Source organism: Mesoplodon densirostris, chromosome 4, assembly GCF_025265405.1.
Source record: "Mesoplodon densirostris isolate mMesDen1 chromosome 4, mMesDen1 primary haplotype, whole genome shotgun sequence".
NCBI classification, from domain to species: domain Eukaryota; kingdom Metazoa; phylum Chordata; class Mammalia; order Artiodactyla; family Ziphiidae; genus Mesoplodon; species Mesoplodon densirostris.
In genome coordinates, this window is record NC_082664.1 from 62,136,569 (window position 1) to 62,280,747 (window position 144,179).

The following is a 144,179-nucleotide window of genomic DNA, read 5'->3' on the forward strand; positions in this document are numbered from 1 at the left end:
TTTCTTAAATTCCATATATATGTGTCAGCATACAGTATTTGTCTTTCTCTTTCTGACTTACTTCACTCTGTATGACAGACTCTAGGTCCATCCACCTCATTACAAATAGCTCAATTTCATTTCTTTTTATGGCTGAGTAAAATTCCATTGTATATATGTGCCACATCTTCTTTATCCATTCATCCGATGATGGACACTTAGGTTGTTTCCATCTCCGGGCTATTGTAAATAGGGCTGCTATGAACATTTTGGTACATGCCTCTTTTTGAATTATGGTTTTCTCAGGGTATATGCCCAGTAGTGGGATTGCTGGGTCATATGGTAGTTCTATTTGTAGTTTTTTAAGGAACCTCCATACCGTTCTCCATAGTGGCTGTACCAATTCACATTCCCACCAGCAGTGCAAGAGTGTTCCCTTTTTTCCACACCCTCTCCAGCATTTATTGTTTCTAGATTTCTTGATGATGGCCATTCTGACTGGTGTGAGATGATATCTCATTGTAGTTTTGATTTGCATTTCTCTAATGATTAATGATGTTGAGCATTCTTTCATGTGTTTGTTGGCAGTCTGTATATTTTCTTTGGAGAAATGCCTATTTAAGTCTTCTGCCCATTTTTGGATTGGGTTGTTTGTTTTTTTGCTATTGAGCTGCATGAGCTGCTTATAAATTTTGGAGATTAATCCTTTGTCAGTTGCTTCATTTGCAAATATTTTCTCCCATTGTGAGGGTTGTCTTTTGGTCTTGTTTATGGTTTCCTTTGCTGTGCAAAAGCTTTGAAGTTTCATTAGGTCCCATTTGTTTATCTTTGTTTTTATTTCCATTTCTCTAGGAGGTGGGTCCAAAAGGATCTTGCTGTGATTTATGTCATAGAGTGTTCTGCCTATGTTTTCCTCTAAGAGTTTGATAGTTTCTGGCCTTACATTTAGGTCTTTAATCCATTTTGAGCTTATTTTTGTGTATGGTGTTAGGGAATGATCTAATCTCATACTTTTACATGTCCCTGTCCAGTTTTCCCAGGACCACTTATTGAAGAGGCTGTCCTTTCTCCACTGTACATTTCTGCCTCCTTTATCAAAGATAAGTTGACCATATGTGCGTGGGTTTATTTCTGGTCTTTCTATCCTGTTCCATTGATCTATCTTTCTGTTTTTGTGCCAGTACCATACTGTCTTGATTACTCTAGCTTTGTAGTATAGTCTGAAGTCAGGGAGCCTGATCCCTCCAGCTCCGTTTTTCTTTCTCAAGATTGCTTTGGCTATTCGGGGTCTTTTGTGTTTCCAAACAAATTTTGAAATTTTTTGTTCTAGTTCTGTGAAAAATGCCAGTGGTAGTTTGATAGGGATTGCATTGAATCTGTAGATTGCTTTGGGTAGTAGAGTCATTTTCACAATATTGATTCTTCCAATCCAGGAGCATGGTATATCTCTCCATCTATTTGTATCATCTTTAATTTCTTTCATCAGTGTCTTATAATTTTCTGCATACAGGTCTTTTGTCTCCTTAGGGAGGTTTATTCCTAGATATTTTATTCTTTTTGTTGCAGTGGTAAATGGGAGTGTTTTCTTGATTTCACTTTCAGATTTTTCATCATTAGTGTACAGGAATGCCAGAGATATCTGTGCATTAATTTTGTATACTGCTACTTTACCAAATTCATTAATTAGCTCTAGTAGTTTTCTGGTAGCATCTTTAGGATTCTCTATGTAGAGTATCATGTCATCTGCAAACAGTGACAGCTTTACTTCTTCTTTTCCAATTTGGATTCCTTTTATTTCCTTTTCTTCTCTGATTGCTGTGGCTAAAACTTCCAAAACTAAGTTGAATAAGAGTGGTGAGAGTGGGCAGCCTTGTCTTGTTGCTGATCTTAGTGGAAATGGTTTCAGTTTTTCACCATTGAGGATGATGTTGGTCGTGGGTTTGTCATATATGGCCTTTATTATGTTGAGGAAAGTTCCCTCTATGCCTACTTTCTGCAGGGTTTTTATCATAAATGGGTGTTGAATTTTGTCGAAAGCTTTCTCTGCATCTATTGAGATGATCATATGGTTTTTCTCCTTCAATTTGTTAATATGGTGTATCATGTTGATTGATTTACATATATTGAAGAATCCTTGCATTCCTGGAATAAACCCCACTTGATCATGGTGTATGATCCTTTTAATGTGCTGTTGGATTCTGTTTGCTAGTATTTTGTTGAGGATTTTTGCATCTATGTTCATCAGTGATATTGGCCTGTAGTTTTCTTTCTTTGTGACATCCTTGCCTGGTTTTGGTATCAAGGTGATGGTGGCCTCGTAGAATGAGTTTGGGAGTGTTCCTCCCTGTGCTATATTTTGGAAGAGTTTGAGAAGGATAGGTGTTAGCTCTTCTCTAAATGCTTGATAGAATTCGCCTGTGAAGCCATCTGGTCCTGGGCTTTTGTTTGTTGGAAGATTTTTAATCACAGTTTCAATTTCAGTGCTTGTGATTGGTCTGTTCATATTTTCTATTTCTTCCTGATTCAGTCTTGGCAGGTTGTGCATTTCTAAGAATTTGTCCATTTCTTCCAGGTTGTCCATTTTATTGGCATAGAGTTGCTTATAGTAATCTCTCATGATCTTTTGTATTTCTGCAGTGTCAGTTGTTACTTCTCCTTTTTCATATCTAATTCTATTGATTTGAGTCTTCTCCCTTCTTTTCTTGATGAGTCTGGCTAATGGTTTGTCAATTTTGTTTATCTTCTCAAAGAACCAGCTTTTACTTTTATTGATCTTTGCTATCGTTTCCTTCATTTCTTTTTCATTTATTTCTGATCTGATCTTTATGATTTCTTTCCTTCTGCTAACTTTGGGGGTTTTTTGTTCTTCTTTCTCTAATTGCTTTAGGTGCAGAGTCAGGTTGTTTACTCAAGATGTTTCCTGTTTCTTAAGGTGGGATTGTATTGCTATAAACTTCCCCCTTAGAACTGCTTTTGCTGCGTCCCATAGGTTTTGGGTCATCGTGTCTCCATTGTCATTTGTTTCTAGGTATTTTTTAATTTCCTCTTTGATTTCTTCTGTGATCACTTCGTTATTGAGTAGTGTATTGTTTAGCCTCCATGTGTTTGTATTTTTTACAGATCTTTTCCTGTAATTGATATCTAGTCTCATAGCATTGTGGTCGGAAAAGATACTTGATACAATTTCAATTTTCTTAAATTTACCAAGGCTTGATTTGTGACCCAAGATATGATCTATCCTGGAGAATGTTCCATGAGCACTTGAGAAAAATGTGTATTCTGTTGTTTTTGGATGGAATGTCCTATAAATATCAACTAAGTCCATCTTGTTTAATGTATCATTTAAAGCTTGTGTTTCCTTCTTTATTTTCATTTTGGATGATCTGTCCATTGGTGAAAGTGGGGTGTTAATGTCCCCTACTATGAGTGTGTTACTGTCGATTTCCCCTTTTATGGCTGTTAGTATTTGCCTTATGTATTAAGGTGCTCCTATGTTGGGTGCATAAATATTTACAATTGTTATATCTTCTTCTTGGATCGATCCCTTTATCATTATGTAGTGTCCTTCTTTGTCTCTTCTAATAGTCTTTATTTTAAAGTCTATTTTGTCTGATATAAGAATTGCTACTCCAGCTTTCTTTTGATTTCCATTTGCATGGAATATCTTTTTCCATCCCCTTACTTTCAATCTGTATGTGTCTCTAGGTCTGAAGTGGGTCTCTTGTAGACAGCATATATATGGGTCTTGTTTTTGTATCCATTCAGCCAATCTGTGTCTTTTGGTGGGAGCATTTAGTCCATTTACATTTAAGGTAATTATTGATATGTATGTTCCTATTCCCATTTTCTTAATTGTTTTGGGTTCGTTATTGTAGGTCTTTTCCTTCTGTTGTGTTTCTTGCCTAGAGAAGTTCCTTTAGCATTTGTTGTAAAGCTGGTTTGGTGGTGCTGAACTCTCTCAGATTTTGCTTGTCTGTAAATGTTTTAATTTCTCCATCAAATCTGAATGAGATCCTTGCTGGGTAGAGTAATCTTGGTTGCAGGTTTTTCTCCTTCATCACTTTAATTATGTCCTGCCTCTCCCTTCTGGCTTGTAGAGTTTCTGCTGAGAGATCAGGTCTTAACCTTATGGGGATTCCCTTGTGTGTTATTTGTTTTTTTTCCCTTGCTGCTTTTAATATGATTTCTTTGTGTTTAATTTTTGACAGTTTGATTAATATGTGTCTTGGCGTATTTCTCCTTGGATTTTTTCTGTATGGGACTGTCTGTGCCTCCTGGACTTGATTAACTATTTCCTTTCCCATATTAGGGAAGTTTTCAACTATAATCTTTTCAAACATTTTCTCAGTCCCTTTCTTTTTCTCTTCTTCTTCTGGAACCCCTATAATTCGAATGTTGGTGCATTTAATGTTGTCCCAGAGGTCTCTGAGACTGTCCTCTGTTCTTTTCATTCTTTTTTCTTTAGTTTGCTCTGCATCAGTTATTTCCACTATTTTATCTTCCACCTCACTTATCCGTTCTTCTGCCTCAGTTATTCTATTGATCCCATCTAGAGTATTTTTCATTTCATTTATTGTGTTTTTAATCGATGCTTGATTCATCTTTAGTTCTCTAGGTCCTTGTTAACTGTTTCTAGCATTTTGTCTATTCTATTTCCAAGATTTTGGATCTTGGAAATAGAATCTCGGATCACCTCTACTATCATTATTCTGAATTCTTTTTCAGGTAGACTGCCTATTACGTCTTCATTTGTTAGGTCTGGTAGGTTTTTATCTTGCTCCTTCACCTGCTGTGTGTTTTTCTGTCTTCTCATTTTGCTTATGTTACTGTGTTTGGGGTCTCCTTTTTGCAGGCTGCAGATTCGTAGTTCCCGTTGTTTTTGGTGTCTGTCCCCCGTGGCTAAGGTTGTTTCAGTAGGTTGTGTAGTCTTCCTGGTGGGGGGGACTAGTGCCTGTGTTCTGGTGGTTGAGGCTCGATCTTGTCTTTCTGGTGGACAGGTCCACGTCAGGTGGTGTGTTTTGGGGTGCCTGTGGCCTTATTATGTTTTTAGGTAGCCTCTCTGCTAATGGGTGGGGTTGTGTTCCTGTCTTGCTAGTTGCTTGGCATAGAGTGACCAGCACTGTAGCTTGCTGGTCGTTGACTGAAGCTGGGTGCTGGTGTTGAGATGGAGATCTCTGGGAGATTTTCGCTGCTTGATATTATGTGGAGCTGGGAGGTCTCTTGTGGACCCGTGTCCTGAAGTTGGCTCTCCCACTTCAGAGGCACAGCACTGACTCCTGGCTGCAGCACCAAGAGCCTTTCATCTACCCGGCTCAGAATTAAAGGGAGAAAAAGTAGAAAGAAAGAATTAGTAGAAGAAAGAAAGAGAGAGAGAAAGAAAGGAAGAAGGAAAGAAAGGAAGGAAGGAAGAAAGAGAATGAAAGAAAGGAGGGAGGGAGGGAGGAAGGATGGAAAGAAAGAAAGGAAGGAAGGAGGGAGGGAGGAAGGAAAGAAAAAGAAAGTGAAAGGAAGAAGGGAGGGAGGGAGGAAAGAAAGAAAGAAAGGAGGGAGGGAGGGAGGAAGGAAAGAAAAAGAAAGTGAAAGGAAGAAGCGAGGGAGGGAGGAAAGAAAGAAAGGAAGAAAGAAAAAAAGAAGGAAAGAAAGAAGGAAAGAAAGACAGGAGGGAGGGAGGAAGGAGAGAAAGAGAGAAAGAGAGAAAGGAGGGGCGGAGGGAGGGAGGGAGGAAGGGAAGGTAGAAAAAAAGAAAGAGAGAAGATAAAGTAAAATAGAATAAAGTATAAAATATAGTAGCATTATTAAAATAAAAAAGTAATTATTGAAAAAAAACCGGACAGATAGAACCCTGGGACATATGGTGGAAGCAATGCTATACAGAGAAAATCTCACACAGAAGCATACACATACACATTCACAAAAAGAGAACAGGGGGAAAAAATTGAAAATCTGGCTCTCAAAGTCCCCCTCCTCAATTTGGGATAATTCGTTGTAAAAAGAGGAAAAGGGGAAAAAGTCTGAAATCTTGTCCTCAAAGTCCACCTCCTCAATTTGGGATGATTCCCTGTCCATTCATGCACTCCACAGACGCAGGGCACATCAAGCGGACTGTGGAGCTCTAATCCTCTGCCTCCGAGGCTGCACAGAGAGATTTCCCTGTCTCTTCTCTGCTCTCACAGCTCCCGGGTCTCAGCCTTGGACCTGGCCCTGCCTCTGCGCATAGGCCGCCGGAGGGCGTCCATTCTTCGCTCAGACAGGACGGGTTTAAAGGAGCCGCTGATTGGGGGCTCTGGCTCACTCAGGCTGAGGGGAGGGAGGGGCACGCAGTGCGGGGCGGGCCTGAGGCGGCAGAGGCCGGCGTGACGTTGCAGCAGCCCGAGGCGCTCCGTGAGCTTTCCCGGGGAAGCCGTCCCTGGGTCCCGGGATCCCGGCAGTGGCGGGGTGCACAGGCCCCCCGGAAAGCGGGGCGGACAGTGACCAGCGCTCGCACACAGGCCCCGCGGCGGCGGCGGCGGCAGCAGGAGCCCCAGCGTCCCACGCCCGTCTCCGGGGTCCGCGCCTTTAGCCGCGGCTCGTGCCTGTCTCCGGCGCTTCCCCAAACAGCCCTCTTAATGCTCTCTCCTCGCGCACCAGGAAACAAAAGGGAAGAAAAAGTCTCTTGCCTCTTCGGCAGCTCCAGACTCTTTCCCCGGACTCCCTCCGGGCTAGCCGTGGTGCACTAACCCCTTCAGGCTCTCTTCTTGCCGCCAGCCCCCCACTCCTGAGTTCTTTACATGCTGGGATACACAGCCTGCACTGGTGAGAATTAAAAGTTTCCTATCTGGATTAGTGTGTTAAGAATAAGCATTTGCCTTGATGTCTAGTGTTCATACATCAAAGATTTGGTGAAAACTAGATAAATTTAGTTGTGAAAGAATGTTCTTTTAGAGTAAAAAAGATGTGGATTGTAATCTTGATTCTGTTGCTTCCTAGGCAAGTTTCTTCACCTCTCCAAGTCTTAGTTTTCTTATCAATCAATTGAGGATAATAATACCAGAGAATGGTTGTGAGACTCACATGAGATAATGTCTGCAGAGTGTTTCACACAGTGCCTTATATGGAGTAAATGTTCAGAAGTGATAGCAACTATTATAACTATATAACACATTTGTGGAAGAGGAAGAATTTCAACTTTATTATCTACTCATACCCTATTCTCTGAATGAGACTGTAAAATTTGAAGTCAAACGATAATACAAATTATTACAGGGGAAATAAACTCATAGACAAAAATATGGGAAGTTAGTGGTTATTAAGTAACCATCTTGAAAGAGGACCAGAAGAGGAGAGGAATGCAGGCAAATGATGAGGTGGGTTTAGGATATTCACTGCTTTCCTTTTCCCCTCATTCTAGATGCCAGTAGAGCTCTTCCCTTTCAGTTTTGAGTATCACCTCTTCTGGATCTCCCTTGAATCTTTCATGGGGGATTCTTTAGGACTATAACTTTAAGGCTTAATCAACCCCCATTACCAAAAAACAAAATACAACAAAACAACCCTAAACAGAAGCCTTCAGTGTGCTATGCAGAGGGTCATATTTTCATAACCAGCTCACTCATTTAATTTAAAGTCCTTCTGAGTTTGAGTTCTGGGATATCTGTCTATTGGGGTAAAGCAAAACAAAACTGATGTTTTCAACAAGCTTCTTATTGCTTTAAAAAAGAGGCTTCCTGGATTACTTGAATATCTAAATAAAGGTATTTAACTTTTCAGGTCATTTATGATTGTGATAATATTAAGAATACACTTGTTTAGACTATGCAGTTTGGTTAAACTGTTGCTTGATAATTTTAAAAACCATCAGCATTTCCTTATGGCATCATAGTTTAAGACAAAAAATAAACAGCCTGTTGAGCATAAATTTTAGATGCAATAGATAAGAACGTTAAAAGTAAATAATTTAAGTTATTGAAAGGAGTTATGAATCAATGTAGACTCTCCAAGGCCGTACTTGTTAGTAGGTCTGCTAAGGGCTCAGGAGGGATGTAGGATGTACCCATAAGGTCTCAGAAGGCCAGACGTCTCTTATGTGCTCCACATCTCCATGTTTCCATTCAGACCACACATCCAGCCACTCAGAAGGCATAGTGCCTCATAGAGATCATGCAAAGAAAGACGTAATTGGCCAAAAGGTTTATTGTTGCCCCTCTCTGTGGGTATCTCATAGCTCTTGTGATATTTCATTTCTTTTTATAAAGAAAAAAATATTTCACCATGGTCAATACTAGTGTATTTATTCATGTAATAGAAATAGATAATATTCAGCTATATGTGCCCCTGGAATTACAAAGGGAGGAGGAAAATCAGAGAAATGCGGAGACTTGGCCTCCAAGAGGAGAAAGTACAGTCATCTCTTGGTATCTGCAAGGGATTGGTTCCTGGATCCCTCCCACTCTGTAGATGCTCAAGTCCCTTGTATAAAATGGCGTAGTACTGTTGGCCCTCTGTATCCATGGGTTCTGCACCCATGGCTACTGAAGGCCGACTGTATTCTGAGAAGGAGATGGTAGTTACCAATGCCAAATGGAGCAGACAGGCCTGGAAAGTAAGGGTTAAGAAAATGGTACTCGATTTAGTGAGGTCTTTTGGTGATCCTTGAAAGATTTCATAAGAAAAGTGGTTTGGGAAGCCTGAATTTTTGTTTCAAGTGGATGTGGGGTGGTTATGATGGGAATTTTAAGGTGTGTGAGTGAGAACAGGTGCACTGTATGAATATCCTTTAAAGAACTTTGTGAGAGGAAGGCTGCGTTGAGGCTGGTAGCTGGAAAGATCAGTAGAAGCATGAAAGAAACAGCCTTTAAGACAGTAACACATGAATATCTTTGGAGATTCAGACCTGTGGAAGAAGAGGTTGCAGATTCTGCTAAGAGAATGGATAGATGTAAGAACTAGATCCTCTAGGAGTAAGGAATGAATCTTATTTTATACTTTTACTTCCTAAACATTGAAAATAGTAGCATTTACCAGAATGGTGACGTAGGCTTTGTAAAGTGATACCAGGTGTGCAGAGCACTCTTGTCCACAACTTATGACTAGAAATCAATGCTGACAGTCCTGAGTATAATCTATCTGACAGAGCTTTCTGGCCAGAAACCCTTTTTTTTTTTTTTTTTTTTTTTTTTTTTTTTGCAGTATGCGGGCCTCTCACTGCTGTGGTCTCTCCCGTTGCGGAGCACAGGCTCCGGACGCGCAGCCCCAGCGGCCATGGCCCACGGGCCCAGCCGCTCTGCGGCATGTGGGATCTCCCCAGACCGGGGCACGAACCCGTGTCCCCTGCATCGGCAGGCAGACTCCCAACCACTGCGCCACCAGGGAAGCCCTTTTTTTTTTTTTTTTTTTTTTCAGAAACCCTTTTTAAGCAGAATCTAAGCTAATAGGAAAAACTTGTCATAGTCCTAGGTTAGATTAGTTCTCGGCTGGTTATGTATGGATAGTCTTCATCAGCTTGTCACATTCTGCTGCCCAACTATAGTAAACACGCCCATTGGAAAGCATAACTTAAAAATGGTGCCATAAATGACAGTTTCAGGCTGTCAGTGTGGAGTGATCACTGCTCCCACCATCCTGGTTCTACTCTTTCATTCTAAAGGACAAATGACTTCGGAGAGTATTTATGTTCTATTCAGATTAACTAATTGAGATTTTGGTCTTTTTCTCTAGTTGCTTGTTCCTTTACTTAAAATTAATTTGTTACAAGGCACAGTGAGTTAATCAGTATGATTAGCTCCCTCATCTCCATGCTTGCATTTTTAAGAACCTTAAAGTCAAGGTACTGCTTACACAGATGATTATTTGCAGACATTTGATTCTTGAGTTATTGTCTTGGGATGGCCATTATCATATCATTAGCATGTCTTTTATATTTCTTGATTCATTAGGAAGAAGCATCTTACTTTTACATCCGATTTTAGAACTTCCATTGTCAGTAAATATTAGCAATAAGCTTATGTCTGTCAACAATATTTTTGTGTTATATACTTCAAAAATATGAAATTTAAAATTCCAAAAGAATTGATTTCCTATACATAGGTTTAGGAAGGTGATGGTAGTCAGCTTTTACATTCATTAATCATAATGAATAATCGGTGAGTTTTCAACTTGCACCTATTTAAAATTTGAAGCTGAGGGGAAAAGTGCACCACTAGGGGCCACTCTGATCTTAAAGCCTGATGATCAGACTAATCTGATCGACCTAGCACTTTTGGCGGAAGAGCTTTGAGGGGGTTCTTTTTACCTAGAAGACTTTGCTGGGAGAAGTCTATGAAATCCTTGATGTTAATTGTCAGCAAAGCCTAAACATATATATGCAGGTTAAGCAAATATACGTATTTGGAAGTCCATACCTTTCGTAAGAATCTCAAAGAAACCCATGATCCAAATAAAGGTTATTCTCGCTGTTACAGGGTTTTTTTTTTTTTTCTTTTTCTTTTTGCGGTATGCGGGCCTCTCACTGTTGTGGCCTCCCCCGTTGCGGAGCACAGGCTCCGGATGCGCAGGCCCAGCGGCCATGGCTCACGGGCCCAGCCGCTCCGCGGCATATGGGATCCTCCCAGACCGGGGCACGAACCCGTATCCCCTGCATCGGCAGGCGGACTCTCAACCACTGCGCCACCAGGGAGGCCCTGTTACAGGGTTTTTGATGGTGGCAATAGCTAGTATCATATCAAAGGGCTTGGATGAAGGCAGAATCAAAGGAAAATGACCATCAAAAGCACTTAAAAAAAAAAAGCACTTTAAGTTGGGGGGAAAAGTGATGAAAGGTTCACTGTGGTCTGAATAGGAACTTTGGTCATTGTATGCATTGCAGCATATGTGGCTTTACATGTATAAGAGGACCAAGAATTTTTTAAAGCTGTTTTAGACTCAGATCTTCTTTCAACTGCTGCTTTTATGTTTCTGCCCTTTCACTCTCAGAATTATGCTCCATTATTTTCTAGATTTCTGGAAAGCAAGGGCCTGGGTGTGACCTTTGAACCAAATCACTCTACCTATTAAAGTCATAATGTATTGTTCTATGATGGATGGGCTAGTGGGTGGGCAATAGTTATAGAATAATTTTTCTTGGACTGGGAAGGTTTCCAGGGAGAATGAAGAGGGAAGATATGAATATTGAGGAATAGGCAGAAATTGTGGATTCACTAAAATAAAGAGATATTTCCTTCTGGAAGCCCATGTTGGGATGTCCAGAGTGCAGTGTGGGTAAATGAATTGGCTACAGTCCCAGCCTAGAGGGAATCAGAACTTTTCTTCAGTCATGGCTGGGATTGTGTCTGCAGACACATGTAAGAGAAAATTCATGTTTTCTGATTGGCTGACATTGAAAAATGAATGCTTTCACACAATAGTAACAAAGGAATTTTGGGCAATCATCTCTATCTACATTTGAGTAAAATACTGATTCATGACTGGCTTCAGGTTGTTCAGCCAATCAGTTTCAGGGCCCAAACTGCTGCTTCTGACTCTCTGCCCACTCAGGTGGGGCAGCTTCTTTTTGGTTGTTTTTATTAGGTGATTCAGCATTGCCTTTTCTGTGCTTTTCTTCTGTTATGAGCTCCAACACAGAACAGAGTTATTGAGTCTGTGTGTTCCTTGGCATCTAATTGTTTTCCTGTCTCACATGCTGCATTGATAAATCCAGGTTTCCTAACATGTTTAATCATAGTTCACTCTGAATTTAATTTACTTAAATCTTATTTTTTGATCAAAGATTTAAAACTTTAATAACAACAGCATGTGAATATTGTACTAAAGATTATAATTAAGAGAGTATATCTATGTAGACTATTAAATAATTATTAATACTAAAGAAAAGAAAATAACAGAAACACATACTAAAATTGAATTAACTACATGCCAGACACTGTTCTAAGCACTTTACATTTACTGATTTAATCACCACAACAAACATATGAAGACGATACTGTGGAAAGATAGAATTTAGATATAATAGAGTCTTATTATACTAGAGTCTTACTTTAAAAAAGAGAAGCAAATGCCTAAATATATTTGGGAATAGCACCTTTAGTTAGGGCTGTTGTATGTCCTTATTTAGAGTCTCGACTTAAGTTCCCCTGGGTTTGCAGCTGTCAGTTTACAGCTGACAACTGTCTCACGTAGTCTGTCAGATCCAGAAAATAACAAATTTTTCAAACAGTTCATTAAAAAATCAGGCTTTAGGAAGCAAACTTCCACACCTGAAATGACATTTGTCTATTGAGTAAGCAGAAGAGGACTTGAGAGGCTTGATGAGGAAAAAAATGAGTTAAGTGCAAAAGTACACACAATTAGCTCTGAAATAGGAAGAATTCACTTTGTGGTAAGTAACCTTGGAAATTTCTAGTGAGGATCAAAGGTTGCCCCTTAATGAGGGCAACTTGTTTTAAAAAAGTGACATATTCTGTGGCTCCCTGAAAGGTTTGTATGCATATGTAGAAAGAGAATGGACACATAGAATGAAGAGGGAAAGGATGCAAGTAGACTAAAGGTCAGTTATTTGGCTACCAGAATGTCAGAAAACTATGAGCGTAGCACTTGTCCCTAATGTAGGCTAATTGTGGGGTGGCAGAGGCAGGGAACAAACCACCACATTTGAATATAGTAACAGTTCCTGGACATTCAAGAGCTACAGTAGTGTTCAAGAGGCATAATATTCAATTAATCAGATTCTTTTTTTTTTTTGAGAGGGGTACTCACTTTATTTTACCACTTTTAAAAGATATAAAGAAATCAGAGAGTGAGTTGAGACAAAAGCACAAGATTTTTTTTTTTTTTTTTTTGCTGTATGCGGGCCTCTCACTGTTGTAGAGCACAGGCTCCGGACGCGCAGGCTCAGCGGCCATGGCTCACAGGCCCAGCCGCTCCGCCACATGTGGGATCTTCCCGGACTGGGGCACGAACCCGTGTCCCCTGCATCGGCAGGCAGACTCTCAACCACTGCGCCACCAGGGAAGCCCAAAAGCACAAGATTTATTCATTAATTCGTTTGTTCAACTTACTTTTTGTCACACATTTTTTTGGGCTGATTGGGAATTAGTAATAAACCCCTATTGAGCTTATAAATGGAGTTCATGGAGTTTCCATAAGCCAGATGGAAAAACTGTGCGAAGAGAAGTTTTGGTTTGGAGTGGGGAGAAGATTAGGAGCTCAGTTTAAAGATGCTTAGTTTGACGTTTCAATTAGATATTTGTGTTGAGCAGAGGATTGGATATATGAATTTAGAGTTTAGAGGGAAGCCTAGGCAGAAGATAAAAACTTGGGAGTTTTGGTAATCATTAGTGCTATTTACCACAAATTTCCATTTTCCCTTCTAATATGGTTTCATCTTAATAATAGTACTTCTCTGCTTATGGTGGTCATATTACTTGCTCTAGTTAGAATGGAAGTGATATGTGTTACTCCTGGTTGGAAGCTCTAGCAATCAATGCACAATTTGCCATGGCAACTGGCAATGTTCCAAATGGTAGCTGCTCTGTCAACTCGTGTCCCAGAGAGGGGAAAATGTGGGGTAGAGCCCTTAGGCGACCTACAGTTGACAGGTAACATGAATGAGAACCTTCTATTAAGCTACTGAGATTTGGGGGTGTTTGGTTGCCATGGCATGACTTGACTATCTATCATGATAACTAGATAGATAGGTAGATGTAGGTAGATATACATATAGACAAATTTAGAAAAGAGAAGTTCCAGAGCTAGAAAGCCTGAAAGTATTCCAACACTAAAAGGTTGGGCAAGTAGGAGGAAGCAGGCAAAAGACTGAGAAGAAGCTTTTGGGAAGATGTGGTGTCCTGGAAGTCAAGTGAAGAAAATGTTTCAAGGAGGAAATAATGTTCAACCATGTCAAAGGTTGTTAAGTCAGGTAAGAAGAGGAACATGGATTTACATTGTGGATATCATTGGAGAGCTTGGCAAGAGCACTTTGGCAGGAGCATAACCTGGAGTGAGTTTAAGTGAGAACAGGAAGAGAGAAATTGGATAGAGCAAGTATATTCATCTGTTTCAAGGTGCTGAAATGGGGCCATAGCAGGAGAGGGAAGTGGAATCATGAGTGCTTTTTTTAAAAAAAGATGATAGAAATACTGCATGACAAGTACAGATGGGCAAATTAATGATGTGGGAGGGAGGAGGGATTGTGAGAGTGCTCTTCTTGAGCAGGAGAGATGGAATTAGATCTAGTGCTCAAATGGAGGGGTCCGCCTTGTTTAGGAAAGTGGTGGTCATGAATTTAAAGTGAGATAAGTCAGCATAGTTGTATGTTTTTCTCCAGACACATTCAGCTGTGTGTAGGTGTGGAGCAGATGAAGAGTTGGATTCAATTAGACTTGGAAGTGATGACTTGATTACCATTTAAAAGTGTATTCGTTATTCTCAGTGTGGGAAATCAGAGGAGTGGGTTTTAATGAAAGCTAACAAACCAACGCTGCGCTCCACCTAGATACTTGAAAGAAGACATTCCTGACCATTTAGGACCAAAAGAAACAGTAACAACAAGAACAATAGCCATGAAATTTTATTCCTCAAGAAGGTTGGGTGGTTTCTCTTCCTGCTGATCTTCAATAAAAGAATAGATTCTCTCTGGTCAGAAAGGGTTATAGACCCTTAAGTAAAGAAAAATAAGTAATCCAAATATCTGATGATTCTGATTGCGTTAAAAGTAACTAATAGCTTTTTGTGTCTTAGTTACTCTTTTATTCCTGCCCCTCCCAGCATACTTAATCGCTTTTTGTTAGTGGCCTTTTACTGTGTCACGCAGTAATATAAGCATGGGGTATTTGAGCCCAGCTCCAGCTAGTTACTAGCACAAGTTTTATATGGCATCTGTATGGGAAATCCATAGTGAGCGAGATTAAGGCAGTAAAGTGAGAAAATGAAAAAAATCATCCAGGAAGTGAGTGTCCATGGCCAAAATTACCAATTCTTATGTATATATATAAAACAATTGAGCATCAATGAGTTTGTTGCAGTAGTTATAACAGGTCTTGGCAAGGAGTTTTAGGTTAGAAGAGGATTTCCATTTATTATAAATCAGAGTGTTATGATGTGTTGTTCAATTTGTTGGAGTTTCATCTGGAACACTGAGTCAGCCCTACTGATGAGGGGAAGAGACATGACTAAAATGAGCAAATCTGGGTCTAGTTGGCTGTGTGAGAGCAGAGTCAGCTGCGCCACACCTGTTTGGAGTGGTGGGCTATTTAGATGAGATAATATTAGGCAGAGAATGCCGGGAGAACGTTGTTGAAACCATGCAAAGCCAAGTGTTTCAAATGTATCTTTGCAATTGGCTAGTTTTATAATGACAAAAACATGCTTATGATAGCATGTTAAGTGAAGTAACCCAGTTAACAATTTTATGTATAGTATGCTCTCAACTTTTTTTTTTTTTAAGGTATAGGAAAAAAAGCTAGAAGGAACTGTATGTTTACAGTGTTTGTCTTTGTGTGTGTGTGGTCAGGCCACTCAAGATGACTGTTCTCTTGCTCTCTGTACATCCCCTGCTCAACCAGTCTCTGCTTCACCTACACCCTACTCACATGACTTTCCAGTCCTCTTAATTACAGGGCTTACTCAGTAACTGGCTATGTGCTTGCCCCCTGCCCCAGCTTCTGGTTTCCCTGGTAACTGATGAGCCAACCTGACATCAATTCCCCAATTCACCCTATAACTGGTAACCTCCTCCCTTTTCCCCCTCCCCTTAGTGAAGACTGCTGCTGTCTGCTCTCCACAGTGGGGTGTTGCTCCAAGACTTTGCTTAGGACTTGTAAGATTTCCTATCCGATAAATCGTGGATGTTTCAGTTGCTGTCTCCAAGCACTTTCTTTGGTCTTGTGGCTGGGCAGTTACAAGGCTTGCAGGTATGAGGAATGCAGCCCAACAGTGTGATTGGACCTTGGAGCATTAAATCTCAAAGACAAAAAAAAATATTGGGGAAAATATTTGTCAGACACTTTTATTGAGAGTAAAAATTATTTCTAGATTTATTTTTGATTGCATATTGTTTGCATTATAATTAGTACACATATAGCCTGATAATAGAGTTTTAATGTATGGTTATTGCCTCCAGTACTGTACTAATGATGACAGGACATACTTTTAGATATAAATACTGTAAATTCTGTTTCAGGAAACCCAAAGATATATGTTTATACATCTAACATATTTATTGAACAAATGTTATGTGTCACATACTCTTATTAGGCATTGAATATATCAGACACAGTCCCTAACCTCGTGGAGCTTGCAATCTAATGGAGGGTGTACAGGCAGACCTTGAAGATATTGTGAGCTAGGTTTCAGACCATTTCAATAAATGAATATTTCAATAAAGCAAGTCACACAAATTTTTTTGGTTTCCCAGTGCATAACAAAGTTACCTTTACACTACACTGTGGCTATATATGTATACATACATAATACAGCTAAAAAATGCTAACCATCACCTGACAATGCAGGGTTGCCATAAACCTTGCTGTAAAAACTGCAATATCTGTGGAGGACAATAAAGCAAAATGCAATAAATGGGGTATGCCTGCATTAGTCTTCTGTGGCTGTGTAAGGAATTATAGTACACTTATAGGCATAAAACAGCACATATTTATTATCTCAGTTTCTGTGGTTAGGATGGTGGGTCCTCTGCTCAGGGTCTCACGTGGCTGCAATCAAGGTGAAGGTTTGGCTGCATTCTCATCTAGAGGCTCAACTGGGCTAGAATTTGCTTTCAAGCTCACTTGGTTGTTGATAGAATTTATTTCCTTGCACTGTATTATAGAGAACTCTGTCTTCTTGCTGGCTGTTGGATGTGAGACCATACTCAATACTTAGAGGCTACCCTCAGCTCCTTGCCATGTGGGCCTCCCAACAAGGCTACTTACTTCTCCAGAGCTAGCTAAGGAGGGAGAATCCCTAGAGTGAGTCTGTTAGCAAGATGGAGTTGCATATGATGTAATGCAATCACAGGAATGATATCCCATCCCCTTTGTATAGTCTATTGGTTAGAAGAAAGCCACAGCTCCTATAAGCAGCTAGTCATTATTGTTGACTTCTGGGGCTGTTTCACTGGGAACACTCTGAGGGGCCTTGTAGAATTCACCTCAGAATTGATTGCAGCTGTCTTTTAGGGTTGGCCAGGGGTTGCCCTATGCAGGGAGAATTCTCACTTCAAGGGGTATAGATGTTTCAGAATGACTGACTAGGTTCTCAAAGGCATCTCTCTTGGGGGTAGCCGAGAAGCCCAGCATGAAAAGTAACAGCTACCTGGAGCAGCTGAGGTGAGGTGTTGTCAGGTATGTGCAATGCTGCTTACTACAGCAATGACTGGAGTTAAAGGGGGTCCAGAGGATGTGAGTTGGGGAGAAGTGTTGATGGGTACAACAGTGAGTGGCAGAGCTGAAAGTTTTCTTTCTGACTCCACTGTCCCCAGCTTCTGGATCACCATCTCTTGAACTTTAACAACTAACATTTTTTGGTAACTATTTTATTTCTTCTTTGCACTGAAGTTCTCTATTTAATTCTCATTTGCTTTTAGTAAAAATACTTGCTTACTTTAGTAAAAATACTTTGCTTTTAGTAAAAATACTTACAGCAGTGCTTCTCAAAATCTAATGTGCATACAGATCACCTGGGGATCTTGTTAAAATACAGATTTTGATTCATTACATCAGGTGTGGTCTTCTAGTCTGCATTTCTAACAAGTTCCCAGGTGATGCCGATGCTGCTGGTCTGCAGACCACACTTCAAGTAGCTTGGTCCTAAGGTAAGAATCGAAATGAAAAGGAATAACTAGGTTGTATGTTTGAATGAATTGAATAAAATACAGGTGTGGTGATGCACCTTGAAGTTGCTAACTCACAGAGCCTTTGTCAAACTTGCTTGCTTTCTTTGTGTCCTGAAAGTTTATAAAACTTTTTGAGTGTATTTCGAATGATGATTTGAATAATACTGTTGTATAAAACCTTCTCCCAGAGATGTTCAAAGTGCTTTTTATGATCTTGACCATCTGGTCATTGCCTTCTGGGGGCACTTGTTTCCTTACAGGAAAATAGTAATAATATACTTGTAATGTGAAAAATCTAATACTCCCCACATAACATCATTTTCTTGCTCTGCAAGTACATCCTCATTACAAACTGCATTTCCTAAGCTGAAATAACAGTATCATTAGTGTACATTGAGCCTATTACAGTTTTGTCTCTATTTCCTAAAGGGACAAACATTGAATTACAAAGTCCTGCATCATCTGTTAAGAAGTTTCATTCTGGGAACATTGTATTTACTACTGACTGATTCAATTTGATTAGATTTTCTTTCATAGTATTTACAACTCCAAAGAAGAAATAAATGAAGTAATCTCAGAGATCCTATCAGACATTTATGTAGTTCTCTAAAAGGTGTGATTCACTTCTGCAATATGGTTTCTGAAGACGCACTTTGGAAGGAAATATGTAAAGCATATTTCCTTTACCTCTAAGGTTTAGCTAAATTGAGATTTAATGTTGTAATGTGATATAGCAGATAAGAATGGACTTGAACCATGGAGACTTAAACCCAGGTTCCTATGAAGGTTTAAAATTTTTTTTAGATACCTTTTATTCTCTTGGGTTTATTATTTATTCACTCAGTGTTCAACACACATCTGTTGAGCATCCACTGTCAGCACTGACATGGACTCCAGGTATGCAGTGAGGGACAAAACAGAGTTCCTGACATCATGGAAGTTACCCCTGGGTGAAGGCGGACGTATAAAGCAAATAGCCACACAAATCCATGTATGATTGCTCACTATGGTTAAGTGCTAAGTAGAGTCTCTGTGTAGAGTCCTAGGGGCAAGAGGGTGCTCGTCACACTTGAGGAATTAAAGAAGCCATATGCCCCAGGGGTGTGGAACCAATGAGGATGACATCTTAAATGCTTATATAATGCTCTCAACATACTAGACCCAGTGCCAAGAGTTTTACTGACCTTAATTAAGTCTTCACTACCACCGTGTGAGATCAGTACCATTACTGTCTTCATTTCATAGATCAGGGCACAGAGAGGGTAAGCAAATTGCCCAGTGTTTTCACGGGTAGAGGGTTTGAACACAGAAGGTCTTCATCACTGCCCTGCATTGCCCTCCTACAGGGGGCAGAGGGCAGGGCCCAGACAGGTCACACAGGTTGGCAGCTTGATCTTCCCTTCTCTCTTTATAATAACATGCGGCTTCAAAGTTTTAATCACTATGTGAAAGAACAGGAGGTTAACTGAATTAGACAGAAATAATGGTGAAATAAAATAATACTGTATCATAAGACAATGTGTAGTCCTGTAAGTAAACTTTCAAAATGCCTAGCCATATGGCCATTTGCAAAGATTTCTCCATGAGGGGTTACACCGTGGAAGAAAATAACCATAAACTATTTTCACATTGCAGTGTGGAAGATTCAGGTCTTTATTTTCTGACCATGATATTAATATGCCCTTTCTATAATTCATGAGGGATGTGTAACTGGTACAACCCAATGAGGAGACCTAGCTCCTTAGTATTTTCTAAGGCAGGAAAACTGTGCAGCAAGAGTTTAGATATCATGGCAGGTTGCGAAGAAATGGAATTTTGTATGATTTTTTTTGGTCATTCAGAGTAGATTAGTTTTGCTGTGAATTTATTTTAAGCTTTAAATAATGAATGACTATAAACAAATATATTAAAAATTTTTGATTTAATTACCTACTTATGCCACATACATTTCCCAATATAGAAACCAAGCCTTTGGATATGTTATTACTGTCATAATTCTGCAAGTGACAATGCTGTGGAAGAGAGCACAGCAGGCACAGGGCTGCTTCATATCACACTGAGCAATCCAGAAGTCTCCAAGCAGTGAGAGTGTCTGATGAGAAACTCAGAAAGGAATAGATAAGGAGGTCTTAAATTTCACGGTCTGTGCTTTTCAGGGCATTGTCTTTTGTGACTGGGTTTTAACAAATGTCATGGTTCATAGTAGGCAGAAAAAGAAGGAAAAACATGAGTAAACCACAAGCTGGGTAATACGTCTTCAAGAAGCTTTAAGTTGCCCATTTGGAGATTTGATTATCATAGACTCACTTGAACTTTCCCCTTTAAGGATGAAAAACAAAGCTGACACATCAAGTGAATTTCCCAAGGTCATATATCAAGGTGGTAGCAGCAGAGAAAGACCTGGTGCCTAGCTCTCCTGACTCTCAGGTGGTGCTGTCTGCATTTGGGGTCAGGCATGTGTGTGAGACAGAGTGCATGAAATCAGAAATACAATATCCAATGTTTAAGGAAAACACATATCCAGAGAACACAGAAAATCCAAAACTTATGGTATATATATGTGGTTTATGAAGCAAAGATAGTTGATAGAAATATGATGTTGGAATAATATATGAACAATATCCTACTATTGTTAAAAATAATAAAACATCTTGATAAGGTGATACTTATAGTCCTTCTTTTTGATGTAACCAATCTTTTCAAAGACTAAAACACTTTATGAATAGATTTTTTGTTTGAAAAATATTAGGGTCAGTTCATGAATTCATTATGCCCTTATCCATTCTCAACCATGAAGATCTCCCCTCTTTTCTATGAGAACCCAGGATGATCTACAGGTGTGCTGCTCTGTGAAGCCCACTCAGGCCCCACTAGAGCTGTGGTGTACCATGGGGATGTGCAGGGTGCAGGGAATAAGTGTATCTGCCTTTTATTGTTGCTGTGAGCCTGCAGTCATAAGCAATGTCAGTAATAAAATACTTCTCCCTGCTGGAGCTGACTGCACCATCCCCTTCCACCTTGTTATACCACTGCTCTAGGGAACTGTGAACAAACCAAATCCAAAGGCAGGGAAGAGGGAGAGAGGAGTAAGAATTTTCACCTAGATACTAACGTTTGCTTCTCTACTGGTCTTCAGACTGGGATCTAGAACATCCAAGAAAATCAATTGAAAGTGAATGGTACTGATATAAGAAGTGAGATTTTTTTGTTACAAGTAAATGTTAATAAAAAGAATAAAATCATAACTAAAAGGCTTTCCTTTATACAGTAGAAAATCAGGTATAAAATATAGCAAAAACCCATCACTTTCATAGTAACAACAAAAACTTTAAAACATCTAGAAATAAATTTTACCTCAAATGCATAAGATCTATATGAAGGAAAACTATAAAACTTTACTGAACTTCAAAAGAAGACTTGAGTAAGTGGTGGGGCATACCATATTCTTGGTGGAAAAGGTATTTCTTTTCTCTGAGTCTATCAATATAATGCAATTCCAATAAAAATCCAATAGAATTTAAAATATTTCTTTTTAATTTGACTTCGGACATGATAATAGCCTCTGTCATTTAGTTCAAGAATAAAGTGATCAATCTTGAAGACATTTTGGAAATATGAATACTGGCCTTAAAATGCTCCTATATCTTAACTCAGTAATTTCACTACTAAGATTTTACTAGATAAGTAATTGGAGATGATCATTAAACTCCATGTGTGAGATGATTTGTTAATGTTTTATTTAAAAAATTGACAAAAACAACAGGGTAATTAGCTTAAGTACATTTTTGTATAAACATGAGGTGAAGCATATAGCTATTAAAACTTATATTTTGAATACTAATTAATGACATGGAAAATTAAATAAATGTACAATTACATAAAGTACTCCATTAAAACACACACACACACAAACATGCAAAGAACATCTGCAGTTGAAGAAAATATATGGAAATATATCTAGTAGTTATGTCAGGTTGGTGAAGTTGTAAATCAGATGTGGGTTTAAATTGCACTTTCCAGCTGTGAGGTCCTGGGTTAAATGGCATTGTTACTTCAGGGCTTAATTTCCTCATGTGTGAAATGAAGTAAATGGCAATAAGGTTTTTGTGAAGGTTAAATTAGCTAATATATGCTTTGCATATAACAAGTATATAACAAGTGCTCAATAAATGGTATTTATCATCAATAATTAATATTATAGATTTTTATATTTTTAAAATTCATTTTGTTATTTTTTCCAGTTTTATTGAGAGATAATTGACATACATCACTGTATAAGTTTAAGACATAGAGCATGATGATTTGATTTACATATATTGTGAAATGATAACCATAATACATTTACCTAACATTCATATTCTTGTATAGATACAATAAAAAGAAAAGAAGAAAAGAATAAAGGAAAAAAATTTTCCTTGTCATGAGAACTCTTAGGATTTACTGTTTTAACAGCTTTCCTATGTATGATATCATACAGCACTGTTAGCTATAGTCATCATATTGTACATTATATCCCTAGTACTTATTTATCTAAATTTATCTTATAACTGGAAACTTGTACCTTTTGACAACCTTCCTTCACTTCCCCCTCACCCCAGCCCTCACCTTTGGTAAGCACAAGTCTGACCTCTTTTTCTATGACTTTCTTTTTGTTTTATTATATTCCACATATAAGTGAGATCATACTGTATTTGTCTTTCTCTGTCTGACTTATTTCACTTAGGATAATGCCTTCAAAGTCCACCCATGTTGTTGCAAATGAGAGAATTTCTTTGACTTTTATGGCTGAATAATATTTCATTTTATATGTATAACACAACTTCTTTATCCATTCATTTACTGATGGACACTTAGGTTATTTCCACATCTTGGCTATTGTAAATAGTGCTGTTATGAACATGGGAGTGCAGGGTTTTTTTTTTTTCTTTTTTAACATCTTTATTGGAGTATAATTGCTTTACAATGGTGTGTTAGTTTCTGCTGTATAACAAAGTGAATCAGCAATACATACACATATACACCCATATCCCCTCCCTCTTGTGTCTCCCTCCCACCCTCTCTATCCCACCCCTCTAGGTGGTCACAAAGCACCGAGCTGATCTCCCTGTGCTATGCGGCTGCTTCCCAGTAACTATCTGTTTTACATTTGGTAGTGTATATATGTCCATGCCACTCTCTCACTTCGTCCCAGCTTACCCTTCCCCCACCCCGTGTCCTCAAGTCCATTCTCTATGTCTGTGTCTTTATTCCTGTCCTGCCCCTAGGTTCTTAAGAACCATTTAAAAAAATTTTTTTTAGGTTCCATATATATGTATTAGCATTTGGTGTTTGTTTTTCTCTTTCTGACTTACTTCACTCTGTATGACAGACTCTGGGTCCATCCACCTCACTACAAATAACTCAGTTTCGTTTCTGTTTATGGCTGAGTAATATTCCATTGTATATATGTGCCACATCTTCTTTATCCATTCATCTGTCGATGGACACTTAGGTTCCTTCCATGTCCGGGCTATTTCATTTCCTTTCGATATATTTCCCAGAAGTAGAATTGCTGGATCATATAGTAGTCTTATTTTTAATTTTTTGAAGATCCTTCATACTGTTTTTCATAGTGGCTGTACCAGTTTACAGTCCCACCAACAGTGTACAAAGGTTCCCTTTTCTCCACATCCATGCCAGTATTTATCTCTTATCTTTTTGATAATGACCATTGTAAAGGTGTGAGGTGGTAACTCATTGTGGTTTTAATTTGCATTTCTCTAATAACTAGTGATGTTGAGCATGTTTTCATGTTCCTGTTGACCTTTTATATATCTTCTCTAGAAAAATGTCTATTCAGGTCCTTTGCCCATTTTTTAATTGGGTTATTATTATTTTGCCATCAACTTGTATGAGTTCTTTATATGTTTTGGATATTAACCCCTTATCAGACATATGGTTTGAAAATATTTTTTCCCATTCTGTAGGTTGTCTTTTCACTTTGCTGATGATTTCTTTTGCTGTGCAGAAGCTTTTTAGTTTGATGTAGTCCACTTATTTATTTTTATTTTCTTGCTTGTGCTTTAGGTGTCATATCCAAAAAATATGACCCATGTCAAGGAGCTATATTCCTATGTTTTATTCCAAGAGTGTCACAGTTTCAGATCTTACATTTAAGTATTTAATCCATTTTGAGTTAATTTTTGTGAGTGGTATAAGATATGGGTCCAGCTTCATTCTTTTTCATGTTAATATCTAATTCTCCCCATTTCTTGAAGAGACTGTGTTTTCTGCATTAAGTATTCCTGCCTCCCTTGTCAAATATTAGTTGACTGTATATGCTTGGTTTTTTCTGGGCTCCTGATTCTGTTCCATTGGTCTATTTGTCTGTTTTTATGCCAGTACCATACTGTTTTGATGACAATAGCTTTATAGTATAGTTTGAAATCAGGAAGTGTGATAACTCCTGCTTTTGTTCTTTCGCAGGTTTTCTGTGGCTATTTAATGTCTTTTGTGATTCCATATAAATTTTAGAAGTGTTTTTTTCTACTTCTGTCAAAAATGCCATTAAAATCTTGATGGGATTACATTGAATCTATAGATGGCTTTCAGTAGTATTGACATTTTAACAATACTGTACTATTTTTTTCAATAAGATGGCTTTTGGGAATACTGACATATTAACAATATTAATTTTTCAATCCATGAACATGGGATACCTTTCTGTTTATCTGTGTCTTTGATTTCTTTCATCAATGTTTTGTAATTATCAGTGTAGAGATCTTTAACCTCCTAAATTATATTTATTCCTAGGTATTTTATTGTTTTTGGTGCTATTGCAAATGAGATAAATTTTCTTTGTTTTTCAGGAATTTTGTTGTTAGTACATAGAAATGCTACTGATTTCTGTACATTAATTTTGTATTTTGCAACCTTACTGAATTTATTGATTAACTCTAACAGTTTTTTAACATCTTTATTGAAGTATAATTGCTTTACAATGTTGTGTTAATTTCTGCTGTATAACAAAGTGAATCAGCTATATGCATACATATACCCCCATATCCCCTCCCTCTTGTGTCTCCCTCCCACCCTCCTTATCCCACCCCTCTAGGTGGTTGCAAAGCACCAAGCTGATCTCCCTGTGCTATGCAGCTTCTTTCCACTAGCTATCTGTTTTACATTTGGTAGTGTATATATGTCAGTGTTACTCTCTCACTTCATCCCAGCTTACCCTCCCCACTCCTTGTGTCCTCAAGTCCATTCTCTACGTTTGCTTCTTTATTCCTGTCCTTCCCCTAGGTTCATCAGAACCACTTTGTTTTTTTTAGATTCCATATATATGTGTTAGCATTTGGCATTTGTTTTTCTCTTTCTGACTTACTTCACTCTGTATGACAGACTCTAGGTCCATCCAACTCACTACAAATAACTCAGTTTCGTTTCTTTTTATGGCTGAGTAATATTCCATTGTATATATGTGCCACATCTTCTTTATCCATTCACCTGTTCATGGACACTTAGGTTGCTTCCATGTCCTGGCTATTGTAAATAGTGCTGCAATGAACATTGTACAATGGAGAAAAGACAGCCTCTTCAGTAAGTGGTGCTGGGAAAACTGGACAGCTACATGTAAAAGAATGAAATTAGAACACTTCCTAACACCATACACAAAAATAAACTCAAAATGGATTAAAGACCTAAATGTAAGGCCAGACACTATAAAACTCTTAGAGGAAAACATAGGCAGAACACTCTATGACATAAATCACAGCAAGATCCTTTTTGATCCACCTCCTAGAGAAATGGAAATAAAAGAAAAATAAACAAATGGGACCTAATGAAACTTAAAATCTTTTACACAGTAAAGGAAACCATAAAAAAGATGAAAAGACAGTCCTCAGAATGGTAGAAAATATTTTCAAACGAATCAATTGACAAAGGATTAATGTCCAAAATATATAAGCAGCTTATGCAGCTCAATATCAAAAAAACAAACAACCCAATCCAAAAATGGGCAGAAGCTCTAACAGTTTTTTGGTAGAGTTGTTATATTTTCTATATATAAAATCATGTTGTCTGCAAATATAAACAATTTAATTTTTCTTTTCCAATTCTGATATATTTTTTTCTTGCCTGATTGCTCTAGCTAGGACTTCCAGTGGTATGTTGAATAAGAATGGTGGGAGTGGGCACCCTTGGCTTTTTTTTGTGTATGACATTATATGTATTTTGTTTGTTAATTGAAAAATAGAAAGGTTAAATTGATACATGGCTCTTTCAAAATTATCAAAATGGCTATGTAATACTGGCATGTAGCCATGCTTTTCTTCTTATTCCTTGAGTGAGTTGATGTTGCAGAGACTGATTTTTCAAGTCTATCCTTTAAAAATTAGGTACTGGCAACTTTTCAGAAGTGACTGAAGAGGCATTACTGCAAGACAGTGGTTGGCATACTAATGACTTAGAGAGACTTGAAAATGCAAAAATAAGAGACTTTAATTCCGGAACATGTTAAAATACCACCTCTTCCAAAGATGCCTCCAAGCATCAGAAACTCATTAAGGTTTCAAGTTTTGTTTAGTTTTGTTTGTATGTATCTTTTGAATAAATAATAACAGGCTATTATAAAAGTTTACAAAGCAAATTGATGGAGGATTAAGTCTTAAGATAAATTAACAACTAAAATAATTTTCACCAGCTGAATTCCCCAGAATACCTCCTCTCCTACTTTAAGGCCTGTGGGGGCACCCTTGTCTTGTTCCTGCTCTTATAAAAAGAGATTTCACCCTTTCACCACTGATTATGTTAGCTGTAGTCTTGTCATATATGGCCTTTGTTATGTTGAGATATGTTCCTTCTCTGCCTAATTTGTTAATAGTTTTTATCATGAATGAATGTTGAATTTTGTCACATGCTTTATCTGCATCTATTGAGATGATCATATAATTCTTTTCTTTTATACTTCTAATGTGATGTATCACGTTGCTTTATTTTTATATGTTGAACTATCTTTACTTCCCAGGGATAAATCCCACTTGATCATGTGAATGATCCTTTTAATAGGCTGTTGAATTTGGTTTGCTAGTATTTTATTGAGAATTTTTGCATCTATATTCATCAGGGATATTGGCCTGTAGTTTTCTTTTTTAGTATTATCCTTTTCTGGTTTTGGTATCTTGATAATACTAGCCTCGTAAAATGATTTTGGGAGTGCACAGCCACCCCCCCAAAAAAAGAAGCCCACTTCATTTTGAGAAGGATTGCTGTTAAAATTTTATTTAAATGTTCTGTAAAAATTACCAGTGATTGCATCTGGTCCTGGGATTTTCTTCGGGAGATTTTTGATTACTGGTTCAGTCTCCTTACTAGTAATTGGTTTATTCAAATATTCTAATTCTTCTTGCTTCAATCGTGGTAAGAAGAAAGAATGTTTCTAAGAAATTTTTCCATTTCTTCTAGATTGTCTAGTTTGTTGGCATATACTTGTTCATAGTAGCCTCTTATGATCCTTTGAATTTCTGTGGTATCAATTGTAATGTCTCCTTTTTCATTTATAATTGTATTCATTTAGGTCCTTTCTCTTTTCGCCTTGGTTTGTCTAGTTAAGGGTTTATCAATTTTGTTTATCTTTTAAAAAACCAACTCTTAGTTTGGTTAATCTTTTCTATTGTTTTCCTGTTCTCAATATCATTTTTTTCTGTTCTTATCTTTATTATTTCCTTTCTTCTGCTATCTTTGGCCTCAGTTTATTTTTCTTTTTCTAATTCCTTAAAGCATAGAGTTAGATTGCTTATTTGGTATCTTTCTTGCTTGTTAATGTAGGTGTTTATTGCTACGAACTTCCCTCTTACAACCACCTTTGCTGTATCCCATCCATTTTTGTTTGACTCAAGAGACTTTTTTATATCCCCTTTAATTTCTTCTTTGATCCATTAGTTGTTCAGGAGAGTGTTGTTTAATTTCCATGTGCTTGTGAATTTTCCAGTTTTCCTCTTGTTTGTGATCACTAGTTTCATGCCATTGTGGTCACAGAAGATACTTGGTATGATTTCAGTCTTCTTGATTTGCTAACACTTGTTTTGTGGCCTAACATGCCGTCTATCCTAGAAAATGTTCCATGTGCACTTTAGAAGAATATGTATTCTGCTGTTGTTGGATAGAATATTTTGGATATGTCTGTTAGGTTCATTTGGTCTATTGTGGTGTTCAAATCCACTGTTTCCTTATTGATTCTCTGTCTAGATGATCTATCCTTTGTTGAGAGTGGGGTATTAAAGTCTCCAACTATTATTGTATTGTTTATTTTTCCTTTTTAGTTCTATTGGTTTTATTTCTCCTTTTAGTTCTATTGGTTTTTGCTTTATATATTTAGGTGCTCCAATGTTGGGTGTGTAAATGTTTACAATGTTATAGCTTCTTGATGTATTGACCCTTTTATATAATATATAGTATAATATGACCTTCTTTGTTTCTTTTTACTATTTTTGTTTAAAGTCTACTTTGTCTGATATAAGTATGCCTGTCCTTGTTTTTTCTGGTTACTAGTTGCTTGAAATGTCTTTTTCCATCCTTTCACTCTTGGTCTGTGTATCTTTAAGACTATAGTGAGTTAGACAGCATATTGTTGAATCTTATTTATTTTTATCCATCCAGCCATTCTATGTCTTTTGATTAGAGAATTTAATCTATTTACATTTAAAGCAATTATTGATATTTATTTTATTTTATTATTATTTTTTAATTAATTTATTTTTTGGCTGTGTTGGGTCTTCATTTCTGTGCGAGGGCTTTCTCCACTTGTGGCGAGTGGGGCCCACTCTTCATCGTGCTGCGCGGGCCTCTCACTGTCGTGGCCTCTCCTGTTGCGGAGCATAGGCTCCAGATGCGCAGGCTCAGTAGTTGTGGCTCATGGGCTTAGTTGCTCCGCGGCATGTGGGATCTTCTCAGACCAGGGCTCGAACCCGTGTCCCCTGCATTGGCAGGCAGATTCTTAACCACTGTGCCACCAGGGAAGCCCAATGATTGATATTTAAATTACTATTGCAGTTTTGTTAATTGTTTTCCTGTTGTTTTGTACATTCATATTGTTCTTTCTTATTCTGTTGTCTTTTGTGGTATTTTGATGTCATTTGGTATCAGTACACTTCAATTTCTTTATCACATTTTTTTTATGTATTACTACAAGAGTTTCCTTTGTGGTTACCGTGAGGCTTATATAAAATATCTTAATCTTCTAATACCCTATTTTTTTTTTTTTTGTGGTATGCGGGCCTCTCCCATTGTGGAGCACAGGCTCCAGACTCACAGGCTCAGCGGCCATGGCTCACGGGCCCAGCCGCTCCACGGCACGTGGGATCTTCCCGGACCGGGGCACGAACCCGTGTCCCCTGCATCGGCAGGCAGACTCTCAACCACTGCACCACCAGGGAAGCCCTAATGCCCTATTTTAAACTAATAACAATTGAATTTCAATATAACTTGTGGACTTCTTTTCTTCCTCCTAATTTTAGGTTATTGTTGTTACAATGTACATATTTTTAATATTGTGGCTAATGAATTATTGTAGTTATGGCATTTTTACTACATTCATTTTTTAAACTTTTAAAGTAGAGTTGTGAGTTATGAACCACTATTACCGTATTGCAGAATCTAATTATGACTATATATTTACCATTACCAGTGAGGTGTTTTTATGACGTTAATTAGTGTCCTTTTACTTTGGCTCATAGAGCTCCCTTTAGTGTTTCTTATAAAGGACATCTAGTGGTAATGAACTGCCTCAGCTTTTGTTTGTTCAGGATTGTCTTTAGCCCTTCTTCATTTCTGAAGGACAGTTTCAATGGACATAGAATTCTTGGTTGACAGTTATTTTCTTTTAATATTTTGAATATGTCACCCCATTCTCTCCTGGCCCGAATAGTTTCTGTTAAGAAATCTGCCAGTTATCTTATGGGAGTTCCCTTGTATGTAACTTCTCTTTTTTCTCTTGCTGTTCTTAAAATTCTTTCTTTGACTTTAGACAATTTAATCATAATATGTCTTGGTGTAGCCCTCCTTGTTCAGTTTCACTGTTTTTCATTCTGTTCTCAATTTTTCATTTTTTTTCTATTTCCTCCTCTGACTGGCTAATTTCCAGTGTCCTATCGTCCAGGTTGCTGATTCTTTCTTTTGCATGATCAGGTCTGCTTTTGAAACTCTATTGAATTATTCAATTCAGTTATTATATTTTTCAACCCTCGACTTTCTGATTTTTTTTTTGATGGTTGCTCTTTTCTTGTCACATTTCTCATTTGTTCGTGCATTGTTTTTCTAATTTTGTTTAGTTTTCTGTCTGTATTGTCTTGTAATTCACTAAACTCCCTTAATAGAATTATTTCTGAATTCTTTGTTTGACAGTTTATAGATCTCCATTTCTTTAGGGTCAGTTATTGGGGCTTTATTAGTTTTCTTTGGTGGTGTCATATTTACCTAATTTTTGGATCTTTGATTCTTTTATTGGTATCTGTACTTTTGAGCAATGGGACTCCTCTTCCAGACTGTATAAGTTTGCTTTGGGAGATACAGTTCTTTACCAGTCAGTTCATTTTGGGTTTCTGGGTGTGTCTGCTGGTAATGTCTTTGGGCTGATGGGGTCTGCTATTATGGTCTGTTTTGGGGAGGTATGTGTCACTTGCTGTGAACAGTTGGATAGGACTGCTGGCTTGGTTTCCTACCCAAATGAGGCTGTAGAATGGGTTCCACGGTTCCCTAAATTCTCTGGTCCGACTTACTAGGTGGTCAGGACTGGATACTATATTCAGTAGTATATGGGGTTATGAATTAATATCTCTGCACTGGCAGGGCAGCAGGCCAAGCCTATGGCCTCTACAGCTCACTGTTTGGGGGACCAAATCAGGCCTGAGTGTGCACTGAATTCCCTGATCAGGTAAGTTTTGCTCTGCAGATGAGGGAAGCCATGGGCTGAGTTCTCTGTTCAGGTGCCACTGTAAGCAGGGTTATTGGATGGGCTACACAATTTCCTGTGTGCTCTGGTTAGGTTCGCTGCTTGGGCAGGCTGAAGGCTGTATTTAGCAATGAGCAGGACTACAAATTAGATTCTCTCCCTGGAATAGTAGGAGAAGGAGCTCTAACACTGGTAAAACTTTTGTTTGTTGTCTTAAGTCAAGCTGACATGCACCCCAAGTCTTCTGGCTGAATAGGGCCACTGGTTTTGCTCTGCAGACTGTTGGCTCTACATGCACCCCAAGTCTTCTGGCTGAATAGGGCCACTGGTTTTGCTCTGCAGACTGTTGGCTCTGTCTGTAATTCTCTTGGCCTGACTGCCACTGGCCCACACAGCTTCCAGGAGTTGTTGCCAGTCCTTTTGGTCACATGGGGCCTGAAGACACTCTCCACAGCAGATGAGGCTTTGTCTCAGCCTCCTTGCCTGGATCAGAGGCAGGGGAGAGGGGCCACTCCAGGCGATTCTCAATTTCCCAAACAGTCTCTCTGGTTAGGAAGGGCCAGGAGCTACCCTCAGCTTGGCTATGAATTAATCCCCCTGCTTGTGTGTAGTGCAGGAAACCTCTGTACCTGGTACTGGCTTTGCTCTGGGGGGAGTCAGGTCTGTCTGCCTGCCTCTTGGCTTGAGTCCTGCTGGACCACACAGCTCCCAGGAGTTGTCACCAGTCCTCTGGTCAGATGGGGCTGGAAGGCACTGTCATAGTGGATAGGACTGTGACTCAGTGCTTTGCTTCGATGTGGGCAAACCAGGCTCTAGGGTCAACAAAACTCATTTGAGGATCTGAATCAGGCAGATCTGCACCCCACTGAGTTTCCTGGTCAGACTGCACCCCCAACTTGGTTCTGCAGATGAGCAAAGCCACTGGTTGGGATTAGTACTTGGGCACTGCAGGTGTGAACTCGATCTGCCAAGTTCTGTGTGTTGGTTGTTGTAAGCCCCTCTTCCCTTTTCTGTCACAGTCAGACTCACAGTGTCTGAGCCCTGCAGATTCCCCTGAAACCCCCATGGGGTGAGACCAGAGTAGGGGCTTCCAAAAAGTGATCCACAATGCTAGGGGAAGGTTATTGTTCCCCTTGGGTTCTGTTTGTCTACTGGAAGAACCAGAGGCTCAGTTGGTCCTGTGCAGTCCTGGGGGAGGAGTAACAGTGCAGCCAACATGTAGCCAATTCTCTTACTCTTCTAGTGCAATCTGTTCTCGTCTATGAAGTGCAGGGAGTGCTTCAGCTTAACCCCCGTGTTTGAAGGTTATCTCAGTAGTGTCTTGTTCTTGAATAGATGTTAGTTCTTTTTGTGAAGGGGAGTGAAGTCAGGAACAACTCATGTTGCAGTCTTGGTGATGTCACATCCTATGTTATTATTTTTTAAATTGAGATATAATTGACATTAACATTGTGTAAGCTTAACATGTTGTACAATGTATTGATTTGGTACATTTATATATTGCAATATGATTACCACTGTAGCATTAGCTAACACCTCCATCACGTCACCTAATTATCATTTCATTTTGTGGTGAGAACATTTAAGATATAGTTTCCTAGCAACTTTGAAGTATATAATATAGTATTGTTGACTATAATCACAATGCTGTGCATTAAATATCAGAACTTACTCATTTTCTAACTGCAAGTTTGTACCCTTTGACCACCCCTATCTCCTAGCCCCTGGTAACCACTATCCTACTCTGTTTCTATGTGTTTGGCTTTTTCCACACATAAGTGAGATCATACAGTATTTGTCTTTTTCTGTCTGACATCTCACTAAGCATAATGCTCTCAAAACCCATCCATGTTGTCACATTTAGACATTGCAGATTTATTAATTTCATAAGCAGGAACAGATGATGACTATTATATATATTTAAAAAGTGGAAGTTCAGAAAGTTGAGGCAAAGTAAAAATCAAGTACAAGAAGCATTGGGAAATGAGCAGAGTACACAGAATACATCCCATGAAGTAGTAGCTTTAACTAGTCCAATTAAAAGAATACCATAATATAACATTCATTGAGTTCTTTCTCCATGCTAGGACTGCTTTAAGTACTATGTAGGTGGAATTCATTTAGTTCTTGATATCACCCATGACGAAGGTACTATTCTTTTTTTTTTTGGAAGGTATTATTCTTATCATACAGAAAGTTTAAGTTATGCATTCAAGGTTATAGAGTTAGTAAGCATTAGAGCTGGGCTATGAAGCAGTCTAGATCAGTCTAACCATTGTACTAGACTACATTCTTACAGGATGAGCTCTACATGAGTAATGTAAGGTAAAAGCAAATGAATTTCTTAGGATAGGTACAACAATTCTTTTTTTTTTTTTTTTTTTTTTGCTGTACGCGGGCCTCTCACTGCTGTGGCCTCTCCCGTTGCGGAGCACAGGCTCTGGACACACAGGCTCCGCGGCCATGGCTCGTGGGCCCAGCCGCTCCGCGGCATGTGGGATCTTCCGGGATCGGGGCACGAACCCGTGTCCCCTGCATCGGCAGGCGGACTCTCAACCACTGCGCCACCAGGGAAGCCCAGTACAACAATTCTTGATGCTAAGACAAGAAATACATTCCTCCTGAATGGCCTCATGAAAGTGACACTGCTCAATTTAATGAACATCCTCAACAATATCCTTACAGCAGACACACTGAAGTTTCATAGAACTGTTTATTATAGTGCTCTCTCAATGTGAGTCTATGGCCTTGCATTACAGCACAATTTGTTAAAAGCCTTTATGTCCTAAAAGAGCCTATAAGTGGAGAGTGAACTGAATTGATTAATGGAAGAACACTGACACAATGAAAAATCTTTAAAATAATTCACTTTTTTACTGAAACATCTTTAAAATAATTTAGAGGAATCAAAGAATGATTGGGGGCTTTGCCACAAACTTGAAACTCAAATAGGACTTCTGAAGGAGTAAGAAATCTCAAACACAAGAATAAGATCACAATTAGTAGGAAGGACTGTTTGTGTTGGGACAGAATGGCCTGATAGTTATGCATATGCCTTGCTCTGCTGGATACAAACTGCCCTGGGAAGGTTGTGGTCTGGGGAGAAGCAACTCTCTCCAGCTGAGGCCTATCCTGAAGGAGCTGACACCTGGAGGCTGTCTGCTGACTGTGTTTCCCGCAACTGGGCATAAAGTCTTTCCTTAAAAGGGGATGTGGCACATATATACAATGGAATATTACTCAGCCATAAAAAGAAATGAAATTGAGTTATTTGTAGTGAGGTGGATGGACCTAGAGTCTGTCATACAGAATGAAGTAAGTCAGAAGGAGAAAAACAAATACTGTATGCTAACACATACATATATATGGAATCTAAGGAAAAAAAAAAGTTCATGAAGAACCTAGGGGTAAGACAGGAATACAGACCTACTAGAGCATGGACTTGAGGATATGGGGAGGGGGAAGGGTAAGCTGTGACAAAGTGAGAGAGTGACATGGACATATATACACTACCAAACGTAAAATAGATAGCTAGTGGGAAGCAGCCGCATAGCACAGGGAGATCAGCTTGGTGGTTTGTGACCACCTAGAGGGGTGGGATAGGGAGGGAGGGAGGGAGATGCAAGAGGGAAGAGATATGGGAACATATGTATATGTATAACTGATTCACTTTGTTATAAAGCAGAAACTAACACACCATTGTAAAGCAATTATACTCCAATAAAGATGTTAAAAAAAAGATTTGGGTAATACATCTCTGTCCCTATAAAAATATGGTAAAGAATTCTCTAGACTGTTTATAAGAGATAGTAGAACATTAGATTTTTGTGTAAGTTTCAAATCTGAGGTAGGAAGTAACCTTGAGAAATTTGGGCCTTACTATGCCTGTTGTATAACTGTAGCCAATAATAACCTATTACTTTAATCTCTTGACACATATGTTGGGAGTGGGTGGCTGTTCATACTGAATGAAGAATCCTGATTGTTGTGGGTACGTAACAGCATGTGGTCAGTCTAGTGGGATTAGTGGCTGTTTTAGTCTGCTCGGCTTCCGTAACAAAATACCATAGATTGAGGGCCTTAAACAATAGAAACTTATTTCTTAGAATTCTAGAGGTTGAGAAGGCCAAGAACAAGATGCTGGAGAGATAGTTTTCATTCTGAGGCTTCTTCTGTTGGCTTATATGTAGCTGTGTTATCTTGCTGTGTGCTGAAGTTGTCTTTCCTCAAAACATGTGCATGGTGCATGGAGGAGGTGGGGGAGAGAGAGAGAGAGGGAAGGGAAGGGAAGGGGAAAGAGAGAGAGAGAAAGAAAGAATATGAATGAGAATGAGGGATCCCTCCCTTCCTCTTCTTTTAAGGCCACCAGGCCTATTGAATTAGAGCCCCACCCTTATGATATCATTTAACCTTAATTATCTCCTAAATACAGTCCTATCTCCAAATACAGTCACACTGGAGGTTAGGGCTTTGACATATGAATGTTGGAGAGATACAATTCAATCCATAACAGTTGGTAAGCAGTTGGGCGACAATGCTTAGAACAGAGGTAAGCAAACTGTAACCCCTGAGCCAAATCCAGCCAGTGGCCCATTTTTGTATGGCCCATGAGCAAAGAATGTTTTCTTATATTCCTAAATAATTATAAACAAACAAAAACTCAAAGAATATGTGACACACTATATGTGGCCCACAAAGCCTAAAATATTTGCTCTCTGACCCTTTACAGAAAAAGTTTGCCAATACCTGGCTTAGAATCAGGATCAGACTTAGTTTCAGATAAATATTCTGAACCCAGTTTCTGTAGCTCAAAAAATGAGGATTAGAAATTATGTTTATTACACTCCTTAGGAGGAAGGGATTAGTCTGCTCATCAGTTGGGGCAGGAGATATTTCTTGAATGGACAATCAGAGTGAGAGGACGAACCCAGATGAGGCCTCTTGAGTTGGATTCCTAGTCACTTTGGGCTTTTTGTTCTCTCTGTTCTGGAGAATGATGGCACATGCACCCGGTCAACAATGGGTGAGCAACATGCAGCCTATTGTGAGTAGTGATGGAGATGCCCTGGAAGGGCTGGTTAGGGAGAGCACCTAAACCAAGTTAGGTGCCCAGGATATTGGTAATATGAGTGACAGGGATATCAAGGAATGATGGAAGTATAGATGATACTAGAGTAGATGGTCTAGGTGGTGGTCTAGTTGGGTGACCACAATGAAAGAAGGAGGCCGTGTGATGAGAAACTTGATTGTGTTGTGGCTGATAAATTTAGAAACCCAAATATATCTGAGTGCTTTGGGATGGTCTATTTTGGTGAAATTTTACTTCGTTCCTTTGAGGCAGTCAGAAGTTACTGGAAAATTACAGGCCATTCACATTCAAAGGGCTTTACTCTGTTGGCCTCAAATAGTCAGTGCTACCACCAGGTAGGATGTGTCTGGTCTCTAACATCTTGCTATCCTAGAATCAATAAGTAAATACTTAAAGGCTAATTGGGAGTCTCTAATGAAGAAAAAGAATAACAATCCAAATGATGGGATAAGATAATCTCTGACTTATTGTACAGTTGTAGGCTGTGAAATCAAGGATAAATTCCTCTGTAAATTCCAGGCGCACTCAACAGGGTTTAAGAAAGATATAATTTCAGATCTAGTATGTTTAAAATACATTCCTTTAAAAATTTCAATTACAGCCTTTATTTTTCTTTAGGTTATTTTATTAAGGCAACCAAGAATTTGAGACCATGACTACAGCTCAGCTGAACAAGAAATTCAGTCCTGTAAAATGTTATTTGCTTCATGGTAGAATGCTGCTGATACTGCTTTGAGTTTATATCAGCTTCACTGAACTTAACTTGTTTAAGCAGAAAGGATCCTGCTGAAATCCCTGTTGCTTGACAACCTCAAAAATGCATGCTGGGTGTTGACTGTTCCTTTAGAAAGAACTCCTTAGTTGATAATTTGGTTCAGCGACCTGTGTTATAATTTTTTTTCTCTCCCCATGCCTTATTACCCAGTTAAAATACTTTTATTAGAACAGAGAACTGGGTACATTTTGTTTTGGGCTTTTTACTCAGCAAGATTCACTGTTTCCTCTTAGAGGAGATTTCACATAAAGGAAAATGAAAATGAGTATGATGTTTTATTTTATTTAGTTCTTGGTTGATATTTTCTACCAACTGAGTTTCAAGGGCATTCACCCAAAACTTACGCATTTATACATTAGCTATGTGAAAGTGAAGGTGCCAGAAAAGAATCCAACATAAGCTTTCAAAATAGGGGAAAATTTACTGAATATTAAAGGTCATCTAGCTTCCTGAAGAGTTGTATAGAAAAGGTCAGCTCCTGTATGAAGCAGGGTGTAGAGGTGCATGAAGTTGTCCATGTTTCACCTTTAAATCCTCTACAAGGATGGCAGACAGTAAAAAAGATTAAGGCAAAAGACAAAATAATATTTGATGTCTTGAATGTTTTGCCAGAAGTGTAGCCTTCTCTCTGCTTGTTGAGGATAATAGGACTGGAAGGAAAGCTTCTGTTACTGGGCTATGGTCAACCATGGAGGGAGAGGATGATTCAGTGCTCACAACTGATGCTGTCATGCATCCGCTGTTGTTTTCTTAGAACTAAAAAAAAGAGAATGGCAAGTTATGAGTTCTCAAACAAACAAAATCACAGGAGATTAAAGATTTATCATTAGCAGAGATACTTGCCCAGGGATTAAAAAAAAATAAAGTATAATTTTAAAAGATTGTATCTTATGTTGGCTCAGATACATTTTTGGTTAATTTTCCTTTTTTATATAAGTAACTCTCAATTGTGTATGTTAATGGGGTCAGGGGAAACATGGGAAACAAATCCAAAGACAGGAAATTCTCAGTTCTTCATGGAGCCCATAATCCTGTATCCTCCAGCATAAACCTGTGACTCTGAGCTGCTGATAGCTGTGTCTCACTTCTTTTTTACTTCTTTGTTCATTCCCTGTTAGAGATAGTGGTGGATAATAAAATAGCCAGGAGAATAGGGACAGAGGGCTAGATAATTAATCAATTAACTGGGTAACCATTCCTTAAAACTTGATGATTCATTCTGCAGTGAAATACTGCATTTTAAATACTGACTATTCATTTTATAAATTATAAAGTAGTTTTAGAACCTAACCCAGTCTTTATTTTCTAGAGCAACTCTGTACTTGGACAATACAAACTCTTAGTTTTACCCAAGGAGAGGCTATTGTCTCAAATCATATAATACATTTCATAAAAGTAGCGGTTAATTTTAGATTACTAAAGGAAAAAATCTAGTGCCATTTTCCCTGTCCATCGGTGCAAAACAATATTTATTGAGGCATTTTCTATGTACTAATGCATTACAGAAGAGTTAATGAATTTGAGTGTCTACCATGATGGACCTGCAGAAGAGAACCTGCCAGACCCTGTGTGGGTTTTGCATTTAACAATAAAAAAGGAAGGAGTGATTATTATGTCTAAATCTTTGTGGAATTTAAATAATAAGGATTATTATCAATTACTAGTATTACTTCAAAGTTGGTTCTAGACTCTTCATCATGACCTTTAAGGTCCTTCAATGTCTCATCCTTATTTTCCAGATCATGAGAACATGTCTGCTACCACCTTCATTTGAGTTTTGTCAATTTTAGTTGAGATTCTGATGGAAGGAAGTGACTTCTGGGGTTCCTGGTACTCAGAATATAGAATAGGGCACCAACTTAATGATTGTGTGTTCTTGACATAGGGGATTTGAAACTCCATGTTGGATGAAAAGAACTGCACTGAATGAACTTTGTTAGTAGCTGGTCCTACCCATTTTGGTAGGATTACAATTATGGGTTCTGGGTCCTTCTGAGCTAGTGTCTCCAGGATTTGAATCTTAAATATACTAAACTGGATTTCTGCTCTCTGATGAAATAGTTAATACAAACTAGAGTCAATTTACATGAGACTGGGCTTCCCTGGTGGCGCAGTGGTTGAGAGCCTGCCTGCCGACGCAGGGGAAACGGGTTCGTTCCCCGATCTGGGAAGATCCCACATGCCGCGGAGCGGCTGGGCCCGTGAGCCATGGCCGCTGGGCCTGTGCGTCCGGAGCCTGTGCTCCGCAACGGGAGAGGCCACAACAGTGAGAGGCCCACACACCGCAAAAAAAAAAAAAAAAAAAAAAAATTTACATGAGACTGTCCACAGAGAATGGGTTGTTATTCTGTAAAAGAATCATACCTGCCTTAACATCAAAAGTATTTTCTCCACTAAATGTGGCTGTCATGATTTTGGAGTAAAGATTAAAAAATGGAAGTTAAATGGATATAATTTCTCAAATCTTTAAGCCTCAGCTACCTCTACTGAGCCTACACTCCCATTTCAAGATATTGAGGCAGGGAATTCAGCTGCCACAAACTCATAGTAATACTCCTTCAACATTTATAGTCCTTGGCCCTTACTCCAAGTGCCAGTTAGAACATCTTAATTGGCATTATTTTGGTTTCCAGATTAAAGAGGAGGTAATTAGGAAATTTCCCACAGACTCTTAATTTTTCTATCAGAAAACACATACAAAAGTGGAAAGAATAGTATAATGAACCCCCATGTACATCTTACCCAGTTAAAACAATATTAAACCCATGGGTGATTTTGTCTCATCAAGTCCCCATCTTGAGTTATTTTGAAGAAAATCTCAGACATAAATTAATTTCATTTTAAAGCAATTCAGTATGTATATCTGAAGACCCCTTTCTCTTTTATATTAAAAGAAAGTGACAGGTTATAAGTTTTTAAATACAACCCAAGAAAATGTGTACTGTTAACATATATTTTAACTTTTATTGTATAAATACACATTAGTGGGATTGCTGAGTTTTATAGTTAGTGTATATGTAACTTTATAAGAAACTGACAGACTCTTTCAAGTGGATGTACCATTTTGTATTCCCACCAGCAAAGTTGAAGAGTTCCATTTTCTCCATATCTAGTTCAACACTTGGTGTGATCAGTCTTTTTAATTTTAGTCATTCTAGTGAGTATGTAGTTTACATCTCATTGTAGATATAATTTGTCTTTGTCTAATGAATAATCATGTTGGATGTCTTATATTCCACTTATATATCTACTTGGTAAAGTGTCTGCTAAAATCTTTTGCTAATTTTTATCAGAGTGTTTGATTCTTGTTGTTGAATTGGAATACTTAAAAAAAACAACATATTCTGGATACAGGCCCTTTATCAGAGGTAAGTTTTTTCCTTTTACTTAATTTATGTTTAAATTGAGGTATAGTTGACATATAACATTATGTTAGTCTCAAGTGTACAACATAATGATTCAATATTTGTATATATTGCAAGATGGTCACAATAATTCTAGTTAATATCTGTCATCATACATAGTTATAAATATTTTTCTCATGATGAAAACTTTTAAGATATATTCTCTTAGCAACTTTCAGATATACAATACAGTATTATTAACTGTCGTCACCATGCTGTACATGACATCCTCATGACTTATTTTATAACTGGAAACTTGTACCTTTTGACCCCCTTCACCCATTTGCCCTCCCACCCCCACCTCTGTCAGCCACTGATTGGTTCTCTATGAGCCCAGCTCTTTTTTTTTTTTTTTTTTAAGGAAGATGTTGGGGGTAGGAGTTTATTAATTAATTAATTTATTTTTGCTGTGTTGGGTCTTCGTTTCTGTGCGAGGGCTTTCTCTAGTTGTGGCAAGCGGGGGCCACTCTTCATCGCGGTGTGCGGGCCTCTCACTATTACGGCCTCTCGTTGTGGAGCACAGGCTCTAGATGCGCAGGCTTAGTAGCTGTGGCTCACGGGCCTAGTTGCTCCACGGCATATGGGATCCTCCCAGACCAGGGCTCGAACCCGTGTCCCCTGCATTAGCAGGCAGATTCTCAACCACTGCGCCACCAGGGAAGTCCATAGCTTTTTTAAAAAAATTCCACATATAAGTGATATCATGCAGTATTTGTCTTTCTCTGTCTGTCTTATTGAACATAATACCACTAAGGTCCATCCATATTGTAATAAATTACAAGATTTCCTTCTTTTTTCATGGCTGAATAATATCCCATTGTTTGTATATACCACATTTTCTTTATCCATTTAACTGTCAGTGGACACTTAGGCTATTTCCATGTCTTGGCTATTGTAAATAATGCTGCAGTGAACATGGGATGCATTATCTGTTTGAATTAGTGTTTTCATTTTCTTTGGACAAATACCCAGAAGTGGAATTGCTGAGTCATAGAATGGTTCTATTTTTAGTTTTTTTGAGTAATCTTGATACTGTTTCCACAGTGGTTGCACCAATTTACATTCCCACTAAAAAAAAGATAGAAAAATAAGGGTTCCCTTTTCTCCACACCCTCACCAGCACTTGTTATTTCTTGTCTTTTTGATAATAGCCATTCTGACAGGTGTGAGGTGATATCTCATTGGGGTTTTGATTTGCACTTCCCTGATGACTAGTGATGTTGAACATCTTTTCTTGTAGCTGTTGGCCTTCTATCTGTCTTCTTTGGAAAAATGTCTGTTCAGATCCTCTGCCCATTTTTAAACCAAATTGTTTGTTTTGCTATTGAATTGTTGCATTCTTTTTTTTTTTATTAGCTTCTGCTTTATAACAAAGTGAATCAGTCATACATATACATCTGTTCCCACATCCCTTCCCTCTTGCATCTCCCTCCCTCCCACCATCCCTATCCCACCCCTCCAGGTGGTCACAAAGCACCCAGCTGATCTCCCTGTGCTATGCGGCTGCTTCCCACTAGCTATCTACCTTACGTTTGGTAGTGTATATATGTCCATGCCTCTCTTTCGCTTTGTCACAGCTTACCCTTCCCTCTCCCCATATCCTCAAGTCCATTCTCAAGTAGGTCTGTGTCCTTATTCCTGTTTTACCCCTAGGTTCTTCATGACTTTTTTTTTCTAAAATTCCATATATATGTGTTAGCATACGGTATTTGTCTTTCTCTTTCTGACTTACTTCACTCTGTATGACAGACTCTAGGTGTATCCACCTCATTACAAATAGCTCAGTTTCGTTTCTTTTTATGGCTGAGTAATATTCCATTGTATATATGTGCCACATCTTCTTTTTCCATTCATCCGATTATGGACACTTAGGTTGTTTCCATCTCTGGGCTATTGTGAATAGAGCTGCAATGAACATTTTGGTACATGTCTCTTTTTGAATTATGGTTTTCTCAGGGTATATGCCTAGTAGTGAGATTGCTGGGTCATATGGTAGTTCAATTTTTAGTTTTTTAAGGAACCTCCATACTGTTCTCCTGTACCAATTCACATTCCCACCAGCAGTGCAAGAGTGTTCCCTTTTCTCCACACCCTCTCCAGCATTTATTGTTTCTAGATTTCTTGATGATGGCCATTCTGACTGGTGTGAGATGATATCTCATTGTAGTTTTGATTTGCATTTCTCTAATGATTAATGATGTTGAGCATTCTTTCATGTGTTTGTTGGCAGTCTGTATATCTTCTTTGGAGAAATGCCTATTTAAGTCTTCTGCCCATTTTTGGATTGGGTTGTTTGTTTTTTTGCTATTGAGCTGCATGAGCTGCTTATAAATTTTGGAGATTAATCCTTTGTCAGTTGCTTCATTTGCAAATATTTTCTCCCATTCTGAGGGTTGTCTTTTGGTCTTGTTTATGGTTTCCTTTGCTGTGCAAAAGCTTTGAAGTTTCATTAGGTCCCATTTGTTTATCTTTGTTTTTATTTCCATTTCTCTAGGAGGTGGGTCCAAAAGGATCTTGCTGTGATTTATGTCATAGAGTGTTCTGCTTATGTTTTCCTCTAAGAGTTTGATAGTTTCTGGCCTTACATTTAGGTCTTTAATCCATTTTGAGCTTATTTTTGTGTATGGTGTTAAGGAATGATCTAATCTCATACTTTTACATGTCCCTGTCCAGTTTTCCCAGCACCACTTATTGAAGAGGCTGTCCTTTCTCCACTGTACATTCTTGCCTCCTTTATCAAAGATAAGTTGACCATATGTGTGTGGGTTTATCTCTGGGCTTTCTATCCTGTTCCATTGATCTATCTTTCTGTTTTTATGCCAGTACCACACTGTCTTGATTACTGTAGCTTTGTAGTATAGTCTGAAGTCAGGGAGCCTGATTCCTCCAGCTCCGTTTTTCTTTCTGAAGATTGCTTTGGCTATTCGGGGTCTTTTGTTTTTCCAAACAAATTTTGAAATTTTTTGTTCTAGTTCTGTGAAAATTGCCAGTGGTAGTTTGATAGGGATTGCATTGAATCTGTAGATTGCTTTGGGTAGTAGAGTCATTTTCACAATATTGATTCTTCCAATCCAGGAGCATGGTATATCTCTCCATCTATTTGTATCGTCTTTAATTTGTTGCGTTCTTTATGTATTTTGAATATTAGCCCCAATCAGATATATGATTTCCAAATATTTTCTCCCTTTCAGTAGGTTGCCTTTTTACTTGTTGGTGGTTTTCTTTGCTGTGCAAAAACTTTTTAGTTTTGTACAGTCCTGCTTGTTTATTCCTACTTTTGTTGCCTTTGCTTTTAGTGTCAAATCCAAAAAAATCATTGCCAAGACCTATGCCAAGGAGCTTATTGTCTGTGTTTTCTTCTAGAAATTTTATGATTTCATGTCTTATGTCCAAGTCTTTAATCCATTTTGAGTTAATATTTGTTTATGGTATAAGATACTGAACCAGTTTCATTCTTTTGTGTGTGGCTGTCCAGTTTTCCAAGCACCATTTATTGAAAAGACTGTCTTCTCTGATTGTATATCCTTGACTCCTTTGTCATAAATTTTGTGTGAGTTTATATGTGTGGGTTTATTTCTGGGCTGTCTATTCTATTCCATTGATCTGTGTGTCTGTCTTTATGCCACTATCATACTGTTTTATTTCTATAGCTTTGTAATATAGTTTGTAATCAAGGAGCATGGTGCTTCTAGCCTTGTTCTTTCTCAAGATTGCTTTGGCTCTTCAGGGTCTTCTGTGGTTCAACACAAATTTTAGGATTGTTGTTCTATTTCTGTGAAAAATACCATTGGTATTTTGATAGGGATTGGATTGCATCTGTGGATGGCTTTGTGTAGCATGGACATTTAAAAATATTATTTCTTTAATCCATGAGCATGGAATATTTTTCCATTTATTTGTGTCTTCTTCATTTTCTTTCATAATGTCTTATAGCTTTCAGTGTATAGGTCTTTCACCTCCTTGGTTAAATTTATTCCTAGGTATTTTATTTTTCTTGATGAAATTGTAAATGGGATTGTTTTCTTTCTTTTTTTTTTTTTTTGCGGTACGCGGGCCTCTCATTGTTGTGGCCTCTCCCGTTGCGGAGCACAGGCTCCGGACGCACAGGCTCAGCGGCCGTGGCTCACGGGCCCAGCCGCTCCACGGCATGTAGGATCTTCCCGGACCGGGGCACGAACCCATGTCCCCTGCATCGGCAGGCAGACTCTCAACCACTGCGCCACCAGGGAAGCCCTGGGATTGTTTTCTTCATTTCTCTTTCTGATAGTTTATTACTAAAAAAGTGCAACAGATTTTTGTATTTTGATTTCGTATTCTGCAACTTTAATGAATTTGTTTATTAGTTTTAATAGTTTTTTGGTGGTATCTTTAGGATTTTCTATATATATCACATCATCTGCAAACATTGACAGTTTTACTTCTTCCTTTCCATTTTGGATGCCTTTTATTTCTTTGTCTTGCATAATTGCTCTAGCTATGACATCGAATACTATGTTGAATAAAATTTGTGAGAGTGGACATCCTTGTCTTGTTTCTGATCTTAGAGGAAAAGCTTTCAGCTTTTCATCATTGAGTATAATGTGAACTACAAGCTTGTTTTATATAGCCTTTATTATGTTGTGATATGTTTCCACTATACTCACTTTGTTGAGAGTTCTTATCATAAATGGATGCTGGATTTTTTCACATGCTTTTTCTGGATCTATTGAGATGATCATATGATTTTTATTCTTCATATTTTTAAGTGGTGTGTCATGTTGATTGCTTTGCAGATATTGAACCATCCTTGCATCCCTGGAATAAATCCCAGTTGATCATGATGTACGATCCTTTTAACGTATTGTTGAATTTGGTTTGCTAATATTTTTTTGAGGATTTTTGCATCTTTGTTTATTGGGGATATTGGCCTGTACTTTTATTTTCTTATGGCATCCTTGTCTGGTTTTGGTATCAGGGTAATTCTGGCTTCATAGAATGTATTTGGAAGTGTTTCCTCCTCTTGTATTTTTTGGGAAAGTTTTGAGAAGGATTGATGTTAGTTTTTTTTAAATGTTTGGTAGACTTCTCCTGTGAAGCCATCTGGTTCTGGATTTTTGTTTCTTGGAAGGTTTTTGATTACTGATTCAGTCTCCTTACTAGTGTTGACCTGAACAAATAGATTACCAATTATTTCTCCAGAAAAGATTTTTTTTTAAGGATCAGTAAAGAATTGCAATTAGGTGTCTGCAACCACGGTGAGCCACACTGCAAGTCTCTACATGACAAGAGAAGGGGAGCACTTTTATAAGAGAGAAATGGAAGTTGGGAGAACTATAGAAAATGGAGTCCATGGCTTTTCATTGCCTGAGTCCTTGCCAGGAAAGAAGAAAAGTCTTTTGCCTTCCTGTAGGGCTCTGCTGTCATCACAGGGCACAAGTACTCTCCATTCAGGTCTCCCAACTCTACTTAATTGAGGTTTCTGTTAATTAATTTTTTACATTTTCCTCTCTTGATCAAGCTCTTCCTCTGAAAGCATTGCTGATCAAGAGTCAGGTCTTCTAGTTTTAGCAACTGTTCGTCCCTCAAAGTCAGGAGGACCTTTCTTGCGTGTAGGGTCTCATGTTGGAGGGAAAGTACACAGATTGGAAACCAATTAAAGCCACATTTAAGGAACAAGGAGGGTTAGGAGGGAGAACTCTCAGACACTTCTTATCTAAAGTCCTTGTGTTATCATTGACATTGGAAAGCATCTAAAGTGTTTTTCCATCATCAAAGATTTGGTGACAGACTTCCCACAGACATGATCTGGCTGTCTTGGGAAAGCTGTCTCATCAGATGTTGTCTGCTTCAATTCCAGGAAATCTTTACTTTCGGGTTACCAAAAGATATGCAGGTCCAGTCAGGGTTCAGTGCTTTCTCTAAGTATGTCACATTAATCCAGGAGTCTATTCCTTGGAATTTGATGGCATAAGGTTTGGTTAGCAGTACTTGATAGGATCCTTTCCAAAGAATTTGAAGAGAGTTCTTCTGGGGGTGTTCTTCCAATAGATGAATCTCTAGGTTGCAGGATGTGATGCTTAAGGTCTTTTTCTCCTGAGGGTGTACTGTCAAAATATGTTTATTTTTAGTAGAAGCAATTAGGCCTTTATAATACTGGAGTATTTCTCCTTTTATCAGCTGTGGGTCAAAAGAAGCAAGAGCCAAGTGCATTGGGCATCCTGTGACTGTCTGAAAGGGTGAGGGTTTATGAAATCCGAAGAGGTGGATCTGGGATTTAGAAGAACCGATGGCAATGCTTTTGGCCAAGGTATTGGGAGTGCATCTACAAATTTTGCCAGCTGAGTCTTAATGATGCTGTTAGTGTGTTCAATTAAACCAGAGGATTGGAGATGGTAAGCACAGTGAAAGTGTTGTAAAACCGGGAAAAAGCACAGGCTTTTGAAGCACTTGGCCAGTAAGATGGGTACCTAGATGACTATGAAGTTTGAGAGAAGTTCCCCAGGTAGGGGTAATCTTTTCCAAAAGGACTTCAGCCACTGAGGAGGCAGTAGCCTGTCTGCAAAGGAATACTTCAGTCCAGTGTGAAAACACACAGACCATGATAAAAACATATTTATATCCATTAGATGGAGAGAGTTGTATGAAATCCATTTTCCAGACCTTGAATTATCTATTAGGCAGTTTAAGATGTCTGTGAGCAGTAAGAACAGGCTTCCCTGGACAGGTGAGACAAGTGAGGTAGGCACTTTCTGTGGCCTTTTTAATGTTTCCTCACCAATATTGATTCATGAAGGCTATAATTCTGTCAGTAGATCAATGATTTAATGCATGTGTAGTGGTGAGGAGTGGGAGTTTAAGTCTCTTGTAGGACTGGGTTGTTGTTTAGTCCAAACCAGAGCTTTCCCTTTTTATCAAAAAAACAATTGTTGAATTGTTTTTCCTTTTGTTTTCCCATCTTGTTTTTCCTTTTCTGAGGCCAATTATTGGGCTAGTTTTTTTCTAAATTATCATTTTGGGAAATATTCCTTTGGACCACTACAGAAGTTTGGCTTCTGTTGGTTCCTTTAACGCCAGCATTTCTTACAGAAATGTCAGCAAGGTGATTTCCCTTAGCTTCCAGGGAGTCAAGTTTAGAATGCCCTGGAATCTTAATAATAGCTAAAGTGACAGGTAAAAGGATGCCATTCAATAATTTCTGAACAGAGGGACCATTTTTAATTGTGTTTCCCCTGGAAGTAAGGAAGCCACATTATTTCCACAGCATTTCAGAATCATGAGCAACTCCAAAAGCATATCTACTATCAGTATTAATATTGACAATTTTGTCCTTGGCCAAAGTACAAGCCTTTGTAAAGGTGTATAATTCAGCTTGTTGGGCCAAAGTAGCCATAGGTAAAGATGCTGACTTGACAACATCAAAAGGAGTTGCAATAGCATACCCAGCACAGTATTTGCCATTGTCATCTTTAAATAAGAACCATCAGTGAACAATGAGAAGTCAGTGTTACACAGTGGAATTTCCTGTAGATCATTATGAGGAGGTGGTCCATCAGCATTAAGCAGTCCTGAGGTATTTTGTTGGTGACAGAGGGGAGAAGGGTAGCCAGGTTAAGGTTATTACAACATAAATGAGTTATGTGAGGATCAGTTAACAAAGGGCGAGGCAGCTGACTGAGAAGTGTTGAGTGAGATGAGAACTCAGGAGGGCTTCCATTGCATGAGGTACAAAAATGGTTAAAGGGGATCCCACAATGATTTTCTTAGTCACCCTAACCAAAAGGGTAGTGGCTATAATGGCTCTAAGGAAAGGGGGTGTCCCTGTGCCACAGAACAGTTGCTGACTACAATACCCTATGGGTCGATGGTGATCCGCATGTTGGGGTGAGTACCCGAAGGACAGTTGTTTCCCTTTCATACACAAAAAGGAAAAAGGAAATCTGATAATTGGGATGCCCAAGGACAGGTGGGTTCATCAAACTCTACTTTAAGTCCTTGGAACCTTTCCTCCAGTTCTTCCCATAAAATTGGGTCAGGGTTGTTATTGTTGAGTAAAACTTATAGAGGTTTGGCCATAAGAGAGAAATTTGGAATCCAATTTTTGCAATAACCAGTTAGCTTGAGGAACCCTTGCAGTTGGTTCTTAGTTTTGGGTTTTAGGAAATGTAGGACACTAGGAAGTCTATCTGATCTAGGTGTGACCCTTGCTCTTATATCAGATGCCCTAAATATCAAACCTGGGTTTGGGCAAACTATAGTTTTTCTTTAGTGACCTTTTGTCCCATTAAGGCATAAATCAACTACAGTAAAGAATTTACTTTCACTGGGAATGGATGTTAATAATGTATGAGGGTTAGGAACAACAAGGCTTCAAAGGATAACAGTGTTGTTTATTGCTTGGAGGTCCTGGACAAACTGCCGCTCTTGCCTCTTAGGTTTTCTCACTGGTAAGATGAGAGTGTTACAGGGGTTAATACAAGGGATAATGAGGCCTTGAGTCTTATAATCTTCTATCATGGGCTTTAGGCCTTGAAGGGCTTCTTTACTTATAGGGCATTTATTAATTCATTGAAGAGGTTTTAAGGGGTCTGCTTGAATTTTGATGGGAGGTGTGCTGTGAATTTTGCCAGCATCAGTTGGAGATGTTGCCCATAAGGAAAGTGGTAGCTGATTCAATAGGGACAAATGATCAGTGTTTCCAGAATCTGCTCTAGTAGAGATTTATTTGTTCAGAGATGGAAAAAATAAAAGATGTCAAAGGGTCATTTAATTCACCTGGTGGAATACTTTGATGACTACTATAAATTTCTAGAATTATTTCCCTCTTTTGGGAGAAAAAAATTCTAGCATGATCCTTCTCTTTGAAGTCTTGGCCTAATAAATGGATAGGAGTGGATGGACTAAGGAGAAAAGAGTGTGTATCTCTCAAAGGGTCTAAACAAAAGGGAATAGGTTCAGAGACAGGGACTTCTTGAAGTTCATTAGACATTCCCGCTATTTGAACTGTTTTGGTACTCTGAGGCAGGGGCGTTTTATAGCAGTGGCTTTGAACACCGAGAGTGTGGCTCCCGTGTCAGTTAGGATGGGAAGAAGTTCACCCCCAATGTGGAGAAATCTTTCTGTGAGCCAGTCAAGGGAGAGGATTGGGAAGAGCCCCTGTAGTTCCTCAGAGTCACATCATTGAGAATTGGGAGAATGTTGGAGAGTCTGGTTAGAGGCTGAAGGCACCTAAAGTGCTTAAATTTGTAACAATCCATTTTCCAGTGCCCCAGCTTTTTAGAATAATAGAAAGGATGGTTTTGATTTCACTTAGGAGCCTTCATTTTCTGGAGTAGAAGACTTAGAAATTTGGCGGGCTTCCTTGGAGGTGACTTGTCTAGAGTATGAGATAGCTGGTTTGCCGGGTTGACTGGAGTGGACATAATTTCCCACCATGGTCCCTTTTATGAGAAGGGAAAGGTCCCAGTTCAGCACATTAATAAACACAGAGTTAAAAACTCCTCGGGTGGAGGTCTTCCCCAGTGGTACAGTGGTTAAGAATCCACCTGCCAATGCAGGGAACATAGGTTTGAGCCCTGGTCTGGGAAGATCCCACATGCTGTGGAGCAACTAAACCCATGCACCACAACTACTGATCCCACGTGCCACAACTACTGAAGCCCATGTGCCTAGAGCCTATGCTCTGCAACAAGAGAAGCCACCACAATGAGAAGCCCATGCACCGCAACAAAGAGTAGCCCCCACTTGCTCCAACTAGAGAAAGCCCGTGCACAGCAATGAAGACCCAATGCAGCCAAAAATAAATAAATAAAATTTAAAAATAAATAAATAAAAACTCGTTGGGTGGAATCATCATCTGAATTTTCATTAAAAAACATTCTGGGGCCTCCCTGGTGGCGCAGTGGTTGAGAGTCCGCCTGCCGATGCAGGGGATACGGGTTCGTGCCCCGGTCTGGGAGGATCCCATATGCCGCGGAGCGGCTGGGCCCGTGAGCCATGGCTGCTGGGCCTGCGCATCCGGAGCCTGTGCTCCGCAACGGGAGAGGCCACAACAGTGAGAGGCCCGCATACCGCAAAAAGGAAAAAAAAAAAAAAAAAAAAAAAAAACATTCTGAAGTCAGTTGTAATAATGATGAGAAGTTGATCATCAGGTTTTTGTGTACAAGCCTGAATTTTGTTCCAATTAACAGATTTTGGAGAAGCCCTAGGAATTGCTTGATGAAGTTGCCTAGCAATTGCCTGAGCCTGAATATATAATATGTTAGGGAGCTGGTCTCCCAGTTGTAATTCTAGAGATCTTTCTGGACTTTCCCAGTTACTGGTTTTCATATAATGCTGGGCCTGGCCTTCCCCAAGAAGCATATGAATTAGCTGATATAAGTCAGAGAAACCAGTCTGATAAGTTCGAATGACTATATTAAATTCCTCAGCAAATCTCTGAGGATCTTTGGTACTTTGGGAAAATTTTTGACTATGGCTTGCAGTTCAGCTTTAGTCCAGGGGGTAGAAAAATTAAAGGTTTAACCTCTGGATCCTTGGAAGGCTTAATTTTTAAAGCGACAGATTCTGATAGGTTCAGAGGAAAAGGGAGTGGGAAGAGTTTCAGAGAAAAGGGGAAGTTTGGTGAGAGAATTAGTATGAAAGATTTGAAGGTATAGTGGAGACACATGGTATAGGAGGGAAGGAGGAAGATGGCACCAAAAGTGGAGCTTGGCCACAAGGAGCCGAGCCAAGAGAGGGAAAGAAGATGGCACCACCACAGGGCCTGAGACAAAGAAGCCAAGGAAGAAGAGCCTGAGGTAGACATTTATCTTTCTTTAATCATTTGTTTGCCTCAGTTAATCTTAAATTCTTATTTTTCATAGAGGAATTTTATTTTATTTTCTTATTTGTTTCTGTTTTGATTTTTTAAAAACATCTTTATTAGAGTATAATTGCTTTACAGTGATCTGTTAGTTTCTGCTTTATAACAAAGTGAATCAGTTATACATATACATATGTCCCCATATCTCTTCCCTCTTGCATCTCCCTCCCTCCCACCCTCCCTATCCTACCCCTCTAGTTGGTCACAAAGCACCGAGCTGATCTCCCTGTGCTATGCGGCTCCTTCCCACTAGCTATCTATTTTACATTTGGTAGTGTATATATGTCCCTGCCACTCTCTCCCTTTGTCACAGCTTACGATTCCCCCTCCCCCGTATCCTCAAGTCCATTGTCTAGTAGGTCTGAGTCTTTATTCCCGTCTTGCCCCTGGGTTATTCATGACCCTTTTTTTTTTTTGATCCCATATATATGTGTTAGCATACGGTATTTGTTTTTCTCTTTCTGACTTACTTCACTCTATATGAAAGACTCTAGGTCGATTCACCTCACTACAAATAACTCAATTTTGTTTCTTTTTATGGCTGAGTAATATTCCATTGTATATAGGTGCTACATCTTCTTTATCCATTCATCTGTCGATGGACAACTTAGGTTTTGCTTCCATGTCCTGGCTATTGTAAACAGAAGTGCAGTGAACATTGTGGTACATGCCTCTTTTTGAATTATGGTTTTCTCAGGGTATATGCCCAGTAGTGGGATTGCTGGCTCATATGGTAGTTCTATTTTTAGTTTTTTAAGGAGCCTCCGTACTGTTCTCCATAGTGGCTGTATCAATTTACATTCCCACCAACAGTGCAAGAGTGTTCCCTTTTCTCCACACCCTCTCCAACATTTATTGTTTGTAGATTTTTTGAGGATGGCCATTCTGACCGGTGTGAGATGATATCTCATTGTAGTTTTGATTTGCATTTCTCTAATGATTAATGATGTTGAGCATTCTTTCATGTGTTTGTTGGCAATCTGTATATCTTCTTTGGAGAAATGTCTGTTTAGGTCTTCTGCCCATTTTTGGATTGGGCTGTTTGTTTTTTTGTTACTGAGCTGCATGAGCTGCTTGTGAATTTTGGAGATTAATCCTTTGTCAGTTGCTTCATTTGCAAATATTTTCTCCCATTCTGAGGGTTGTCTTTTCATCTTGTTTATAGTTTCCTTTGCTGTTCAAAAGCTTTTAAGTTTCATTAGGTCACATTTGTTTACTTTTGTTTTTATTTCCATTTCCCTAGGAGGTGAGTCAAAAAGGATCTTGCTGTGATTTATGTCATAGAGTGTTCTGCCTATGTTTTCCTCTAAGAGTTTGATAGTTTCTGGCGTTACATTTAGGTCTTTAATCCATTTTGAGCTTATTTCCATGTATGGTGTTAGGGAGTGTTCTAATCTCATACTTTTACATGTACCTGTCCTGGTTTCCCAGCACCACTTACTGGAGAGGCTGTTTCTTCTCCACTATATATTCTTGTCTCCTTTATCAAAGATAAGGTGACCTTATGTACATGGGTTGATCTCTGGGCTTTCTATCCTGTTCCATTGATCTATATTTCTGTTTTTGTGCCAGTACCATACTGTCTTGATTACTGTAGCTTTGTAGTAGTCGGAAGTCAGGGAGCCTGATTCCTCCAACTCCGTTTTTCTTTCACAAGAGTGCTTTGGCTATTTGGGGTCTTTTGTGTTTCCATACAGTTTGTGAAATTTTTTGTTCTAGTTCTGTGAAAAATGCCAGTGGTAGTTTGATTTGGATTGCATTGAATCTGTAGATTGCTAAGGGTAGTAGAGTCATTTTCACAATGTTGATTCTTCCAATCCAAGAACATGGTATATCTCCCCATCTATTTGTATCATCTTTAATTTCTTTCATCAGTGTCTTATAGTTTTCTGCATACAGGTCTTTTGTCTCCTTAGGGAGGTTTATTCCTAGATATTTTTATTCTTTTTGTTGCAGTGGTAAATGGGAGTGTTTCCTTAATTTCACTTTCAGATTTTTCATTATTAGAGTATAGGAATGCAAGAGGTTTCTGTGCATGAATTTTGTATCCTGCTACTTTACCAAATTCATTGATTAGCTCTAGGAGTTTTCTGGTAGCATCATTAGGATTCTCTATGTATAGTATCATGTCATTGCAAACAGCGACAGCTTTACTTCTTCCTTTCTGATTTGGATTCCCTTTTATTTCTTTTTCTTCCCTGATTGCTGTGGCTAAAACTTCCCAAACTATGTTGAATAAGAGTGGTGAGAGTGGACAACCTTGTCTTGTTCCTGATATTAGAGGAAATGGTTTCAGTTTTTCACCATTGAGAACAATGTTGGCTGTGGGTTTGTCATATATGGCCTTTATTATGTTGAGGTAAGTTCCTTCTAGGATTACTTCTGGAGGGTGTTTATCTTAAATGGGTGTTGAATTTTGTCGCAAGCTTTTTCTGCATCTATTGAGATGATCATATGGTTTTTCTCCTTCGATTTGTTAATATGCTTTATCACATTGATTGATTTGCATATATTGTAGAATTTTTGCATTCCTGGAATAAACCCCACTTGATCATGGTGTATGATCCTTTTAATGTGCTGTTGGATTCTGTATGCTAGTATTTTGTTGAGGATTTTTGCGTCTGTGTTCATCAGTGATATTGGCCTGTGGTTTTCTTTCTTTGTGACAGTTTTGTCTGGTTTTGGTAACAGGGTGATGGTGGCTTTATAGAATGAGTTTGGGAGTGTTCCTTCCTCTGCTATACTTTGGAAGATCTTGAGAAGGATAGGTGTTAGCTCTTCTCTAAATGTTTGATACAATTCACCTGTGAAGCCAATTGGTCCCGGGCTTTTGTGTGTTGGAAGATTTTTTTTTTTTTTTTTTTTTTTTTTTTGTGGTACGCGGACCTCTCACCGCTGTGGCCTCTCCCATTGCGGAGCACAGGCTCCGGCTCCAGACACGCAGGCTCAGCAGCCATGGCTCACAGGCCCAGCCGCTCTGCGGCATGTGGGATCTTCCCAGACCGGGGCACGAACCCGTGTCCCCTGCATCGGCAGGCGGACTCTCAACCACTGCGCCACCAGGGAAGCCTGGAAGATTTTTAATCACAGTTTCAAATTCAGTGCCTGTGATTGGTCTGTTTATATTTTCTATTTCTTCCTGGTTCAGTCTCAGAAGGTTGTGCTTTTCTAAGAATGTGTCCATTTCTTCCAGGTTGTCCATTTTATTGGCATATAGTTGCTTATAGTAATCTCTCGTGATCCTTTGTATTTCTGCACTGTCTGTTGTTACTTCTCCTTTTTCATTTCTAACTCTATTGATTTGAGTCCTCCTTTTTTTCTTGATGAGTCTGGCTAATGTTTTATCAGTTTTGCTTATCTTCTCAAAGAACCAGCTTTTAGTTTTATTGATCTTTGCTATGGTTTCGTTCATTTCGTTTTCATTTATTTCTGATCTGGTCTTTATGATTTTTTTCCTTCTGCTGACTGTGGGATGTTTTTGTTCTTATTTCTCTAATTGCTTTAGGTGTAAGGTTAGGTTGTTTATTTGAGATGTTTCTTGTTTCTTGAGGTAGGATTGTATTGCTATAAACTTCCCTCTTAGAACAGCTTTTGCTGCATCCTGTAGGTTTTGGGTCATTGTGTTTTCATTGTCATTTGTTTCTAGGTACTTTTTTGATTTCCTCTTTGATTTCTTCAGTGATCTCTTGGTTATTAAGTAGTGCATTGTTAGCCTCCATGTGTTTGTAGTTTTTTACAGATTTTTTCATGTATTTGGTATCTAGTTTCATAGCGTTGTGGTTGGAAAAGATACATGATATGATTTCAATTTTCTTTAATTTACCAAGGCTTGATTTGTGACCCAAGATATTATCTATCCTGGAGAATGTTCCATGAGCATTTGAGAAGAAAGTGTATTCTCTTGTTTTTGGATGGAGTGTCCTATAACTATCAATTAAGCCCATCTTGTTTAATGTACCATTTAAAGCTTGTATTTCCTTATTTATTTTCATTTTGGATGATCTGTCCATTGGTGAAAGTGGGGTGTTAAAGTTCCCTAGTATGATTGTGTTACTGTAGTTTTCCCCTTTTATGGCTCTTAGCGTTTGCCTTATGTATTGAGGTGCTCCTATGTTTGGTGTATAAAGATTTACAATTGTTATATCTTCTTCTTGGATTGACTGTTGATTATTATGTAGTGTCCTTCTTTGTCTCTTGTAATAGTCTTTATTTTAAAGTCTGTTTTGTCTGATATGAGAATTGCTACTCCAGCTTTCTTTTGATTTCCATTTGCCTGGAAAACTATTTCCATCCCCGCATTTTCAATCTGCATGTGGCCCTAGGTCTGAAGTGGGTCTCTTGTAAACAGCATATGTATGGGTTTTGTTTTCGTATCCATTCAGCCAGTCCATATCTTTTGGTTGGAACATTTAATCTATTTATATTTAAGGTAATTATCGGTATATATGTTCCTCTTGCCATTTTCTTAATTGTTTTGGGTTTGTTTCTGTAGGTCTTTTCTTTCTCTTGTGTTTCCTGCCTAGAGAAGTTCCTCTAGCATTTGTTGTAAAGCTGTTTTGGTGGTGCTGAATTCTCTTAACTTTTGCTTGTCTGTAATTTGTTTTTTAAACACCTTTACTGTAGTATAATTGCTGCCCAATGGTTGTTAGTTTCTGCTGTATAACAAAGTGAATCAGCTATACATAAACATATATCCCCTATTTCCTCCCTGTTGAGTCTCCCTCCCACCCTACCTTTCCCAACCCTCTAGGTGGACACAAAGAACTGAGCTGACCTCCTTGTGCTATGTGACTGCTTCTCACTAGCTATCAATTTTACATTTGCTAGTGTATATATGTCCATGCCACTCTCTCACTTTGTCCCAGCTTACCCTTCCCCATCCCCATGTCCTGGAGTCCATTCTCTACATCTCTTTATTCTTTATTCCTGTCCTGCCCCTAGGTTCTCAGAACCTTTTTTTTTTTAGATTCCATATATATTTGTTAGCATATGCTATTTGTTTTTCTGACTTAATTCACTCTGTATGCCAGTCTCTAGGTACATCACCTCACTATAAATAACTCAATTTTGTTTTTTTTTATGCAGGGTAATATTCCATTGTGTATATGTGCCACATCTTTGTCCATTCATCTGTTAATGGACACTTAGGTTACTTCCATGTCCTGGTTATTGTAAATAGAGCTGCAATGAACATTGTGGTACATGAGTGTTTTTTTTTTTTACACACACTGAATAAAAGCTATCTGTATTATGTGGTAGATGAAGAAATAGTTTCTTAATATAGCAAGACCCCATCCAAGTAGTTGAGAAAAAGAAGAACCATGCAAATTTAATATACATGAAAAGCTTTTCAACCTCTCTACTTGAAGAAATAGAATATAAATGAAGAACATATTTTCACTTCCCAAGATGAAATACTACAAGAGTATGGTTTTAGTTATGAAAACATTTCCTTGCTTGACAGTTATGCAATATCTATCAAGATCCCTTGTCACAGTAATTTTAGTTCTAAATGTTTATCTTATATTACTATGTTTATTCTGTCCTGTTACCATAAATTCCACAGTTGTTTAGTGATGGTTCTATATTTAAATGCATTTGATTCTTACTATCAGTATTTTTTTTCTTTGCCATAGCTTCTTCATTCTGTGGCCTTTGTTTTTATTCATTCCTTAGACAGTTGCAACCTGCTGTCAAGTAGGGTTTCTTTTTTCTTTTGTTTTGGTTAAAAATAAATTTTTAACAATTGTATTGAGGTATAATTGACATACAACAAACTGCACATATTTAAAGAGTACAATATGAAAAGTTCGGGCACAGGTGAAACCATCACAACAGTCAAGAAAATGAACAAACATATTCACCACTCTCAAAAGTTTCCCTATGCTTTCTCCTAATCACTCCCCATTCCTTCCCCAGGCACCCACTGATCTGCTTTCCGTCACTACAGATAAGTATACATTTTCTAGAATTTTTACATAAGTCGAATCATATGGTATGTACCGTTTTTTGTCTGGATATTTTCTTCACTCAGTTTGGTTACTTTGAGATTCATCCATGTAATTACATGTATCAATTTTACATTCCTTTTATTTTTGACAGCTTTTCTATCTTTTTTTTTAAATAGATGTTTACTGTAGTATAATTGCTTCAGAATACTCTGTTAGTTTCTGTTGCACAACAAAGCAAATCAGCCATATGCATACATATGTCCCCATGTCCCTTCCCTCTTGAGCCTCCCTCCCATCCTCCCTATCCCACCTCTCTAGGTCAGTGCAAAGCACTGAGCCGATCTTCCTGTGCTATGCTTCTGCTTCCCATCAGCTGGCTATTTTACATTCAGTAGTGTATATATGTTGATGCTACTCTCACTTTGCCCCAGCTTTGCCCTCCCACCCCATGTCCTCAAGTCCATTCTCTATGTCTGCCTCTTTATTCCTCCCCTGCAACGAGGTTCATCAGTGCCATTTTTTTGGGGGGGATTCCATATATATGTGTAAGCATACGGTATTTGTTTTTCTCTTTCTGACTTACTTCACTGTGTATGGCAGACTCTAGGTCCATCCACCTCACTACAAATAACTCAATTTCGTTTCTTTTTATGGCTGAGTAATATTCCATTGTATATATGTGCCACATCTTCTTTATCCATTCATCTGTCTGTGGACATTTAGCTTGGTTCCGTGTCCTGGCTATTGTAAATAGTGCTGCAGTGAACGTTGTGGTTGTGGTACGTCTCTTTTTGAATTATGGTTTTCTCAGGGTATGTGCCCAGTAGTGGGATTGCTGAGTCATATGGTAGTTCAATTTTTAGTGTTTTAAGGAAGCTCCATACTGTTTTCCATACTGGTTGTATCAATATACATTCCCACCAACAGTGCAGGAGGGTTCCCTTTTCATCAAACCCTTTCCACCGTTTATTCTGTCTAGATTTTTTGATAATGGCCATTCTGACTGGCGTGAGGTGATACCTCACTGTAGTTTTGATTTGCATTTCTCTAATAATTAATGATGTTGAGCATCTTTTCATGTGCTCCTTGGTCATCTGTATGTCTTCCTTGGTGAAATGTGTATTTAGGTCTTCCACCCATGGTTAACTGTATTGTTTGTTTTTCTGATATTGAGCTCCATAAGCTCTCTGTATATTTTGGAGATTAATCCTTTGTCTGTTGTTTCATTGCAAATATTTTCTCTCATTCTGAGGGTTGTCTTTTTGTCTTGTTTATGGCTTCCTTTGCTGTGCAAAAGCTTTTAAGTTTAATTAAGTCCCACTTGTTTATTTTTGTTTTCATTTCCGTTACTCTAGGAGGTGGGTCAGAAAAGATCTTGCTGTGGTTTATGTCAAAAAGTGTTTTTCCTATATTCCTCTATGAGTTTTACAGGGTCTGGTCTTTTTTTTTTTTAACAACTTTATTGAGTATAATTGCTTTACAATTGTGTGTTAGTTTCTGCTGTAGAAAAAAGTGAACCAGCTATACATATACATATATCCCCAAATCTCTTCCCTCTTGCATCTCCCTCTCTCCCACCCTCCCTATCCCACAATACTGTCTTGTTTATAGTAGCTTTGTAGTATAGTCTGGAGTCCGGGAACCTGATTCCTCCAGCTCCATTTTTCTTTGTCAAGATTGCTTTGGCTATTCGGAGTCATTTGTGTTTCCATACAAGCTGTAAAAGTGATCTAGTTCTGTGAAAAATGCCATTGGTAGTTTGATAGGGATTGCATTGAATCTGTAGATTGCTTTGGGTAGTATAGTCAGTTTCACAATGTTGATTCTTCCAACCCAAGAACATGGTATATCTCTCCATCTGTTTGTAGCATCTTTAATTTCTTTCCTCAGTGTCTTATAGTTTTCTGCACACAGGTCTTTTGTCTCCTTAGGGAGGTTTATTCCTAGGTATTTTATTCTTTTTGTTGTAATGGTAAATGGGAGTGTATCCTTAATTTCTCTTTCTGATTTTTCATCATTAGTGTATAGGAATGCAAGAGGTTTCTGTGCATAAATTTTGTATACTGCTGCTTTACCAAATTAATTGATTAGCTTTAGTAGTTTTCTGGTAGCATCTTTAGGATTCTCTATGTATAGTATCATGTCATCTGCAAACAGTGACAGCTTTACTTCTTGTTTTCTGATTTGTATTCCTTTTATTTCTTTTTCTTACCTGATTGCTGTGACTAAAACTTCCAAAACTATGTTGAATAATAGTGGTGAGTGGGCATCCTTGTCTTTTTCTGACGTTAGAGGGAATGGTTTCGGTTTGTTACCGTTGAGAATGATGTGGGCTGTGGGTTTGTCATATATGGCCTTTTATGTAGTTTAGATAAATCCCTCTACATGTATTTTCTGGAGAGTTTTTCTCACAAATGGGTGTTGAATTTTGTCAAAAGCTTTTTCTGCATCTATTGAGATGATCGTATTGTTTTTCTCCTTCAGTTTGTTAATATGGTGTATCACATTGATTGATTTGCATATATTGAAGAATCCTTGCATTCCTGGGATAAACCCCACTTGATCATGGTGTATGATCCTTTTAATGTGCTGTTGGATTCTGTTTGCCAGTATTTTGTTGAGGATTTTTGCATCTATGTTCATCAGTGATATTGGCCTGTAGTTTTCTTTCTTTGTGACATCTGTGCTTGGTTTTGGTATCAGGGTGATGGTGGCCTCATAGAATGAGTTTGGGAGTGTTCCTCCCTCTGCTATATTTTCGGAGAGTTTGAGAAAGATAGGTGTTAGCTCTTCTCTAGATGTTTGATAGAATTCGCCTGTGAAGCCATCTGGTCCTGGGCTTTTGTTTGTTGGAAGATTTTCAATCACAGTTTCAATTTCAGGCTTGTGATTGGTCTGTTTATATTTTCTGTTTCTTCCTGGTTGAGTCTCAGAAGGTTGTGGTTTTCTAAGAATTTGTCTATTTCTTCTAGCTGGTCCATGTTATTGGCATATAGTTGCTTGTAGTAATCTCTCATGTTCCTTTGTATTTCTGCAGTGTCAGTTGTTACTTCTCTGTTTTCATTTCTAATTCTATTGATTTGAGTCTTCTCCCTTTCTTTCTTGATGAGTCTGGCTAATGGTTTGTCAATTTTGTTTATCTTCCTAAAGAACCAACTCTTAGCTTTATTGATCTTTTCTGCTGTTTCCTTCATTTATTTTTCATTTATTTTTGATCTGATCATATAATTTCTTTCCTTTTGCTAACTTTGGGGGTTTTTGCTCTTCTTTCTCTAATTGCTTTAGGTGTAAGGTTAGGTTGTTGATTTGAGATTTTTCTTGTTTCTTGAGGTAGGATTGTATTGCTATAAACTTCCCTCTTAGAACTGCCTTTGTGGCATCCCATAGGTTTTGGGTCATTGTGTTTTTATTGTCATTTGTTTCTAAGTATTTTTTGATTTCCTCTTTGATTTCTTCAGTGATCTCTTGGTTATTTAGTAGTGTATTGTTTAGCCTCCATGTGTTTGTATTTTTACAGTTTTTTCCTGTAATTGATATCTAGTCTCATAACATTGTGGGCGATATGATACTTGGTATGATTTCAGTTTTCTTAAATTTACCAAGGCTTGACTTGTTACCCAAGATATGATCTATCCTGCAGAATATTCCATGAACACTTGAGAAAAAGTATATTCTGTTTTTTTTGGATGGAATGTCTTATAAATATCAATTAAGTCCACCTTGTTTAATGTGTCATTTAAAGCTTGTGTTTCCTCATTTATTTTCATTTTGGATGATCTGTCCATTGGTGAAAGTGGGGTGTTAAAAGTCTCCTACTATGATTCTGTTACTGTTGATTTCCCCTTTTATGGCTGTTAGCATTTGCCTTATGTATTGAGGTGCTCCGATGTTGGGTGTATAAAGATTTATAATTGTTATATCTTCTTCTTGTATTGACCCTTGATTATTGTATAGTGTCCCTCTTTGTGTCTTGTAATAGTCTTTATTTTAAAGTCTGTTTTGTCTGATACGAGAATTGCTCCTCCAGCTTTCTTTTGATTTCCATTTGCATGGAATATCTTTTTCCATCCCCTCACTTTCAGTCTGTATGTGTCCCTAGATCTAAGTGGGTCTCTTTTAGACAGCATATATATGGGTCTTGTTTTTGTATCCATTCAGTCAGTCTCTGTTTTTTGTTTGGAGCTTTTAATCCATTTACATGTAAGGTAATTGTTGATATGTATGTTCTTATTACCATTTTCGTAACTGTTTTTCGTTTTGTTTTTGTAGGTCTTTTCCTTCTCTTGTATTTCCTGGCTACAGAAGTTCGTTTAACATTCGCTGTAAAGCTGGTTTGGTGGTGCTGAATTCTCTTAACTTTTGCTTGTCTGTAAAGGATTTAATTGCTCCGTCAAATCTGAATGAAATCCTTTCTGGGTAGAGTAACCTTGGTTGTAGTTTTTTCCCTTTCATCACTTTAAATATGTCCTGCCACTCCCATCTGGCTTGCAGAGTTTCTGCTGAAAGTTCAGCTGTTAACCTTATGGGCATTCCCTTGTATGTCATTTGTTGTTTTTTCCTTGCTGCTTTTAAATTTTTTTTTGTATTTAATGTTTGATAGTTTGATTAACATGTGTCTTGGCATATTCCCATTGTATTTATACTGTATGGTGCTCTTTGTGCTTCCTGGACTTTATTTATTATTTCCTTTCTCATGTTAGGAAAGTTTTTAACTATAATCTCTTCAAATATTTTCTCAGGGCCTCCCTGGTGGCGCAGTGGTTGAGAGTCCGCCTGCCGATGCAGGGGATACGGGTTTGTGCCCCAGTCCGGGAGGATCCCATATGCCGCAGAGTGGCTGGGCCCGTGAGCCATGGCCGCTGAGCCTGCGCATCCGGAGCCTGTGCTCCGCAATGGGAGAGGCCACAACAGTGAGAGGCCCGTGTACCGCAAAAAAAAAAAAAAAAAAAAAAAAATTTTCTCAGTCCCTTTCTTTTTCTCTTCTTCTGGGACCCCTGTAATTTGAATGTTGGTGTGTTTAATGTTGTCCCAGAGGTCTCTAGGACTGTCCTCAATTGTTTTCAATATTTTTTCTTTATTCTGCTCTGAAGTAGTTTTTTCCACTATTTTATCTTCCAGGTCACTTATTCTGGAAGTGCCTCTGTTATTTTCAGTCACAGCCTCAGTTTTCTGCTTTTGATTCCTTCTGGAGAATTTTAAATTTCATATATTGTGTTTTTCATCATTGTTTGTATTTTAGATTTTCTAGGTCCTTGTTAAATGTTTCTTGTATTTTCTCCATTCTGTTTCCAAGATTTTGGATCATCTTTACTATCATTACACTGAATTCTTTTTCAGGTATTTTGCCTATTTCCTCTTCATTTGTTTGATCTGGTGGGTTTTTACCTTGCTCCTTCATCTGCTATGTGTTTCTCTGTCTTCTCATTTTGCTTAGGTTATTGTGTGTGGTGTCTCCGTTTTGCAGGCTGCAGGTTCGTAGTTCCCATTGTTTTTGGTGTCTGCCCCCAATGGCTAAGGTTGGTTCAGTGGGTTGTGTAGGCTTTCTGGTGGAGGAGACTAGTGCCTGTTTTCTGGTGGATGAGGTTGGATCTTGGCTTTCTGGTGAGCAGGTCCACGTCCGGTGGTGTGTTTTGGGGTGTCTGTGACCTTATTATGATTTTAGGCAGCCTTTCTGCTAGTGGGTGAGGTTGTGTTTCTGTCTTGCTAGTTGTTTGGCATGGGACATCCAGCATTGGAGCTTGCTTCCCATTGGGTGGAGCTGTTCTTAGCGTTGAGACAGAGATCTATAGGAGAGTTCTCGCCAACTGATATTATGTGGGGCCTGGAAGTCTCTGGTGGTCCAATGTCCTGAACTCGGCTCTCCCATGTCAGAGGCTCAGGCCTTACACCAGGTAAGAGCATCAAGACCCTTGTCAGCCTCACAGCTCAGAAGAAAAGGGAGAAAAAAGAAAACAATAAAAAATAAAATAGTTAAAATTAAAACCTTTTTGAAATTATTAAAATAAAAAAATTAAAAAGTAATAAATATAACAGAAGAGGGCAGCCAAACCAATAAACAAATCCATCAATGATAATAAGCGCTAAAAACTATACTAAGATAAATATAAAAATCGGAAACAAGTCAGTTGCAGACAGCACACCCCAAGTCTACAGAAGTTCCCAAAGTCTACCACCTCAATTTTGGGTTGATTCATTGTCTATTCAGGTATTCCACAGATGCAGGGTACCTCAGGTTGATTGTGGGGATTTAATCCACTGCTCCTGAGGCTTTTTGGAGAAAGTTCCCTTTCTCTTGTTTGTTTGCACAGCCCTTTGGTTTCTGCTGTGGTTTTGGCCCCACCTCTGCATGTAGGTCACCTTCAAGCATCTGTTCCCCACCCAGACAAGAGGGGGTTAAAGCAGCGGTTGATTAAAGGGCTCTTGCTCATGCAGGAGAGGGGGAGGGAGGGGTATGGTAATTATAATTGAAATGTGATGTGAGCCTGTTCCAGCAGAGGCCAGGGTGACTTTGCAACTGCTTGAGGCGCACCATGTGTTCTCCCGGGGAAGTTGTACCTGGATCACAGGACCCTGGCAGTGGCGGGCTGCACAGGCTCCCGGGAGGGGAGGTGTGGATAGTGACTTGTGCTTGCACACAGGACTTTTGGTGGCTGCAGCAGCAGTCTTAGTGTCTCATGCTGGTCTCTGCTGTCCGTGCTGATAGCCACGGCTCGCTCTGTCTTTGGAGCTCGTTTAAGGGATTCTCTGAATCCCCTCTCCTTGCACTCCCCGAAACAATGGTCTCTTGCCTCTTAGGCAGGTCCAGAGTTTTTCCCAGAGTTCCCCCCAGCTAGCTGTGGCGTACTAGCCCCCTTCAGGCTTTGTTCACGCAGCCAACCCCAGTCCTCTCCCTGGGATCTGACCTCCGAAGCCTGAGCCTCAGCTCCTAGCCACCCCTGCCCTGGCGGGTGAGCAGACAAGCCTCTCGGGCTGGTTAGTGCTGGTCGGCACTGATCCTCTGTGCGGGAATCTCTCTACTTTGCCTCTGCACCCCTGTTGCTGTGCTGTTCTCTGTGTCTCCGAAGCTTCCCCCCTGCCCACCTCTTGTCTCCGTCCATGAAGGGGCTTCCTAGTGTGTGGAAACTTTTCCCCCTTCATAACTCCCTCCCATAGGTGCAGATCCTGTCCCTATTCTTTTGTCTCTGTTTTTTCTTTTTTCTTTTGCCCTACCCAGGTATGTGGGGAGTTTCTTGCCTTTGGGGAGGTCTGAGGTCTTCTGCCAGTGTTCAGTAGGTGTTCTGTAGGAGTTGTTCCACATGTAGATGTATTTTTGACATATTTGTGGGGAGGAAGGTGATCTCCACATCCTACTCCTCCGTCATCTTCTGGACTCTCCAGGATTCTTATTTTTGCTTTTAGAAAGCCATAGCAATGAAAAGTCATCCTGTGTGTGTGTAATACATCAAATAGTAAGACTGAGGTCTAAAATCCCACAGTCCAGGGTTGTTGATTCTGGCTGTACCTGGGTTGCATCATCAGGTAGCTTGGGACTCACGTGTAGGAAATTCTGATATGCATCTGGGGTTGAGACACACTGTCGAGGTTAGGTGAGGAAGCCTGTCCGAAAGCCACCCAAGAGTATATTGATTTTTATTTTGAAATAAAAGAAGAGCCTTGATATTCTACACATCTCTAATTGGTGGTAATTCACTTACAATGGAAAAATGCTTTGAATATATTTCAGCCTGTGTGTATGTGAGAGAAGAGAGGAATAGCTTGGTATGGTGAAAGTATAATAGGATTTGAACTAAAAGTCCTGAGTTTAAGACTGTGATCTCCTTCTACCTAGCTAAGTAACTTTGGGCCACTCTGAGCTCAGTTTTTTCTTTTGTAAAGTGAAAATATTAGCACCTCAGTTACAGAGTTTGACCATCAAATGGGATGATGGTCATATGTGGAACTGCATTGACACCTGAAAAGAACTCTGCTGATGCACAGAGAAGAAGACCATGTGGAGACAAGGGCAGAGATTGCATTGATGCTGCCACAAGCCAAGGAATACTAGGAACCACCAACAGCTAGAAGAGGCAAGGGGTGGATTCTCCCATAGAGCTTTCTTCTTTAGAGTGTGGCTCTGGAAAGCCTTGATTTGAAGCTTCTGGCATCCAGAACTGTGAGAGAATAAATTTCTGTTAAAGCCACCTGGTTTATGGTCATTTGTTATAGTGGCCCTAGGAAATGAACACAGAGTTTAGTAAGAGAGGCTTTGGGAGGGATAGTGTCATTGGAGGCTGACCATCCCTGAAGGGCAGACTGCTTTGGGGTCTGACTCCTTACTTCTTCCGATTTCTTCTTTTCTTCTCCGTGGGAGCAGGAGCTGGAGCTCTTGTGTTGCTGGTGTTGGCAGTGATTGCATTATGACAGAAGGAGGCATAGGCACAATGTGTGGGGTTCATTTGTGAGTCAGAAATCACTTGAAATGTAGAGGAATTTAAAGAAACACAGGCATAACAACTAGCCAGTTGTGGTGATGGTTATTCCCTGTTTAATTGTAAAAGTAAATAAGACCTGTTTGCCAATGAGAGTATCACTTGCACACAAAGAATGAATGAAGGCCTTAAAAAGTGTTTTATAATCATGTTTGCACTATTGATTTGCTTAGTAAATTATCTTGTAGAGATGGTACAAATGTTAGTCCCAACCTGCCCAATTTATGAGTCTAGTTTAGTTCATTCTAAATTATCAACACTGTATTGTACACACATGCAAATCACATATTTGCTTTTATGTTTTCACTCAACTTTATTGTAGCTCATATAAATAGAATAAATTAAGAGAAAATATCTTGGGACAAATAATGATATGCTTAGATACACTGATGTGTGCCTAGTGTAAAGAGTCATTTTTGCTAACCCGAAATTTTTTAATCCTTCTCTATCTTTATGGGAAATGTATAGCTCTAGTTACTAATTAGAATGCTCATTTTAAGAAATGTTGAATTATTCTATTTTAGATGTGTTCCATATAATCAGTGATTACACTCTTTTAAAAAGCAGACATAATCCTAATAAATAAAAGTGATCAGGGCGTTCCTGGAACACTGCAGACTTCTTTCTGTCTCACTGTGGCATACTGTGTACAGCTATAAACAGTTAGGGGCTATCCCTAAAGTACACATGGTGCTTTGGTTTCATATGGAGCAGTAGCTCCTTTCAGCTGTAGAAGAGGGAATTCTGAAGGTCTTTCCTCTGTTTATACAGAACTTTTAATACCTCTTTGCGAGGCAAAAAGTCCAAATGAGTTTCTAATGGCTTTATTATTATTATTACCTTTAAAATATATTATGGCAATTCTTTGCTCCCTATAGTAAGGTAATTTTTGTCATCTTTCTTTTATTCTTTTATTTTATTGTCCTTGGTATTCCATTTGTTTTTTTTTGACACATGACAATATTTTTAGTTTGGTCCTGCTGTTACCACTGCTGAATTTAAAACTGAATTCTATGAAGTAAGATTATCGTTCATGAAGTAGGTAATAAATAGATGATAGATAGATAGATAGGGTTGGAGAGATGAGAGATAGAAGATACATGGGGTAGAGTCTCTTTTTTGATAGTTTAAGGCCTTTTTTTCACTTAATTAGGTAATATAGTCTTATATACCTTATAAGCATTGCTCATTAGCTGCTCTGTTCACTTTATTGATTAAATTTATTTACTTGGTAAGACAAAGATGATAAAATGCGGTACTACCTCATTGAATGTGCCTTATAAACCATGAGCTGTGCTGTAGCATGTTGGTCAAGATCCATTAATCAATCTGGATAATATTGATTAAGCCTCTGACTTCTCACTTTTAAAAATCAACAATACAAGATAAGGCTTAGATATGCAGAGAAGGTCTGGTGTTGGTGAGAGATTGTGAGACAGATGTCTTGTGTCATTTGAAGTCAGAATCATCAGAGAACCAGGGAGTGACATAGTAGACTAAAGACTGGCACTAGCTGGGGAAGAATTAGAAAATTTGATTTCTACAGATCTTTGGAAACAAGATTTTAAATAGTTGTGAAAGAAAGTTGTGCTCACTTTTATAGCTGCATTATAAATGTAAGATTTCTTGAAAGGTCTTATAAAGCAATGAGACACTTGAGTACCTTAAAGAAAATTTCTTTTTGCAGAGAGATCTGTAGATTCAGTTGACCTTAATAAGCAACTCTGTAGAAACAAGTTGTAGGAATATTGGAGGTAAGGGAGTGACTCCTGTTGGATATTTGCTTAAGGCTTCTACCTTAGGTGGATGGGCAGATGTCTCTCATTCTTCCAGATGCTGAGGCTGTGCTTGGTGGCAGGTGCATCAAAGCAAGGAGAATGCCCCAGGTTGCACTGAGGTGTAGATCGCCTTCAGAGGAGAAAGTCAGAGTAGCTTAATAACTATATTTATATTCTGGACAGGCCAGACTCCTTATGTTGATTCCATTATCTGTGGTATTGCTCATTCTCCTTTCCTAATCTTCAGAGATCCACACTAGTGGTTCCCAAAGCATGGTTGCTAGGTCAGCAGCACGAGCTTAAGTTGGGAATTGTTAAAGATGCAGTTTCTTGGACCTCACCTCTTATCTACTGAATCCAAAACTCTGGGTAGACCCAGCGGTCTGTGTTTCAACAAGCCCTCCAGGTGATTTTGATCCACACTAGAGTTTGAGAGCCATGGATCTCTACTACTCTCTCTGCCTGATTAATTTTTTTCCTTTTCTTAGAAGCGTCCCACATATATCATATAGCACCTAAGAAAATACCTAATGCATAAGAAGTACTTGATAAATAGTTGCCCTATGAATGTTCAAAACTCTCGTAGAGATTTTGAAGGAAAGGAGAATGTCTTAATCTTACTTTCTAGCATCTTTCCAGCCATGGTACTTCTGATTGCCTCTGCCCATCAGTAGAAGTACTTTTGAGTTTTATGTCATACAAAATTACAGGTGTTCCACAAGTAGTAGTAAAACATAGAACCTGCCCTCAGGGAGCCACAAGTGGATTGTGGCAACCATACAAGAGCAAATACACTACAATGTCTAGGTGATGTGTTTATGATGAGCATTCTTCCAAAATTTCTTAGGATGGGATCATAATAATTATTTTATATCCTTTTCCTCATAAATAACTGTTTCTCTCTGATTACATGTTCCACATTTTGGTTCAGAAAATACAATGATTATGGTCATAATGAAGCTAATGAAAGAAGGGAAATAGGTATGTAGAGAAATAAGGATTTTAATAGAATCAAATCCTTAGACTCAAGACAAGACACTCAAACCATTCAGGTATTTTGGCTTGGGTTGGAGAGAGGGCAGTAGATTTAGAGTTTGGAGGGCTATGGGATCCTTCCAATATAATATAATTACTTAAGATAAAGTGAAGTGTGCTGGAATGGTAAAAGAGTATGGGTTGCAGTCTCAACTCTACATGTATTCGCTGTATAAACTTCAAGTTATTTAACTTCTCTGAGCCACCTATAAAATGAAAACATTAATATTCAGGTCAGACTCTTGTGAGTTTTCCAATATTTCACCTTTGTGACCCACAGAAACAGAAATTTCACATGATTCAAACCAATATCTACCTCGAAGAATTGTTCTGGGGATTTAGTGAAGTCAGTATGTAGGATGCCTGATACATAGTGTGTGCTCAATAAATATTAGATCTAGTCTCCTCATATGAAAGCAACTGGCACATAGTGTTCAATAGATGTGTTTGAATAGAATAATAACAGGAGGCAGTCATTTTCACTATCTAAAAGTAGGCCCAGTCCTTGATATTCTCACTTTAACAGCTACTTCCATGCCAAGTAACTGTCTCCATCCTGACTACTGAATAACTTTCCAGAATATTCATAGTGTGGAGGGGGCCTTGTTTTTTTGTTTTTCCTGGATCCTGTATTTACTACTTATGTGGACATAAAAATGTAATATCTTATATGCATGTTTTTATTATTTAAAGTATTCACAATTTAGTGTTGGCACTTGTCTTGAAATGAATTTTGAATTGCATAGAACACTTACCCCTATTGTGCTTTGGTTTGCGCAGGAAGAAAAACAACTTATGGCAGTCAGCCTTTGGTATATTAAAAAACATTATTCATGTTTTCATTTAGGCGCTCCTGCATAACACGAAGCCTGAGCAGTGAGTGTAGAATGGCTTTAAACCCTCAGCAACAGCTTTGTTTCTGCTATGGAGCATCTCTGCTAGACAGGGGCCTGTCACATTTATGTCATTGCCATACATTCCACATTGATTGAAATTCTGTCCCCAAATACCACTTAATAGTAAAGAATAGTCAGTTTTCGAGGAGTAGGCAAGAATCAGTGATAATGTTTTATAGAAAACAGTGTCAAAATCTATGACTAGCTGCATGTTTAGAAAAGAAGGCAGAAAGAAGACTGGGCATGTTGCATGTTTTTATTCACTAAGAGAATAGTCCTTGTGGCATTATTATCCTTGGGTATTGGCATTGAACAGGGCTGCTGGCAAAGCTTGTCTGCATCTTGAATCTTTAGTTTGGAGTCAGGGTTGTGTTAGGCTTTCCATAGCTCAGCAACAACATCCAGTTCCAGGTTGAAAACTCATGGAACGTCTTATGGTTGACAGAGAAAACCATCTAGAGCGTGTCATGCCTGCCATTTGCCCAGGCAGTAGTTTGTTAATACCGGTTCTGTCTTCATTTCTTTTCTTTCTCAGCCAGCATTTAAAAACTTGTTGTTGAAAGAGGAAGATATGTAGTGTCCTCATGCCTGTCTCTCTTCTCAATCATCTTTCTTCCCTAGATGGGAGTTCAAAAGTCTCAGTGATTGGAAAACATGGCATTTTGGAATCTCAACTCTTTCTTTTTGAAAATGTTGGTTTGCTTCCAACCAGAAGGTAGAAGGTGTAGGTGTGGTGGAAAGAGCATAGAATCAGGATGTCTCACTGATTCCTATTGATTCCACTGGTAAAATAAGGGGGTTTGGATTATATTATGAATATATGAGTAAATGTTTCATAAAGTCCTTGCTGACTCCAACAGCTCATATTACAACCTAACTCTATTTTATCTTAAAGGAAAGGGAAACATTGCTCTTCTCAGTAGCTTTCTTGCTGTGACTCTGGAGACATCACTGTTTCTTTTAGCAGCTAAGGATGCCCTTACTATAAAAACATTTACAGCTTGACTCTAAGTAAGGAACAAATAGAAAGAGCATGAGATTTTATGTTCCTTCTGAGTCCTCAGTACCTGACACATAAAAATGTACTTGTTAAATTTTGTGCTGAATAAGTCAGATGGGAAGTTAGAAAGTCTGGGTTATCTGTGTAACCTCAGCCAGGTCACTAGAGTCACCTGGGCTTGTGGTGGGGAGGCTGTCCCAGGTGGCCACCAAGATCTGTCCTAGCTTTAAAATTCTATCAACTTGGATTCCAAAACTAATTGCTTTTTGAAAACTCTGTTCACAATTTTCATAGGCACTCACATTTTGAACATTTATGAAATGGAACACAGTTATCTTTTAGTATGAAAGTTTAAAGTGGTTATGATAAAGAGCACTGTAAGTGTTAATTAGATTAACCAACTCTCACCTGGAATCTCACAGGATGGAAACACTGGTACTTTAGTTTGTTTCCTTTTTGAGGAGCAGAGCTGATGCAGGGGAGGGAAAAGGAAGCTGGGGGAAGAAGGGGTAAAATGTAGTGGTGTTGAGGATGGGGCAGTCGGAGCACTAAGTGTGAAGACAGATGCTGGCAGGGTGGGAGGAGAGGTTGAAGAGAAGAGCAGGATACCTCATGATGGTTTTGGCCAAGTTACAATCAGGCAGAGGCCTGGTGCTGTGCACCACACGTGCACATGGCTGCTTACTCTTCCTTGTGGTCACTAATTCTTAGCAGTCACGGCCTAGTTGTGTGTACTTTCTAGATTTGAGTCCCAGCAATTTGGGTGCATTCTTAACCTCATTGTGCTTCAATGTCTTCATCTTTAAATTGGGGATAATAATGGGGATTACGTGACAATACATGCAAAATGCTTAGATCAGTGTGCCATGAATGTTAGCTCAATATTAATAAACATCAAAACATTGGCTATTATTATTTTTATTATTACTACTACTATCACTCATTCATCAGAAGAAATAGACCAGCTCATTGCTTAAATGGAAAGCAAGCAGAGTGCTGACAAGATTGTTCCTGCTTTCACCACAGAAAACTCCTCAAACAACTTTCCCCCTGAAAAAAGACTTTCCTTTCACGTGACTAATTCAGTTTATGGCAACCTCATTCTCTTGGGCAAAATATTGCCCTCTTACTGTGGTCTTCTTTCTAAATGGAAATATTCACTGAGAGCAGCATATTAAGTTCCTAAGATATGATTATGAAATAATATTTAGAATCTCTTTTCTGTATGACGAGAGAGAGAGAGAGAGAGAGAGAGAGAGAGAGAGAGAATGAATATGAGTGAATTGAGAGGTAAGAGTGAATTAAATCTATAAAGGGAAAAGGATTATATCCTTAAAGGACAAAGGGAAAGTGGAGGTGAGTAGGAAGACTAAAAGGAAAACAGGCGTCACAAAGGACAAGTGTCCCCTACTTCAGAATTCTGTTCAGCAAAATGGTTGAAAATAGTAGGCTACAATTTTGTGAAAATTTAGATACAAAAGATCATTTCTGGTTTCCACAGTGATAGCCTTGGGGTTTAGGATTTTTATATCTTAAATTGAATCTTCATCTATATTTGCAAGAAAAATCTGCTAACTCTCTTCCTTTGGATATTTTGTTGATATCTCCAGTTTTCTGCCATTTTTGTATATTTAACAGAGACACAATGGGGCTTGCTCAGTATGGATCTGAGAGTAAAACAAGCTGTAAAAGATCAGAAAGATGGAGACCAAAACATCACCCAGGGAACTCTGTAGGAAGAGCATATGATTATAGGATCCTGCAGAGTTAGAGAACTCTTGAGGATGATTAGTTCTAGTCATAGGAGTTACAGAAATATGGATATTGGCAAAGACAGAAGCTATGTAGAATATCTAAAAGGTGATATCAGGATGGAAAGTCTTTACATGAGAAATTGACTTAAAATCTGATTACTTAAAGTCAGGGCATTCTGGAGTTACGTACGACCACGAGTAACTTAAAAGCTAGCCTTTGGTGAAGAGAAGGGTCATCAGTCTTTCCCCTCCTCTAGCATCACCTTTACATCCCAGAAAGCATGTGCTGCTCCTTTCGTCAGACCTGTTACAGTTCCCTCTTATACAGTGCTAAGTCCGTTTCCTCCACGAGACTTTCCTTTGTACTTCTAAACAGGGACATTCTTCTTACTTCCTATCTATCTGGACCTCTCCGTGGACACTCTATAAATTTGCACCTGTTATTCTTGTATATTATTTATCTTCACATCTATATTATAAAGTCTTTGAGAAAAAGAATTACATCTGTGTATACCATAGAGTGTATTGGTGATGTGTGCATAATAAATACTCAAGAAATATTTGTGATTGAGTAAAAATTCAGTTTTTATAGGGAAAAATATAAGATTATCAACCCAATTTAAAAGAAATTTGTCTATCTGGAGTTGGTGATTTGAAAATAAAGAATGTCATCATATTGACTAAGCAATTGCTAGTGATAAACCAAAGTTCAAGTATGGCAGTCAAAAATGTCATTTTAAAGCAAAGCCAGTAAGACAATATTTGAGTCCATTGCTTCATGCATCATAATTATACTTGCATAGTGTATTCTGTTTTCTTTGAACTAAAAGAATTCTGCGGAGGTCAAAGTATTGGAATTTCCAATGTACTAGAATGAATTTTTTTTTAACCAGTAGACATGGACATGCTTATTTATTTTTAAGGGATATTTTATTTTATTTATTTATTATTTTTTTAATTTTTTGTGGGGGAAATGGCTACCTTTAATAGGAAATGCATACTTTATTTTTTGACAGGTGTTTAATCATATTTATTCATTCAATAAATATTTACATCAAGCACCTCTTATATGGGAGTTCAGCCACAAACATGACCCATATGGTCCCTGTTTTTGACTGAGATGGTGCATTGTCATCAAGCTTCTCTATGGCTAGAGTGAAATATCACTCAAATATTTCTGCCCAATGTTAAGCCCACCAAAAATGTTTTGTTTTTTTTTATTGGAGTATAAAATTACTTTACAATGTTGTGTTAGTTTCTGCTGCACAATGAAGTGAATCAGCTATATGTACACCTATATCCTCTCCCCCCCCCCTTTTTTTTTTTGCGGTACGCGGGCCTCTCACTGTTGTGGCCTCTCCCGTTGCGGAGCACAGGCTCCGGACGCGCAGGCTCAGCGGCCATGGCTCACGGGCCCAGCCGCTCCGCGGCATGTGGGATCTTCCCGGACCAGGGCATGAACCTGTGTCCCCTGCATCAGCAGGTGGACTCCCAACCACTGCACCACCAGGGAAGCCCTCCTCTCCCTCTTTGACCTCCTTCTCACCCCACCCCAATCCCACCCATCTAGGTCATCACAGAGCACCGAGCTGAGCTCCCTGTGCTATACAGCAGGTTCCCACTAGCTATCTATTTTACACATGGTAGTGTATTTATGTCAAACCTAATCTCCCAATTCGTCCCACCCCCTTACCCCCTTGTGTCCACATGTCTGTTCTCTGTGTCTACATCTCTATTCCTGCCCTACAAACAGGTTCATCAGTACCACTTTTCTATATTCCACATATATCCGTTAATATATGATATTTGCTCTTCCCTTTCTGGCTTACTTCACTCTGTACGACAGACTCTAGTTCCATCCACATCTCTACAAATGACCCAGTTTCATCCCTTTTTATGACTAGTATTCCATTGTGTATATGTACCACATCTTCTTTATCCATTCATCTGTTGTTGAACATTTGAATTGTTTCCATGTCCTGGCTATTGTAAATAGTGCTGCAATTTATTTCTAAAAATTCTCAGAATGCTAAACAAATGCTTTTAGATTTGACACATAGTCTATGCCTCTTTCTCTTAAAACTTTATTTCCTTTCTCACAATCCAGTGATGTTTTCTGAAAACTTGTAGGTTAGTGTCCAATATTTCCCTCAATGTCCTAGAACTTGAGGGCTGATTTTAAACAAATACAGTAAGTCCCAGGGAAGTCATTTTGGAGCCAGGAGAAGGAGCACCACATTAGAGGGACTGAATCGTGTCCAGAGTCTGGGCCATTCTTCACAGACGGTGGCTGCCCAGGGCCCTGAAGTGGTTTCTCTTTGCTCCATTTCTAAATGAAACTTAGTCAAGCCCAAGAGTATCTGAGGTCTTTAGTGAAGAAGTCTTACCTCAGGTGGGTGGACTTAACATATTGGCCTGGGACAGAGGGGAGAACATAGCCCTCACCCATTCCCAGGAGCACAGCTGGGAGATCAGGTTTGGCTTTATACACGTAAGTGCCCCCATGGGGTGGGGCAACATGGACATTTCTCTCCCTGATTGCACCACTTAGTCTTTGTTTAAAGGACTTAAGAGATAGAAGATTCTTGGGTAGCAACACCTGCAAGAGTAAAAATTTAGTAGGGGAGGGACACAGAATACATGAATTTGTAGCAGTAGGTTTTCTTTTCTTTTCCTTTTTCTATTTTGATAGAGATTTTGCTTTGGACTATTTAGAACAAATTCTAGGGTGATTTATATTTTTCAGTGTATAAAACTTACTTCACATACCTTTGGACATCCTATAACTGTTTTCTACAGCATTATTTTCCTGTGATGACATCTCAATCAAATCCAGCCCTAAGTTCATTGTGAGCTTGAATTAATCACACTACTGCTCCCTCTGCCCATATGTATTTATGACATAGGTGTCCTTCCCCTATGAGAGCATCTATCTCAACCTTTCAGAACACCCAGATCAGGGTAGGGGAAGTTCTTTATCCTGAAGTCTCTTAGCCTCTAGAACTTCTTTCTTTTTTTTTCCAGTTTTATTGAGATATATAAATGACATATAACATTGTATAACTTTAAGATGTACAGCTTAGTAATTTGATACATGCATATATTGTGAAATGATTACTACAATAGGGCTAGTGATTGCAGCATTATTCACAGTAGCCAAGATATAGAAACAACCTAAGTGTCCATCTAGGAATGAATGGATAAAGAAGATGTGGTGTGTGTTTGTGTGTGTGTGTATACACACACACACACACACACACACAATGGAATATTACTCAGCCATAACAAAGAATGAAATCTTGCCATTTGTGACAATATGGGTGGAACTAGAGGGCATTATGCTAAGTGAAATAAGTCAGACAGCAAAAGACAAATACTGTATGATCTCACTTATATGTGGAATCTACAAAACCAAATTCAACCTCCAGTATTTCTTTAGTCTCTTAGGAATGCAAATTATTGCCCTTCACTCCTCTCTGCCCTCCCTGCCTCAGTCTCTCAGGGCAGATACCCATACATCTGCCAGCATGCCTTGCTTCTACCTCCAAAGAGAGCAGAATGATGCCCTTTGTATATTTTTAAGCTATTGATTTGTACCTACTATTTAGTATTTTTGTTGACATTCAAATCTTCTTTAAGTAATTTGAAAGAATGTATTTGAAACAGAAATATGCTGTTTGGAACTCTGTATATAATGTTAAATTTTGTTTAGAATTCTTATTTATTTGTATGCTATGTTGTTGCATTTAAGAAATAAAAAATCAGGACAAATAAGGTAATATATAGGAAAGCACTTCAAACCATTTGGGAAAGTGAGACACCACATAAGTCCAAGGTATATTAATAAGAAGCTGGCAGCCCTCCATGAATGTAAATATCTTTCTGTAGAAATCTCCTATGATGCATTTAAAACACAAAATTAAAAGACAAAATTGATTAAAATAGCCATATAAAATGTGACACTAATTAGTCCCATTAAATAAGTAAGTCTCCCAATAATAAACATTTATTCCGTATTTGCTGTGTGCCTGGGTACTGTTTTAGAACTAGGGATATTTAAAGAATAATCATTCTCAAGAGCTCACTGTCTAGCTGGGGACGTCATGAGGATAGAATTAACCATTTTGGGGTAACAGCATAGGAATTCTAAAAAGACTCTTATTTATAAAACTTTGGGAATGCTTTATATTGAGACCCGCTCTTTACAAAGCCAAGATGTTTAACTTGAGCAGAAGTGGTTTGATACCCAGATTTAGAGCTGGGTTAAATAAGAAGTCACCAGGTTTTTCTCCCTTGTTCTTCCTGCTGAGCCTACATAGAACTGAAATCCCAAATAGCCCACTGGGATTAAACTTGTTAATTCAATGTCAAACTGGAAGGTAGAAGCCATCCTGCACTGCAGGTGAGGGCCTACAGCCTGTAAATGAGCTGAAATTCTAATTTACTGGATGTCCTGTGTTTTATCTGGCAACTCTATTCCAATTCAATACATGACAGATGGTGGTAAGTACTGTGGAGAAAATGAAGCAGAAGAGGAGGATGAGGAGTGCTAGGAAGGTGGGGAGAAGAGGTTCCTATTTCCAACAGAGTGGACAAGGAAGGCTCACTGAGGCAGTATTTGAGCAAAGACCTACAGGAAGTGAGTCAGTGAGCCCTGTCACTATTTGGGGGAAGAGCATTCCAGGCAGAAGGAACAGCAAGTGCAAAGGATGCTGAGGTAGGTGTGTGTCTGGTACTTTCAAAGAATAGCAAGTAGGCTGGGAAGGCTGGAGTGGAATGAGCAAGGGGAAGAATAGCAACATATGAAGTCAGAGGAGTAATAGAAGCCAGATGGCATAGAGCATTGTAGGCCATTACAAAAACCTTATTTTAACTCAGACGTGAAGCCACAGGAGTATTTTGAAAAGAGTAGTGACATGATTTGAATTTATATTTAAAAAGTATCACTTTGTCTGTGTGTTAAGAACAGACTGAAGGAGGAATTTGGGAGACTCTAATTAAAACCATTGCAGTAATCCAGTAAGTGGTGGTGGTGTCTTGGCAAGATGGTGGCAGTAGATGTGGTGATGATAAATGGTTATGTATCACCTATCTATATCCAAATATATTAGGGAAATTGAGAGAGAGAAGGGAAGCTCTCCTGAAGCCCTCATTATTAAATGAGATGATGGTGGGAGGAGTATGTGAATAAGACTGGGGACACCTTACCTACCTGGGGTAAGTAGGTTACAGGTAGGTTTCTAGATGGAGGTGACGAGTTGAGCCATAGAAGCTGACTGAAGGTTGTAGTTGTGGAAAAGAGAGAGAGCCTGTCCATTCTGCTTCTTTCTCTTATTCCTACTGGTGAAGGACCCCTCCTTCTATCTAAAGTCATTCTTGTCCCCAGTGTTCTTTAGTTCGTTCCTCTCATCTTCCCAAGGAACTGTTGATGACTTGTGCTCTTCCATATGCAAGGTTCTGCCTCTAAAGAATAATACTGTTTAAATAATATTTATTATAGATAATATTAAAATAATACTATGTGTCCCGTTTGTTTATAAACATCTTAGCTGTGATTCTCAGTTTTTCCTTCTTATTAGCAGTGTGTGAACTTCATACCTCCCATTACATGTTTTTTTGATGTTATCCCTATTTAGCAGGATAGTATCCTAGAGCTGCTACAACTTTTGTACCCCATTATACGTATGAGGAAATAGTTCTAGAAAATAAAGCGATTTATAACCTTACTTCCTGCCTCTTATAGGTAATAGAAGTTTATGTTACGCATTTTAGTTTTGAATTGTTCTGAAGTCGGTTGCTACCTGAACAGCCTTTTTTAAAAATTTAATTTTCTCCTATATACTTTTAGGGCATGAAAAATCTAAAGAAGAATATATTTCACAATGAGAGATTAGCTGTGACTTAACATTGTCTCCCAAATAGACTTTTGATCCCGTAAACACTAGTTCACTCCTTTCCTGGTGGGAGAGGAGTTTCTCTACATCCTAACTCATTTTGCTGCTGCTCTGCCATGTTCATTTTATTCTCTCTAGGCACAGGTGAAGGTGACACTGAAGTTTACTTTTTTTTTTTTTTAACAAATGTGAAACAGATGTGGATAAGCTTGCAACTCAAATTTTCTTTGAAGGAGGAAATACATTTTTCCCTGCCAGAAGATGTTATTAAGAGATTAAATAAATTCAAAAAGCATATTTCTTTTAATAAAAAAATCCTATTTAGCTTCTAAAAGAAATGTGTGCATATGTGTTATGCATTATAAAAGATAGGTGGTACAGCTAACTCTGGGGGATGGATATTTGATCATTCTTCTCCAGCTATATGAAACTCCATAAATGAGTGACAAGCAGATGGTGTCTTGTTATCTCCAACGGAGAGCCTTGAGTGTAGCCTGTAAGCCTTTGAATAGTCTATTTTGTCTAAGTGAAAAACTTTCAAGCTTAGCCTTTTTTCCCTTCTTTTTTTTTTTTTTTTTTTTTTTTTGCATAGACACATTACTAGGCTGTATTAACTCTGAAGATCACATTGATTCCTATCTCTATACTTGGAAAATTGCTCACTCTGAGAATGATGATATAGATTTCACACTGTGGATTTGAAGTCACAATAAACAGCATAGGAGTGGGAATTTGAAAAATGAAGTCAACAATAAATATGTCTAAAAATAATAAATGTCTATAATAGACACAGGCAAATTAATTAAGTAGAAGCTTATTCAGGTGGGTATTTTATGGGTTTTTGGATGGCAAGGATTAGGCCCATTAAGGGTGGGGCCCATGCCTTACTCATCACCTGATTTTGTACTCCCCCCCGCCACACTCTTGCACACACACACCACCTAGTACCATGCCTGTCTAGAAACAATTTCATTAAATTCATTGAATTATTGAAAATAATTTGTTTTAGTTAAATTGATACTACATTTGAACTTTTGCTGCATTGTATTCTTATGGTTAATCTCAATGCATCATGAAACATGCTTATGCTTAAATTTATGATGACTGCACAGCTTAAAATTCCTAAAGAGAATTCTGTTTTGATGTAGTCTTTTAATAAAAGTATCAATTACAAGCATTTCTAAGTATAGTTCAGATTTCATAATTCTGTAAGCCTTTATATGTAAATAAATGAGCAAATAAAATAATTCCTGACCTACTCCAGTGCTAGTGGAAGACCCAGAATATTAAAAATTTACCATGATATTCAGATCAGTAGCATTGGGTCTATTCCACACTGTATTAGTCAGCTCAGGCTGCTCTAACAAAATACTATAGACTGGGTGGTTTAAACCAGGGGTCCCCAACCCCCCGGGCCGCAGACTGCTACCAGTCCACAGCCTTTTAGGAACCGGACCGCACAGCAGGAGGTGACCGGTGGGCGAGCGAGTGAAGCTTCATCTGCCGCTCCCCATCGCTCCCCAGCACTCCCCATCTCTAGCATTATTGCCTGAACCCCCCCCCCAACACACACACCTGTCTGTGGAAAAATTGTCTTCCAGGGGTCCCTCGTGCCAAAAAGATTGGAGACTGCTGGTTTAAACAACAGAAATTTATTTCTCACAGTTCTGGAAGCTGGGAAGTCCAAGATCAAGGTGCTGGCCAATTCAGTTCCTGGTGAGGGCTCTCTTCCCGCCTTTCAGATGGCTGCCTCCTCTCTGTGTTCTCACATGGCCTTTTCTCAGTGTATACACACACACACACATACACACACACACACACACAGAGCTTTCACTGCTCTTTGGTGTCTTATAAGAGCACTAATTGCATCAAGAAGGCTCCACCTTCATGGCCTCTTCCATCCTAATTACCTCCCAAAGGCCTCATTTCTGAGTATCATCCCATTGGGGGCATCAGCGTCTAAATTCTGGGGGGCTGGGGCACAAATACTCAGTCTGTAACACAGGCAGAGCTCATTTTTTATATATCTATTGCCACTCTCCCGACTTCTTCAAGTCAGCTTCTTTTGCCTTGACATTCATGCTGACCCATAAAATGAGCTAAGAGAAAAAAAGAAAATAATTGGTGAATGAGGAGAATGAAATGAAAGTACAGTGGTGGAACAATGTTAAGTTAGATGATGGTTGGGAGTAGAACCAATGAAGACGCCAGATGTTATTAACCAATGAAAAAAATTTAAAGTAAAATCCAAAAACATATGAGGCTTAGTCAGACAAAGAGTGACAATCGGTGTACTGAAGTGGTATTGAGATGCTTGCCAAGGGACTTCTGGAACAGCCTGTCAGGTGCCACCAAGGCAGATACCAGCCCCAGGGATGGATGGTCAGGGGTACCCATGGCGCTTCTCTGGGAATATATCAGATATGTGTGGGGTCTGGGTGCTAGGAGGTGCTGTCCCCTCTTCCCTGGGATCATCTGACACTGAAGGATCCCAAGTCCATGTCTGTGTGGTTGTTCACTAGTTATGGTAGCCATGATACCCCAGCAGTTGCTTTGTTTCAATAGTTCAAGAAAATGCAGCCTGAGGAGCATCTTCTTAAACCCCTGAGGTTACTCTGTCTAGGGTGTGAAGACAGCTCATTAGCTAAGACTTTTTACCCTGGCTCTGTAGTGATGACATGGACATTGAGATTCTGAGTGTGGCTGCAGGGATGTGCAGCCTCTGTCAGTGAGAACATAGTACACAATATTTTAACATGATAATATAGTTAGTGCAGCGATGTTTCCACTAGATAAAACTTCTGGAAATCTTTGTCAGTCCTAATAGTTCCTCTAGACCTAATAGGACACCAGAATATTATTTCTAAAGTGATTTGTCCAGCAAGATTTGAGTTTTCTTTCTTAACAATATCATTGGTGCAAGCTACCATACCAGAGAAAGGCCAACCACAGGACAAGGATCAAAGAATTAAGTTAGTGAATCCTACCCTTGGAATTCTTCCTGGAGCTAGTCTTTTTCTACTTGATTACTCGGTTTCTGGAATTAAAAGCCTGCAGTTGCGGTTAGGAAAAGCTACTGATGATTTAGTTACTGTGCTATTATCTACACTTATAATTACCTCTGTTAATGGGAGATTCTTTAGGTTAGGAATCATGTGTTATTCACCAGTGTATCTTAAGCATTTAGCATTTTAATGAATGGAATAATCGTGAATTAACTACATTTTTCTGAAAACAGAGGCAAGATTAGGTATCAAGAGAAAAGTTACAGTATTCATAATGTATTCCTGACTCTGAGGCAAGTGAAAAAACCCATCCTTTCAAAACTGGGATCAGTGGCACGCCATGTTCACATCAAAGGTTGTTTTCCTCCTCTCATTTCCTTTCAGTTTCCTGAAATGGGATGATTCTAAATAATAGTAACAGATATCATATGGTTCATGCTTATTAGAGTTTAAGAACTGTGATACATACTTTAAATTACACTAAAGATAATACTACTAGCAGTAGCTAATAGTTACCGAGCACTTGCTGTGTGCCAGGCACTAAGTGGTTTATATATAATAACTACTTAAACTGTATCAGTCTCATATTGCAGACAAGAAAACTCAGGCACAGAGAAGAGGGCATGGACCGGTCAGCTGGTAGGTGTGGAGTCAGATATTGAACTTAGCTTCTGTGCTGGCTCTTTACCATTTTGCAGTGCTGTCACCTATGAGCTATGCTACCTCCAAGGCTGTCACTGGTCTTTTTGGTCCTTTTGTGCAAGTTAGAAAGAAGTGTGTCTTCCTCAGTTATAAGAAATATTATAAACATAAAGCCATTCTTTAGGAATTATGTAAATTGAATGATCAAATATAAAGTGATAGATGTTTTGAATTTTTAAAAATTTTTATTTATTTATTTTTGGCTGCATTGTGTCTTCGTTGCTTTCTCTAGTTGCGGTGAGCGGGGGCTACTGTTCAGTGTGGTGCGTGGCTTCTCTTGTTGTGAAGCACAAGGGCTTCAGTGGTTGTGGCGTGTGGGCTTCAGAAGTCATGGTGCGTGGGCTTCCGAAGTTGTGGCACACGGGCTTATTTGCTCTGCGGCATGTGGGATCTTCCCGGACCAGGGCTCAAACCCATGTCCCCTGCACTGGCAGGTGGATTCTTAACCACTGCACCACCAGGGAAGCCCAGTGTTTTGAATTTTTAATCAAACTTTGGAAAAATAGCCACTGGGATATAAAAATTTGTTTCAAAATATATATCTTGCTTTAATGGAAATTAAATTACTTATGACAGATTGAATGCTTAGTTTCTCCAATTTCTCTTTTTCAATAGAAATGATTCCTAGACTTTTGTGACATCTCTTTTGTGACATGTTAGGCCTTAAGGAGTTTATGCATTTTAATTTTATTTTTCTACTGGTGACTAACACTGGAAAAGTTAAATGGTTAAATGTGTCCTGAGAGCTATAACAGTATTTGGATATATGTCTGGTAAATTATTGCTGAAAGCATATTGTCATATATATATATGTATATGTATATATATTTTCAAGATATTTATTCTTCTGTACATAATAGCCTTTGAAGAAAAATGTGCCCATACTATACATGCTGTTATAGAATTTTTTTTAAATTATGGTAAATGAAATCTACCCTCTTAACAAAATTTTAAGTGTACAATACAGTACTGTTCAGGAGAGGCACAATGTGGTGCAGCAGATCTCTAGAACTTAATCACCTTGTGTAACTAAAACTTTAAACCTATTTCCCCTTCCATTAGTCCCTGGCAACCACCACTCTACTTTCTGCTTCTAGGTATCTGACTACTTTGGATACCTCATATATGTGGGATCAGCAGTATTTGTCCTTCTGTGACTGGCTTATTTCTCATAACAGTGTCCTCAGGGTTTATCCATATTGTCTCAAGTGGCAGGATTTCCTTCTTTTTTTAAGGCTGAATGATATTCTGTTGTATGCATACCACATTTTTTAAATCCATTCATCCATTGATATACATTTAGGTGTTTCCACATCTTGGCTATTGTAAATAAAGCTACAATGAACAAGTATTTCCTCTAGATCAAGATTTCAATTCCTTTTTTGGGATAAATACTCAAAAGTGGGATTGCTGGATGTGTGGTAGTTCTATTTTTAATTTCTTGAGAAATCTTCAAACTCTTTTTCATAGTGGCCACACCATTTTGCATTCCTACCAACAAAATGTACAAGGGTTCCAATTTCTCTACATCCTTGCCAACACTTATCTTTTGTTGTTTTGATAATAGCCACCTCGACAGATATGAAGTGGTATCTCATTGTGGTTTTTGATTATCCCTGATGACTACTGATGTTGACATGAAAAGATATACAGCATTACTAATCAATCACCATTAAAATGTCATATTTTAATGAATGCTATAAGTGATTTTTCAAAAACAACTTACAGTTACCGATTTTGCAACAATATTATATTCTTTACTATGGTCATTAGTTAATATAAATTGTAAATTTTTACAAAGTTGCAGTAGTTCACACTTATCATAATTTTCAAATTATATATGTCATCTGAACAGTACTTCTCAAACTGTAGTGTGCATTCACCTCACCTGGAGATCATGTTAAAATGTAGATTCTAATTCAGTAGGTCTGGTGGGGCCTGAGATTCTGTAATTCTAACAATCTTCCAGTTAAAAGTGATGTTGCTGGTCCATGAACTATATTAGCAAATATCTAGAACTATGAAGAGGCCATGATATTCTTCATTTTCATAAGCCTTTCTTTTAAAGACAATATTGTCATATCCAGTATAAGAAAAAATTGCTTTTGAAACGGTTTTGCATCATAGCTAGGCTGATAGTGAGATATATAGGTGAATTAAATCTTCTTTCTCCTTTTCCTGGTAATTCAGTGTTAGAGAAGCTGGTGTCAGAGTCAAGAAGGTCTGCAACTGGTACAACATCAATGATATAATTTTAGTAAACAGCATCGCTTCATGTTTCTTCGAAGAATTTCTTATTCCCTTTGATTCTTTGAAGGGTATTACTGATTAAATTTTGGTTCCTGCACATTTTGCATATAGCATTAAATAATATTGATGTTGCAAGAGGCTAAAATATTTTAATGGCAGTTAATTTTTGTACTGCCAGAATTTCCATAACCAAAAATAATCAATTGCCATATTAAGTCGGTGACAACATAGTAATATCCAATTTATGCCTAAGTAATATTTACTTTGTGTATTATTGATGGGAAATGAATATTTGTTGTTAGGTAATAATTTATGTCATCATGAAAGTATTTGTAGATTTAAGTTAAGAAATCAGAAATATTATTCTGATTCAGTAAGCAAATAGCAGGTGATATGAACTGCACTATACAGCATCACATTTAACCTGTACACTGATACCAATAGAGAACTTTTTGGCTCACATTTTCAGATACTTACCTATCAGTACACTAGTCAGAAGTGTAATTTCTTTTGTAAAAACACAGGTTATTTTAGATGTTTGACCAGCAAGGCCTTTTGATTATCAATTATGTTTGTTGTCAGGCAATGTTTGCAATATTCTGATTCTGTTAGAACAGCAGGCAATGCTGCTATCTGCTAGAAAATTGTCAGTTAATAGGCAAATCACCCATATTTTGAGTCAATAAACTTAAATAAAAGTGTGACAAAATTGTCTATGGTGTGAGTGATGCCTCTTGAATACGGAGCCCCTGGAAAGTGCATAAATGAACAACCCTGCATGGCAGCCCTGGCTGCTTCCTCAGCCTCTTTGACCCAAGGGCTGTTTTCTCACAGTGTCCCATATTAAGGCTGTGCTTGTACTGGTTGCATCACTCCTGGCATCCCACTCTCCAAATTAACCTCAAGAATTCAGTCATAGAGAACTAGATAGGACACTTGAAGTCTTTCCACAAGTAGCAGTGATAAATCTGTCTAGGTTTTTATATGGAGGCCTCTTGGAGAGGGAGCTGCTGTTGGTAGGTTTTCCATCCATGGCGTCTGTAGGTCAGCTGTTGAGCAGAAAGAAGGGGAATTCATGCAGGTCTTTGCACAGCAATCTTTGCATTTAACAGCCCTTTTGTAGTAGCAGATAGGGGCCTATGTCATAGGCTCTATAAATTTATCCAATGACAGAGCAGATCCTACCACCACCCATTACTCCATGCAAAGGAAGTCTGAGCTGGAGTTCTTCCTTGCCCGAGGGCCACATCCCCGCAAAATTTGGGCCACATTACATCTTGATTTTCATGTTACCTTGACTAGAAATGCCAGTTCATGGTACCCGTATCATGTCTGGAAGGAACCTGTGGAATCACCTAGCCCAACCTCCTCTCCAGCGCAGGAATCCCCTTTCCAGCTTCCTTGAGTACCTCCCTTTTAACTGAGGGTTTCCAGTGACGGCTGCTCAATAGTCCATTTCATTTCAGTGCATTCCAGAGGCCCAGATCTATTTACTAGAAATATTGACCGTATCTTAGGTTCTCTTATTTATCAGTTAATTAATTATTAGTTTCCTTGTAACTTTATTTATTCAAATTATTTTTTTTCTGAAACAGTAAAACTTTGATCCTCTTCAAACATGTTTATCAAAGGTGAATTTAAAGTCCACATGTAGCTATAAAATATATAGAAGTAGAATATAGGATTATAGAACTTCAGAATTGGAAGAAATTATATAATGATTTATATTTTATTTTCTTCATTTACCCCCTTCCCCCACAGATGTTTAAATATAGTATTCCCCTTGTGTACCAACTTTAAATATCAAAAGAAAATCTCTCCTAGAGTGTAAGAGCTGAGCTGCTATCAAAATACCACTGAAAATAAATGCTCTGTGGAATGTAACTGTCTAGAAATGTTCAAGGTCGTTTAGTCGTATTAGCAATAAAGTCAATCAATATACACTGAATGCAGTGGTTGCTCATGGAAATAATTAAGCTAATTGTCTTTGGGGAATCCATGTTGCAGATTTCTTTTCCAGTTTGCTATGCTCTAAGGCTGCCTTTTCCCCTTCTCTTTCTGGTTCTTTTAATGTTTGCACTTGAGGTCCATAAAGATCCAGTCAGAATTTAAATTGGAAGGATTCTCATGGGAACTCTAACTGTATCCTTTCTTCTTCCCTTTTAACCAGGCCCATTTTTTTTTCATGAAGGATTTGGGCTGAGTTTGAATAAATCATAATCATTGTGGTTCTCTTAGCTGTTAACAAGAACAAAATGAGGGTGCGTGCTTTCTGGACAGTTTTGATTGCAGGCTGCATGTGGATGGGCATGCTGCTGAGGAAGGCTGTATGCTTGGTAGCTGTCTGACAAATTTGGGCCCACCCTTCCCCTCACTTACCCTTGGTGGGGAGGATTATTGACAGAGTGTAAAAAAGGGACAATGCACCCTGTAATGGCCAATCCCAACATGATCTTGGGTCTATGGATGTGTTTAATGCACTATTTCCAGAGGGCACACAGAGATATCCAGGCTTGAGGTGTTACTCATAGCTTTTCCCCCAGAGTTTTACTTACCGTTCAATTGCATAATCTAGAATAATTCTCAAGACATTTAGTAGGAAAGTTGGAATCATAGAGAAAAGAAATCCTCATGGTTCAACTTTTTCTTTGATTCTTGCTTCTTTCAACTGTCTGCACCTGTATATAGAAACAAAATCAACAAATATTAAGTAAATGCCTATGGAGGATTCTTGTAGGAAAATGATCAAGCTAAGAGAAAATCCCTACCTTCTATTAATTTATAATCTAATTGGAGGAGAAAAGATGAGAGAATCATGTGTGAAAAATTATTCAGGCTCAGTATGTTTTTCTGAAAAGGCAAAAAAAGGAGGGGGGCGGGGTTTACTGCAAAGAAAGTTTTATGTGCATTGTAACAATGTACTTTGAATAGTGCCAGTTCATAATATTGTGTCCCATTAACTCCATAGATTATCTAAGTATTCTGATTGTGCCACTTTTTTTTTTAACCTCCAAATTCTATTTTTTCAGATGATCTTTCTCCTAAAAGTGAGGACAAAACCTAGTCAGGTTGTATGTTCTCATTTATATTTCAGAAATTTTGGTCACTATTTTAGTTTTAGATTTTCTGCTAACTTGAGCATGACCCTAGACAATCCTCTTCAGTTCTATATTTCTTGGATTCCTAGTCAGTAAAATGAATTGCTTGATCTGGTTTATCCCTGAAGTACATTGGGGTTCTAAAATGCAATGATTTTGATACTTATATATAATAGGGTAAACCTTTTTGGCCTTAGAGGTTTCTTCATGGTGTCAATCTCAGATGTTGGACATGAATTTTGGACATGAATTTTTGGAATCTTGGACATGAATTTTTTTAAATGTCTTTTTAATTAGAAAGGTAGTTTATGCTAGTCATAAAAAATTAAGAAAATACAAATGAGAGAAAAAGGCCCAACCACCAGAATAACTGAATAATCATATAAGCTTCCTTTTCCACTTGTGCCCTGTACCAATTCAGCACAGGTGACGGTCATAATAATTGTGATGTGACAGCACACCTGAGGGGTTACCACCACACACTTTTCATCATCCTGAGGACTGGATGCTGCCTGACCAGTGAGTGATCCAATTCCATAATCACATCCTGAAGCGCCTGCTTTCTAAAACCATTTTAAAAATTTTTATTAATTTCTTCTCTTTATAATTTATTGATGTGAACACTTATATCATGAATTCTAGATCTTTCCTAATGTAAGCACTTATTTTTCCCTCTAAGCCATTGGTTAGAATGTGTCCCACAAATTTTGATATGTTGTAGTTTTAAATTTTTCATTCAGTTCAAAATATATTCTAGTTTTCTTTGTGGTGCTTCTTTGACCCATGGCTAATTTATAAATACATTGTTTAATATCCAAATACTTGGAGATTTCTGGAAATATTTCTTATTATAATTTCTAGTTTAATTCCATTGTAGTCTGATAAATACTTTGTATGGTTTTAATCTTCTGTTTATTAAGACTTTATGGTAAAGAATATTGTTTATCTTTGTGAATGACTTGTGTGCACTTAAACAGAATGTTAATCTGTTGTTTGGGGGCATAGTTTTCTATAAATGTCAGCTAAGTCAAGTTGGTTTATAGCTGCATTCAAGTCTTCTGTATCCTTACCATTTGCTGTCTACTTATCCTACTACAGTTGAGAAACGAATACTGACGTCTCCAACTATAAATTTGGATTTATTTCTTTCTCCTTGTAGCACTATCCATTTTTGCTTCATGAGTTTTGAAGCTCTGCATAAGCATTTAGCACTGGTCTATCCTCTTATTGAATTGAGTTCTTTATCATGATGAAAGGCACCTCTTTATCCCTGGTAATATTTTTTTTTTCAGAAATCTGTTTTTTCTGATATTAGTATAGCCGTACCACTTTCCTTATGATTAATTTTTGCATGTTATATTTTCCCCATCATTTAAATTTTAACCTATTATTCTTTTTATATTTAAAGTGGGTTTCTTATGCATATTATATAGTTGGGTCTTCACATTCTTGACAGTTTTTGCATTTCAACTGAGTATTTAGACTATTTATGTTTAATGTAATTAGTGATATGGCAGGATTTAGAACTACCAGCTTGCTACTTGTTTTCTATTTGTCTTCTCTGTTCTTTGTTCCTTTTTCTTCTTTTTATGCTTTCCTTTGGTTTAGTTGTTTTTTAAAATTCCATTTTATTTTAAATAACAGTTTTTAACTATATCTGTTTTATTTTTATATTTTAGTGGTTGCTCTAGGGATAATTATACATCTTTAATTTACCACAGTCTACTTTCAAATACTGTCATAACACTTTCCCTTTACTGTAAAACCCTTACAAAAATATACATCCATTTATTCCCTCCCATCCTTTGTTCTATTATAGTTAGCCATTGTACTTTTCACTGGCTGTAAACCATACAATCCAGTGTTATTATTTTTGCTTTAAAATGCCAATGATCTTTTATAGAGATTTAAAAATAAGATGAAATATATTTTTGTCTACTCACATGTTTACCATTTAGCAGTCTTTATTCCTTTGTGTAGAGTCAGATTTTCCTCTGGTATCATTTTCCTTCTGCTTAAAGAATTTTCTTTAACATTTCTAGCAGGGCAGGAGCTAGGGGTAAATTCTCCTAACTTTTATTTTTCTGAAAAAATCTTTATTTGCCTTTATTTTTGTAAGCTATTTTTTCTGGCTGACTGAAGAATTCTATGTGACAAGCTTTTTTCTTTCAGTGTTTTAATGTCTCTTTATTATATTCTGGCTTGAATATTTTTTGATAAGTATGCTGTCATTTAAATCCTTGTTCCTTTATACATAATGTGTCTTTTTTCTTTCTGGCCGTTTTTAAGATTTTATCAATGGATGTTTAACAATTTGATTCTGATGCCTTGGCATTTTTTTTTCTTTATAGTTCTTCTGATTGGTATTTACTGAGCTTGAATCTGTGGTTTTATATAGTTTTTCATCAAATTTCAAAGAAGTCACTGTTTATTCAAAAAAATATTTTCTGTTCATGTCCCTCTTCTCTACCAATTACATGTATGTTAGAATGCTGATGTTCTGGGCTTTCTAATTTTTTAAAGTTTTTTTTCCCTTTATGTTCATTTTGGATGGTTTCTATGGCTCTGTCTTCAAATTTGCTGATCTTTTCTTTTGCAGTATCTAGTAAGATGTTAATTCCATCTAGTGTATCCTAAATTTCAAATTCATTTTTCATCTCTTAAAGTTTGGTTTGGTTCTTTGTTTTTATCTTGCATTTCTATTCTCAGCATGCTCATGTTTTCCCTCCCTTCTTGAAATATGAAGCATTTTTAACATCCTTGTCCACTAGTTCTATCATCTCTGTTTCTGTGTCTGTTTCTATTGCTTGATATTTCCTGTTATAAGTTATAGTTTCCTGCTTGTTGCATGGCAATTTTTTATTAGATGATAGATGTAAATTGTACATTTCTGGTGCTAGATTTTGTTTTCCTTTTAATACTATTGAATTTTATTTTTGTGTGCAGTGAATTTACTTTATATCAGTTGGAATGTTTTGAGGTTTGCTTTTAATTTTCTTAGGCCATTAATCTATAGCTAATGTAGTCCCACCATTTAGGCAATATACTTTTGAAGATTTTACTTGATTTCTTATCTACTATAAGATCTTTCCACTCTTTCTGATGGGAACACAAGCGGTTCCCAGCTCTGTGTCCTTAGGAAATTGCCCAGCTCTGTGTTGGCCCTCTCCCACTCAGCTCCTTACTGCAGCCTGGTAACTGTCTCCCAGGGCATAAGCTTGGTCAGTAGTAGGGCTCATCTTGCTTGTTTCTCTTCTTTCGCGGATCACAGTTTTGTCTTGCTTTTTGTCCAGTGTCTGAAAATTGTCATTTCATATATTTTATCTGATTTTCTAGTTGTTTATAGTAGGAAGGTAAATATAGTCTATGTTATTCCATCTTGGTTACTAGCAAAATCTGTATTTTTTTAAAGAAATATACAGTTTCTGATAAAGTATGCTGATTAGAGAATACACTCAGTATAACTTCAGTCTTTTGAAATTGTTGATGCTTGTTTTAGGGCCTTTCTGGTTTTTGTCTCTTTGCTTTATCAGTTATTGAAAAGGTGTGTTATGATTCACAGAATGATTATGAATTTGTCTATTTCTCCTTATCAACCTTTAACATTTTGCTTTTTGTACTTACAGTTTATGTTATTAGTTATTACAATTACATTATTCCATTATGTTAAATTTAATAACACTCTATCTTTCTGGTGTATTGAACCTTTTGAAGTGTGAGTGACCATCTTTACGTTTAGTAATGCTTTTTGCCTTACAGCATTTTTTTTTCTGGTATCAATATATCTGTTTTCATAGTGTATCTTTTTTTATTCTATTACCTTCAACCTTGCACTGTATGTTTTAAATAACTATTTTATATATTTTACATATTTTATATAAATATATATCTGATCTGGTAATTTTTTCCTTTTAATTGGAGCATTTAAGCCACTTATATTAAATGTAATAACTGACATATTCATGTTAAATCTAGTGTCTCATGTAATTTCTGTTTGTTCTGCTTGTTCTTTATTTCTTCTTTTCCCTCATTTTGGACTTTTATTTTTAATATACTAATTATTTTATAAAATTTTACATAAAATAGAAATGAATTCAGATGCAAAGTATATCAATCAATGTAAATTTAAATAGAGCCAAACAAGATATTAATATTTTTAAATGAAAAAGTAAAACAAAAACTTTTCACCTTATATAAAATTATTCATATTTTAGATGTATGTTGCTTGAATTGTCATTTTTCTCTTAGGATTAAAGTAATGCTCTCCATTAAACTTAATTAGGCCATGAATGATTAAATATTATTTGAAAAATCACAAATGCAAACAGATTCTGAAACTTAAGAATTTACAAATAATCACAATTGATTATTGAACTCTTTTCCATGTTTAAAAACTCTAAAAATCTAGAATATGAATTCTGTATGGAAATAACTAGCCAAACACCATGTATCTTAAGTAAAACTCAGCTTCTAAGATGGTATATAAAGCATAAATAGAATTTGAAATATAAAGAAGTTTTGTGAACAAATGAGTTTTGTCAATTACTTTTAAAAATAAAGAAGCTGCAGTTCCTCAGATTCTTCTTAGTCAATGTTAGAACTTAAAAGGACTTTTTAACACTATCAAGGACAAAAAAAAACCCCAAACTCCTTTTCTTTTTTCTGAATTTTATTTATTTACTTTTTATACAGCATTTTCTTATTAGTTACCTATTTTATACATATTAGTATATATATTACAATCCCAATCTCCCAATTCACCCCACAACCACCAACACCCCTCCCCCACTTTCCCTCCTTGGTGTCCATACATTTGTTCTCTACATGTGTCTCTATTTCTGCCATGCAAACTGGTTCATCTCTACCAGTTTTCTAGATTCCACATATATGCATTAATATACGATATTTGTTTTTCTCCTTCTGACTTACTTCACTCTGTATGACAGTCTCTAGGTCCATCCACGTCTCTACAAATGACCCAATTTTGTTCCTTTTTATGGTTGAGTAATATTCCATTGTATATATGTACTACATCTTCTTTATCCATTTATCTGTCAGTGGGCATTTAGGTTGCTTCCATGACCTGGCTCTTGTAAGTAGTGCTGCAGTGAACATTGGGGTGCATGTATCTTTTTGAATTATGGTTTTCTCTGGGTATATGCCCAGTAGTGGGATTGCTGGGTCATATGGTAATTCTGTTGTTAGTTTTTAAAGGAACCTCCATACTGTTCTCCATAGTGGCTGTATCAATTTACATTCCCACCAACAGTGCAAGAGGGTTCCCTTTTCTCCACACCCTCTCCAGCCTTTGTTGTTTGTAGATTTTCTGATAATGCCTATTCTGACCGGTGTGAGGTGATACCTAGTTTTGATCTGCATTTCTCTAATAATTAATGATGTTAAGCAGCTTTTAATGTGCCTCTTGGCCCCATGTATGTCTTTGGAGAAATGTCTATTTAGGTCTTCTGCCCATTTTTTGGTTGGGTTGTTTGTTTTTTTAATATTGAGCTGCATGAGCTGTTTATATATTTTGGAGATTAATCCTTTGTCCATTGATTCATTTGCAAATATTTTCTCCCATTCTGGGGTTGCCTTTTCATCTTGTTTATAGTTCCCTTTGCTGTGCTTTTAAGCTTTTAAGTTTCATTAGGTCTCATTTGTTTATTTTTGTTTTTATTTTCATTACTCTAGGAGATGGGTCAAAAAAGATCTTGCTGTGATTTATGTCAAAGAGTGTTCTTCCTATGTTTTCCTCTAAGAGTTTTATAGTGTCTGGTCTTACATTTAGGTCTTTAATCCATTTTGAGTTTATTTATGTGTATGGTGTTAGGGAGTACTCTAATTTAATCTTTTACATGTAGCTGTCTGGTTTTCCCAGCACCACTTATTGAAAAGTCTGTCTTCTCCATTGTATATCCTTGCCTCCTTTGTCATAGATCAGTTGACCATTGGTGCGTGGGTTTATCTCTGGGCTTTCTATCCTGTTCCATTGATCTATCTTTCTGTTTTTGTGCCAGTACCATATTGTCCTGATTACTGTAGCTTTGTAATATAGTCTGAAGTTAGGGAGTCTGATTCCTCCAGCTCCATTTTTTTCCCTCAAGATTGCTTTGGCTATTTGGGGTCTTTTGTGTCTCCATAAAAATTTTAAGTTTTTTTTTTGTTCTAGTTCTGTATAAAATGCCATTGCTAATTTGATAGGGATTGCATTGAATCAGTAGATGGCTTTGGGTAGTATAGTCATTTTCACAATATTGATTCTTCCAATCCAAGAACATGGTATATCTCTCCATCAGTTTGTGTCATCTTTATTTCTTTCATCAGTGTCTTATAGTTTTCTGAGTTCAGGTATTTACTTCCTTAGGTAGGTTTATTCCTAGGTATTTTGATTCTTTTTGTTGCAATTGTGAATGGGATTGTTTCTTAATTTCTCTTTCTGATCTTTCATTGTTAGTGTATAGGAATGCAGGTGATTTCTGTGCCTTAATTTTGTATCCTGCAACTTTACCAAATTCATTGATTAGCTCTAGTAGTTTTCTGGTGCCATCTTTAGGATTTTCTACATATAGCTTCATGTAATCTGCAAACAGTGACAGTGTTACTTCTTCTTTTCCATTTTGGATTCCTATTATTTCTTTTTCTTCTCTGATTGCCATGGCTAGGACTTCGAAAACGAAGGTGAATAATTGTGGTGAGAGTGGATATCCTTGTCTTGTTCCTGATCTTAGAGGAAATGCTTTCAGTTTATCACCATTGAGAATAATGTTTGCTGTGGGTTTGTCATATATGGCCTTTATTATGTTGAGGTAGGTTCCCTCTGAGCCCACTTTCTGGAGAGATTTATCATAAAAGGATGTTGAATTTTGTCAAAATCTTTTTCTGCATCTATTGAGATGATCACATGGTTTTTTTCTTCTAACTTGTTGCTATGGTGATTCACATTGATTGATTTGCATAGATTGAAGAATCCTTGCATACATGGGATAAATCCCACTTGATCATGGTGTATGATCCTTTTAATGTGTTGTTGGGTTCTCTTTGCTAGTATTTTTTTGAGGTTTTTTTCATCTATTCGTCAGTGCTATTGGTCTGTAATTTTCTTTTTTTGTAGTACCTTTGTTTGGTTTTGGTTTCAAAGTGATGGTGGCTTCGTAGAAGGAGTTTGGGAGTGTTCCTTCCTCTGCAATTTTTTGGAAGAGTTTGAGAAGGATGGGTGTTAGCTCTTTTCTAAATGTTTGTTAGAATTCGCCTGTGGAGCCATCTGGTCCTGGGCTTTGTATGTTGGAAGATCTTTTTTATCACAGTTTCAATTTCATTACTTGTGATTGGTCTGTTCATATTTTCTATTTCTTCCTGGTTCAGTCTTGGAAGGTTATACCTTTCTAAGAATTTGTCCAGTTCTTCCACGTTGTCCATTTTATTGGCATAGAGTTGCTTGTAGTAGTCTCTCATGATGCTTTGTATTTCTGTGGTGTCCATTGTAACTTCTCCTTTTTCATTTCTAAATTTATTGATTTGAGTCCTCTCCCTCTTTTTCTTCATGAGTCTGGCTAAAGTGTTATCAGTTTTGTTTATTTTCTCAAAGAACCAGCTTTTAGTTTTATTGATCTTTGCTGTTGTTTTCTTTGTTTCTACTTCATTTATTTCTGCTGTGATCTTTATGATTTCTTTCCTTCTACTAAATTTGGGTTTTGTTTGTTCTTCTTTCTCTAGTTCCTTTAGGTGAAACGTTAGATTGTTTATTTGAGATTTTTCTTGTTTCTTGAGGTAGAATTTTGTTGCTATAAGCTTCCCCTTTAGAACTGCTTTTGCTGCATCCCATAGGTTTTGGTTTGTCGTGTTTTTCTTGTCATTTGTCTGTAGGTATTTTTGATTTCCTTTTTGTTTTCTTCAGTGATCTCTTGGTTATTTAGTAGTGTATTGTTTAGCCTCCATGTGTTTGTGTTTTTTACATTTTTTCCCCTGTAATTGATTTCTCATCTCATAGCGTTGTGGTCAGAAATGATGCTTGATATGATTTCAGTTTTCTTAAATTTACCAAGACTTGATTTGTGCCCCAAGATATAATCTATCCTGGAGAACGTTGCATGTGCACCTGAGAAGAAAGTAAATTCTGTTGTTTTTGGATCGAATGTCCTATAAATATCAATTAAATCTATCTGGTCTATTGTGTCATTTAAACCTTGTGTTTCTTTATTAATTTTTTGTCTGGATGATCTGTGCATTTGTGTAAGTGAGGTATTAAAGTCCCCCACTATTATTGTGTTACTGTTGATTTCCTCTTTTATAGCTGTTAGCATTTGCCTTATGTATTGCTGTGCTCCTATTTTGGGTGCATGTATATTTATAATTGTTATATCTTCTTCTTGGATTGATCCCATGATCATTATGTAGGGTCCTTCCTTGTCTCTTGTAATATTCTTTATTTTAAAGTCCATTTTATCTGATATGAGTATTGCTACTCCAGCTTTCTTTTGATTCCCGTTTACATGGAATATCTTTTTCCATCCCTTCACTTTCAGTCTGTACGTGTCCCTAGGTCTGAAGTGGGTCTCTTTTGGACAGCATATATGTGGGTCTTGTTTTTGTATCCATTCAGCAAGCCTGTGTGTTTTGGTTGGAGCATTTAATCCATTCATATTTAAGGTGATTATCGATATGTATGTTCCTGTTACCATATTCTCAATTGTTTTAGGTTTGTTTTTGTAGGTGTTTTTCTTCTCTTGTGTTTCCCACTTAGAGAAGTTCCTTTAGCATTTGTTGTAAAGCTGGTTTGATGGTGTTGAATTGTCTTAGCTTTTGCTTGTCTGTAAAGCTTTTGATTTCTCCATCAAATCTGAAGGAGATCTTTGCCAGGTAGATAAATCTCGGTTGTCAGTTCTTCCCTTTCATCACTTTAAATATATTGTGCCACTCCTTTCTGGCTTGTAGAGTTTCTGGTGAGAAATCAGCTGTTAACCTTATGGGAGTTCCCTTATAAGTTATTTGTCGTTTTTCCTTTGTTGCTTTTAATAGTTTTTGTTTGTCTTTAATTTTTGTCAATTTGATTACTATGTGTCTTGGTCTTTTCTCCTTGAGCTTATCCTGCCTGTGACTCTCTGTACTTCCTGGACTTGAGTGGCTATTTCCTTTCCCATGTTAGGGAATTTTTCAGCTATGATCTCTTCAAATATTTTCTTGGGTCCTCCCTCTCTCTCTTCTCCTTCTGGGACTCCTATGATGCGAATGTTGGTACGTTTAATGTTGTCCCAGAGGTCTTTTAGGCTGTTTTCATTTCTTTTCTTTATTCTGTTCTGCGGCAGTGAATTCCAGCATTCTGTCTTGCAGGTCACTTATCCGTTCTTCTGCCTCAGTTTTTCTGCTATTGATTCCTTCTAGTGTGTTTTTCATTTCAGTTATTGTATTGTTCATCTCTGTTTGTTCTTTAATTCTTCTAGGTGTTTGTTCTTTAATTTTTCTAGGTCTTTTTTAAACATTTCTTTCGTCTTCTTGATCTTTGCCTCCATTCTTTTTCTGATGTCCTGGATCATCTTCACTATCTTTATTCTGAATTCTTTTTATGGAAGGTTGCCTATCTCCAGTTCATTTAGTTGTTTTTCTGGGGTTTTATCTTGTTCCTTTATCTGGTACATATTCCTCTGCCTTTTCATTTTGTCCATCTTTCTGTGAATGTGGTTTTCATTCCATCAGCTGCAGGACTGTAGTTCTTCTTGCTTCTGCTGCCTGCCCTCTGGTGTATGAGGCTATCAAAGAGGCTTGATCAAGTTTCCTGATGGGAGGGACTGGTGGTGGGTAGAGCTGGGTGTTGCTCTTGTGGGCAGAGCTCATTAAAAATTTAATCTGCTTGTCTGCTGATGGGTGGAGCTGAATTCCCTCCCTGTTGGTTGTTTGGCCTGACGTGACCCAGCACTGGAGCCTACAGGCTCTTTGGTGTGGCTAATGGTGGATTCCAGTAGGGCTCATGCCAAGCAGTACTTCCCAGAACTTCTGCTGCCAGTGTCCTTGTTCCTGTGGTGAGCCACAGCCATCCCCCGCCTCTTCAGGAGACCCTCCAACACTAGCTGGTAGGTCTGGTTCAGTCTCCTGTGGGGTCACTGTTCCTTCCCCCTGTGTCCTGTCCTGATATGCGCACTACTTTGTGTGTGCCCTCCAAGAGTGGAGTCTTTGTTTCCCCCAGTCCTGTTCAAGTCCTGCAATCAAATCCCACCAGCCTTCAAAGTCTAATTCTCTGGGAATTCCTCCTCCCGTTGCCAGACCCCCAGGTTGGGAAGCCTGACATGGGGCTCAGAACCTTCACTGCTGTGGGTGGACTTCTGTGGTATAATTGTTCTCCAGTTTTGTGTGTCACCCACCCAGTGGTTGTTGGATTTGATTTTATTGTGATTGAGACCCTCCTACCATCTCATTTTGGCTTCGCCTTTGTCTTTGGAAGTGGAGTGTCTTTTTTGGTGAGTTCCAGTGTCTTCCTGCTGATGATTGTTCAGCAGTTAGTTGTGATTCCTGTGCTCTTTCAAGAGGGAGTGAGCACACGTCCTTCTACTCCGCCATCTTGAACCAATCATCCACAAAACTTCTTTTAATGTTAAAATTTCAAAGAATTTTCTTTTATGAATTTATAGAAATTTACATTCCAAAGCTTCTAGAGAAGAGTCTCTAATATTTATACATTTGTTTTCATTGAAATGTAAATAATTGTATCTGAGAATTACTATTAACTGCTAAAATTAAGTCTCTGAGAAATTCCCAAAAGAACTCAGGGTTTAGCTTTTACAAAGAAGCTCTTAAAACCATTGTTCTGAAGAAAAATTTCCCCTGCTAGACTACTGTTACTCACTTTCCTTGCTCATTCAAAGTGCAGTTTTGTAGTCACTCAGCAATGAACCATTTTAATTTGGTCACATTGTCTAAACATATAAAGATGCCAGACAAAGGAATAAATATTTGTTTGTATCTAAATAGTTTCAGATTAGTGAATTAGGGTTTTATTTATTTAACTTTTTAAAGTTAACAGTTGGCAGTGTATTCATTTTTTTTCTAAAATTGTATTCAAATTTCACACACCTGTCTTTTCACAAAAGGGGCTTCAGTTTAAAGTTAAACTACTTGCATTAAAACTATAATTAAACCCCAAACCTCACTTTGACAAATAATCATCCTATTAAAATAATGACACATTTGCTCTTTCTTCTCCATTTCTGGTAAAAAATTAGTCAGGAAACAGAAAAAATATATAAAATACATAAAATGACTTTATTTAAAAAAATCACTCTCTAAGAAGTGCACAAAAAGTGTGGCTTTGGAAATATTTCCTCTAAGAATCTAGCTACATTAAAAATAATGGTGTATATTATTATATCATTTCTTGTCAAAGACTTTCTGATGCGATTCCTGTATTACAATTTCAGCTTATAACCTGGGACCTGGAAAGAATAAGTATTTTATCATTACTCAGTCACTTTTAGTTTCTTCTACTTTGCTTTCAAAAAAAGAGGCAGTGAAATTTTAAAGGCCATCTCACATGTAGTGGCAAAGAGCAAAATTGCAGAATATTGATACACACAGAAACAGACATAACAAATTTCAAGGAGCTTTTGATGACAGAAGCAAGTAGTCCTGTAGTCAACATAAATTGGTGGTGAAAGATTGAGATCTTTGATCATGATCACAAAGGAAAACCTAGAATAAATGTGGCAGAAGAGAAAATATCTGAGGCATTTTACAGGACTCTATTCCTCTGTAATGTTGGAAGATGCTCAAATCAGAGTCTGAATCCTTGATTTCATTCACTGGTTACCTTTAACTTCCTTGAGTCCTCTATGAATGTAACAAAGCACTTAGGTAAACAGTCCTGCCACCAGATTTTCTGCATGTTGCCTGTTTACATCACTCTTTGTCATTAAATCTTTAATCTCCAGGAATAAGCTAATTTGCTGCCACTACTAGCTTGTATTTGCCATCTTTACCTTTTGAGGAATGAAAATCAGGAGGAGAATTGCCAGGGTCTCCCTAAAAAAGTCTCCATATCTGCCATTCTTTCCTAGGATATAAGAAGTGACTGTCTTGAATGTGATATGCTTATCATAGCAAGTTTGTTGAAATGATTCTGAATAACTGGGACACTCCCCATGTCATCATAGCACCTATGTATTGAAAAAAGTAAACAGGAATTTCTGAATGCTTGCTTTCCCCAACAAATTGATTTGGTATCTACTCTAATAGCTGGAGACCGTGGTGGCCCCAGATCCTTAATAGAAAATCTGAGGCCCAGCAGATATCCTCAAGTCCTATGGAGTCTGGCCTTCTTGACTTCCAATGGATTTTTTTAATCATTGATTTTTTTTGCTATCTTTTAGTTGTATTATGCTCTTTCCCTATACTTTTAGTGTTCATCCTAGAAATCACAAAATGTACCATTGACTTATCAATGTCTAATATTAATGGATAATTTTACTCTCTTCCTGGGTAATACAAGCTGCTTAGAACACTTCATTTACGTAGTTCCTTATGTACATATTATTATTTTTTAATGGATCACTGTTTATTGAGATTTACTCATGTTTACAACTTTCTTTTCTTTTTATTCTTTTTGTATTTTTGAGCCCTTGATTTCCAGCCATCATTTCCCTTTTCTCTGGAAGAAGTCAGTGAGAATTTAACAACATATTGGACAGTCAAAGAGACAATTAGTGAACTGAAAACATACTTTGCAGATTCCTTTGGATGCAGGTTTCCTAATGGTGAACTCTTTCAATTTTTTATTCATCTGAAAATGATTTTATTTTTGCTAGTTACAAATTCTAGGTTAGTAGTTTCTTTCTGACTTCCATTGATGCTGTTCAGAAGTCACCTGTCAGTCTACTGTTATTCTCTTGAAGGTGAGTTGCTCTGGCTGCACTGAAGATTTTTTTGGTTTTATCCAATTTCACTATGATCTGTTTAGGTATGGCTTTCCTTTTATTTATTCTGTTTGGGATTTATTTGGATTCCTAAATTGGAAGACAGATATTTTTCATGAGTTTTGGAAAATTCTAGGCTAAAATCTACACAGAAATGACCAGTGCCCATTCTTATTCTTCTAGATGCCAGAACTTAAGGATTTCTCATGGAATTCTGAGTCTTTTACATTCTCTTCCATGTTTTCCATCTTTTTCTTGTATGCTGCATGCTGGGGAGTGTCTTCTGACCTATTTTCAGTTCACTAACTGTCTCTTCTGCTGTCCAGTATATTGTTAAATTCCCATTGGATTCTTAATTTTTTATTTTTTATTTATTTATTTTTTGCAGTACACGGGCCTCTCACTGTTGTGGCCTCTCCCGTTGTGGAGCACAGGCTCCGGACGCACAGGCTCAGCGGCCATGGCTCACAGGCCTAGCTGCTCCGTGGCATGTGGGATCTTCCCAGACCGGAGCACGAACCCGTGTCCCCTGCATCAGCAGGCAGACTCTCAACCACTGCGCCACCAGGGAAGCCCTGAATTCTTAATTTTTTAAATGGATTTTTCCATTGTAGAATTTCAATTTGTTTCTTTTTTAAAACTGTGAAGTCACTTTTTATATTTGTTAGTTCCTTCCCTGCTGAAATTTTCACAGCTTATTTTTCTTCTCCTTGAAAACGTTAAGCATAGCTTTACTGTATATGATAATGCCTGGCTATTTTGGTTATTTTTATTACTGTTGGTTCTTGCTCATTGTATCTCTTCTCTTCAGGCTTTGGTGTATGCTGGGCATTGTGTTTGAAAAAGTATTTGTTGAAATAATTTGAGACTTAGGATAATATTCTCTTCCTCCAAAGAGGGGTACCGACAATCTAGAGTGTTCTCAGGCAGTCTCACAGCCTGAGATTTCATGGGCTATTGATATTTTAAAAAGAAGTGAGTCTACCGTCTGCACAAGGTTGAGTTATTTTTGTTTTATCACTATTCTCAGGGTGTAGCCCTTTGGGGGCCCCAATTCCCGGTATTGGGTGAGCCCTGAACTCTGACTTTTCCCCTTAGCTCTAAGAGGCTATCAAAGCACATATCAGCTACCTCTTCCAGGTCAGCCAGTGATCACAGGGCAAACCTTTTCCCAAGTGTTGGATTTTTGTCCTGTGATTCCTTATTGTCTTGATATATCTTTGATGCTTTTAAGGAGATTTTTAAATAATATATTTAATCAAGCTTTTGTGTATTTTTTTTTCCCAGAGGGTGGTTAGATTTGGTTAAACTACTCAGTCTTTCATTACCTAAAGCAGAAATCTCCTCATACCTTTCATTCCATATTCTTGGTTTCCTTTTCCCTTTCTTTCTTCCTCCCTCCCTCTCTCCCACTCTCCCTCCCTCTCTTCCTCCTTCCTTCCTTCCTTCCTTCCTTCCTCTTTTAAAATATGGCTGGAGTACTTTTTTCAAAAGAGTACATGGCAGGTAAACCTTCAGAATTCTTGCATGTCATTTTTTTGCTTTCATATTTGATTAGTAGTTTGATTATGTATAGAATTGTTGATATAAAGACTTTTTTTCAGAATTTTACAGGCTTTATTTCACTATTTTCAGCATTTATTCTTGTTAATGAGACTAATACAATGCCATCCTGTTTTTGCTTCCTTTCTATCTATAGGAAGTCTCCTGTTTCTTGGGAAAGTAGCACTAGAAAAGTCCTCTTAATATAAATCTATTTAAATTGGATTGTTTGGGGGGGTACTATTTTCTGATAAAAATAGATGGTAGAATGAATGATATGATATCTTCCAAGTTCATATTTCACTTTCCTGCACAATCATAAAGAGTAATTTCTGCAAAAATATTTCAAGACTTCCCTACAAGGGCCTGTCTTAAATTCTTTGATTTTTAAATGAATCTCCCTTGATGACTCTTTCTTACCATTCTCCTGGTTGGTTTTCTCCTCATCCAGCCTAAACTGATCTAACTCTGCTAAAATTCTCATTTAGCAGTAGCTTTGTTGGTGACTCAAGTCACCAACACTTTTATCAACCCTATGAAATCTAACATCTTTTCAAGGTTTGCCATTTTACTTTAAAGTCAATTTATGCTATGTATTTATTATTATACATTTATTAAATATTTATGGCTTACATATTTTAATCATATATTTATTAAAAATTCAATGAAATTGACCAAAATAGACTCTGATGTGATTCGTGAGGACAGATGTCAGTGTGTTATGGGATGAGTATTTGAGTCAGGACTAATTTTACAAGTGGCCAGTCGATTAATTAATATTTTTGAGCCATGACTGCTTCCCTATGTAATCTCATGGCTGTAAGAACTCAGATAATGAATACATCAAACAGTAGGGAACTTCCATAGCCCTTTCCTGGAAGTTTTTGGCACATCCTCTTTATCTTTGGTGTGTTATGAAATTTCATGGTGATATTTCTAGGTTTTGATCTTTCTCTTCATTCTGCTCAGCATTCACTTTTTTCAGAGTGAAGCCAGGTGTCTTCAGTGCTGGAACATTTGCTTCTTTGCTTTTGTTTCATCTGACAATATGACTCGTCTACTTGCCATTTTCTAAAGATTTTAATAAATCTCTGGTCTGCTGATGACTCTCTTTCCCCTTTTTAGTGCTGCTCTGTGCTTGCTAGCTTCTGTATTTCTTTTTTTTTATATATTATAACCTGAGTTTATTTTCAATAACAACAAAATTTTAAGAACTGAGACATTACACATTTAACAGAAAAGTTGTTAAAGCTAGAAGTTAAGGCACATTGAGGCAGAATCCTTTTCTGAATCTAATTGTACAAGAATTCATTTTACATATGAATAAAACTGAAATCTGGGAAAACCATTATGAACTTTTTCATCACTGACAATTTCTTGAAAATATTAAGTTGATTCTGTTTTACCATAAAGGAGCAACATTAAAATATCAGGCTATATTTCTGTACCAGGATTCAGCATTCAAAGAAATCCCCGATCTAACCATCAGTATGTCCTAAGTGCCAAAAATATAACTACCCTAAAAGTCTATATTAATTTAAAATACTACTCCTAGTTCTACTGAAGGGGCATAAAGAGGGTACACATGAATAACAAAACGCATTTCAAGGACTAGGAAGTGCTTATGCAGTAAAAACGTAATAAGTGACCTAAAGCTAAAGTGCTCACTCTATCGAAACTTCAGTCATCTTTGTCATCTTAGAAATTGAGGATGTTGCCTGGGAAAGAGATGGCAAAAGACTTTTTAGAAAGTTCTCCAAATATATGAAAACTTTCTTTTGATACATTTTCCTAAAACAGGCAGAAGCACTCAGTCACCTCATTCAGGCTAGAGGTATTTCTCCACAGAAAACTGACCAGGTATACATACCTCTATCTTCTCTTCCCTTCACACAGTTTACACAAAGCAAAAATGGTATGGGCTGAGCATCAGACAGAAGGTTACTCTGCCTAAGGCTTATTACACTTGCTGTTAAGAGTTTTTCAGTCATGAGAAAACTGTAGAAGCAGCTACCTGATCACCAGCACAAACTTTACAAAGAGCTTAAAAACACTGTGTGCCAAGGTGGCCAAAGAAGTGAGGATACATGGACATTGGTTGTTTACAGAGCAGAAAGCAGAATATAACAATCTGAAATGCTATTCTTCAGGGGGCTTTTTCTATAAAGAAACCTAACTTAGCTAGGTGAAACACACCACACAACTATTTTCCTGTCACTTCCTCAAGGTGGTTTTTGTAAGGTCGGATCTTAACAAACGGCATCGCGAAACAGAGGAAAGCTTCAAGTGAGCTTTGTTAGGGGGCGCTCCCCGGCGAGGTTCACTGGTCCGAGAGAAAGGGGCCAGAGAAGTCGCACCCGGGCGAGGGTTGGGCAAGATTTTATAGGGGAAGAAGGGAAAGGGGTGTGGTGAATCTGGGAGGGCGCAGGGTATTCCTTATTTGGTGGTCTCTTCGGGTATCGTGGCAATATCTGGTGCCGGTTACATCAGTCTTGGGACCGCTAGTCCCGCCCCTCAAAAGGCGGGAAGGCTGGGCCGGGTGAAAGGTCCCCAGGTCAGTTCCTAGAACTGGGTGGTCCGGAAAGTCTCCAGGTCAGTTTCTGGAACTGGGTGGTCCGGAGAGTTTCGGTCTGATGCACCCCTGTGCTCTGCAAGCGCAGGCTCGGCGGCCATGGCTCACGGGCCCAGCCGCTCCGCGGCATGTGGGAACCTCCCGGACCGGGGCACGAACCCGTGTCTCCTGCATCGGCAGGCGGACTCTCAACCACTGCGCCACCAGGGAAGCCCTCAAGGTGGTTTTCTTGAGGTAGTTTCTGGGTTTTTGACAAATGGTACTGGGTTATCTGGAGGTGTGAGGAACAGCCCATTTATTACCAAGAGCTAATTAAAGAAAAACCTAACTTTAAGGGAAGCCAGTCCCACAAATAATCTAGCAGTACTGCTGGAGAAGAGCACCTAATCCTTCACACTAACACATCATGATGGATATTTAACCACAGCACCCTGAGATCCCAAAGCCTTCCTAACCTGGTTTATGTTACGTAGCACCTAAGAATCCTTGCTCCATTCCTGACTTCGTGTTATTTTAGGAATTACTTTGGGTGCGTCCTTGATTTGGTGCCTAGGGCAGGGTTCAGTATGGTCTTTGGAGCACCTTGTCCTTTTGGGCACGGATTACGCCTTTCTTGCAGCCGTTGCCTCCCCCAGCTTAAGCACTCTAGGTACCACTGATCTTGCTGCAGCTGCTGCTGCTGCTTTTTTAAACGGCTGTGAGTAGCCTCCAACTTCTGGCATTTCTGAATTAGCTGTGGTAGTTCCTTCTGTAACTGCTGGTGTTGTCTGTCAATGCTGCTGTGGAACTCGGAAGTGTACTGCTTTGCTGCCCTCTCCAATGCCTCGTTCTTGCTCTTCAGCTCCTTTGTTGGTCTCTTTCCCAGCTGCCTTGCATCTAGCTCACTCAGTTGTGCCTCCAGTAGTGCTTTATCCTGGAAGAACTGGACCAGCATGGCCTGTTTCTTTGCAGCTGTCTCAGCGAGGGTTTTCTTTATCTCCTGCTGTAGTGTCTGAATTTCTGTCTCCTGTTTCTCCTTTACTATCGAAACGTCCCTCATTGCCTCCAACTGCTTATTCAAATTGCATAGGATCTTTTCTTTCTGCAAGAGCTCTGTTTTAAGCGCTGAATTTTTTTCTGCATATTTGGAGGTTAATTCTTGTCTCCTTTGTTCAATCTGCTCACTTTGTTGTGAATAGTAGTTCCACAGCTTCTCGGTTCGCTGTCTAGACTCCTTTGTTTGCTTGGTCAGGTATTCCAGAAAGAACTGGTTTTCCTCCTCGACACGTACGTTTTCCGCCAGCAGCTGCCTGGTTTCCTCCACTAACGGTTCTAGTCGGATTTGAGTTTTTTTGATTTGCTTGTCTAGCTTCATCATTTCCACTACTGCCTCTTCTTTAAACCTCTTCTCTGCCTTTGCTAGCTTCTCTGGCTTGAGAAAATTATTTATGAAACTAAGATCCGGTTGAAGGGAATTACTGGAGTCCTCAGCCAACTTGACAAACTCGGCAAACAAACGTTCCTCCCCAAAGTCACGGTGCACCTTTGCGGAGACCGCCAGGGAGAGAGCCCTACGGTCTGGGGCTGGCGACACGCGGAAACGGCGTCCCAGTGCGGAGGGTTTTTCCAGTTTCTCCGGGCTGGTCTCTGCGGCTCTTGGCGGGGCCCAGCAACTCCGGCGCTCGCATCCCGCCCGGGTCCCGGCACGTCCAGCCCTGAACCGCTTAACCTCCTCGGCCGCCGGACGAGCCCTAGCGGCCGGTTCTCCGGCGGCTCGGTTCCCCGCTCTCGGGGGACCGACAGGAAAAGGCACTCTCTTCACTTTAGTAGTGTGGGAGCCCGGAGGTCCCTTGTCGTCCCGCCCGCCCGGGGTCCAGAGCTTTGCCCTTCCCAGGCCCTGCCCGACGACGGTGAGCGGCTCTTTAGGTGGCCTACTCCAGTCGTCCTCCCAGTGTCTCCACTTCCCCGCCTCTGTCCCTAGTTGGACCCCCATCCGGGTCAGGACGGACAGAGCTAAGGCGCACGCCTAGGCCCTTGGCCCTGCCCTCTCTGGCCGGTTTGGTTCGATTCGGTTTCGTTTGTTCTGTTATAGTCTCATTCAGAGTTCCGAACGTCACGGGAGCCTCTCTAGCTACGAGCGTCTCTATGGTTGAGTGGGCGGAGCTTCTGTATTTCTTGATTGTAATTTTTACAGGCATTTTTGAGGAAGAGAAGGTAAATATGTAAATAGTCTATTATATAGAACTGGAAGCATCAGGATTATTTATGTTAGATACAGAGTGCTTTATTGAATGGAAATCTCATTCTCCATATCTATATCTATATCTACATCTACATCTACATAGATATCCCCATACCAAGTCCCTATTACTGGATATTTAAGTTATTTATAATTACTTAAAATTATTTTTTAAATGCTTCCCATTAATTTTTGAGATTTCTGATTTTAAAATCTCCCTTTTCTCTGGATGCACATAAAAATTTCTACAAACAAAATATTATTTTAACTAGAATAAATTTATGTTCTATATCAAACAAATATTCCATTCTTTCTGAATGGGATAACCATTTGAGCACTATTTAGAAGAGACTGTCTTCTTTGGGGCCAAATAAGAAGATTGCACATGAAGGGCTTTTGACAGCCAATCTGAAGAGGCATGAATACTCAGAGGCCTCTGTTTTCCAATACAGTGCAAACTCAGCCTTAAGGAGAGAATGGTGTAACTGCTGACACTGAGAGGCTTACATGCTAAAGGCAACCAAGTTTTCCCTTTGCCTTAGGGTTTGGCAGTCATCCTCAGGAACAGTTGAAAAGGGAGCAAAGAGAGACATTCTGTATTATGGCAAGTTGAAACCAAATGTCAGTAATAGGGGTTTTTGGCTGCCTATTAGGAAAGAGACATATTTTAAGATATTATATATGGATAAAATAAATGTTTTGAATATGAGCCCCAAATCAGTTATACTAAACAATCTAACATTAGTTCAGTTTCTGAAGTTTTTCATCATTGATTTGCACAACAGAAAAATGAGCCTGAAAGTATATGTTGTTCTAATGATAAGGTCTTGGTGTTAATGACTAAGCTGCTGAAATCTTTATTAATGGAGTGACATTCAGAGCTCAGATATTTTTAAAATAGCACCAGGGCCTATAGAAGGGCTTCTCAATGTGATGTGGAACATTAATCCATAGCATCTGTTCTTTAATTGCTCCACTGCTCCAAATTAATCAGAAGAGTGAATGTACTGAACTTTAAATTGTAGCTGAGCTCTTTCTCCCAGGAGGAGCTGTAGATGGTGTGTTCCAGGACAAAGAGTAGCCAAGATTTATTCCTTGTGTCCACAGATAGTCAAAACTCAAGAATGGTATATAAAGAAGGTTTTGTTAAAAGGTCAAAATTACTATCACTCTAAATTAATAATTAAAATTATTGAAACTGAGCACAACTCCAGCTTTAATTTTAATTTTAATTTTTTCTTCAGCTTTATTTATTAATAGCTCATGGTTCTCCTGACCAATGGCAGATAATTCTGCTTATCTGTTAAGAGGTACCCCTTTTGAAGTCTAGTGTCTTATCCTGGAACCAGTGCTATGATTCCCAGAGGTGTTCTAACTGTGAGCTGACTCAGGAGTGGAAAGATCTCTGAAGCTACTCTCAGTCAGCTGACATGAGGTGCAGTGTAAGAAGCTTGGGCTAGGAGTCAAAAGCTCTACGTCTAATCTTGGCTTAGCCACATTCCATCTCATCTGTAAAACGGGATTAATAATGCTAGCTCTGCCTAACTATAAGACTGTGAAGAATAAATAGGACTATGCATATAAACTGTGTGAAAGCAAGATATTAATATTTTAATATACACTGGGGAATTTCTGGGATCTCACTTGGAGAAAGAGGAAGACAATGTCTTTTTGTCCTCTCCTCCGTTGATAAGTTCCTGGGTGTATTAGTTGGCTGAGAATGCTATAACAAAGTACTATATAGACTGAGTGGCTTAAACAGCAGAAATTTATTTTCTCACAGTTCTGGATGCTAGAAGTCCAAGATCAAGGTTCTGGCAATTCAGTTTCTGGTGTGATCTCTCTTTCTCACTTGCAGATGGCCACCTTCTTGTTATGTCTTCATGTTGCCTTTCCCTTTCCATGCTTTTTAGTGTCTCTTCTTAGAAGGACACTAATCCTACCAGATGAGGGCCTCACCCTTATGACCTCATTTAACCTAAATTACTTTACTCCAAATACAGCTACACTAGTGGTTTGAGCTTCAACGTATGAATTTAGGGGCAGAGGAACACAAACATTCAGTCCATAACTTTAGGAAAGATTGTATTGATCCAGAACCTATAGAGCCCTCAGCCATGGACTCATAAATGTCACTGGCTCAGCTCAGCCATCAACAGAGAAAAAAAATGACCATGTGCTACAGATTTGTTTTCCAGAACCTCTCAATTAGATTGTTCGTGAAGACTTCCATTCTTGGCTAGTGCTTGAAAAAAGAACAGAATACTTAAATTTTGAGATACCACTGCCAAATATTTTCATACAACTTTGGATGTTGTCAAAGCCTTTTGAGAAATATTGGATTCAGAACATCTGTACTAGAGTCATTGCACTTAATTGTTTTTATTGTTCCATTGTAAATTTCTTAAATAAGATCAATTACCTACTTTATGTTTGTGGAACCTATGCTCTAAGGACAGAGAAGAAAATGATTCAATTTTAATTTTAATCAAAATAAGGCAGTTACTCTATGTCAGCCATGAAAACACTAGAGAAAGATTTATTCTTTAAAAGTAAAAGGATAAAGGAGGAAATACTGTAAACAATGCATTTTTGGAAAGATGCATGCTTTTAGCCCAGTTAGCTCCATTTGGCATTTTTGCTGATACTTTGCATGCTTTAGGATCCTGGAGTGGGGCAGGTGCTGTGATTGAAGTGGGAGTGGACCTGTGTCCTGTCCTAGGGTAAGGGTACAGCTTAACAGGGAGCTCATTCTGAGAAGGTGGAGTCCCTAAGAAGACAGTGGTTCCAGGAGTATGGGGTATTCGTGAATCACAGGTGCTTACTTCTGAGAAGTCTTCTAATAGGCACCGGCATCCTCATGCTTGGCTTAAATTCAGAGTGGGTCCTTGTCTTTGGGAGGAGGATTGTCCTGGATGAACCTGTCTACTAGTCAGGTTAACAAGGTAAGGAACGGGGCAAAGAGAACTATGTAAAAGGTTAGTGATCAGAACTGGGGCATAAGGTCAGGCTTGATATGAGTAACTTGCTTCTGAGATTGGGAAGGTGAGAGTTTTAATTCCTCCTGGAGAGGTAGAGCACGATGTCAGGAATTTGGGTTTATTCAAAGGCAGTTCTCCTGCTGCTCTCTGGCTAATTTTTAGTTTTTTGTCTTTTCTGGGCTAAGGAGATTGATGTATATTAGCCTCAAATGACAGAGCTATATTTTCTTGAAGAGACTTTTCAACAAACTTTAAATAATTTTATAAGTTTTGTATAATTTTAGGTGAAAACACTGAGGACTGATGATTTACTCAGGTTCACAAAGCATTTCTAGGAGCAGATTGAGAATTAGAAGACAAATCCATTTTCCTTAATAGAAAATATTAGAAAACAACCACATAGAGACAGACAATTTTTGCTGTGCTATGCATTATTCAGTCTGGTGAGCATCCTTCTTTATGTTTCTGAAACAGAATATTAAATGACACTCTGTCTGGGCTTTGGCTGAAGCCTCAAAGACTGAGAACAAAACAATATTTGCTGAACATCCCCATTCAAAGTGAGGTGCTGGGGCACCTATGTTAGACATGCCAAGGATGTGGTCATGTAGGTATGAAATCACTGAGTGGATGAAGCACAATTGCTGGGGTCTGAGGTACCCTGCTCCCTTCCCCCATGGTGGAGGAGGATGGCCAGGTGCTTTCTGCTCACCTCAAGCTTGTGGGAGGCAGAGCTTGACAGTGGAGAATTGGGGGCCCAATGGACACATGTCTTCCTCAGGTTTCAGAGCTCTGAGGGTGAGCTGTGTTGGGGGAAGACTGCACTTCCCCAATGGCAGGGTGGTGGCATTTCCTCTGAAGACCATGCAGAGGAAGGAAACATCAATTAGAGCCTAGAGATGGTCATACCGCGTGAAGTGTCAGACACAGAAAGGCAAATATCATATGATATCACTTGTATGTGGAATCTAAAAGAAAGGGTACATATGAACGTATTTACAAAAATGGAAGTAGAGTCACATGTAGAAAACAAACTTATGGTTACCAGGGGATGGGGGGAATAAATTGGGAGGTTGGGATTGACATATACACACTACTGTATACAAAATAGAAAACTAATAAGAACCTGCTGTATTGCACAGAGAACTCTACTCAATACTCTGTAATGGCCAAATGGGAAAAGAATCTTAAAAAAAAAAAAAAAAAAGAATGGGCAAAAAAAGAGCAAGTCTTCAAAGGGGCTGCAGATCGTGGTGGTGGAGGTTGGCTGTTGAAAGGATTTAGCCAAGAGCCTGTGTGGGGCAGGTCACCGAATGTTGGGGCTGATAGAGGTCAGGGAGAGGCAGTAGAATTATAGGTACCACATGTGTCCTGGGACATGCAACGAGAGGCTTCCAGTGGGGGATTCTGAATTTCTGAGAAATCCATGGAAGCACTTTGTGAGTGTAAACATCCACCGAGTCTGGAGAACAGCCCTCCCCTCACTCCCAGGGGTTCAGAAGCCATAGAGTGAGAGGGAGGAGTGGAAGGCCAGGCAAGGACTTGAAGCAGGTGGTAGCAAACATGCTTGCCTCCCTCACTGTAGGCTTCCTGAGCTGCAGCAGGCTTGAGCTGGGGACAGTTTAACTTTGAAGGATGTGCAGGGTTTGATTATTGCTCCGAATTACACTTTTCAGATACTGAAAAAGAAAGTTCTTTCGGCTAAAAGTGACCTGAGGATTTTTTAGTATTTGAGAGTAGTCAGAAAAAAGTTAGTGAGATTTTACTGAGATTTCATCCTTCGGCAGAGGTAGAACTAGCCAAAAAGAGCAACTTAAAGGAGTGTGTGTGTGTGTGTGTGTGTGTGTGTGTGTGTGTGTAAATGGAGGCAGGACGCAAAGGACAGTAGTGGTACAAATCTATTTGTACCATATGAGGTGATACTTAGTTAAGTAAATGATTATACTTCTGTAGCACCCTAGATAAAATCCATCCAATACCTATCAAGCTATCTTGTTCTTATAGGTAAAATAACCTCGCTGTCACTATAAAATAAGCATTCTGCGAATCAATTTGATGCCTTTTTCTCTAATATATAATACAATGTCTTAAAATAGGTGCTCAATAAATATTTGTTGGACGAGCAGCTATTTGAAGGTAGTATCACTTAGGACTTAAGAGCTTAGGTTCTGGTTTTAGAGAAATGTGGGTTCAAATCCTGGCTCCACCATTTGCTAGCTCTGTCCTTTTAGACAATTTTTGTATCTTTCTCTGTGCCTCAGATTCATGTATTTAATATAGATATAATAGTAGCTCTACCTCGCTGGTCTTTTTCAGAATTACATGAGGTAATGTGATATAAGCACATGGCTTGACATGTTAGGTGCTCTCAATATGTAAATAGACATAGCTTATCATATTTTGTAAACTGTTGCTGCATTTCAGACTTCTTCCATAAAGAATTTACACTCTGCACAGATATTATTGGTTTGAGTTAAATTTTAGCAAAACTAAATATGTTGCTTTTAAGAGCCAATTAAAATCCTTCCTTCCTTCCTCCCTCCCTCCCTCCCTTCCTTCTCCCTTCCTCTCTCTCTCCCTCCTTCCCTCCCTCCCTTATTTTTCACCATATTACCTTGGGTGAGGTATGGTGAGGCCACAACAGATCAGTAGAGAGAAGCCAGAAAGGGTTTTGTAGTTTGTTGGACTCACAGTTCCCTGGGGAGAACACAGCACACCATGCAGGGCCACTCAGGGAAGAACTAGGGTCAGTCACAAGGCAGAGGGAGAGAGGAGAACTGTGGGCAAGTGCCTTTACACTGCAGTTTCTGAGGGAAAGAATGGGCAAGCACGTTTAGGATTGGCTAATGTGAGCAGTGTCGCTAGACTCTGGGGCATAGGGGCTGTCCCTGGTTATCTGGTACCTGGCCCTGGGGCAATTAGAGCAGGTGTATAGGGGCCAAGAGTGTGAGAGCTTGTATCGGAGGTGGTTCAGGGTGTGGGCTTAATTGACTGCTCAAGAAGCAGAAATGACCAGCCTCTAGCAAGGGCCTCAAAACTGGGTCAGGACAGCATTTAAAAACCTGTATCACACTACATAGAGTCAAATGTTAGCAGGAATTGAGGCTGAGGTTTTTGCTAGGTAGGAGAATTCATCCTATGCACATTGTAAATACTGAGTGCTGCAGATGCACGCCATCAAGTCAAGGCTTGAGCAGCCTAATGCCGTTATCCTCAATTCTTTCTTTTTTGTAAAGAAGATGTTGGGGAGTTTATTAATTTTATTTATTTATTTTTGCTGTGTTGGGTCTTCGTTTCTGTGCGAGGGCTATCTCTAGTTGTGGCAAGTGGGGGCCACCCTTCATCGCGGTGCGCGGGCCTATCACTATCGCGGCCTCTCTTGTTGCGGAGCACAGGCTCAGTAGTTGTGGCTCACGGGCCTAGTTGCTCCGCGGCATGTGGGATCCTTCCAGACCAGGACTCAAACCTGTGTCCCCTGCATTGGCAGGCAGATTCTCAACCACTGCGCCACCAGGGAAGCCCTTCAATTCTCTTTTAATGTCTGAAAAATGTCTGCCTAAGGGGTGAGCAAAAGGATTATTGTTACTTAATGTTTGCTTAGCACAGCACATTTGGGAAATGTTTCAGAATATTTTATGAATGAATTCTGAGGTACCTAGAATTTGCAAGTATGTCTAAAATATACATATTTATTGAATATTTTTCCACTAAAACCGTTGAGTTTGGGTAAGCCATAGATTGGCTCATAAATATGGAGCCTTTCAGTTTTTCAAGTCAGAGTCTTCTCTCTGCTGTCCTGCTAGAATATATGTCACCCAGCAAAGGGGGCATTGAGGAAACATGGAGAGACTATTTTATGCTGTTTTACTTTTGTTTGTTTCTTTGTTTTGTTTTTTTGGAAAAATGAGAGAACAAGAGGAGGTGGAGATGGGGAGTGAAAAATTCAGTAGTGTGTAGATTTGTAATATTTACCAATTACAGCAGAAAACGTAAGTCCTCTTGCCTATTATTTAAAAATAGATCTCCAGGACTTCCCTGGTGGTGCAGTGGCTCCACGCTTCCAATGCAGGGGGCACGGGTTCTATCCCTGGTTGGGGAACTAAGATCCCGCATGCCATGTGGCACAACAAAAAAAAATTATATAAAAATAGATCTCTGAATGTGTCTCCCACATTGCTATGATAATTGCTCCCATATTGCTATGATATGATTGCTAGTGTTCCAAAGAAAATCCTGGTTATTGGATTTCTATAGTGAAGCATTGTTTCAAAAGACCTTACCTTGCTTTTGGAGACTATTTGCAATCTTGATACATTTTCATATTACTGGCACTAAATTACTTTTAGTTCAACTGGCTACAGTCCACAATAAACCTAGATTCTGTTTTGAATATACATTCTATATAAATACTTAAGTATATACCCAGTCCAAAGATATGGTCTAGAGTTTTTTACATAAACTGTAGTAAGAAGGAAATTCAAATATTATGAGACCTATTTTATAAGCTTCCTGTTACCAGACAGATATGTCAAACTCATTCTTATGAAAAATGTATTTCATTTAAAAACTTGAAGTCTCTGAGTAAATACTGTTATGGTATGCAAATAATTCAGATAAACCTTATATACTTACAAATATTCTTACCTACCAAATGAAAACTTAGAATGAGCTGCAGGAATAGTTGTAATAACATATATAGTCTGTATGTTCACAGAGAACATTTTATTCTTAAGGTCTGAAACACTCAAAGAACCATGTAGTATAAAAAGAGTACTGCCAGCAGCCCTTTCCTAGTCATTACCAATGATGTGACCTTGGGCAGATCTACCTCTCTGGCGGCCAATTTCCTCTTCTGAAAAAGAGGGAAATATATTAAATAATCTCTAAGGTTTCTTTTGTTATAAGTTGTCATGATTTTCTTTTTATAAGTTATTTCTCATTTAGGAAAAAAGTAGGTAAAATGTATGGTATAAAATATGAATTTCAGGGCCTCCCTGGTGGCGCAAGTGGTTGAGAGTCCGCCTGCCGATGCAGGGGATACGGGTTCGTGCCCCGGTCTGGGAGGATCCCATATGCCGCGGAGCGGCTGGGCCCTTGAGCCATGGCCGCTGAGCCTGCGCGTCCGGAGCCTGCGCGTCCGGAGCCTGTGCTCCACAACGGGGGAGGCCACAACAGTGAGAGGCCCGCATACCGCAAAAAAAAAAAAAAAAAAAAAAAAAAAAAAAAAAAAGAATTTCATTGTATAACAGGAAATCATAAACTTTGTCATGGCATGAACTTTTGTTTTTCAAATAAAGTGTACAGTTGGAAAAATTCTGACATTTGTATGCATCTGTGAAATCATCACCATAGATTTCCTCATGCCTTTTGTATAGTCCCTCTCTTTCTCTCCTCCTCGTCCTTCTCCTGCCCCATATCCAGGCAACCATTGATCTGCTTTCTATTGCTATAGTTTAGTTAGCATTTTATAGAATTTTATAATAAATGAGATCATACAGTATGTGCACTTTTTTTTTGGTCTGGCAATTCTGTTACTCAGCATAATTATTTTCAGATTCATTTGTATTTTTGCATGTGTCAGTAGTTTAATTATTTATATTGCTGAATATTATTACATTGTAAAAATGTCACAGTTTATTCACCTTGTTGATAGATATCTGCATTGTTTCCAGTTTTTATCTGTAACAAGCTGCTATGAATATTCCTGTATGTCTTTGTATGGACATATGCTTTCTCCTAGGTAAATATGTAGATGGGAATGGCTAGCTCATATGGCAGATGTCTATTAAGAAACCACAAAACCCTTTTCCAAAGTGATTGTACCATTTTACATCCCCACCAGTAGTGATGAGAGTTCCAGTTCTTCCACATCCTCACCAACAACTGGTATGGTCAATCGTTTACATTTTAGCCATCCTAGTGGATGTGAGGTGGTATCACATGGTGGTTTTGATTTGCATTTCCCTATTGATATGTGATATTGAATATCTTTTCATGTGCTTATTTGGCCTCTGTATATCTTCTTTCTTGAAGTGTCTGTTCAGATTTTTTTTCCTATTTTTAATTGGATTGTTTGTTCTCTTATTGAGTTTTGAGAATACATGATTCTTTATATACTGTGGATGTTGTTACTTTTAAGACTTGTTAGGTGTGACCACAGCAGTGCTCAGTCTAGGGCTAATTATCACCCAATATTGAGGTAAGACCCTTCTATGTTCTCTACCAAATGCCCTGTGAATCATAAGGTTCCCCAGTCTGGTTGGTGGGAACAGGCACTAATCCCAGACCTGTGTGGAAACCAGGCATTGTTACTTCTAATTTTTTGGAGTAGTTCTTTCTGTGGCCTTGAGTACTTTCCTTAAGAACATGTGTTGATCAGTAATCAGCTGAACACTTTGGAGCAACTATCTGCATTTCTCTGGACTTCCCTTTCTATGCAGTTTTCTCCTCTCTGGTACTCTATCCTGAGATTTCTAGCTGCTTTGATCCTCTCAACTCAGAGAGTCTGCTGGCATCTCTTGATTTCCCCCTCCCTGCTGCACTGTTGGAAACTCAAGACAGTAAACTGGTGCAATGTGTGAGTTCACCTTGTTTGTTTCCTGTCTCTTAGGGATCACTGTCCTTTGTTATCTGACGTCCAGTGCCTCAAAAATGTTGTTTTTTTTAAAAAACATGTTTTTGTTGTTTTCTTTTCTTTTCTTTTCTTTTCTTTTCTTTCCTTTTGCTGCTCCAAGCAGGAGGGTGAATTTGGTCCCTTTTACTACATTTTGGCCTGGAGTGATTTTTAGTTGTTTTTTTTCTTTGAAGTTTGTGTATATATATATATATATATATATATATATATATATAATTTTTTAGTAGCAACCAGTATTTATTAAGCACTCACTTGTATCAACAATTGTCCTGAGAATGTGAAGTTTGCTTAAACTCTTAAGGTGAGCCACTGGCCATGCTCACAATCTCACTATCATTAACATTTTGGTGTATATTCCTCCAGTTCTCTCTCTCTCTTTGTATTTTTCTTAAACAGGTTTATTGAAATATAATTCACATACTATATAATTAACCAATTTAAGTCATACAGTTCAATTTAAATCATACAGTTCAATGATTTTAAATATAGTCACAGATATGTGCAACCATCACCACAATTAATTTTAGAATATTTTTATCACTGTAACAAGAAACTATTTATCACCCTTTCATCCCCTACTTCCCTTACAGCCTAATGCCCTGGCACTAAGCAACCACTAATGCACTTTCCGTCTCTATAGATTTACCTATTCCGGACATTTTTTTTCTTTTTTGGCCTTGCTGTGCAGCATGTGGGATCTTGTTTCCCCAACCAGGGATCGAACCTGTGCCTGCTGCATTGGAAGCACAGAGTCTTAACCACTGGACCACCAGGGAAGTCCCTGGACATTTTATATAAGTAGAATCATATAATATTTAAGCTTTTGTGACTGACTTCTTTCACTTAGCATAATGTTTTCAAGGTTCATGCATGTTCTTGCATATATCAGTACTTCATTCTTTTTTTATAGCCAAATAATATTCTATTGTATGGATATATCAACTTTTGTTTATCCAGTCATCTGTTGACAGATGACATTTGGGTTGCTTCTTTTAGCTGTTGTGAATAGTGCTACAGTGAACATTCATGCACACATAGTTGAATACCTACTTTTAATTATTTATAGCATATACCTATGAGTGGAATTGCTGGATTGTATGGTAATTCTATGTTTAACTTTTTAGGAATTGCCAAACTGGTTTCCATACTGGCTGCATCATTTTACATTCACACCTGCAACGTACAGGTGTTCCAATTTCTCCATATTCTTGTAAATACTTTATTATTTTCCATGTTTCAAAAATATAGCCATCCTAGTGGGTGTGAAATGGTATCTCATTGTGGTTTTGATTAACATTTTCCTAATTAGTAATGATGTTGAGCATCTTTTCATATGCTTGTTGGTCATTAGCTTATCATTTTTGGAAAAATGTCATTTAAGCGCCTTACCCATGTTTTAATCAGGTTGTTTGTTGAGTTACAAGAGCTCTTTATGTATTCTGGCTACTAAACCCTTATTCCATGTATGTTTTGAAAAAATTTCCTCCCATTCTATGGATGTCTTTTTACTTTCTTAGTAGTATCCTTTGATGCACAGAAGTTTTTAAAATTTTGATGAAATTCAACTTACCTAGTTGTTCTTTTATTGCTTGTGCTTTTGGTGTCATATCTAAGAAACCATTGTCAAATCCAAGGTGATGAAGCTTTACCCTCCTGTGTTTTCTTCTAATAGTTTTAGTGCTTAAATTTAGGTCTTTGATCCATCTTGAGTTAATTTCTGGAAGTGGTATGAGGTAAGGATCCAACCGTATTCTGTTGCATGTGGCTATCCAGTTGTACCAAAACCATTTGTTGAAAAGACTTTTTTTTTCCATTGAATGATTTTGGTACCTTTGTTGAAAATCAGTTGACTATAGACATATGGATTTATTTCTGGACTCTAAATTCTATTCCATTGGTCTATATGTCTATCCTTATGCCAGAGCACACTGTTTTGATTCCTGTAACTTTGTACTAAGATTTCAAATTGAGAAGTGTGAGTCTTCCTACTTTATTCTTTTTCAAGCTTGTTTTGGCTATTCTGGTTCTCTGGCAATTTCATTTGAATATTAGAATCAGCTGAAATTCTAGTAAAGATTGCATTGAATCTGTAGGTCAAGTTGAAGAATATTGCTGTCTTAATAATATTGTCTTCTAATTCATGAACATGGGGTGATTTTCATCTTCTTTAATTTCTTTTGATAATGTTTATAGTTTTCAGAGCATAAGTTTTTCACTTTGCTAAATTTATTCCTAAGCATTTTATTCTTTTTTGATGCTATTATAAATGAAGTTTTAAAAATTTCACTTTTAGATTGCTCATTGCTGGTGTATAGAAATATAATTGATTTTTGTATATTGATTTTATATCTTGTAAACTTGCTGAACTCATTAGTTTTGATAGTTTTTTGGTGGATTCCTTAGGATTATCCACAGACAAGATTATGTTATCTGTGAATAGAGATGGTTTTACTTCTTCTCTTCCAATCTGGACAAGTTTTATTTCTTTTTCTTCCCTAATTGCTTTCTTTAGAACTTCTAATATGATGTTGAGTGGAAGTAGCAAGAGCAGACACCCTTATCTTATTCTTGATCTTAGAGGGAAAGCATGCAGTTTTTCACCATTAAGTATTATGTTAGATTTGGGGTTATTGTACTTGTCCTTTATCAGGTTGTGGAAGTTCCCTTTGATTTTTAGTTTGTTTAGTGTTTCTATTATGAAAGGGTGTTGATCAAATTCTTTTTCTATTTCTATTGAGATGACCATGCTTTTTTTGTTTTTTTCTGTCCAAAGAGGGTATTACGTTAATGGCTTTTCAGATGTTAAATTACCCTAGGGATAAATTCCACTTGATCATGGTATATAATTCTTTTTATATTTTGCTAGAATCAGTTTGCTAGTATTTTGTTGAGGGTTTTTATATCCATATTTATAAAAGATATTGGTCTGTAGTTCTTTTTCCTTATGATGTCTTTGTCTGGTTTTGGTACCAGGGTAATACTGGTCTGATAGAATGAGTTGGGAAGTATTCCCTCCTCTTCTAATTTTTGGAAGAGTTTGTGAAAAATTGGTATTCATTCTTCTTTAAATGTTTAATAGAATTCAGCAGTAAAGCCATCTGGGCCTGAGTTTTTCTTTGTGGGTAAGTTTTTCTTTTTTTAATGCACTTTTCCAAACTGTAATTTATTTCATAATTGCAAGAAAAGATCTTTAAAAAAAGAGAGAATTAACGTTGGAAACAGAAAATGTTCTGTTCTCTTTTATGCCTCAAACATAGATCAGTGGATTCCTAAAGGCTAATTTAAGGTATGGTCAAAAGAGGATGTGGGTAACTTTTTGATTACTAATCCAATCTTTTTATTTGTTACAGGTCTATTCACATTGTCCGGTTTTCTTGAGTTGGTTTCAGTAGTTTGAAATGTCACTTAAATATACTTTATATTTTTACATATACTTTGGATTACTTCTAGGCTTTCTATCCTTTTATGTAATCATCAGTCTACCGATTCTTAAGACAAATACCACACTGCTTTTATTTCTTATTATTTTAGCATTTTGAAAACCTATAGTAACTAGAAAAGAAACTTCCCTCTTGTTACTCCTTAAACTTTTTTGGTTGGTTACTTCTGTCAATTTATATTCCAGCTGATCATTAGAATCACTCTGTCATAACAACTATGTTTCCTCTGCATCCCTCTTCCCAAATTTCCTTTTGGAGTTTATTTGATCTGAGATAAATTCATATACTATCTGAGAAGGATTGACAGTTTTCAGTATTGACTGGACACGTTGTGGGTACTCTCCTACCCTTTATTTTTAGTGTTGCTGGCCACTAGACTCCTGAGCTTCTTGAAGTGTAAGTATGTAATGACTCTTGACTCTTTCCTTATTGTAGTATTTCTCTAGCTCTTCTCTTTCTTCTTCCCATCCTCCTACACTAGAGCTTTATCTCTAAACAATCTCTTGCCAATCTGTCTCCTTCCCCTTCAAGCTTCTCGTAGAGTAATTATTTTTGTCTGTTTCCATCTTAGAAGCATGGCAACTACCAATTGCTTAAGTCAGTCAGATAGACCTTTGCTCTGATTCCAAAGATCTTCAGCTGTCATCTAGGATCTCTGTCTCACTTCCACCCTAAGCCCGTATACTACTCCACTTCCCCAACAACTCAAAATTTGTATCCCTCTCCTACTACCTATTGGTTTATAATTTCTACTTTAGCAAAACAATCTATTCACATTTCTTTATTTTAGCAAAGCAAAATTCACCAGTGTTTACCTACAGAAGATCATACTATCTTGCAGTATTTGTGACTTAATCTCTTCCATTAAAATACATATCCTGGGCTTCCTTGGTGGCGCAGTGGTTGAGAGTCTGCCTGCCGATGCAGGGGACACGGGTTCGTGCCCCGGTCCGGGAAGATCCCACATGCCGTGGAGCGGCTGGGCCCGTGAGCCATGGCCGCTGAGCCTATGCGTCCGGAGCCTGTGCTCCGCAACGGGAGAGGCCACAACAGTGAGAGGCCTGCATACTGCAAAAAAACGAAACAAAACATATGCTGTCCAAGAACATGGTATATCTCTTTATCTGTTTGTGTCATCTTTGATTTCTTTCATCAGTGTCTTATAGTTTTCTGAGTACAGGTCTTTTACCTCCTTAAGTAGGTTTATTCCTAGGTATTTTATTCTTTTTGTTGCAGTGGTGAGTGGGATTGTTTCCATAATTTCTCTTTCTGATCTTTCATTGTTAGTGTATAGGAATGCAGGTGATTTCTGTGCATTAATTTTGTATCCTGCAACTTTACGAAATTCATTGATTAGCTCTAGTAGTTTTCTGGTGGCATCTTTAGGATGTTCTACGTATAGTATCATGTCATCTGCAAACAGTGACAGTTTTACTTCTTCTTTTCCAGTTTGGATTCCTTTTATTTCTTTTTCTTCTCTGATTTCCATGGCTAGGACTTCCAAAACTATGTTGAATAATAGTGGTGAGAGTGGACATCCTTGTCTTGTTCCTGATCTTAGAGGAAATGCTTTCAGTTTTTCGCCATTGAGAATGTTGTTGGCTGTGGGTTTGTCGTATATGGCCTTTATTATGTTGAGGTAAAGCCCACTTTCTGGAGAGTTTTTATCATAAATCGGTGTTGAATTTTGTCCCAAGCTTTTTCTGCATCTACTGAGATGGTCATATGGTTTTTACTCTTCAATTTGTTAATATGGTGTATCACATTGATTGATTTGCATATATTGAAGAATCCTTGCACTCCTGGGTTAAACCCACTTGATCATGGTTTATGATCCTTTTAATGTGTTGTTGGATTCCGTTTGCTAGTAATCTTTTGAGGATTTTTTCATCTATATTCATCAGTGATATTGGTCTGTAATTTTCTTTTTTTGTAGTATCTTTGTCTGGTTTTAGTATCAGGGTGATGGTGGCCTTGTAGAATGAGTTTGGGAGTGTTCTTTCCTCTGCAATTTTTTGGAAGAGTTTGAGAAGGATGCGTGTTAGCTCTTCTCTAAATGTTTGATAAAATTTGCCTGTGAAGCCATCTAGTCCTGGGCTTTTTTTTGTTGGAAGATGTTTAATCACAGTTTCAATTTCATTACTTGTGATTGGTCTGTTCGTATTTTCTGTTCCTTCCTGGTTCAGTCTTGGAAGGTTATACCTTTCTAAGAATTTGTCCATTTCTTCCAGGTTGTCCATTTTATTGGCATAGGGTCACTTGTAGTAGTCTCTCGTGATGCTTTGTATTTCTGTGGTGTCCATTGTAACTTCTCCTTTTTCATTTCTAATTTTATTGATTTGAGTCCTCTCCCTCTTTTTCTTCACGAGTCTGGCTAAAGGTTTATCAATTTTGTTTATTTTCTCAAAGGACCAGCTTTTAGTTTTATTGACCTTGCTATGCTATTTATTGATCTTTGACCATACTACGCAAAGCAATCTCCAGATTCAGTGCAATCCCTATCAAATTACCAGTGGCATTTTTCACAGAATTAGATAAAAAAATTTTACAATTTTTATGGAAACACAAAAGACCCTGAATAGCCAAAGCAATCTTGACAAAGAAAAACAGAGTTGGAGGAATCAGGCTCCCTGACTTCAGGCTATACTACAAAGCCTCAGTAGTCAAGACAGTATGGTACTGGCACAAAAACAGAAATATAGATCAGTGGAACAGGATAGAAAGCCCAGAGATAAACCCACGCACCTATGGTCACCTAATCTATGACCAAGGAAGCTAGAATATACAAATGGAGAAAAGATAGCCTCTTCAGTAAGTGGTGCTGGGAAAGCTGGGCAGCTACATGTAAAAGAATGAAATTAGAACACTGCCTAACACCACACACAAAAGTAAACTCAAAGTGGATTAAAGACCTAAATGTAAGACCGGACACTATGAAACTCTTAGAGGAAAACATAGGAAGAACACTCTTTGACATAAATCACAGCAAGATCTTTTTTGACCCACCTCCTAGAATAATGAAAATAAAAACAAAAATAAACAAATGGGACCTAATGAAACTTAAAAACTTTTGCACAGCAAAGGAAACCGTAAACAAGACAAAAAGACAACCCTCAGAGTGGGAGAAAATATTTGCAAATGAAGCAACTGACAAAGGATTAATCTCCAAAATACACAAGCAGCTCATGCAGCTCAATATCAAAAAAACAAACAACCCAATCAAAAAATGGGCAGATGACCTATGTAGACATTTCTCCAAAGAAGACATACAGATGGCCAAGAGGCACATGAAAAGATGCTCAACATCACTAATTATTAGAGAAATGCAAGTCAAAACTACAATGAGGTATCACCTCACACCAGTCAGAATGACCATCAAAAAATCTAGAAACAATAAATGCTGGAGAGGGTGTGGAGAAAAGGGAACCCTCTTTCACTGTTGGTGGGAATGTAAATTGATACTGTCACTATGGAGAACAGTATGGAGGTTCCTTAAAAAAGTAAAAATAGAACTGCCATATGACCCAGCAATCCCACTACTCAGAGTATACCCTGAGAAAACCATAATTCAAAAAGATACATGCGCCCCAGTGTTCTTTGCCACACTATTTACAATAGCCAGGACATGGAAACAACCTAAATGTCCATTGACAGATGAATGGATCAAGAAGATGTGGTACATATATACAATGGAATATTACTCAGCCATAAAAAGGAGTGAAATCGGGTCATTTGTAGAGATGTGGATGGACTTAGAGACTATCATGTAGAGTGTAGTAAGTCAGAAAAAGAAAAACAAATATCGTATATTAACACATATGTGTGGAATCTAGAAATTGGTACAGATGAACCTATATGCAGGGCAGGAATAGAGATGCAGATGTAAAGAATGGACATGTGGACACAGGGTGGGTGGGAGGAGTTGTGGGATGAATTGGGAGATTGGGATTGAGATATATATACTACCACGTGTAAAACAGATAGCTAGCCCGAACCTGCTGTATAGTGCAGGAAGCTCAGCTCGGAGCTCTGCAGTGCCCTAGATGGATGGCATGGGGGTGGGGTGGGAGAGAGGTCCAAGACGGAGGGCATATATGTATACATACAGCTGATTCACTTCATTGTATAGCAAAAACTAACACAACATTGTAAAGCAACTATACTCCAATTAAAAAGAAAATGCATATCCTCTCCATCTTCCAACCCCTGCTCAAAACACACTTGGGACAGGAAGTATGTTCATTTTAAGTCTACTCTAGTCATTCTAACAGTTTTTTGTGATGATATTTATCTAGGTGTAATTGACTGTACAGAGATGCCTTACTTATGAAAATACAATGTACAAGAATATATAATACATATGATTCAGATTGCTTTTATAAATATGATCCACCACTGGATTCATTTAAATGTTAGCTTATATTTTCTGGAAGCTATAAAAATTTAAACAGGGAACTCTTGTTTCCAAGAGTGTGAAATTTCTATGTACTTATAAATCAATACTTACAAATAAATAAAAAGAATTGCTTCAAAGGCATGGAAGAATATAAACCTTAGTATAATTTTAAATGTATAAAAATTTGTTATTTAGTGCTTTGGTATTATATCTTCTTTATAAAGCTATTCTTGGGTATTCATATTTGTAAAACAGCTACTGCAGATATAGTCTTTTTTTTTTTTTTTTTTTTTGCGGTACGCGGGCCTCTCACTGTTGTGGCCTCTCCCATTGCGGAGCACAGGCTCAGCGGCCGTGGCTCATGGGCCCAGTGGCTCTGCAGCATGTGGGATCTTCCTGGACCAGGGCACGAACCTGTGTCCCCTGCATCGGCAGGCAGACTCTCAACCACTGCGTCACCAGGGAAGCCCGGGTATAGTCTTTTTAAAAAATCTCTCTGTAAATTCAGTCTGTGAGGGATAATGGATTAAGATCACTGTGCCATTAGAGAACTTTCTCACCTAAATTCACCCTGTGTGGGCATTAACATAGAGATTGCAGAGGACGATAAAAACAGAGAGGGATCTGCTTTATCCTATGGGAATCAGGAAAGACTTCCAATAGGTGACACTTACTCTGAGTCTTGAAGGAGAAATAGAAGTTAGCTAGATGGTGGGGTGGGAGACATGAGTGTTCCAAAAATAGCCAGGGATGTGTGTGTGTTCACAGACCTGAGAGAATGTGAGAAACTGCTAAGAACTAGTAGTGCTGGAACAAACACTACGTATGAGATCATAGGGGAGATATGGCCAGAAAGCCAAGCTGGGGCCATGTCATAAAGAGGTTCTGAAACTATACCAAGGAGTTTGGCCTTTATTCTCCAGGCAATGGGAACTTGCTTGCAGTGTAGTTTCTGTTGGTATATTATGAAGGAAAAAACTAAAATTCTGCTTCTTATATAATGGGCAAGGCAACCTTTAAAAAAAAAAGCACAGGCCTCCTCTTATGGGAAGAGCCTCAGCAAATCAGGTTCACAGTTGACTTCAATTTTTCTGAGTTCCTTAGACTTTGTTCCTTTGCAAAGTACTTTTTTCTTGTTTTCAAAAGATCCAAGTATAGAATTGTTTACCTGTTTCTAGAGCTATTTTTTTCCTTCACAGATTGTCTCTGTCTTTGAATGTGCCTTTAGAAATGGTGTTTTCCAATTTGATTCTCAGGAGTAAGGCCCCGAGCATGAAAAACATGAATTTTTTTCGTAGAAGCAAGTGAGCTTTCTTTCTTTCCTGATGCACACAGATGGTTTCAGGATGTATCAATGCTGAGAGCCATTTACAGTCAAAAATTTTTTTGATCTTTGGCAAGCCCTAGAGGGAAGATGAGATTAATGTTACATGTCATTCCCAGCCTCAGATTGGAGGAAGGATTTTGTAACTATGATGTTGTTTTAGTTTCAAATTTAAGAGAAACTTAACACCTCTGGCTATATTTGTGCAGTGAGACCATGATGACTGAGAAAGCCTACAGGGCCTCAAGGAGGGGCTGGGAGGTGCACTGCTTGCTGTATGATGCTGTGGGAAAGAAGTAGTGAGTACTCCCCAATTTTTTTTGTTGTTGTTGTTTGTTTGCTATACGCGGGCCTCTCACTGTTGTGGCCTCTCCCGTTGCGGAGCACAGGCTCCGGACGCGCAGGCTCAGCAGCCATGGCTCACGGGCCCAGCCGCTCCGCGGCATGTGGGATCTTCCCGGACCAGGGCACAAACCCGTGTCCCCCCTGCATCGGCAGGCGGACTCTCAACCACTGCGCCACCAGGGAAGCCCCCGAATTTTTTTAATTTATGAAACTTTAAAAAGTTATTTTGTATAATTGTAGTGTTATTTCCTGAGGGTTTGCTTGTTTGTTTGTTTTTGTTTTTGGCTCAAATTCAAGAAGACTGATAATGAAGTTCTGAGGAAGTAGCTCCAACCACTGGGGAGTGAGGGATGGAGACTTAAAGCTCCTGTACCTTCACTGTTAAGGATGCACTCTTAGTAGAACATGAAGGTTGCACTGCACATCAAATCCCCTAGCTCTTCATTTCCTCAGAAGGTCTGAGTGACTAACACTCCTCCTCCACAATGTGACTTGGAAGAAAGGTGACAAAGAGGGTAATAGGAAGAAGGGTTAAACCTAAGAGTTCAAATGTTGATTTTGTGCTTCAAACAGGTATGGAATGGAGTAGGCCTAGGTGAGGCATAAGTGAATGAATTAAGTAGTTCAGGAGAGGAAATATACACTTTGTAAAGTGGGCCATGCCTTTTGATTTTTTTGATTGTTTCTTTTAATTTTTACATAAAGTCCTTTTCAAAATATCAGCTTAAAATGTCTAAAAGAAGATAAGGAAAAGATACTGTGTTTGAATTGAAATCTGGGCCAGAATTTAAAAAGGAGAATGGTGTATCCTTAGGGTCCTAGCAAAATAATTGTCATGGAAAGCACAGTGAGAAAGTTCTGGAAAGTGAAGTTTTGGAAGTAGGAAGGATCACTTGTACAGTTATACTTGCACCCGGAGATTCTCCCCCGAGCTCTTCTCAGCTCAAAACTGGAAGGGATTTGTATTAATATGGGAGGCTATTTCCTTGGAAAAGCCTCTTAGACCTTAAGAAACGTGCAAGAGACTTTTTTGACAAGGTTCATGAAGATGGTGTCAGGAAAAGGAAATTACTTGCTTTAACAACTCTGACATTATTGGTGTTGAGTGTCTTGCATTCTGTTTGGTGACTTGCATACAGATGGGGCCATGTGGACTCAGAGCTATGTTCCTTTGTGTTTCTCTCCATTTCTACCACTACAAGAAAATGAGTCAAATGTGCAGATCAAGTTGCCCTAGAAGAGCCAGTGATTTTAATTAGTTTTGAGAGAGAAGTTAACCTAAATACAGCATTGGGATTATAGTTGGAAGGATAGTGTTCTGCTTTACTCTTTATCCTGGCCTAGCAAAAATTTACGTTGCCATAGGATTTTAGAGCTCATGGAGCTTAGAAATCATGTAGTCCAAGTGGATCAGGACTTCAGTATTCTGACTTTGAGTTACCTTTTTCCACTATATTGGACTTTCTTTCTTTACAATGTGTAAAACACAGTGGCTATCAGTTAAGTTTAGGGAACTTAAAAAAGTAGATGACCATGGCAAAAGAGACTCATCCCTGCCAATTTAGAATACTTTAGTTCTTCTATGAATGTTGCAGTTAATTCGTGTGTTACTATCTGAATGTAGAAATTGTTGCACCGGACATCTCTGAACCTGTCATTGTAGACTTGAGGGCCCTTGAATCTTTGAAGCCTTTAGGAACACATCTTAACTTAACATTTCAAACATGCAGATACAGAACCTTACCAATGTTAACGTTTCTGAGCCTCAAACTTCTCTCTGTAAAATGGAATATTAAAAATTGTCCTTTTCTCTTTTAAGAGCCTGAGTTTTTTGTTCATCATTCCACCTGTGTAGAATGCTCTCTGCTTCTTTTCTTCACCTTTCCTTCCTTGAAAACTCAGCTCAAATCCCACTTCCTCAAAGTTTACTGATTTCCTTAGCTTCATTTAGATTACTATACAATTCTTGTTTTTTGTAATTTGATATTTTTATAGATTATACTCCATACAAAGTTTTTATAAAATATTGACTGTACTCCCTGTGCTGTACATTATATCCCCGTGACTTATTTATTTTATACCTAGTAGTTTGTACCTCTTAATCCCCTTTATCTATTTCACCCCTGTCTCTACCACTCTTCCCTCTGATAACCACTAGTTTGTTCTCTGTATCTGTGAGTCTGTTTCTGTTTTGTTATATTTGTTGGCTTGTTTTGTTTTTAGTTTCCACATATAAGAGAAAACACAGTGTTCGTCTTTTCTGTCTGACTTATTTCACTAAGCATAATACCTTCCGGGTCCATTCATGTTGTATTCAATTCTTTTGACAGGTAATGTCACTACATGGTTTTGTTGTTGTGATTTTTTTTTTTTTTTTTTGCACTGTGGTTATTTACCGTTAGGTAACTTTTAACATTTTAATACTTTATTTAAGCTCCAAATTGCAAGCTTTCAGAGAGTGGAAACTATGACCTCTCCAACTTTGCATTTAATTTAATGTATCTCAGAGTGCTTAGTGTATACTATATTTTTAGTAAATAATTGTAATTTGATTTTATAAGGTCATAGGATTTTTTTTTACAAAAACACTTTAATAAAAGCTTAGAAAATGGTGGTATACATTAAGACATTTATTTTCAAAGTACAGCACATTATTTTCTTAACTGGATCTCTTTTATTTCTTAGTCTGAAAGTGTATCTGTAATATACATCTACAAAATTAATATATTTAATATTAATTTACCTTATGCTTTAGATAAACTTAACATTATAAAAATATAGTTTATTTTTGGTGACAGTTTCTAAGTTTAAAATTTTAAAACATCTTGAATCTGTGTTCAAATATGGTAATTTTGATACTAAAATTAAAATTCTGCAGATAATAAAATGTAAATGCCTATATAAGCAGGAAATAAGGTAAATATATTTTTATTGAAGAGACTCTAGAGAACAAGTCACTTCAAAAGAGATCAAAATAAGAGAATGTTTTGTTCTATACCTACTAGATAAAATAATAAGTACAACAATTAATACTAAGGTAGCTAGTGTCCATTAGGACTTAGAATCACCTGAAACTTTATGAGGTGATGGACCCTGAATTTTTACAGGATTTATTTCCCAACCTCTGGTTCACATATGTTTCATTAAGGCATCTAAAGTACTTGCTATTTTTTGCTGATCAGATTCAGTCAGCGTAATGTCATCAGTGTAATGAACCAGTATATTCCTTTCCTATTGCTTCTGTAACAATTTACTACAAACTTAGTGTACTCAAACCATACAAATCTATTATCTTACAATTTTAGTGGTCAGAAGTCCTAAAATCAAGGTGTTGGCAGGGCTACATTTCTTCTGGAGGCTTTAAGGGGAAATCCACTTCCTTGTTTTTCCCAATTTCTCTAGGACACCTGCATTCCTTCACTTTGTGTCCCCTTCCTCCATCTTCAAAACCAACAGAACAGCATTTTCAAGTCTCTTTTTCTTTCTCCCTCTCCCTCCTTCTCAATCTCTCTCTCTGACTTTTGATTCCATTATCATATCTCCTTCACTCTCTTTCTGACTCTGACCCTCCAGCCTCCTCTTATAATGACCTTGTGATTATATTGAGTCCACTTGGTTAATGCTGGATAAACTCCCTTAATATCCTTAATCACATCTGCAAAGCCTCTTCTGTCATGTAGGTAAAATATCCAAAGGTTTTGGGGATTAGGATGTAGGTATCTTTGTGGTGTCATTATTCTGCTAACATAACCAGTATGATATTGCATGGAATACCAAGATGATAAGATCCCTGTGGAACATATTGTGGCAGTGAATAGAGTTGAAGTAGTTCTGAGGTATACTGGTGGTCCACCTAAGTAAAGCAAACTTTTTTTCATGATTCTTAATTGGTATGGAGAAAAAAAGCATTTGCTGGGTCAGTAGGTACCTACCAGGTACCATAGTTGCTATAATTTGATCCAACATAAATATTATATTTGGAATAACAGCTACAATGGAGTTAACACCTGATTAAGTTTATGATATTCCATGTTAATTCTCCAAAATGTATCTACCTTCTGTCCCAGCCAGACTAAATTAAATGAGGATGCCCCCCTTCCCATGCAGAGATCTTACTCTAGGTATGGGTCTAGTAGCAATGAGGGGTTGTTGGGATAATTGGCATCGGGCAGCTATTCTAGGTGATGTTATTACAGTTTTATGCAGAGGAAGGCTACTCTCCCCAAACATAGGAGAGCAAGCTTCTTTCACTAGCAAAAGAGAGTCAAAGTGACTTGAGTTTTTAAAATTCTCAGTTTCATCCATGTCCAAACAGATGTCACTATTCCTCCTCTGAGCTCCAGCATCATACTTGAAGACCCAAGCTTTTCACTTTCTTTAAGCAAGTCAGTGCACTCAGAAGAATTGAGCCTACATCGCTGTCCTGGTTATTGTCTCTATTGACATCATGCTCAATCGCAGCAACCACTGGGACTCGCCAAGGAACTCCATCACAATTATCCAGAGATGATAATTTGATTAACTATAATGCCACTACATGTCTTGGATTATTCACATCTCATTTTCCTTTGGCTAGGAACTCAGTATTACATTCAAGTCTAAAGACAAGATCCATACTGAATCTAAGACCAGAAGCCTCTGTATTGCTTGGGAACTTGTTAGAAAGGCAGATTCTCAGGCCCTGTCCCAAACATGCTGAATCAGAATTTCTGGTAGGAGGGCCCAGGGATCTGTGATTTATAAGCTCTCCAGGTGATTCTGAGGCATGCTAAAGTTTGAGGAGCAGGAACCACCCCTAGGTTTGCTGAAAGAGCAAAGGGAAGAGGTTGTAATTATTAGAACTTAGAATCTTAGGGTGTGAGACTTCACTCAGCTGAAATTCAGACCTTTGAGGAGGAGCTGCTGCTTGGTGATGTTGGAATCTCTGAATTCAGAGGACCTTCTCCATGGGCTTGGAATCTAGACCTCTCTGGATGGTGCTGATAAGTCCATGGATAGGGGAGATAATGGGGCTGGTTCTGCACATTCCAGAAAAACTGCAGTATGATTCAGCTGCTGCTATAGGAAGGAACTACCACTGCTGAGGTGAAGAAGCATGGCTGGGATGATGTTCACAGAAATTGCAAGCCAACAAGTTGCTTCCTCCTCCTCTGGACTTTCATTCTCTCTCTAGTGCCCGTGTTAGAATTGCCTGATGTGGATTCAACCTGCAATGCAGAAATATGATTTGCAGAGTCCCAGCTCAGAATCACTAAGCAGACTATAGAAGGGTAGGCTTGAAACTGAGAGACAATAACTTAATAACTGATAGAGTTAATTGGTGCTTCCTGTCTAATTTATTTACAGGAAGAAATACACGAAGTTTTTAGACATTAACAGAAAATCAATTTTGAAAACATAATTTCCCACTAATATTCTTTCAATCAATGGAGCCATATAATAAATATATAAATAATTATTTTTGGAGATGTGTGTTAGAGCCTGTGCTGTGGATTCAGCATCCCATGAGACAGAAATGGCCCTGCCCTCAATAGAATACATTTTACTGGAGAGGCATTTTAGTTAATGTGTATCATGTTATTGCACCCCAAATTCTTATCACCTGTACTATTCCTATGTGTGAATTGTGATTTTAAAACATTTTTTATAGCTAAATACAACACAGAAATACCTTGGAAGCAGAAGCTGATAAAATACTGTAACTGGTTTCTTGATTTCAACTGCTTGTGATTATCAGAATGGTTTCATTGTTCTTATTGATTTTAATAAGTAAATGGCATAAATGTATACATATGAATAAATTTAATAGTACTGAGAATACAACAGATGGATGCTCTGTAGAGTACATCTAGCTACCTGACTTCACTGGTGATTGCCTGGTACACATACTACTTAAGTTCTTATATAAATCCTTTAGTGAAAACCAAAAACAGACTTGGAAATAAAGATTTCAGCACTCACAGTCCCTTCATAAGGAAGCCGAAGAGCTAGTAAAATAGTTTTATTCCTGTGGCCAGTTCCCCAGTGAGGAAGACCAAGTTGGCTAAGGGAATCACTGGGTGCGGGAGGTGATTTCATAGACTTTGTTTACAAGTGGCTCCAAAGATTTGCCTTGAATTTACAGTATATGTTTATTTGAAGTCCTCAGAGACAGGTGTATATGAACATTTTTCTATCATCTTCTAATGAAGGGGGAAATGAACTACAGATTTTCTGATTTCTTTGCCAGCGGTAATAACTACTCCGACAACATGAACACAGATGCAAGGAACCATTCCACGTAAACCTCTTGAAAAAGGAGGGGATATGAGGATATATGTATACGTATAGCTGATTCACTTTGTTGTGCAGCAGAAACTAACACAACATTGTAAAGCAATTATACTCCAATAAAGATGTTAAAAAATAAATAAATAAAAAATAAACCTCTTGAAAAGTTCATGGATATTTTCCCTTGAGATGACTATTTATGACGCCAGTTTGGGTTTAAAGGAAGCTATTTTTGTATCTATTTCAAGACAGTGGACTTGTATTAAGAGTAAAGCCATCATGAGTAATAAAAAATGTACTTTAACATTCACCTACAATAAACTATAATACTCTTACCTTGAAATGATAAATCACTGGGATATTCAAAACACATTTTCATGCATTAACTTTTTTTGGTTATTAAGACAATCCTATAAGATAGAAAGTGCACCATTATCACCATCATCTTACAGATGAAGAAACTTGAGACCTCAACAGGTTAAGTGATTGCCTAAGGACATAAACTGATAAATGGTGGATTTAAATCTGGGCCACAGAGATAAATTTTCAGGTATAATTTCTGATTTATAAGTACTTTGCATGTATTTATTTAATAAAAAATAAGAAAAACTGAGTATGTTCTTTCCTTAACATAGGATGGAATCAAGGCAAGAACATTGAACCAGAGACTGGGATCTAGGCCTAGTTTTGCCACTGAACAACTGATTTTGGGCAAGCTGCTGTTCTTTCAGGGCCTCAGTTTTATCACCTATACAAAGAGAGTGTTGAATTAAGTTGTCTCTAGTGTCTCTTTTAATTTTTTTTTTTATTTTACAAATTTAATCAGTTATACATATACATATGTTCCCATATCCCCTCCCTTTTGCGTCTCCCTCCCACCCTCCCTATCCAACCCCTCCAGGCGGTCACAAAGAACCGAGCTGATCTCCCTGTGCTATGCGGCTGCTTCCCACTAGCTATCTACCTTACGTTTGGTAGTGTATATATGTCCATGCCGCTCTTTCACTTTGTCACAGCTTACCCTTCCCCCTCCCCATATCCTCAAGTCCATGCTCTAGTAGGTCTGTGTCTTTATTCCTGTCTTACCCCTATGTTCTTCATGACATTTTTTTCTTAAATTCCATATATATGTGTCAGCATACAGTATTTGTCTTTCTCTTTCTGACTTACTTCACTCTGTATGACAGACTCTAGGTCCATCCACCTCATTACAAATAGCTCAATTTCATTTCTTTTTATGGCTGAGTAATATTCCATTGTATATATGTGCCACATCTTCTTTATCCATTCATCCGATGATGGACACTTAGGTTGTTTCCATCTCCGGGCTATTGTAAATAGGGCTGCTATGAACATTTTGGTACATGTCTCTTTTTGAATTATGGTTTTCTCAGGGTATATGCCCAGTAGTGGGATTGCTGGGTCATATGGTAGTTCTATTTGTAGTTTTTTAAGGAACCTCCATACCGTTCTCCATAGTGGCTGTACCAATTCACATTCCCACCAGCAGTGCAAGAGTGTTCCCTTTTTTCCACACCCTCTCCAGCATTTATTGTTTCTAGATTTTTTGATGATGGCCATTCTGACTGGTGTGAGATGATATCTCATTGGAGTTTTGATTTGCATTTCTCTAATGAGTAAAGATGTTGAGCATCCTTTCATGTGTTTGTTGGCTGTCTGTATATCTTCTGTGGAGAAATGTCTATTTAGGTCTTCTGCCCATTTTTGGATTGGGTTGTTTGTTTTTTTGCTATTGAGCTGCATGAGCTGCTTATAAATTTTGGAGATTAATCCTTTGTCAGTTGCTTCATTTGCAAATATTTTCTCCCATTCTGAGGGTTGTCTTTTCGTCTTGTTTATGGTTTCCTTTGCTGTGCAAAAGCTTTGAAGTTTCATTAGGTCCCATGTGTTTATTTTTGTCTTTATTTCCATTTCTCTAGGAGGTGGGTCAAAAAGGATCTTGCTGTGATTTATGTCATAGAGTGTTCTGCCTATGTTTTCCTCTAGGAGTTTGATAGTGTCTGGCCTTACATTTAGGTCTTTAATCCATTTTGAGCTAATTTTTGTGTATGGTGTTAGGGAGTGATCTAATCTCATACTTTTACATGTCCCTGTCCAGTTTTCCCAGCACCACTTATTGAAGAGACTGTCCTTTCTCCACTGTACATTCCTGCCTCCTTTATCAAAGATAAGGTGACCATATGTCCGTGGGTTTATCTCTGGGCTTTCTATCCTGTTCCATTGATCTATCTTTCTGTTTTTGTGCCAGTACCATACTGTCTTGATTACTGTAGCTTTGTAGTATAGTCTGAAGTCAGGGAGCCTGATTCCTCCAGCTCCGTTTTTCGTTCTCAAGATTGCTTTGGCTATTCGGGGTCTTTTGTGTTTCCATACAAATTGTGAAATTTTTTGTTCTAGTTCTGTGAAAAATGCCATTGGTAGTTTGATAGGAATTGCATTGAATCTGTAGATTGCTTTGGGTAGTAGAGTCATTTTCACACTGTTGATTCTTCCAATCCAAGAACATGGTACATCTCTCCATCTATTTGTATCATCTTTAATTTCTTTCATCAGTGTCTTATAATTTTCTGCATACAGGTCTTTTGTCTCCTTAGGTAGGTTTATTCCTAGATATTTTATTCTTTTTGTTGCAATGGTAAATGGGAGTATTTCCTTGATTTCACTTTCAGATTTTTCCTCATTAGTATATAGGAATGCCAGAGATTTCTGTGCATTAATTTTGTATCCTGCAACTTTACCAAATTCATTGATTAGCTCTAGTAGTTTTCTGGTAGCATCTTTAGGATTCTCTATGTATAGTATCATGTCATCTGCAAACAGTGACAGCTTTACTTCTTGTTTTCCCATTTGGATTCCTTTTATTTCCTTTTCTTCTCTGATTGCTGTGGCTAAAACTTCCAAAACTATGTTGAATAAGAGTGGTGAGAGTGGGCAACCTTGTCTTGTTCCTGATCTTAGTGGAAATGGTTTCAGTTTTTCACCATTGAGGACGATGCTGGCTGTGGGTTTGTCATATATGGCCTTTATTATGTTGAGGAAAGTTCCCTCTATGCCTACTTTCTGCAGGGTTTTTATCATAAATGGGTGTTGAATTTTGTCGAAAGCTTTCTCTGCATCTATTGAGATGATCATATGGTTTTTCTCCTTCAGTTTGTTAATATGGTGTATCACATTGATTGATTTGCGTATATTGAAGAATCCTTGCATTCCTGGAATAAACCCCACTTGATCATGGTGTATGATCCTTTTAATGTGCTATTGGATTCTGTTTGCTAGTATTTTGTTGAGGATTTTTGCATCTATGTTCATCAGTGATATTGGCCTGTAGTTTTCTTTCTTTGTGACATCCTTGTCTGGTTTTGGTATCAAGGTGATGGTGGCCTCGTAGAATGAGTTTGGGAGTGTTCCTCCCTGTGCTATATTTTGGAAGAGATTGAGAAGGATAGGTGTTAGCTCTTCTCTAAATGCTTGATAGAATTCGCCTGTGAAGCCATCTGGTCCTGGGCTTTTGTTTGTTGGAAGATTTTTAATCACAGTTTCAATTTCAGTGCTTGTGATTGGTGTGTTCATATTTTCTATTTCTTCCTGATTCAGTTTTGGCAGGTTGTGCATTTCTAAGAATTTGTCCATTTCTTCCAGGTTGTCCATTTTATTGGCTTAGAGTTGCTTATAGTAATCTCTCATGATCTTTTGTATTTCTGCAGTGTCAGTTGTTACTTCTCCTTTTTCATTTCTAATTCTATTGATTTGAGTCTTCTCCCTTTTTTTCTTGATGAGTCTGGCTAATGGTTTATCAATTTTGTTTATCTTCTCAAAGAACCAGCTTTTAGTTTTATTGATCTTTGCTATCGTTTCCTTCATTTCTTTTTCATTTATTTCTGATCTGATTTTTATGATTTCTTTCCTTCTGCTAACTTTGGGATGTTTTTGTTCTTCTTTCTCTAATTGCTTTAGGTGCAAGGTTAGGTTGTTTATTCGAGATATTTCCTGTTTCTTAAGGTGGGATTGTATTGCCATAAACTTCCCTCTTAGAACTGCTTTTGCTGCATCCCATAGGTTTTGGGTCGTCGTGTCTCCATTGTCATTTGTTTCTAGGTATTTTTTAATTTCCTCTTTGATTTCTTCAGTGATCACTTCGTTATTAAGTAGTGTATTGTTTAGCCTCCATGTGTTTGTATGTTTTACAGCTCTTTTCCTGTAATTGATATCTAGTCTCATAGCATTGTGGTCAGAAAAGATACTTGATACAATTTCAATTTTCTTAAATTTACCAAGGCTTGATTTGTGACCCAAGATATGATCTATCCTGGAGAATGTTCCATGAGCACTTGAGAAAAATGTGTATTCTGTTGTTTTTGGATGGAATGTCCTATAAATATCAATTAAGTCCATCTTGTTTAATGTATCATTTAAAGCTTGTGTTTCCTTATTTATTTTCATTTTGGATGACCTGTCCATTGGTGAAAGTGGGGTGTTAAAGTCCCCTACTATGATTGTGTTACTGTCGATTTCTCCTTTTATGGCTGTTAATATTTCCCTTATGTATTGAGGTGCTCCTATGTTTGGTGCATAAATATTTACAATTGTTATATCTTCTTCTTGGATTGATCCCTTGATCATTATGTAGTGTCCTTCTTTGTCTCTTCTAGTAGTCTTTATTTTGAAGTCTATTTTGTCTGATATGAGAATTGCTACTCCAGCTTTCTTTTGGTTTCCATTTGCATGGAATATCTTTTTCCATCCCCTTACTTTCAGTCTGTATGTGTCTCTAGGTCTGAAGTGGGTCTCTTGTAGACAGCATATATATGGGTCTTGTTTTTGTATCCATTCAGCCAGTCTGTGTCTTTTGGTGGGAGCATTTAGTCCATTTACATTTAAGGTAATTATTGATATGTATGTTCCTATTCTTAATTGTTTTGGGTTCGTTATTGTAGTTCTTTTCCTTCTGTTGTGTTTCTTGCCTAGAGAAGTTCCTTTAGCATTTGTTGTAAAGCTGGTTTGGTGGTGCTGAACTCTCTCAGCTTTTGCTTGTCTGTAAACGTTTTAATTTCTCCATCAAATCTGAATGAGATCCTTGCTGGGTAGAGTAATGTTGGTTGCAGGTTTTTCTCCTTCATCACTTTAAGTATGTCCTGCCACTCCCTTCTGGCTTGTAGAGTTTCTGCTGAGAGATCAGCTGTTATCCTGATGGGGATTCCCTTGTGTGTTATTTGTTGTTTTTGCCTTGCTGCTTTTAATATGATTTCTTTGTGTTTAATTTTTGACAGTTTGATTAATATGTGTCTTGGTGTATTTCTCCTTGGATTTATTCTGTATGGGACTCTCTGTGCCTCCTGGACTTGATTAACTATTTCCTTTCCCATATTAGGGAAGTTTTCAACTATAATCTCTTCAAATATTTTCTCAGTCCCTTTCTTTTTCTCTTCTTCTTCTGGAACCCCTATAATTCGAATGTTGGTGCGTTTAATGTTGTCCCAGAGGTCTCTGAGACTGTCCTCTGTTCTTTTCATTCTTTTTTCTTTATTTTGCTGTGCAGCAGTTATTTCCACTATTTTATCTTCCACCTCACTTATCCGTTCTTCTGCCTCAGTTATTCTGCTATTGATCCCATCTAGAGTATTTTTTATTTCATTTATTGTGTTTTTAATCGATGCTTGATTCGTCTTTAGTTCTTCTAGGTCCTTGTTAACTGTTTCTTGCATTTTGTCTATTCTGTTTCCAAGATTTTGGATCATCTTTACCATCATTATTCTGAATTCTTTTTCAGATAGACTGCCTATTACCTCTTCATTTGTTAGGTCTGGTGGGTTTTTATCTTGCTCCTTCTCCTGCTGTGTGTTTTTCTGTCTTCTCATTTTGCTTATGTTACTGTGTTTGGGGTCTCCTTTTTGCAGGCTGCAGGTTCGTAGTTCCCGTTGTTTTTGGTGTCTGTCCCCAGTGGCTAAGGTTGGTTTAGTGGGTTGTGTAGGCTTCTTGGTGGAGGGGACTACTGCCGGGGTTCTGGTGGATGAGGCTGGATCTTGTCTTTCTGGTGGGCAGGTCCACGTCTGGTGGTGTGTTTTGGGGTGTTTGCGGACTTTTTATGATTTGAGGCAGCCTCTCTGCTAATGGGTGGCGTTGTGTTCCTGTCTTGCTAGTTGTTTGGCAAAGGGTGTCCAGCACTGTAGCTTGCTGGTCGTTGAGTGAAGCTGGGTGCTGGTGTTGAGATGGAGATCTCTGGAAGATTTTCGCCGTTTGATATTATGTGGAGCTGGGAGGTCTCTTGTGGACCAGTGTCCTGAAGTTCGCTCTCCCACCTCAGAGACACAGCACTGACTCCTGGCTACTCAATTTGGGATGATTTGTTGTCTATTCATGTATTCCACAGATGCAGGGTACATGAAGTTGATTGTGGAGCTTTAATCCGCTGCTTCTGAGGCTGCTGGGAGAGGTTTCCCTTTCTCTTCTTTGTTCTCACAGCTCCTGGGTCTCAGCTTTGGATTTGGCCCCGCCTCTGCGTGTAGGTCGCCGGAGGGCGTCTGTTCTTCGCTCAGACAGGACAGGGTTAAAGGAGCAGCCTCTTCGGGGACTCTGGCTCACTCAGGCCGGGCGGGAGGGAGGGGCACGGAGTGCGGGGCGAGCCTGCAGCGGCAGAGGTCGGCGTGACGTTGCACCAGCCCGAGGCGCGCCGTGCATTCTCCCAGGGAAGACGCCCCTGGATCCCGGGACCCCGGCAGTGGCAGGCTGCACAGGCTCCCGGAAGGGCGGTGTGGACAGTGACCTGCGCTCGCACACAGGCTTCTTGGCGGCGGCAGCAGCAGCCCCAGCGTCCCACGCCCGTCTCTGGGCTCCGCGCTTTCAGCCGCGACTCGCGCCCGTCTCTGGAGCTCCTTTACGCGGCGCTCTTAATCCCCTCTCCTCGCGCACCAGGAAACCAAGAGGGAAGAAAAAGTCTCCTGCCTCTTCGGCAGCTCCAGAGTTTTCCCGGACTCCCTCCCGGCTAGCTGTGGCACATCAGCCCCCTTCAGGCTGAGTTCTCGCCGCCAGCCCCAGTCCTCTCCCTGCGCTCTGACCGAAGCCCGAGCCTCAGCTCCAGCGCCGCCCGCCTCGGTGGGGGAGCAGACAAGCCTCTCGGGCTGGTGAGTGCCGCTCGGCACCGCTCCTCTGTGCGGGAATCTCTCTGCTTTGCCCTACCCAGGTATGTGGGGAGTTTCTTGCCTTTTGGGAGGTCTGGGGTCTTCTGCCAGCGTTCAGTAGGTGTTCTGTAGGAGTTGTTCCACGTGTAGCTGTATTTCTGGTGTATCTGTGGGGAGGAAGGTGATCTCCGCGTCTTACTCTTCCGCCATCTTTCTCTCCACCTCTAGTGTGTCTTTTAGACCTAACATTGTATGAAATAATTGCTGTTACTATCTAAGTCTGAGATTTTTCTGACTGATTACATAATTTCCCTCCACCATCCCCTCTCTACTTATACTTCCTGCCCCATACATTCTCACTAACTGAGGAGGTAATTTCAGACACATGAACTGTGCAGAACTCAGAAGTCCAGCTACCAAACATACATTCCCCACCAGCTTACCTCTGTGCTCCTGTCTTATCTAACTTGGCCTGAGTTTTCTCTAAGTAGAGCAACTTATAAAGTTGGCAGATACTGTGTATTAGTTTGCTAGGGCTGCTGTAACAGAATACCACAGACTAGGTGTCTTATTATATAGCAGACACTACATCCACATGCAGTTACGTTCTGAGGTACCAGGGGTTAGTTCTTCAACATATGAGCTTTGCGGGGGGGACACAGTTCAGCCTACAACATACTTCCTCTAGAAAGACTTCCTTAAAACATTTTTTAGGAGTCGGGGAAGATAGCTGTAGGGTAAACTAACAAAGTGGGGAATGAATATAATTGGGGAAAACGGTATGAAATATGAAACAGTTGCTGACGAAGTCAATTAGGGGCCCCCAGAATACCCTTTGCTAAAAGTAGGTCTTGCCCACTGCAGTCCTTATAGATGTGATGACTTGGATGAAATGAACTTGTCTTATTGATATATCTTAAAAATAATTACTCTCTTGTGTCAATGCTTTTGAGGGGCCTGTCAGAAAAAGGAGGCAATCTTCTGTATTTTCAGCTTAAGAATTCACTGTTTTCACTCATCCAAAAGCCATGTACTTAAACCACGTTCAGGACCACAAGCAATCTTTCAGCTGAAGATTTTGCTCTGGCAATAGAGACAGTCTTAAAACTACTAAAATATTTGGCTGCTTTTTGCAATTTTTGGATTATTACTGTATATTTGTTCAGGCTGAATAAAAGATAATGTAGTTGCTTTGAGTAGGTTTATGCAAGTTTTCAGTGTCTCATCCCAAACACCACAGACTTGACATGTATGTCACAACTCACAAAATGTCTAGATTGCACTGTCCAATATGGTAGCCACTAGCCACCTACGTTTAAAGTTGAATTAATTAAAATTAAATAAATTTAGTTCCTCAGTTGTACTACACACATTTCAAGTGCTCAGTAGTCATGCATGGCTACCATATTGGACAACACAGATATAGAACATTTTCATTATCACATAAAGCCTATTGAACAGCATTCATCTATATTGTTTTTCAGATGACACCAATTGCTAAAATACCATCTCATTTAAAGGAACCAAACTGTACTGTAAAATGTTTTGTTCCTGCATCAGTTAGCAATGCATTCAGCTGTAAATAACAAAAACAGGAAGGTTAAACTCAGCCTTCTGTGGCTTAAACATAGAAGGGTTTATTACTGTAGATTCAGCTGCTCAACAATGTCAGGGCCCCATGTCACCATGATTTTCTTGGCCTTTTTCCTTCATGGTTGAAAGGTGGCTACTTTGGCTCCAGTCTTTATATCCATATTTAAGTTAAGAAGGAGAGAGAAAATTGTGGCATCTGTCAGGAAGGCAAAAGTTTCCCCAGAAATCCCTTAGCCAACTTTGGCATGTATCTTAGCCACAGGATTTTCTATTCCCACTCATGGAAGATGGTTAGGAATAATGGATTGGGAATCATGGTTGGGTCAGCCAACCAACAAACAGTGTTTTCCGTAGCTTCCTAATAGAATTTACAAAAAATACTTTCTGACATCACAGGAATTTTAACAAGAAGCAAGAGATTATATTGCATGATTTCTCTAAAGATGATACATATTTAAGGTCTGGGTTTCCTGCCTATTCAACAATCCATATTTCTAATATTGACAAAGTAGGAAAGAGTGACATCTTCTCTCTGAATTACATATGCTTGCTTTGATGACTTTGAGCATATAGAACAGAAATTATGTCTGTAACTGAGAAGCAGTTTGATGAAGTGGAGAGTGGATAGATTTTCTTTTGCCTGTGGTTATAATTAGTAAGTTGAGCAGGTCACTTATACTACGTTTGATCATTTGTAGGATGGAGATTGTTGTGAAAATCAAATGAGCCAACACATGTGAAGTGTGTCTGGTATGGAATACCACTTCTGTTTACTACCTCTTTATATATGTTGTGCAGAGTGGTCCCAAACTGAGGTCTCATAAATTATCACAGTGAGTGTCATAAAATATGAAGTATTAACATGAAGCATTAGCCTGATCATATACTCATACAAATATAAGTCTTTTGTTTAAATCTAGTGACGTCAAACTTTGCACAATGTGTTCTTTGTTTCCCTGAAGTTAAAATTTACTAATAAGGTTAAAGATTTAATTTTTTTCCTTAAATTTCTTTTACTTAGATAACTTGCAGATCTGGACATAATTTACAATAAAGTTGCACTCCACTCAGTGAGCTTCAGAAACTAAATTGCCTCAGAGAGGAAGCACGTGTAGAATGGGAGGTGACCACAGGAACAAATATGGGGAATTATGATAGGCAGGCTTTTCTGTATCCTGAGCAACTTTATGAAAGGGAGGTAGTTGTCAAAGGAAACCAGCTGGGCCCCAGAAGAAGCCATTCTGGAGAAAAAGGAAAGGGCTGATGGAGATTTACGAAAGAATAAAACCTTCCCTAATATTAACAGCAGCAACCTTGAAGCCATACAACCATCTTTAGAGTGAACAGGCAGAGAGAAAAGTGCATGGTTAGAGCAATCATTTTGAACTGATACTGGATTTTTTCCTTGGGTATAGTGGCCAACTAGGGCTACAATCAGCTTAATTATACCTACGTCAAAAGGCGTAGCACAAAGGAAACAGGTGTATCTGAGAAAAATTGACCGTAAGTAGTTGCTCTGATGGAGCGGAATCTGAGAATTCTAGGTTTCCCCTGTGAAATTAAGTGGCTTACAAATTCTACTGGCTCTTTCAATGTAGCAAGGATTTTAAAGAAAGTGGACAAAGGAGCTATTTTCTTCTTTGTTGCTATTATCCAAATTGAAATCTTCTGAAGCCTGTCTTAGGCACCCTGCTTCTGAGATGAGGCTCTGTGCTTGGAACCCTTGGTACACGTGGACAGCAAGAAAGAATTCACAGAAGGGCAATCAGAATGACTGAATGATATGACATTAAGAGGAGTGATGAGTAAGTTTGGCTAGACAGCAAGAAAGAGAAGGATAAGCATTTTATTCTATATTTGGAAAGCAATAAACAACAAGGGCCAAAGGGAATTATTTGCTGCGTTACTTGGGGCATAATGAAGCATAACGAGGTAAAATGAAAGTAAGGAGAATTTAGTGAATATTTGAAATGCCTCCTGCCAGGAGCAACTACAGGTTAGCCTTCTTAGAACAGGCCTCATTTAGCACAATGGGCTTTCTCTAGGATTGAATGCCATCCGCCACCCTGTAGAATCCTTTCTTCTAGAGAGGCACTGTGAGCACTTTTATTAGAGATTTAAGATTATTTTAGGCTACAACTAGAAATAATGTTGCAAGAAGCAATTCTCCATTGCTTTGCATATTCTACAGTTTAAAACTGCTTGCTTTTTCTTCTTCATTAATAAACATTGCTTTGGTTTGGATACCCACAAAACCGGAGGTTGAAACAAGGATTTAGGTGCATATAGTTTATTTGGGAAGTGAGTTCAGGAAAGACTCCCTTCAAGAAGAGGAAGGGAGGGAGGAGAGTGAGATGGGAGAAGGAAAAGCCAATAAAGGCTGCATTATAAATGTTCTCGCCACTGTAGACAGTGGGGGCTTAACTCACAGGAGGCCTCCCAGAATTCTCTCTCTTAGGTATAGGAGGCAGGAGCATTTATTCACTGGCTCCCATTGCCATTGGTTGAGGGTTACCATCCAAGATGTTTACTTCCCAGCACTTCCAGGGGCTGGCTTCCCACAGATTTGGCAAAAGATCTGATCTTTGAAGAAAAGCAAAGGTTTCACGTGGTGGGAGTCTGTCAAGGTACATGGAACTGTCCAGCACAGATGTGGCTAAAATCAGAGGTGGTCCAAGGAGATGGGACTCAAGGCACCAGCAACATCTACTACAAGCCAAATTTACCTCTGTAAGCACCTAACTCATCAGCTTCAGACTTGGCTAGAAGGAGGGCAGAGCACTTTAATATGGCAGCTTTGACTCTGCAGTGTCAGAGACGGTGCCCTTCTTCAAAGCCTACATGTTTTCCATCCTTGCAGCATCTGCATATTCTTTCTTATTATGCCCCCTTGGGACTTCATTAACTGCCAGACCCTTTTTTCAGTTTTATGCAGAAATTATAATTTTCTATGTTGCCATTAACTTTTTCATACTTGTCTCATCCAATGCAATGCTGAACAAGCAGCCACTCCATGATTGTTTGTGCAACTGTGTACCTAGTACTAAGTGATTTGCATTCAGTTTGTATTCAATAAATGTGGGTTGATTTGTTTTTCATTTCTATCAATTTTTTTAAAATGGAAAAGGCAGTATGTTCATATGATAAAAATTCAAGCAGTGCAAAAGTTTACACAATGAAAGTCCATTCTTTCTCTTACCCTGGACTTCCAAGCTTTCTTCCTTGATATAGTAATTGTCAGTAGTTCTGTATTGATTCCAGAAGTTGGATATGCAATCATACTTATATATCCATTAAAAATGCAAATGGGATTATGTTGTATACATGATCTGTACCTTACTTTTCATTGAATATGTCAAAAATGGTTCAGTAACAGCACATACAGACCTACCTCATTCATTTTAATGGCTATCTGGTATTCCACTGTACAGATGTGCTATTCATCAATCTGATTTTTCTCCTTTCCAAAATATTTCTATTACTATAATAACATATAGCATAGTTAATATAACATAGTTAATAGTTTTCTCACTTTATTAGCCAGGATAAACTCAGTTATACTGTGATGTATTCATTTTCTGTTATGATAACAAATTACCACAAACTTAGCAGCTTAAAACAAGACAAATTTATTATCTCTCAGTTTCTGTGGGTCAGAATTACGGGTATGGGTTTGGTGGGTTCTGTGTTCAGAGCCTTACAATTTCTGAAAATCAGGATGTCTGCTGGGGCTGCAATCCCACCTGAGGCTTGAGGTTCCTTTCCAAGCTCACTGGCTGTTGGCAGAGATCGTTTCCTTGCAGCTGTATGACTGAGATCCTTATTTTCTTGCTAGTTGTCGGCTGGGGACTTCTTTCAGCTCCTAGAAACTGCCCTTGTCCATAAGCAATTAATAACATGGCTGTTTGCTTCTTCTAGCCAGTAGGAGTGTCTGCTTCTGCTGCTTCTTTTTTAAAGGGCTCACCTGATTAGGTCAAGCTCACCCAGAACAAGTTCCCTTTTGATTAACTCAAAGTCAACAGATAAAGGATGTCAATATCTGCATTTTTTTTTGCATATCATGAGAGGGATATCCTACCATATTCACAGGTCTTGCCCACACTCAAGGGGATAAGATCATGAAGGCCATTTAAAGAGTCTGCGTATCAAGTGTATTAAGCCCCTCCAAAATATCATTGGTTTAAAACAG

General features: G+C 38.4%; 1 protein-coding gene and 1 pseudogene across 1 annotated transcript; both read right to left on the minus strand.

Annotated features, from left to right (window-relative positions):
- Positions 1-8,295: 8,295 nt before the first annotated feature.
- On the minus strand, positions 8,296-101,565 carry LOC132488075 (general transcription factor IIH subunit 3-like; annotated as a pseudogene).
- A 2,608-nt stretch (positions 101,566-104,173) lies between these two features.
- On the minus strand, positions 104,174-105,057 carry LOC132488076 (coiled-coil domain-containing protein 121-like). The gene has a single exon (XM_060096064.1). The coding sequence runs from the start codon at positions 105,008-105,010 to the stop codon at positions 104,174-104,176; it is 837 nt and encodes a 278-aa protein (XP_059952047.1). The 5' UTR covers positions 105,011-105,057.
- Between the last annotated feature and the right edge of the window lie 39,122 nt (positions 105,058-144,179).

Excerpts from the sequence above, each read along its gene's own strand:
- LOC132488076 (XM_060096064.1), bottom strand. The coding sequence starts at position 105,010 with ATGATGAAGCTAGACAAGCAAATCAAAAAAACTCAAATCCGACTAGAA.